Here is a 127075-nt window from a genome sequence, read left to right as displayed (position 1 = left end):
GACCTGCCCTATGCCAGGCCTGGTGCTGGTGAGGATGATGAACACTAGTGTACAGAGAGGTGTCAGGGGAAGTGGAGCCTGGGTCTCCCTAACAGCATGGGTCCCTGAGAGGCCCCAAGACTGCTATTCCAATCTAGAAATTTGTCCTCCCCAACCCTCGAACACGTGTGCCAAGGGCTGCAAACTGGCCCGTTCAACATGTTGTTTATGAATCTGGGGTGCAGCTCAGAGGTGAGCACTAGTGTGCTATGAGCCCTGGTTTCATCCCCAGCAACCCCCACTCCAAAAAAAGTCAGTGTGGAAATGACCCACCCAGCCATTGATAGAATCCAGGCAAATCAATGGTGACCATGTGGACATCTAGGAGAATCTGATCTGTAATGGTAGGGATAAAGTCACAGAAGTTCATGTAGAGCATGGTCCCTCTTTGTGCTGTAAAAATGCTAAATATGTGTATATATGTAGTAAATTCACAGAGAAAAGTCTCAAACATACTTTTAACTGCTTTTTTTTTTGAACCTCAGTACTGGTGATTGAATCCAGGGCCTTCACATTAAGCTCACCCAAATCTTTTTGTTTTTTATTATTTGTTTAAAGACATGTCTTGCTAAGTTGCTAAATTGCCTGGGCTGGGCTCAAACTTGCAATCCTCTGGTCTCAGTCTCCCAGAGTACTGAGACTGTAGGTGTGTGCCACCAGGGCCTTCCTGATTCTCTCTTTTTTTTAGATGGGGGTCTCACTAAGTAGCCCAGGCTGGCCCGAAACTTGTGGCAATCCTGCCTCAGCCTCCCAAGTGCTGGGATTATAGGGGTGCACTCTCACTCTTTATGTAAACTTCTGTGTAGTCCTCTTCTCCCCTCACAGGCACTTACAACTTTTAAAAGAAAAAGAACATTCAATAAATGAAGGTAAGAAGCTGAGCATGAAGCCAGGCATGGTGGCGCACGCCTGTAGTCTCAGTACTCAGGAGGCTGAGGCAGGAAGACTGCTGTGTTTGAGGTCAGCCTGCGCTACATAGTGAGTTCAAGGAAAGCCTGAACCATGTAGAGAGACCCTGTCTCAAAAAACATCAAACAAACAAAACAAAAAAAAGAAGTCCAGCATGGTGGCACAGGCCTGTAATCTCAGAATTCTGGGAGGCTGAGGCAGGAGAATTGCAAGTTTGAGCTCACCCTGGGCAACTTGGCGAGCAAGACCTTGTTCTCAAAATAAAAAATAAAGAATGGGCTAGGGACACAGCTCAGTGCCATCTCCAGTATCACACAATATAAAGGCTTGGAGAAGAGAGGAAGCAAGGCAGGCTGGGAACAGAAAAGCCAAGGGGCTGGAGAGGCACTGAATGTCAGAAGATGGGGGTTTGATGGAGTGAGGATGGGAGGCAGAGCCTAAGGACGTGGGCAGGCGAGGCCCCTGTGATGCCATGGAACTGCCTGCCAACCCCACTCGGGGTCCTTTAGCAACACTCCAGCTGGAGCCAGAGATACCCAAGGGAGGCCCACAGCAGAGGTGACACACAGGCTGCACAGCTGGGTTTCAGGTGGCCTGGAGTAAAGCAAACAGTGCCTGCACTTTCCCTGAGCCTTCCCCACACCCCACGGAGATGGAGACTCATCCCCAGGTTCCAGATGAGGAAACTGAGGCTTAGGTCTGTGAAATAAGTTGCTTGAGTTGACCCAGAACTGTTGGGGTCCCTAGGCTGGCCTCACAACCCTGACTTTTCTTTGTCACTTCCCAGCACAGCTGGGATTGAAGGGGCAGAGGGAAGACCCAGCTCTGCATCTGGCTCCCAGCAGGTGCTGAGTGCGGAGATGTTATTAGTCCAGGTGGCTTCTGTGCCCAGGGATGGAGATGGACTTTTCAGGGACCTGAGTAAGCAGGGCCAGAATTGGGGGTCTCTCCGTCTTGGCAGAGGCCTCTGGAAGGGAGCTCTGAGGTTCTGGCCACTCCAGAGCCAGGGAAACTGTGTGATCTTGAGCTTGTGTGTTTACCTTTCTGAGTCTGAGGCTCTGTACCTCACGGGAGAGGGACAGGGGCAGGGGTCAGAAGGAATTATGTAAATTTCTCAAATAGCAACAGTCCTAGGCAGAATTCCTGGAGTCACCAGCTGTCCCCTCACCCCAATCCACACACAGCCCAAGACACAGGACAGGAAGTGAAACACTGGAAACAGTTCCTTTATTTGGGGGCAGACCCTGGCTAGGTTGGTGGGAAGCGGCAGCACAGACTCCAGGCACCAGGCTGGGTGCCGAGCAGGGTTGCTGGATGAGCCATGACATAGCTGAAGGATACTCTCAGCTGCAGGTGCCAGGCCCAGGAGGAGGGGATGTCAGGCACCAGGCAGTAAGCCTGCTCGATAGCCACAGGGACCAGAAAATGGTGGCCAAAGCTTCTTCTACCCAGTGCCCACAAGGTGGCCAGGAGGGCAGTCTCTGCATCCTCCTTCCCCTCAGTGTGGAGTCCAGGCCCAAGGGGGTCAGATTCTGCAGAGGCCACACAGAGAGGATACTTAGGGGGGTGATCCAGTCTCAGCCAGGGGAGGACCCCCACCCCCAGAGAACAGGCGCAGCTGGAAGGGCAAACACTTTAATTAAGCCCCCCCCCCACACACACACAGGCCTTGCACAGCCACCCTTTCTGAGGAAACCATACGGAGCAAGCAGCCAGGCAGAAGACTCGCCAGGACCATCACCTACTGGTTCTCCTCCCTGCTGGCAGCATGAGGGGGCAAAGACACGGGCTCAGCAGGGATCCCAGACACAGCCCGGGCTGAGTCCTGGTCCCAGCCAACACCTGGCAGAGAGAGCCCCAGTTGGAGGAGTAAAAAGGGGTGTGGCTCACATGGGGACATTGGGAGGGAGTCTTGGTCCTTAGGGCTGTACCTGGGCAGGAGGGAGTGGGAGTGAGCTGGGACAGCCCTGCTGCCCAGGTACTCACAGTGTCTGGTAAGTGCTGTCCTTGGCCTTGAGGAAGCGCAGCACAAAGAAGGCCACTGCCTGCAGGCTCAGTACCAGCACCACACCCCCGATGAAGCTGGCACCATCAAAGCCAGGGCTGTGAGTTTCCGGAACTGTGGGGCTCCCTGCAGGGTGAGGCAGGGTGGAGGTCACAGCAGGCCACCATGGACCAGAATCCCAGCCCACATCTGGTCCAGGACACTCTGAGGCCCTAGTCCTCACTATGGGCCAGCTTGACCCTGCAGGCAGAGGGAAAGGGACAGTGCTGTGTGGGGTGTGACTTTGTCCAGCCTGGCCCTGCTCCCAAGTTTCTCTGTGGCTTTCCTCCAAACACACCCTCTCTGGGCCTCCTGATCACATGGGCCCAGTAGGTGAGAGGGACCAAAGAAATAGCAACCACGTTCCCCTCCAGCCTCAGTCTCTCACTAGCCCAGAAGAGTGAGGATAGGTTCAGCACTCAGGCACCCAGAGCCCCCTGTTCATAGGGCCTTTCAGCTGAGGATCTCAGGGTACAGTGCCCAGGGGGCAAGATAGGAGTCCTGAAAATGGAACTCATCAAGAGTGAGGAGCAGAGGGGAAGGAGAGGCCTAGGGCCAATGGCCTACAGAATGAGTAGGTGGAGATGAGATGATGGGCCAGACTTGGCCGAAGTCACCTCACAGGTAGGTAGGACAGAGTTGGACTCACCCAGGCTTCCTGGACCTTTTCTCCTACTCCTCAGAGGGTAGAAACTGAGGGCCACAGTTGCCAGGCAGGGTCTGGGTGGCTCTCAGCTGTGCCACATTACCTATCAACTCCCACCAGGTATTCGATTTCAGGCTCTGGGCCAGGTGCCCGAGACAGGGCAAGGCTAAGGGTGGAAGATCATTCTGGGACAGTAGACAGGGCCCCACTGGGAGCAGGATCCACTTCCCAGAGGGTGTGGGTAGTGTAAAGGGATCTGAGAATATGAGGGGCAAAGGATGGCCCCACCTGCAGCTCAGGGAGCCCCAGGGAAGAGCACTGGAGAGGAGAAGCAGAAAAGGAAAGAATGAACCACTCTCTGCAGATCTGGGGCTCCAGCTGAGGCAACCATCAATAATTCAGCCTCTGAGATCAGTTTCTGGCTTTAATTAACCAAAAGCCTCTTCAGCCACCCTGGCCAAGTCTGGTGACTGAGGGGCAGGGGGAACAAAGGGCCCTGCTCTGCCAGGAATCTGCCTGGGCCCCCAGGCCTGAAGGTTGCAGTAAGTGGTCACTGAGGACCTCCCATTAGTAGCTAGAGCCGCATACCCTCAGTTCCTCAGAGGTCACCCTGAGTTCTCACAACAGGTGATGGACAGAAGGGATAGGAACCACCATTTCTTGGTCACCTTCACTGCACCTGACACACAATTGGGTCTTACACAGCACGAGGGTACAAAGTGAGTCTCAAAGTAGGAACGGGTGGCATAGACCCCACGTACCAGTTGGGGTGCCCAGCAGCAGCTCATAAAACAATAGGATTTTCAGGGCATAAAAAAAATCATAAAATCATCAGGAATTATCCAACCCATTTTACAGATGTGGAAACAGGTGTGAGGCAGAAGTGAGAGGGCTGAGGCCACAGAACACATCAATGCCCAAGCTCCGGTCTATCCCCTACTACTCTGGCCCTCTCACTGCCCCACCCCAGGGAGTACTCACCTGTTGTGATTGTCTTTGGTTCATAGGTGGGGTGGTGGTGGGCAGCTGAGGAGACAGAAACCCTAGTAAAACAGCCCCCCCCAGCTGCCACCAATACCATAGCCCCAGCCAGCAGCAGGACTCTGATTCAGATTAGCCCTGGCCCAGCTCCAGACATCCCACGTACTTTGAAGCCTGTCTTATAGTTCCCTCACCCAGATGTGCCCTATCTCAGTCTCTACCTACATGGCTCACCTCTGATGCCACCTCCTCCAGGGAGCCCCACGCCATTCCCTTCTGAACTTCCCAAGCCCTTGTTACGCCTTCCCTCAGAAAGGTTAATGGTCCCATCCCCTCTGCACACCTGGCCCGATATACAGGCAAGGAAATGGGCCAGAGAAGGGAAGGGACTACTTCGCAAGCTAAAAGCAGAATTGAAATTGGACCCAGGTGTTTGTGGGCACAGTTCACTCCCCAAAAGAGGCTTGGGGAGTCCACAGCTCCCACCCTCCACTTTGGCTTAGGCCAGTGGGAACTCCCTTACCGGGGCAGGACTCTGAGCGGTTGTAGACAGAGCAACCCTCTTTGGCCACCTCAGCATGGGCCACACAGTGTCCTGGTGGAAGAAGTTGCAGGGGAGCAGTGTGGGGAGAAGGCCGAGGCCTGGGTTCCAGAGCTGGGGTCCTTGGGCTTGGGGATGGCCCAACTCCATACCTGGCTCCTCTGGCTGACACTGCTGCCACACGCAGCTTGAGCGGTTGTGTGCTTTGTCCCCCTCCACACACCGCTCACAGGGCTCCAGTTGTTTGCAGCCCCCTTGGACAGCAGGCCAGGTGTTCAGGTGGATCAAGGCTCCCCGCCCAAAGCCTCGAGCTCCTTTACCTGGGAGTGGGGTGGGAATGGGAAGGGAGCAGCTTCCCCACTACTGTGGCTCCCACCCCTCTGCACACACCTGGAGCTTCCACAAGCCCAGGATCACACCCACCTCGCCTCCTCCACATTCCCCCAGAGCCTCCCTTCGCATACACCTGGGGTTCCCAGGTACACTTGAACCACCTCCTCCAGACACAGCTGAAGCTCCCTAATCCCCCACACCATACACACACACACACACACACACACACACGCGCGCGCGCGCGCGCGCGCGCGCGCGCGAGCGGGGCTCCACAAAGGACCGGACCCCGGCTGGTCTTCTCCTACTCCTACAGGAGCCAGCTGGGTGAGGGGCCTGCTCCACTTCTCCCTGCCCGGCCCTTAACTAGACCCTGCCGCGCATTACCAGCCACCGCGAGCTGGGCACACAGAAAAAGGCAGCAGCAGCCTCCACAGAGCGCAGCCCGCAAGGTGTGGGGTCTCGGCGCGGCCATGGGCGCGGGGCGAGGGCCGGGGGCCGGCGGACAGCTGATGTGCTGCGTCCCTTCTGGACTCGCTCACCGAAGCTGGTGTGGGAGCGAGACCCGGGGAACCGGGGCGTGGCCAGTCTGGGGCATGGCCATTGGGAAAGCCAGATAGGGCTGGGCTCTTTGGGAGAGTGGGGCCAATGTGGGCGTGGCCGGTCAAAGGTGTGGCCCTGTTCTGCAGTCTGGGCGGGGCTCGAACAAAAGGGGCGGGGTCCAGGACTAGTTGAGCTGGCTCATTGAGTGCCCCCACCTACAATTTCTGAAAACCGCTAAGTAGCGACTGTTTCTATCCCTGCTCTACAGGTGAGGAAACCGAGGCTCAGAAAAGGTGAGTGCCCAGACCGAGGCCACAGTGGCAAATCTGGATTTGAAGTAAAGTCACTTTCTTGTCCTTAGGGCTTGGCCAGGACTTGCAGAGTCTCTCCCAGCCATGCCCAGCTTTGGTGTTCACTGCTTTTTCAGGCCCCGAACCCTTCTGTCCCTCAGCCCACCACATCCTCTGGCCAATCATGCGTCACTGGTGCCCTTACTAGGTCAAGTGGGCTTTCCGAATCCTTCCCCATGGCCACCTCTTCTGCCTGGTCCCTCCTTCCCTTTGTTCTCTTTCCTTCTCAGCCGCTTCTCAGGTTCCTTAGGGGGAACCTCTTTCTTCTCTTCTCCCTCCTCCTCCTCCTTCCCCTCCGATGGTGGCCCAGTTTAGGCCTGAGCCCTAGGCCACACTCTTCCTGAAGACATCTTGGGAATCTCTCAACCATCGGTTCCCCACTTAAAAACCAACAAGGGGCTGGGGATTTAGCTCAGCGGTTTTGCAGCCTGCTGCACAAGCTCAAGGACCCGAGTTTGATCCCCGGTACTCCCGCCCAAAAAAACCCCAAGGGACGGGACCCGTAGCACATACCTGTATTCCCAGCACTGAGGGAAGCTGAGGCAGGAGGATCGCAATTTCTGAGTCCTACCTGGAAAACTTACTGAGACCCTGTCTTAAAATAAAAGACTCTAAGTAGGTGGTAGAGCACTGTTGGGTTCACAAGTTAAAAAAATCTCTAACCTCCATCCCCAGTCTACTTCTGGCTTCCCAGCTATCACACCTGTAATTAATAACATAACTAATCATTGGCCACTTATTACTAAGTGAATATACATTCTACTAAGACCTTTTACTTGGCAGCTTCTAGTCCAGTGTCCACAACTACCCTTTGGGCATGATTTGTGTCATTCCCAATTTGCAGGCTGCTCAGTTCTGTCTTCTGCTGTTCCTCCTATAGGTCCCTGCTTCCTGGGCACCTGCACTCAAGTGTCTTCAGACCCCTGCAACTGTCTGGTCCCTTTTCGCCATCCAGGGAGGCCCCATTATCTGCCCTGTCACCCAGGATGGCAACCATAGTACCTTCACCTCACACACACGCCATCTCAGCCCCCAGATTAAAATCCTGCAGAGCCTCCTGGGTCCTTTTCCTCTCCCAGGCACATGGCCTCTCACTACCAGCCCCTCCCCAAGCCAGCCCTCACAGTGCAGGGCTCTCCTGAAACTGTGCATGTAACCATGTCTCTTCCAGTTACCAACTTTCCAACAATGGCTTGGCCTCCACTACCTTTTGATTCCTGGCTCTAGAAGTCTTGTTAGCCTTTCTTGGGCTCTCCCCATCATCTTCCTTCTGCAGCACCTCCTCCTTGCCTTCACCCTAGCTCCTCTCTCTGAGGGGCTGCCTCCACCCCTGACTCCATTTGCCTGGTCAAGTGATCCTTCAAGTCACCACTAAGAATGAGCTTGGAAAAATAAGTCAGATCACATCAGTCACCTGTTTAAGCCCTTCAGCACCTTCTATCTCACAGCTTTCTCCAGCCCACAGGGATCTCTTGCTCAGACCTTTCTGGGCTCAACCTTCTCCCCTGTGCAATATTGGGCTCCTTTGCTCATTTAGCCTCCTCTCTGCTCCTCAGGGGCTGTGCCCTCTCCATGAAACTCTTCTGTTCTCTTAAGTGAACCCCTGGTTATTCTACATCACAGCATCTGCTTTTCTCTTTGAATCATATATCAAATGTATAACTAATGACCCATTTGTTTTCTGGGCTGTAAGCTCCAAGCAGGTGTATTTCCTTCCCTAGAGAACTCCTTGCACATGGTACAGGCCAAGCAAATGTTTATTAATAGCCATACTTCACAATGTTGTGACAATTTGTGTACCTGTTTGTCTGGGTCAGTAGGCTTTGAGACCCTCAAGGGCTCCCTACTTGAGATCATATTAAGCATCTCTGTGTAGATTGTCCATCTCTTCCCCCATTAAAGTTGAAGTTCCTTGAAGACAGCAGGGATTTTTGTTCACTGCTGTGTCCTCTATGCCAGGCAAATAGTAGATGCTCAATTAATATGTGCCGAGGCCCTGGGATTTAGCTCAGTGATTCTGCCACCCGCCTAGCAAGCACAAGGTATTGAATTCCATCCCTGGTACAAAAAAAAAAAAAAAAGAATATGTGCTGAATGTTGGAAATACAGAAATATGGCCAGATCATCCGTCTGTCCTGAGCACCTACCAAAAACCAAGGCCAGGGGACTGTCTGAATACTGGTTGAATGAATGAGTCTGTGCTAAGAACGCATGCCATGACAATGCCCAAGATGCCCTGGGTTCTGGACAAGTGTGGAGTTTATCTGTGTCTCACATACAGATGCACACAGACCCACATTCGCATCCCTCTCCCTGTAGAACTTCCTGTGGAGTTCAGACTGGTGAAAACAGAAGAGGTAAGCAAAGAAGTCTCACCCGGAGGTAAGGGCTCACAGCCATCTGGTGGCCACCTGGCAAACTGCAGGTATTGTCAGCCCTAAAGAACTTCACCCTCTGCCCCTTCCGGGTAAAGGGCACATCTAGGCTAGAGTGGAAGCGCCCCTGGACTTGGTTAAAGATAGACCTACCTGGCTTCAGATCCCAGCTCTGCCATTTACTGTGTGATTCGGAATAAGTCCCTTGGCTTTTTGAGGCTTCACCTATGAAAATGTCCCTTGATTTTGCAGAATTGTTAAAGGCACTGGGCTGTAGTCTGTCATGGGCAGTTTTGGTGCATGAGAGATCATACATGAAAATCCATGGTCTCATTCAGTCTCTTGGATCTCTGGATTCTCTCTTTCTCTCTGTCTCTCTCTGTCTCTCTCTCTCTTTCTCTCCCTCTCCCTCCCTTTTTTTTGTGTGTGTGTTTTTTTGGTACTGGGGATCGAACTCAGGTCCTTGCACTTGCACAGCAGGCAGCGAAACCACTGAGCTAAATCTCCAGCCCTCCTTCCCTTTCTTTAATGACAGGGTCTTGCCATGTAGCTCAGGCTGGCCTTGAACTCACTATTTAGCCCAGACTGGGCTTGGACTTGTGCAATCTTTCTGCCTCAGCCTCCCAAGTGCTGGGATTACAAGCGTGTGCCATCACGCCCGACTTCATTCCTATTTTATAGATGAGAAAACAGACACAGAGAGCCTGAAAAACTCCCCAAAGTCACCCAGATAGGGAATGGAGAAGTTGGGATTTGAATCCAGTCTGCTCCTGACATCCCAATCTGAAATGCATCAAACTCCTCAGTCCCAGTCTTCCCCTCTTCCCATGTTCCCTACCTGTTGGCCTCACTTCCACCCCACATCTGAACCCTTAACCTCCCAGTGTACCCTGACTGTGGGGCTGTAGTGGTGCTGGGATGGGACAAGGAGTCACAGGTTTTCACAAACCCTAACTCAGTCCCTTGTCCACCCTCCCACAGACCTAGATGATTCCAGCCAGTATAAAAGCTGGAGACAGGGGCCGGGGATTTAGCTCAGTGGTTCTGGCGCCTGCCTCGAAAGCGCAAGGTCCCGTTTGATCCCCAGTACCAAAAAAAAAAAAAAAGCTGGAGCCACAGGGAGGAGGGGCAGCCACCCCTAACCCCAGGTCACATCTGGTGAAATCTGCTGGGGTAGCTCCTGGTTTTAAGGGCAGGCAGGGTTAGGGCAGGGGCTCTTTCTCCCCACCCCACCCCACCAGGGAGCCTAAGATTCGAGGCTGAGGGAGGGGGGAGCCTGCCCTGAGGACTGAACTGCCAGGTTTTCCGCTTCCAAGTTCTTCCCGGCTCCCCAGCTCCTGCTGCTTTGGGGAAGTGGCCCGCACCCTAACCCGCTGGCCTTCCAGATCCTTGAATAAATAATTCAGGTCTGAGATCTTGCCAGGCCCTCTCCCTAGCTGTGCGGGTGCCATTGGACCGACTCGAGTGACGTCACCCAGCTCATCTGCCCCAGCGTCACAGGACCTGTCCTGGCAGCAGATCACCTGCCTGGTCACTGTCTATTGGGCCCTCTGCATGTTCCCTCACCCTGGGGTCACTCACCAGTCACTAGTACCTTCATTCCAGGACCCTACAATCCTCATCATTAACTCTTGTCACCTCAGGACCTCAGCACTTGGCAGGGTCTTGGTGACCTGAAGTCCCTTCATCCTTGCCGCTTTCTGCCACCCTGGGATCCCTGAGCTCCCTCACTCTGCAGAGTCGCCCTGACACTGCCATGGTTGCCTTGGGAGTCCTACCGTCCTCTACTGTCATGTCCCACGCCTGCCATCCCCCAAGATCCTGTCACCCGTGCTCACTCGTCACTGCCACCCACCTCCCTGCTCCTGTCCCCGTCACCTCAGAGCCCATCCTCGGCAACCCCGTCAGCCTCACCTGAGACACCCATTCAGCCCCATCATTCAGTCTCCTGGATTCCTGCCACCCGAGGGTCCCATCACTCCACACAGCCTGTTCCAATCCCCCTGCCTCTCCCCCAACTACATTCCCTGTAGGCTCCCTGAGACTTCTCCAAGGCTTTCCCACCAGCACCCCGGAAAGCCCCAGCCCTCAGAGGGTGCCGCATCAAGGGCATCGCGGGCCGAGTTGGGAGGGGGCGGAGCTGTGGCCACGGACGCTTTTTATGAATGGGGGAGCCGGCCGTGCGAGGCCTCATTACCATGCCTCTCAAGGCTCGCTGCGCCCCAGCCCGCCGCGCGGATTGGCCAAACGGGCGGCAGACGTCACCAGACCGGTGGCCGGGGGCGGGGCGGGGCGGGGTGACTCACGCCGCTTCTCCCGAGGCCGCGGGGGCTTCTCGGGGTCCGCGCACACCTTGCGCTGCCAGGACCCGAGTGGAGCTTCCCCGCGGCCCAGCCGCTCCCGATCCTGAGCGGTGAGTAGTGGACCTTGCCACGGGCACCTGGTATCTGTGAGGGCACGCTGGGGAACTGGGCGGGTGGGAAACTCCTTGCGGCTGGGCAGGGTCGGAGGTCTAGGCTGGGATTCTGGGTTAGCAGATTCTGGGTTAGCAGGCGTGGCCTTAAGTGTTTGGGTGCTGGAGCGGTGAGTTGGGTCACCCGGCAAAGGATGAGCATTTCTGTAGGGATCCGAGGCCCTGGAAGGAAGGACTGTCATCTGACGTTGAGCGGGCAGGAGGCGTCCGGGGCAGGGACCCAAGCGTTCGAGAAGCAGGGGGTGTCTGATTTAGGGATTCTGATATCCAGGCAAGAGGCGGAGTCAGGCCATAGATCCAGGTGTCCCAGCAAAAGGAGGAGTCTGACTCAGAGATCCAGGCTTCCAGCAGGAGGTGTCTGTTATAGAGACCCAGGGAGTTGGACAAAAAGAAGGGTCCACTGGGGACAGAAGTCTGGGTGAAGGTGAGTGGGCGGCTGAGTTCCCAGGCAATATCCCAGGAATGTTGGTTGGGGGCTGACAAGGGCTTCACGTGCTTTCCCTGGGGGCGGAGCCTGGAGCTGGCAGTGCTGAGAATCGTGAGGGGTCGGGGAGCCTCAGAAACTCAGTCATCCTCTCTGGTGGGAGGGAGTAGAGTTGCTCCCAGTCTCTAGATGTTTCCCTTCCCCGCTCTTGAGCCTTTCTGGGCATCCCCTGGATCCTGTGGTCCCCAGTTCATTTAGGGTAGCTCTTCATCTGGTTCTCCTTCGATCCCACACTCGGGGGAAAAAAGGCCTGTGGGACCCAGAGGAGTGGGAGGGAGTGTGAAGAGATCTAGGGCAAGGATCCCCAGGGAATAAGGTCCCTCTTGAGAGGCCTGGAGGCATTGGAGAGGACCAAGGTACCTCGAAAAGAGCATAGGGCATGATTATTGGGGTAGGAGGGCATTGGGGTACCAGGTATCTGGGGGCACCTCGCCCACTCCAGACCCCTCCTGTCAGCACCCAGCCCTGCCAGCATCTCACAGGGCCTTTCTCCTGCAGGTACCATGATGTGGGGTGCAGGCAGCCCCCTGGCCTGGCTCTCGTCTGGCCCAGGCAACATGAATTTGAGCAGCATAGGTCCAGCAGAGGGGCCCACAGGCTCAGCTGCATCACTGCCCTTGCCCAGGGCCTGGGATGTGGTGCTGTGCATCTCAGGGACCCTGGTATCCTGCGAGAATGCACTGGTGGTAGCCATCATCGTCGGTACTCCTGCCTTCCGTGCTCCCATGTTCCTGCTGGTGGGCAGCTTGGCTGTGGCAGACCTGCTGGCAGGCCTGGGCCTGGTCCTGCACTTTGCTGCTGTCTTCTGCATTGGCTGGGTGGAGATGAGCCTGGTGCTGGTTGGCATGCTGGTGATGGCCTTTACCGCCAGCATCGGCAGCCTGCTGGCCATCACTGTCGACCGCTACCTTTCCCTATACAACGCCCTCACCTACTACTCGGAGACAACAGTGACTCGGACCTATGTGATGCTGGCCCTAGTGTGGGGAGGTGCCCTGGGCCTGGGGCTGCTGCCTGTGCTGGCCTGGAACTGCCTGGATGGCCTGACCATGTGTGGTGTGATATATCCACTCTCCAAGAACCATCTGGTGGTCCTGGCCATTGCCTTCTTCATGGTGTTTGGCATCATGCTGCAGCTCTATGCCCAGATCTGCCGCATTGTCTGCCGCCATGCCCAGCAGATTGCTCTTCAACGGCACCTGCTACCTGCCTCCCACTACGTGGCCACCCGCAAGGGCATTGCCACACTGGCCGTGGTGCTTGGCGCCTTTGCCGCCTGCTGGTTGCCCTTCACCATCTATTGCCTGCTGGGTGATGCCGAGTCACCACGCCTCTACACCTATCTCACCTTGCTCCCCGCCACCTACAACTCCATGATCAACCCCATCATCTATGCCTTCCGCAACCAGGATGTGCAGAAGGTGCTGTGGGCCATTTGCTGCTGCTGTTCCTCTTCCAAGATCCCTTTCCGATCTCGCTCCCCCAGTGATGTCTAGTTACCTCCTGGTGACTCTGCAACCCTATCACTACAGAATTCCAGAATGTTAGACCCTCCAGGTCTTTGTTCTAAGCCCACAGCTCCACACCCCCAAGACCCAGCTGGTTCTGGAGTTCTAGGACGTTGGGTGTTCTGTTCAAGATCCCTGCAGGGGCCCAGCTGGCTCCATGGTTCTAGAATGTTCCAGCTGGTCAGGGTTCCACTTAGAAATGTCCCGCAGCCCAGCTGGTTCGCAATTCCAGAATGCTGGGAGTTTTACAGTGCCATTCCAAATCCTTGACCTTTCCCCTCCCTCAGACTTGACCTTGGCCATGTCACTTTATTTTTGAATTTCTAAGCTCAAGAGTCAGAGTAGTCACTTAGTTGCCTAAATAGAAGAAGGATTTATCTATATATATGTGCACATACAAAGAAAATATATTTATTATTTATTTATTATAAATTTATTTATGGGTGGTAAGGGGAAAAAAGAGACCCACACCTTGAAATCTAGGCCATACCAGGGTATCCCTACTCCCCACACCCCCATTTCTGACCTCAGTTCCTGGAGGGGGGAAATGGAGAAAGAGAAATCACGTATTTTGTTATTATTTTTGCTTATTTTTTAATCGAAGAGATCACAGAAACCAGAGCCTTCTCCCCAGCCCCGCCCTGCTCGGGTTTGCAAGGGGAACACACCAGCCTCTGGTTTTTTATTTTTTTAAGAAGCCATCACCTGAGCAACCGAGAATTCCTCTGCGCTGGGGCCGGCTGTCCTCTGGTGGCCATTTGGGGGAGCTGCATCCTGGCCAGGCAACCGGGACTAGGAAGCGAAACCCCCCAACTCCCCTCCAGCTTGGTGTCCAGCGCCACAGCCATGGCCTGGGGAACCAGGCCTCACCTTGAGGTGCCCTAGAGGAGGCGGGGCAAGAGCCAACACCCCACCCCTCTGCCAGCCGGGGTATGACCCCCAGTGCATTCCCTGTTCCTGTCCCCCAATCCAACTCAATAAAAAATGATTTTGTGATAAATGTTCTTGTGTGTGTGTGTGTGTGTGTGTGTGTGTGTGTGTGTGCGCGCGCGCGCTATAGAATGGGCCTGATGGGGAAAAGCCTGGAATGAAAAGGTCAGGCCAGACTAGGGGAAGCTGAGGGGGGGATCTGTAGAGCTGGGGACCCAGGGTAGAGTGTGGCTGGCCCTCCCGCCCCAGGATGTCAGTGTCACTCTCGTCAGACCTGGGCATCACCTGACATAGATCTCACTTCGCCCTGGGGACAGGAACCAGGGTGCTGGGCTCTTCTACCCAATTGGCCAGTTTGGGGCTCTGGCATGAAGATTATGACATGCTAACAGCATGTCAGTTTCCTTCATAATGATAACTAACCCCTTCCTTCTAACAGTGAGTGCATACTATGGGCTGGGCACAGGGCTAAGGGAACTGTACATGCCACCTCCCTATGCTAGTAGGCATCCCCTGACGTATATAGTATCATCTCCACTTACAGATGAGGAAACTGAGGCTGAAAAAGGATCCGTGATTGACACAAGATCATATAGCCAGGAAATGAGTCAGGATTGAAACCAGGAGCATCTGTATCCAGAATCTGTGTTCTCTCTCCTGGGCAATGACCTTTTATTTTCTTTCCTAAGCCCAGGGCTAAAGACATTCTACCCCTGATTTCTATCCTGGGGCCAGAGGCCCACACTTGAGAAGTGGTTGCACCAGGCCTCGTCACTGTGGAAAAGCTTATTTCCCACACAGAGGTGAGTGGCTATAACAGTGTCTATTTGGGGACCTGAGTTTTGGTTTCTGGGAGGGCAGGAGGAGCCCAGGCTTGTGTTTACCAGGCAAGGACAGGGCAGGTGTGGGGTGTGGCTCAAGAGGAATCTCTGATTAGCCCAGTCCCCAGCCTTCCAAGCTTTACAGTTGGGCCTAACCAGAGGGGTCCTTACAGTGCTTCTAGCCCATTCTGTCATCATACAGACAGGGAGACTGAGGCCCAAAGAGGAGCAATTATTTGCTCAAGCTCACTTACCCGTGTCAGGGGAGGACAGAGGTCTTTTGGGCAGGGAGTTGCCAACAAGCCTAGTGGTGAAGTGGGGAGGACCCCCCAGGTAAGGCTGAGCTTTACCCTTCCTCCCCACCTTCCTTCAGAAGAGACCCTCTGCTCCATAAGCTCTTCCTTCAGGACAGATTTTGAGCCAAACACTTCACACATCATCACCAAGGGTTGGACAGACAGGTGCTACCGCCTTCCCTACTTTTTTTTTTTGGTACCGGGGATTGAACTCTGGTCCTTGTGCTTGCGCAGCAGGCGGCAAAACCACTGAGCTAAATCCCCGGCCCAACTTCCCTACTTTTTGAAGGAAGAAGCTGAGGCTCTGAGAATAATGGGCCTTCATCTATTTACTGATGTCCTTGTGGACAACTTAATGTGTAGCAGGAGGAAATAGCAAATAAATAGAAAGGTTTTTCAAAAAGTATAATGCTGATGGTACGTCCTCAGAGAAAAATAAAGTAGGGAAGAATAAAGAATATATGAGTAATTTTTAAATGAAGATACTCAAAAGAAAGGCCTCCCTGCAAGGTGACATTTATCTACCCAAAGTCATACCTTCAGGAGTTGAGCTGGGACTTGAACCCATTGTCATCTGACTCCAAATCTGTGTCTTTCCTGAGTGAGGGAGTGGGTTTTAGCAATGGCTCAGAAACATCAGGCTGGGAAACAAGCAGGAAGCCCTGTGACAGGCTGGGGAAAAGCTGGGGTTCTCCAGGTTATACCCAGGCTTTTGGAGGAGTAACACAGGGAAGGGTCCCCCGCTGCCTTCCTCATGCTCCCAAGCAGTTCCCACCAGGGTCCAGAAGTGTGTGTGGGGTCAGGTGCCCATCCTAGCTGGGAGCCACTGGATCCATTGTTCCTTAAGCCAGCTCATAGCATCAGGGGCCAAGCAGGGATCTTCTGCTCCCCACCCTGTGTCTGAAGGGTCTGCACTGGGCCCTCATGGTGAGGAGCTCCATCTGTCTGGGTGTGGTTGTGTGGTCCATCTGAGGCATTTAGGGGAGCCTTGTGTGGAGTGGGCTGCAGACAGTTCAGTCATTCTTATACCCTGCTGCATGCTTTCTCCAGGAAGTGCCCCTGGCTGAGCCCTGCTGTGGCTGTGAAGATGTGATTCATCCATGCGCCTTCCTATAGCTCCCTTGAGTGATCACGTGTACAGGAGTCTTGCCTGCCTCCTCTGTATGGGACCCCTGAAGAGACAGCTGTGTCCCTTCTCCAACTGAGGGTCCCTGAGAGAAGGGACACCACTGTTCCCACAGACTGAAGGCTCCTGAAAGCAGATCACTTTGTCTCTGCTCAGAACAAGGGGCTCCTGAATACAAGGTCACATCTCCCCACCCCAGACTGGGACCCCTGAGACCTGGGTTGTGCCTCCTGGCTAAGACAGAGGGCCTCTGGGAGCAGGGTCATGTCTTTTATCTCAGACTGACAAGAGGGCCCCTGTGGGCAAGACTGTGTTGTTCCCGAATTCCGAGTCTCACTGTCTCCTTCAGCCTCAGACTCCTTTGGTGCTCAGCCCAGGGCTGCGCTGCATGTCATGCACATGCATGTGTGTGTGAGGCTGTGTGTGTTTGTGTGTGTGTCTGGGGAGGGGTAGCCAAGTCTTCCAGCCTCTTCTGGCTTCTGCCAGCTTTCCAACCCTGATGCCTGATCACACCCAGCTAGAGGCCAGGAGGGGGAGCTGGGCAGCAGGCTCCCTGAGTTGGGGGAGCCAGGGGCTCCTTTCCTGCAGGGCTAAGCCCTTGGATGGGGCTGGGGTCTATTCCCCTCCCTTCTCCCCTGATCCTGTGTGGGCGAAGTGGGGCATCCCTGAGCACCAATCCCCCACTGGGGCCATGACTGACTCTCTCTGCAATAAGTGTGGAGACAGCAGCTATTAATATAAGATGAGTTCACGGGCTTGCAGCTTCTGCAGGCTGGAAAACAGGCTCCCGGGGCCGGGGGCTGCGGCAAGGCTCGTCTGTCAGATTCCCTCCTGGAGCCTAGAGCCTGCCAGCCCCATATCCCAAGCTCCTCCTGTGAGCTGAGACCTGTGAGCACAAGGGCACATCCAAATGGGGACACCCAGGCACACACGAGCATGGGCACCGCACAGCTGTTCAGACACCACACACATGCACACGCATACAGACATGCATGTAGACCTAGATGCATCTGCATCTACACACTAGTGCATGCACACTCATGCACACAGGTACATCATTACAACGTGTACACAGACATCAACTTTATGTGCACATGAACACATGCTGGAACATGCACTTAAATCTATGTGCATGCTCTTGCATGTTATACACAGACTCACCCTTGTATAGCAGCCCAGACATGCCGTACCATCACACACTCACATACACACAGATACAAACCTGCACAACAGATGGTATCTAGTCATGTATACACAGCTGCACACAGTATACACATACTCACACATGCTCCCTGCCTGCTGCTGTCAGTACTCAGCAATCATGGATCCACCTGCTGACCATAGATTTCCAGCACCACAGGCTGGCTCAGCCTCCTAGCCCTGCCTTTCCTCTACCCCAGCCTCATGACAGGCAGCTCCTGTTCCTGCCAACCCCACACCTGCCTTTGGCTTCCCACTCCCTGGGGGTCCCTAGGTCCGTTTTTTTTTGGTACCAGGGATCGAACTCGGGTCCTTCCACTTGCAAGGCAGGCTGTGGAACCACTGAGCTAAATCCCCAGCCCAGTCCCTAGATCCTTGATTAGCCCCTTCGATAATTGGCCACCAGCCCCTTGATTTTGCTGCAGGCTTTCTTGGGAGCTGGGAGAAAGAGGCTGCAAATTGGCCAAGCAGGATGGGTCTAGGGAATAGAGCGCACACAGGGATGAGGCGGAGGTGCTGTGGAGTCAGGCGAGGCACTCCGCATGCCAGGATTGGGAGGGCATTGCTGACTCATGTGCACTGTCATATAAAGGTACTCCTCCACACACATGTACACACTCACCACTCTCGTCCGGGCATGTTTTACCCCTCAGCACACTAGTGCACACGAACATTTGCATACATCCAAGCACATTCAGTGAACACCCCAGTTATGTCTGCAAGCAAAACTTTACATGCACATGAAGTCACCTGTCAGATAAGCAGACACCATTCACACATGTACATCCACAGGGGCCACAGGTGTGGCTCAGCAGTACAGCACGTGCTTAATCACATGCAAGGCTCAATCCCCAGCATCGAATAAATACATACATGGAAAAAGACACCATACACACAAACACAGGCTTGCAAACACACACATGTACATCCTCTACATCCCTACAGGTCTCCTAAGTATACTTGTAGGCATGCATGAACATACATCCACATGTGGGAATGCACACATAGAGCCCATACACACATGTATTCACCACTCAAGTATGTGCATATCTTTTATTTTTTTTGGTACCAGGGATTGAACTTGGGTCCTTGTGCTTGTGAGGCAGGCGCCAGAACCACTGAACTAAATCCCAGGCCCTGTGCATATCTTGATGAACAAGCTACCAAGTGGCCACAGGCTTGAGAGAAGACCCTTTAGCCTGTTTTTGGTTTTGTATAAAAGAAAGTAAAGGTAGCCAGATGTAGTGGTATATGCCACAGTCCCAACAATACGGGAATCTGAGGCAGGAGGATTTGAGCCCAGCCTGGCAACTGAGCAACTAAGGGAGACCTTGTCTTAATATAAAAATATTTAAAAAGGGATAGGGATGTAGCTCAGTGTGAGGGCCCTGAGTTCAATCTGATACCACATACACACAAAGAAGTAAACAAGCAAGGACGCTGGAGGTTTGCTCAGTCTATTGACAGGGCTGGGAAGGGGTGGAACCCACCCAGGTCCTAAGTTGCCTTTTCTAAGCCTCTATGCTGACTACTCCAGCATGGATGTCCCCTGGGAAACCCCCAAGGCTTCAGGCAGCCACAGAGACCTTGTGAGGTCTTGCAGACTGAAAATCAGAGACCCTAGTGTTAGCCTTTATAGCTCCAGTCCATCTCAGCTCTGGGCCCAAGTCCAGATATTTTGCTATCTGGGGTATTAGAAAGATTTTTACTTCTATGCCTGTGTTTGTTGTGGTAGTGGTGGTTGTGGTTATTTGAGATACGATCTCCCTATGTTGTTCAGGCTAGCCTTGAACTTACTATGTAGCCCAGGCTGACTTTGAACTTAGGAGATCCTCCTGCCTCTGCCTCCTGAATGCTGGGATTACAGGCCATGTGCCACCACACCTGGCTTTACTTCCATGTCTGCTGCTAGCTTGCTGGGTGACTTTGGACAAATTGCTGTTCCTCTCTGTGCCTCACATCCTCATCTGTAAAAGAAGAATAAAAGGCCTTGGGTGATCTTTCCAACTCTGTCCAGAGGAGTTCAGAGTCAGGCTGTTCATGATTGTGTGCTATGCACACGCGCGCGTGCACACACACACACACACACACGAGTGCAGTGTCAGGTCCCAAGATGGTGAGACATTAAAGTGGAGGGGCCCCACTCATCGTCACATCAATTCCTTGCTGAACACATTGAGGAGGCCAAGGCCCAGAGAAGGAGTAGCAAGGTGGGAACTGGAAGAGCCTGCCTCTAATTTCAGCCGGCAGGTCTGCTCCTCTTCGAGGTGTGCGGCACCAGAAGCACATGTGCGCAGTTTCCTGGTCAGGCCGGGGTGGCTGCTGGCTGGCGTGGGTGTCTATGGTCAACCCTTTGTGCCAAATCCTGCCTGCCCGCCTCTCACCATGAGATTGAAAATTCTACCTTGAAAAATTCCCTGGGAGGGCCGGGGATTTAGCTCAGTGGTATGCCTGCCTTGAAAGCCCAAGGTCCCGAGTTCAATCCCCAGTACCGGAAAAAAAATTCCCTGGGATGTTAAAGGGTGTTTTATCCTTAAGATTCCCCCTCTAGAATCTCACCCCCTGGGGCTCTGAGGCAGCACTTAAAACTGTTCCTACCCTTAGACAGAGGGAGCTGGGTGCTGACCACCCTGAGGAACTTCAGGAAATGGTGCCAGGTTGCCCTGGCCACCCGGTGGCCAGGAGGGGGCAGTGAGCAACTGGCAGAGGCAGTGAGCAGGGAGGGGTGGCTCTGGAGGACTGTGTGTGAGGTTTGCCTGCAATTATGTGTTCCTGTAACTGTATGCTGATTTGTGTCCTTGTTTACACAAGGGCAGGGTCTGTGCATGATGTGTCCCTGGGCCTGGGTTGTGTGCCACGCACACACCCTGCATATGTACAAAAACATGCACAAATGAACATCCACTTGTGTGTACTGGATAGGGTGTGTCTGTGTGAAGCCCTAGACCATAATTCGTGAGTCTGCTTTGTCTCCAGGTAGCTGAGGGTGCAGGCTACTTCCCCTCCAAAAGTCTAGGGCCTTCAGTGGAGTTCGCTTGATTTCAAAGAGCAAAAATAACCCCACCTGTTACTGCACCAGGGGGTAAAACCAGGCACCAGGGGCTGAGGCTGCTAACAGGAAACCCTGCACATGCCCCTACCACAGTTAGGACCTCCATGCTAGATGAAGACTGTTAAAAGACAGACTAGGCGTGGGCTGCTTCTGGTCAGCTATGTGATCTTAGACCTCTGTGAATCTATTTTCTCTTGTGTGAAACGGAGGACCCCTGACTCTAAACACCTCTGGCAGGTGGTGGGCACTCAGTAAATGCTCATTCTAAGATTAGCCCAAAGAGGTGGAGTGATGTGCACAGGGTCACGGCTCCCAAGTGGCGGGACCAGAATTCAAGCACTGGCCTCTCACTTCTCAGAACCACATTCCTTCCCTCCAATTCCCTAGCAAGGGCGGCTCCCAACACCACCATTTTGTCTTCTGCCAGGGCGGCTGTCTGGCTGCCTGTCAGTCACTGGCCTCAGGCAGCCAAGTGCTGACTAAACACAGCCCTGAGCAGGAGGGTGGGGCGGAGGGGCTCTGCAGGGTGAGCAGGCTCCACACCCCCTCCTCTGCATCCCCACCTCCAATGATGAGCTCAGAGTGGCTGGCGCAGCAGTTGCTGACAATTCAAAACTTCTATTCCCTCTCCTGGGACACCAGTGGGTGACTGTCTCTCTGCACAGCAGGCATGACCTAGAGTCACCAACCCTGCTCCCGCCCCTCTCCTGAGGGCCACCCCACTGCATCTGCTGGGCCCAGAACTGGGTGTCTGCTCATAAATTACCCCCAGGGACAGTTACCAGCAGCAGCTGTGCTCTGAACAACCGTTGCTTCCTGGGTAGGTCATTTTTTTGGGTCAGAATCTAAACCCAGCCCCCCTGCCTTCTCCAGGCAGGAGAGGGGGCGTGCAGCAGCCTGAACCTTTTATTGGATTCCATTGTAAATCGTTCTATTTAAGGTAAGTTGCTTGGGCCTGAGAGGCAGACAAGATGCCGGCCAGATGTTGGGAGGCAGCATCAGCATTCAGTCTGTGTTCCTCTCCTGCCTAGTGCAAGGCAGCCTGTCTCCCCGGCCCCAGCACAAACCCTTCCTCCTAAGGGAGGGAATGTGGGAGTTGGGGCCTTGGGTCCCCCAACCTAGATCTCCACCCAGGAGTCTGCTGCCTTTTAAGCCCACTGGGCTAGACCCAGCTCTGGAGCCCCAACATCATCAGTGGCTATCAGTATTGCCCTTCTAATTTCTGTGAAAAACACACACACACCAGAGGTGGCTGAGTGGCTATAGAGATTTTATCAAATTATTGAAAATGTTGGCATTTCAGTGTTCATGTGTATATACAAAATAGTTACACAGAACCTTCAGGTCACTAGGGTACAAATGTACACACAGGAGCCTGGCAGGGAACCCAATGAGAGAAGATTTGGAGCTGCAGGGCTTTAGAAAATTGGATGTCTTTCTGAGGGTCTGAAGAGTAGGGCAGAAGAAGAAAAGGTCATTTCAGGGATTTCACTTAACCCCATTGCTCAGATTTCTAACTGAAGAGTCCCTTTCTCAGCCTTGGGAAAGGGGCCTATTTTCAGAAGGTATCCCCACTAGAGATTTTCTCACTCTCTAAAATTCTGATGTGGCAAACACACCCAACAACCAACTGGAATATGTCCTTATAAATATATTTATATAAGAGAAAACAAGGCACTTTGGGAGCATTACAGCTTACTCGCCTACATGTACATCTTTCTAGACAGAAAGTAAAAATTGGTTAGTTTCTCAAGTGAATTAACTGAATAAAGTTAATACAGTAACAGAATTGTTCCCTAGCCCTTACTGAGGCACTATTAGAGTGAACATGGCAGGAGGCACAGAGCGAGGCACTTTTCTGTGTGACATCTGGTCCCAGGTCAGCCGGACCCCAGCAGAGCTCAAAGCCTGACGCCCCCAGGAAGGCTGACATCTCTCCTGAGCGGAAGCGCCTTGCCCTGGCGCACTGCCTCCCTCCCCAGGCCCTGAGGTCAGGTGAGGGACTGCAGCGGGAGGAAGTCCTAGAGCACAGCAGGGACACGGTGGGAATGCTTAAGCAGGGTCACCAAAGCCACAGAGACCTCAATCTGTCCAAGCTGGCGCTGCAGAGTCGGAGGATCGGCGCCACGGGAAGAGATTTCACATTAGCCCTGACAACACCGCCTCAGCTCTGCGGTGACATTGCCCAGGGTCGTTTCTGAGGGCACTCGAGCTTCCACTGGAAGCAAGCTGGAGCTTGGGCCAGCTGCTCTGAGCCTCCAAGGGACCCCCCTCAACCCACTCCTTTGGAATGAAATCATCTCATGACAAAGGCAAAGCCACAAGTCACTTCTGACACTGCCGATTGGAAGCTGTGTCCCTGGGTCCCTGGGCCACAGCATTCGGGGGGCAGGTCCCCTGGGCCGAGCAGACCAGGAAGGGAGGTGGCTCCTTGGCTTCGGTGCTTAAGAGTCCTTATGGGCCATTGTTCCATTCTCCTACCAACCTCGGCCCAGTTTAAATAATCACTAAACTTTGCATTCTACAATTACAGGATTCCAAAAACACATGCCTACCTGCATTGGGTCCTTTATCATCTTAAAGGGCTCTGGATTTAAAGCACTTTTTTTTTTTTGTACACATATGCATAGTAGAGCCCAGAGAGCCTCTCAGCTGACTGGGTCCCCAGCCCCCCGAGCTGAGGAAGCTTCGCAAGGCCCGCTGCTACAAAGTGCCGAGCTTGGCTGCATGGATTTTAATGAGAGCGTCAGGCAGAGCTGGGCTGTTGCTCTCCGGGACTCGCAGATCATTACCAAACCAGCTGTAGGATGAGAACACAGCACATCGAAACCCTAGGAGGTCACTGAGCTAATGATCTAATCCTACCTTCCGAAGGCAGAGCCCCTCCCCACCTCCTCCTGCCCCCAGCCCTTTTCACGGTGGACTCTGTCCATTCCAGAAACCAGGCCAACACCGCCCCCTTCAAGGTCAGAGCGAAATGATAGTGAGTGGCTCTGGCTCCCCCTTTTCAGGAAAGAGGAGGATGGGGCTAATTTAGTCAAACCCATTAGGTCCAAACCCTGGCCTGGCCAGGCCCCAGGACGCCTATTTGGGGGAACCACTGCACTCCACCTGTCTCTCTAGCCACTGCCGGGGCACCTTCAACAGCCATTTCAGGGTTCTGATGAAAGCACCTTCAGCTTCTGAAGTGCAGGTGGGAGGCCCTGGTGTGCTCAGCATGAAGCTGGGTGCCAAGCCCTGTGCTAATGTAGGGAGTGGGAAGAGGGCGCATTCTAGAGTAGCCATGGCAGGAGGACCTGCTGGCATCTGCAGGCTCAGTATGCACATCCCAAGTTTAAGAAAGGAGGCAGAGAGAGGCATTCAGCAAGGGGAGGCAGCAGTGCTCACGATTATACTCTCCTCAAGCCGGAGGGGTTTACAAGGGCTTTGGCAATTACTACAACCATTTGCTGTGCTGGGGAGAGACAGATTCTGTTTCCCTTTGTTTCAGGCTCTGAAAGCCAGAGAAGCCAGGAGAAGCTGATTTCAGCATAAGAGCCTATACAATAGTTAGGGCAGAAGAGAAGGAACCTTGCTGTTGGCCAGAGCTGACCAATTTTTTCCTGAATAACAGCACCTGTATATTAGCTCTGGGAAGAGGCGAGGGGGAACTAACATCACCATGTGCAGTAACAGGGGAGACAAGAAGAGGACCCTGAGTTGCTCTGCCTTTCAGTCCTCTTCACGATGCCAGGTCACCCCAGGCAGGTACCTGCGGCAGCTGCCAGCCTGAGGGACTGAAGTTTCTATAGCTGGCAGAACTTATGCTTAAACTGAGGAAATAAAAGGGGGAGGAGCTGCAGTGGAATTGAAAACAGCATCTGTCAAAACTGCCTGGCCTCTTCCTTTTCTCCCTACTTCTGGTCTCCTAGAAGCTCAGCTCCTAGGCACATGTCTGGCTGGTGATAGAAGGCAACAAAGGGTTATGAGAGAGGCTATGAAGGTCTGAGTAGCACTGACAGAGCTGGCACAGGCCTAAGCCCTCCAACTGGGACCCCCCGCCTATGGGGAAGTCTGGAGTAGCACAGAGCCAAGACTGCTCTGCCCAGACTTCAGTAGGTGCCCATTATTTGGTCCCAGAAAACACAGGTGACTTGGAATCAGGAAGACTGGGCTCTTGCTCTGTCACTATCCAACTGTGTGACCTTGTGCAAGTCACTTCCCATCTCTAGGCCTCAGCATCTTTTTTTTTGGTACCGGGGATCAAACTCGGGTCCTTGTGCTTGCAAGGCAGGCAGTGGAACCACTGAGCTAAATCCCCAGCCCTAGGCCTCAGCATCTTTAAGAAGGTAGGACCAAAGGAGTTCCATCATCCTCTCAATCCTGCACTTCCAAGTCTCTAAGCTTTGCTCCTGACAGCTGGCAGAGGTCCAGGTCTCTGTGTGCCAGGGCTGGTTTGGTCATGGATATCAGAGGTCAGAACTGGGCTGTGTGGTCTACAGGTACCTAGGAAGGAGGGAGGGAGGGGCATCTGAAGGGCACCCAAACACCATACTGAGTAAGGGAGAGTCAGGGAAGGAGACCACAGCCTCAGCCTTCAGAAAGGCATCACTTCTGGGCAGAGGGTGAGATATTCTTTAGTGGCCTGATGCCTCTTGGAGCAAAAGGCAGCCCCACCCTGCTGATTAGGGTGGAGGGTAGGGCAGAGAGGTGTGGCAGCCTGGCTTGGGGGCACTCAGCCTGCTACCCTTTCAAGGCTGTGTCCTCATAGGACCAGACGATGGGTGGCATGATTTGAAACAGTAGAGGTCAAGGATTTGGGGAAAAGGTCACAACTGAAAATGGCTCCAGGGGAAGGCTCTATTTCCAATTGAATCCCTATCAGAGGGATCTGCTTTCGGGTTTTCCCTTCCTTTCACTACTTTCACTTGAAAGGAAGAGGGAACAGCTTAGCTATGAAACCTCTGGACCCCTTGGGCCTCACAACGGGGAGAGGAAATACATGTTCATTTGGAGGAAGTACTTGGATACGTCTTTGGTTGCTTCAGAAAAGGCTTTGGCCCCTTGAAATTATTTTCCTCCCCATGGGACTACTGGGATAGGTATCAAAGAAGGCAGGCAGGAAGGAAAATAAAAGGAGGTGGGCAACAGGCAGAGTTAATCGGACCAGTCGTCTTCATCAAACTCAGAGGAGTCATCTTCTGAGTCGCTGTACTCAACAGCAATGCGACGTGACAAGATGGTGGCCACATCGTTACCCACGACATCGTGCTTCTCTTGCTCCCGCTGCTCTTCAACCCTGCGCAGCTGAAAGCCTGAGGGCAGAGAAGAAGGGTTGAGAAAGGCATGTCCTAAACACTGAGCAAGAATCTACCTAACACTGAATAAGGGCAGTGGTCACTTTTGGGAGAGGATTGGAAAGGATAGAGAAAAAGAAGGCCCCTCTAGGAAAGCCAAGAGGGAAAAGGCATTATAGGAAGAGAAGGAAAGATGGGTTTTAATGAACTGGTGTCCTGGTGTTGAACGTGCCTGAAAGGCTTGAAGCCTGCCCTTCTTCTGGCTGTTGAACATGGCAGTTTCTCACAAGGCTTTGAGCAGGGAGTGACCCACCTACCCACCCAGCAAGTGCTCAGTCGGCCCAAGTCTACTGACTGTATTGGGGTTCAGCAGCTCTGGACTGTCTCCTCTAAATCACAAGTTTCTTGAGGGTCACAAGTAGCTACTCTTAACTCCATGGGACCAGACGTGGCCTGGTCAGAAAGAGAATAAATGCTTCAGGAAGGTGAGATGGTGATAGGGAGGGATGGAAAGGGGGATAAATGAAGGGAAGAGAAAAGAGGAAAACGGAATTGAAGGAAAAGGAGTAAGAGAAAGTGGGGAGAAAAGAGGGCAGAAGGAGGAAGGATACAATAGGCTGCACAGTGGAGAATGACAGTCTAGCTGAAGGAGTACCCGCTGGGACAGTGATTCTTGTTTTTTTCTGGGTACCTTTTGAGTATCTGATAAGGAAAAATGCATGCAAAGAAATACAAAGCACAAATTTTCAAGGCGTTCCAAGATCTTAGGTTAAGACATCTTTACTTTAGACCAATGTGGAAAGAAATCTCAAACTGTATTTTCAGGGTAAAGTCTTTTTTAGGCTTCTCAGAGGCCTAAGGTTCCACTATCTCCTCACTCAGTGAAGGCTATTCTCTGGGAAAGGCACAGAGCCCCTCTTCCCAGCCTCCAGTCAGTCATCCCAGCTTCAGAAAGATAAGGCTCCATGGTCCCAGACCCACACTGGAATTTACCTTGACGGATGGCAGAAAGCAGGTCGCTACGGGCATCGCTCACGGCAGGCAAGGAGGACTTGGGCTTGGAGGCATCAGAAAGCGGTGGTGGTGGTACAGCAGGCTGGCCATCCCCACCACTGAAGGGGAGAGGTGGGGGCCCTGGAGGGGGTGGAGGAGGTGGCGGGGGAGGCACTCCTCCACCTGGTTGGGACATGGGAGGTGGTGGGAGAGTTGGGTAGTCAGCTGCTGGTGGTGGTGGAGGAGGTGGAGGAGCAGCAAAATCAGGGTGAGGTGGAAAAGATGGGGGTGAAGGTGGTGGAGGGGTTTCTGGAGACCCAAATGCCATGGCTGGTGGTGGAGGTGGAGGTGGCGGGGCTGGTGGTGAAGCAAATCCAGGTTTGGGACCTGGTGGAGAGCCCAGAGGAGGCGCTGGGGGTGGATGGCTCGGGCTGACTACACTGGACCTTTTGGGGGCAGCCAGAACAGATCCTCTTTGGTTGTCTGCTGGGTAGCTACAAGGCGAAAAAAAAGAGACCCACTATCACTCAGTATGCAAACCCCCACCCAGAGACAGGCTTATCTAGAAGCTTAGGCTTCTCTTGATTGACTGGCATTTCACTTTGCTAAAAACAAAAAGAAAGACCCAGGAATGGTCAGAACAGACCAACAAGAAAATGGGTATCTTCGTAAGGTAACGAGCTGAGGAGTATAACAAGAAACAGAAGAGGGCCGGGGATTTAGCTCAGTGGTTTTGCCGCCTGCTGCACAAGTGCAAGGACCAATCCCCGGTACCAAAAAAAAAAAAAAAAAAAAAAAGGAAGAAAACTACCTGGAAGAAGTGAACTTGGGACTCTCCTATCAGGCAATGGCTAACTGAGACATCTCTTAGGTCTTTCTCTAACCTTAGCTCTCCAGGGAAAAGCACTGACCCCCTCTCTGGAGGACTAGCCCATGGGCACTTGCCAGTTTAAGCCTGAAGACAGGACTAAGAATGTATATAAGAAAGAAACAGAATGAAAATTTAAATACCACCCACTCACTGGGCTCTGTTTCTCAAGCAATTAACATTCACCAGATCTGGTGAGGGCAGAAAAATCCACAACCAGCTGACCAGCCCTGAGTAGTATAGAGATTTAGGTGCACGCATCTGAGGGGCTGAGAATAGGAAATGCACGTGCCACTGACTCTTGACCCAGGTTTGAGACATGATTAAGGCTCTACTTCTCCTGGGATCAGATTTGTGTAGGTGCAGCTGCAAGACTCAAGCTACATGTGAAGCTGAAGATTTTCTTCTTCCACCTTTGCATCTGCCCTGCTCTAACATCTATTCCTCAGAAAAGCATCCATCTTGGAATTTTCCACAGACCTTCAAGCCTTAGCTGCTTCTAACAGGGCAACCAACAGGAAATGATTTGGGAGGCAGAAGGAGATTTGGGATTAGTGGTTTCAAGGTCCAAGAAGAATGAGGGTAGAGGCGGAGGACAGCACTGCTTTAGGTCTCTGTCTGAGGGGGCCTCAACATATGCAGTCACTAATTAAACAGTGTCCAAGGAGAAAAGTGCACCTTTCAAAGCTCTCATTTGTCAGGCATCAGAAAAGAAAAGAGTAACTGCAAGAAAACACTGCAATCTGAACAGTTCTTCAACCTCTTTTCAGCCATTATAGGCAATCCTCTGAACACCTCTGCCTGGGACAATGATAAGTATCAAAACAGACAGGTTCTAAGTTTCATCCCTCTCCCCCCTGGTTTCATTCTTTTTGGAAAAGTCCACCCAGCAGTGAAATTAACCCAGAGGCAATGAGAGAGAGAGAAGTGAAAATCTGCAAGGTTCTGGATCCAGGACAAAGTGTCTGCTGTTTGAAGGCTATGTCATTTCATACTGAGTTAAGGCTAAGTAAAAAAGTAAGGAGCTGGGCCTGGTGGCACAGGGCTGTAATCCTAGAACTCTGGAAGGCTGAGGCAGGAGGACTATGAATTCGAGCTCAGCCTGGGCAACTCAGTGACTTAGTGAGATCTTGGCTCAAAATAAAAAACAAAAATAAATGGGTTAGGGATGTAGCTCAGTGTAAAGGCTCTGGGTTCAATTCCCAATACCAGGACACACCCACAACCCCCAAAAAAGTTGGTGACTTCTTCTTCTTTTTTGGTACTGGGGATCGAACTCGGGACCTTATGCTTTTGAGGCAGGCAGCAGAACCACTGAGCTAAATCCCTGGCCCTGATGACTTCTATTTGTTCAGGGATAGGCAGAGTAGGGCAGTTAAGAACACAGTCCTAGGAATCAGACTGCCCAATCTGACTGCCTCTTGCTGGCTGTGTGGCCTTAAAGTTCACTGACCTCTCTGTACCTCACAGTTCACTCATCTGTAACATGGAGATAATAACAGTACCTATCTCAAGAGTATCACTGAGAGAATTAAGTAATGTACAGTATTCAGAACAATTCCTGGCATCTTGCAACACTTGATAAAGGTTAACTATTTTCATTATCTACAGTGGCATACATGCCTGAAGTTATTTTAGTAGTCCTGGTCTACAGTTTGAACTCTTATGTTGTTCCTGAGTGTTTAACCACCAGGACAGATGGAAGAGGTTTTGCCATTTACCTGAATTCTGCTGGTGGGGGAGGCAAGTTGTCCTCAGAGAAGGAAGGAGAAGGTGATGAGCCAGAGTCTGCCTGTGGTGGAGGTGGATAGCTGCCTGCATCCACATTTTCTACAGAGCCAATGCTGCCGTTCTGGTACACCAAGGCAGGTGAGTACCTGACAACAAATCCAAGGCCAACAAATCCAAGCTGTCATTGAAAGAGTCTCTTTTTTTCTTAAAATATACTACAAAAATGCTTTTGCTACACAAGCTATGAGAAAGAAAATAAGGAGATTCCTCACATATTTTCTGTTATACTGAAATTTTATTTGAGGGCTAAATATTCTACTTATCTTCCAGACGTTTCTGCCGGATTGTTTGTAATAATGGGATTCAACTGAGATCATCAAAACCCTGCTGTTTCTTTTCCGGTGCCTGCCTTGTGAAATCCAGCAGTTCTTTTAAATTCTCTCCCAGATGTGAGGTGCAGCTTTATACCTGACTCCCAAAGTCTGTCTGTGCAAAGGGTGAAGCCAAGCACCACAGGCTGGTGAGCTGCACACGTGACTGGCACACAGCCTGATTTTGAGGTCTGCAAGCCTCTGGAGTGCTGAAAGGCCAAGGAGGGATTTGATTGCAAAATCAAGCTAAGGATGAATGCAGGTTGCTGCGTGGTAGTAAATGTGGTCTCTGTGCCAGGTCTCTCTTACCAAACAAAATGAGCTGCCAATTAAAATAGGATATTGGGGGCTTGCCTCATGAAAACCTATCCCTCAGAGCACTGGGCCTTGGGTGAATTTGCTGTGGGTGAACATCAAAACTTCAAATAAGCACAAATGCACTTAGCAATAAGCCACCATATGAGCACAAATACACCCACCACATGAGCTTTACTCTACCTCACCTTCTTTCTACCACTGGGGTTTCTAAAGAACTCATCAAAAACAGATCGCAGGGAGAAGAGAGTTGGAGGGAACTAACTGAATCAAATGGTGCTCTGATGTGGAAAATCCCCAAAGCATGGAGCCCAGTAGGCTGGGCACTTCTCTTGACAGGTTCACCAACAAGCATGTCCAGATAAGACTAGCTGTGCAGCCCAACACCAAACCTCCTGGACAACAAGAAAATGAGAGGCAAACATCTCATTTTTAGCACTCCTATCCTACAAAAAAAAAGCACACGTAACAGTTGGCTTTTTTTTTTTTTTTTGACAGGGTCTCACTATGTAGTTTGGCTGGTCTTGAACTCACTATGTAACCCAGGCTGTCCTCAAATTTGCAGTGATCCTCCTGTCTCAGCCTCCCTAGTGCTGGGATTACAGGCATGTGCCACCATGCCCAGCATCCTGAACATGTAAGCTTCTGGCCTTAGCGCCACTGAACCTACAATAAGTGCCTGTCTGCAGAGGATAGGTCCATGGAACAAAATGGCCCCCTTTACTGGGAGGTGAAGGAATAAAGGCACCCTCAGGGCTGATTTCTCTGGAGAAAGAAGAGTTCATTTTTTTTCTCACCATCTTCATCACTCTTTAAAACAAATCTCTTAATTCAGGAAGAACAAGTGTCAGAGGTGTCAAGATTTTTAAAAGCCAAGATTTTCATGGTAGAGTTATTCCTAAAAGCAAGAACAACTTGACTCTTTCCTTTTGTTATTCCTAGATACCAGGCTGCTGTGGTTCTCTGATAGCCCAGACACCATGTACTTAGAAGAAAAACCAGTTGATACTCATGCCAAGCAATCACAGTGACTTGGCTTTGAATGTCACACAGGTCAGACACCAGGAAAAGCATCAAGCTAAGCTTTAAAGTAATTTTCCCCCTTTAAACCTCCAGTGTGATTTGGTATTGGGAAATGGGGTCAGACTGACATCTGCCATTTCCCCACAGAGATATATAGCCTCTACAGTGGCCAAGCAACCTTTCTCACACTGACTCTGAGGTCTGCATTCAGCCCCTTGGCCAGCCTCTCTCCCAAGACTGACAAAGGCTGACTGAAAAGTTCCTCTAGGAAGTGCACAATTTTCCTGCCTCGCTTTCCCCACTCCCTTGAAATGCCCAGCTCTTAGGTACAATCTTCAAATTCATGCTTTGGAGCTAAAGGGCTCCTAGGGCCACTTTTCTATTCTTCCCTCTGAGACCCTTAAACTTACTAGTGTCTGGCAGAGTATGGGCATTAGAAGCCATGAGTCTCTGTTCTAGACCATTCCAGTTACATCATTTAAATTGCTGGATCTCTTGATTTATTTAGCAAATTTTAATCACCAGATGGATGCACTAAAAAATGGCTGACTAACAGCAGTATTGATCTAAACCACATAGCCAGACTTCAAGGGGTACAAAAGGTATGATGTGAGAGCTATTACCCTGTTGGCCCCTTTAAAGAATGTTAGAGATGGTACAAAATCATCACCTACCCAGAAGGCTTTTCTTTGGATTCCACAAATTCTTGTCCCATCTTCATTTTCTCCCACTCTTCTTTACGTGTCTTGATTTTACGTGGGTTTACATTCCCTCGATTTGGGTTATCTTTCTTTTCTTTCTATAATAAAAAGAAATAGAAAAGCCTTTGGAAAATATTCTCCAAAGTTCTTCATTAAAATTCCACCCATCTCATGGATGCACTTTTAAGAGATGACTTGCCTGGACAATGCTCAATAATAGCAGAATTTATAGGGCCAGGGATTTAGCTCAGTGGTTCCAGCGCCTGCCTCAAAAGCGCAAGGTCCCGAGTTTGATCCCCGGTACCACAAAAAAAAAAAAAAAAAAGAAGCCATCTAATTCAAATCACCTCCTGGGAAAAACATTTGCTTAGTCCCACACTCAAATATCTCTAGCAACAGGAAACCCACTCCCTCTTGGGTAAGCCTTTCAAGTCCTTGAACAACTCTAATTATCAGGAAGTTAGTAAATAGTTATTTGTTATGCCAGAAAGGTTAGTCAAGAGAGAAGAAAAAGAATGACAGCTGTAGATATGCGACAGATATAAGGAAATAGTTAAAACTGTTAGGTCACACAAACAACACACAGCATCAGGAGTCTGAGGGGAGGGGAGCATCTCCACAAACCAGGACTATCCCCCATCCTGGCCTCACCCAACCAGGAGTGAAGGTGTTAAACGGCTCCTGCTACAAATCAAACTACAGAACCTTGTGCAAGTCTCTAAGAAATGAGCTGCAAAACTGGCAAGGAAGGGACTAGCCTAGCTCAAGTGTCCAGCAGAGTCAGGTGCAAACTGCAAGAGAAATAAATGGTGAATAGAAGTCAATTTCTAAAACTCAGCCTGAATATACTCAACTGTTAATGGCGCTAGGGGGAACAAACACATTTTTGGTGTGACTTATACTTTCATCTTGGTGGTGCTTGGTATGGACACATTTTTAAAGAGTTTTACCTGGCATCCATGCAAGCAGCCACTCAGAATTACTTCACATAAGACTGGCTGGCTTCCTTTTTATCCCCTCTCCACAATCGTGCCTACTGATGTGTAGAAGAGAGGCCCCTTTCCCCTCACCCTATGCTTTCTCTTCTCTTTCATGATATCCTTGGTGTCCTGCAGCATCTTCTCCCTCCAAAGATCAAAGAAGTATGAAGGGTCGGTGTAGAATTTGAGTGCCTCTTTTCCATCATCCCTGGGATAGAAATGAAGACAAGTAGCTGTCAGTACACAGATGAGCTCCCAACCAAATCCAATATTCCAAACACCTACTAGTTAGCAGTTTTTACACCAAAGTATCAAGAAGTTACTCAAATTGATGGGATATTTCCTCTCCCATACCAGCCTCTCAATGCCCTTGAATGGCACTGCTCTACCTCTTAAGAACTTTCACCTCACTTTCAATTCCTGATAGAGGAATTTGCATGGTCAGGGAATAGCAGCAGGGATTCTGATTATTTCTATATGATCTGCATGGCCATAGACAGCTTCCTGAGGTGATCTAAATACTCTGGCATATCAGAGGGGATTTCTGCCATTCCTTCCTCTACCAACTCCACAGAACTCTTTAGGACGTTAGTGCCTTTCCACCCACCTATAACCTGTGCACTCATGTGCATGTTCACAAAGACATAAATGTGTGTATGTATACACTTGTTATTCCTTACATAAAGATAACCTCGCTGCTGCACCTTCTTGTTCCCTTGTACAATAGCTCAGCATCCACTGCCACCCCAACCACAAGGGGGCCACACTAACAGATGACCAGCTCTTTTAAGATCACAATGTTTAATCACCATCTCTTAGTGACTATGACAACAGTACAGAGTAAGCTGGGTGTTACTATAAGGGCTATTTGCCAGGTTTAATGACCCTGACTGGAACCCTCTCCTTTGGCATGGCCAAGCTCCCCACTGTCTAGAAAGCATGTGCTTTCTAAAATTTATTTTAGTATTATTCTGAACTACAAAGAATTGGAAACAATCCTATTCCCTGTCCTCCAATTCTATCAAAATACAGAAAATGCATTTTCAAATCAAACACTAATGATTTTTATATGAAATACTGTTCTGAGTTAGATATACCACTGCTTGTGTCTGTTAGGCCAAGTCCAGATAATTGAGAGGAGATGCTAATTCTGGGATTACATGTTTAAAAGGAAAATACCATTACCTGAAAAATAAAATTCTCAATATCATTTGTTCAGGCTGTCATGCAAACCCTGTATCATATTCCCTACAATATCACCAGGTGTGTGATCCCTTCTTGCCTCACAATCTCAACTAGACCCACAGATTACGAGAGGCAGGCAAGCATGGTGGCACATGCTTGTAGTCCCAGCTACTGAGGAGGCTGAGGCAGAAGGATCACTTGGGCCCAGGAGTTCAATAATTGCTAGCTGGGGCAGTGGAGACCCTTTTAGTGGGTAAGGGGACATGGTACAGAGTCAAAGCTTTGTCCTGCTATGCTTGCTAGCTCCTTTGAAAACCAAGGGGCAGGCCGGGGATTTAGCTCAGTGGTTCTGCCACCTGCCTCGCAAGCTCAAGGACCCAAGTTCGATCCCCGGTACCAAGAAAGAAAGAAAGAAACAAACAAAGAAACAAAGAAAGAAACAAAGAAAGAAAGAACGAATGAACGAACACCAAGGGCCAAGCATAATTTCAATACAGCAATAAGAATAGGCATCATGTACTTTCTCTGTTATCTGTGTGAGAAACTACCAAGTGCCTAATCCTGGCTCCTGAATTAGGCTGGTGTCCTTGAATTTCACATGGGTGTACAGATACACACATTCTGTTTTACAGTATACCTATGTCTGACAGACAACATCTGCCTCCAGCTACCTGTAATTACTTTTTACCTGTGCCAAATCTATTTATGAATACAAGCAAGATAAATATTCACTTTCTGCCCTTGTTCAGTGGTTTTGTGCAAGATGACAACACTACCAAACCACCAGCAGGGAGAGGCTTTAAGTTGTCTATCAGACTACCTTCTTTTTCAAATCCAGCCATAGCAGGGTAGGTCCTGGCAGATGGAAATGTGTACAAAGGATACTCAAAACAAACTGAACGACACTCACTTGGAAGAATGCCAATTATTCCTTAAGCTTTGGAATGGACCCAGAGCAGCCAGTCCATGGGGCTGGCCCCACTAACACGCCCAAACATCTGGTAATCTAGTAGTTTCCAAGTAAGTGGGAGCCTTGCTAGAAAGTTGCCCCTGGGATCCACACTGTAGGACTGCCTTGTAACAAAGTCCTTTTGGTTCCATCATAACTAAATTGCTTGGATGGAATCCAGATGGACCTGGCTCATCCCAAATTAAACTCTGAAGTGTGCAAAGTTACAGTAAACTTTCAATATGTACTATATTCACTATGAATTACAGAAACCAAACAACAGTGCCAACTGCGCTATAAGCAATTCTGGGGCTAGTAGTAAGCTATTTCATACAATTCCATATGATGTAAACAACATCTTTAGCCATTTTAGACAATCTAGTGTTGTTAAACACACGTCAAAAAAAAGGAGAAGCCAGCCAGGCGTTACCTGTAAGGGGTAAGATTATTAAGAGGAGGAGGAGTATCACAGGTACTGTAGGTTTCTAAGATAGGCACTGGGAGAGAGTTTCTATCAAAAAGCTTCTGGTCTTGAACGGTAGAGCTTCTGAAGGCCTTTCGGGTATTGATTCCTTGTAGTGACACTGAGAGAAGATGGAAGGCGTTAGAAAATGGACAACAGGCTATTTGAGCAAACACTGAGTCACACCAGTCGGAGAGGCCTCAGCTGCTGCATTTCTTGGCTGTGGCTGTCTGCAGCCAGGTTTTTTTTCCCTCCCCCTCTGGGGAAGCCCCACAAGGCTGTCAGCAGCCCAGCCATTTCACGACTGAACAAAATGAGGCAACACAAAGGTTTACTATGTGGCCAGATCTAGCAGGCCTCTCCTTAGAATGAATCTTCCAAGTACTTTTATGGTAGCAAAATATGACTGAAGGAGAGGAAGTCTTAGAACAAGGGAATTGGGGGAATGGGAGAAAGGGAGTGTGTAGGGGTATGGTAGAGATAAAAAGGTTTCTTTACACCACTGAGACTTGTGTCATTTCAAAGCAGAACCCCATAGGTCTCTGTGATTTCTCTCCTCTCTTTCATAAATCAGGGGAAAAAATTCTAAGAAACTGCTCAGCAGAGCCTGCAAATGCTGAGCTCAGCTTCCTTACCTTCTTCTTCCTTAGGATCCAGCTGAGTGACTTTAACTTGTAGTCGGTCGACCCTCTCAGCAAGTGAGCTTACCCGAGAGGCAAAGGTTTTTGCCTGAGTAAAGAGCTCTCCAAAAATGTCCTCTGCATTTTTACCTGGGGAGAGAGCAAAGAACCCAAATAACTAGTGCACAGATGTAACAGAAATAGTGAAAAGAAACTGACCACTGAAGATTGCATTCCTCACTCCCAAACACATGCATACACACACACAGGCACGTGAGCACACACATATGCCCTTGGAGATTGAGACATATTTTCCATGGCATGGGCAGTCTGCATATGTTCCATAACTAATAGAGCCTTCCTGGTGAACTGAACAGTCATGAAACTCCAAGGCAGGCTGAATAAAATAAAAAGGTATAATGCAAAAAATTAATCCCAGAAGAACGGGTAACATGTCTACACATCTGCTTGAAGCCTTTAGCCCCCTTGTTATTCTGTAAAGTACCTTGTAAAATGGTTCTGGAAAATAAATTGGGAGAGAACCTACTGGGTGTCTGCAAGTAACAGGATAAATAAGAAATCCTTTCCTCAATGGAACTGAGAAAACCCACTGAATAAGGAAGATGAGTTGTAGTATCTCTTGAGGGGGGCTTGACCGTATAAGTGTCAACATCCCACAACAGATATATAACTTCTTCTTTTTTTTTTTCCAGTACAGGAATTGAACTCAGGACCTTGAGCTTGTGAGGCAGGCACAGCATCACTGAGCTAAATCTCTGGCCCAACACGTAACTTCTTCTGAGTTGAAAAGGTTACTTTATGTTCTATACCCTACAACTTTCAAAGTCTTTGCTCTAGGTTAGAATTCTTCAAATCTACATCTCAGGGAACAAGTGAAAAGCTGAAACTTTCAAGCCTTCCCTGAAAATGGTCTCTTTCTACAATGTCTTGTTTTTCAGCAAAAGAAAAGAGTTCTGTATATTTGACCCTGGTATGCAAGGAGAATTTGCAGTCAAAGAAACATTAGAGCAATGTGACACTACCTCCGTGTTGTCATTCCAAGCCACAAAGCACATTCTTACTAAGAATGAAAAGGGGTGTATACGAATAAATGTACCATCTGAGTTTTTTACTTGCAAGGTAAAGACAGGCAAAAGTGACTGTGTGCCCAACCAAAAGATAATTTTTTTGAGAACTATTTAAAGTTCTCATTTTTTGCTTCTAAACTACATTAATAGTCTGTATGGGGGAGGGGTTGGTCTGAAAGGCCAAAACCACACCCTCAGGGTGAACTGCAGTTCACCTTTCCTATATAACCTCGACAGTAAGGATAAGACCAATCAACTGCATATTTTGAATTGCTGGTAAATTTAGGTCAATAAGAAGTTTCTAATCAAGAAGGGAGCAAGTCCTTGCATACTGAATGGTTCCGTGTTCCAAAGAACTATGGGAAGCTCTGGAGCTCAAAGGACTCAAATTGGCTAACACGCTCCATTTCTGCTCTGCAAGTGAATGATCCTGTTTGATCCTTGTCCATAATATGGCTATGTTCCTATAAAAACTATACTGTATCGGGGGCCGGGGATTTAGCTCAGTGGTTTCGCTGCCTGTGGCGCAAGCCCAAAGACCTGAGTTCAATCCCCGGTACCAAAAAAAAAACAACAAAACTATACTGTATCGGGCTGGGGATTTAGCTCAGTGGTCTCGCTGCCTGCTGCGCAAGTGCAGGGACCCGAGTTTGATCCCTGGTACAAAAAAAAATATATATATATATATATATATACACACACACACACACACACACACATACATACACTGTATCATGCTTGACCAGGTAATGGAAAATTGTATTTGGAAGCTAAAGCAGAGAAATATGCAACATTATGGGTAGAAAATAAACCAGGCTCAGAAATATCCAACTGTTCTAGAGGAAAAGAAAATCCCAAATCAACTTGTCCTTGGATCACCAAGAGAGGACTCGGGACTTCCTACTCCTTAATGAATGCAGGAATAGCAATGGGAATAGTACCTATTCCCTATTAGTTCTATTAGTGTGACGCAGTGGTTTTTCCAGATAAAATCTTATAAAAAATTCTTACATATAAAATTAGTAACATAGAGATCTCTTTTTTGTTGTTGTTGTTACCAGGGATCAAACTCGGGACCTTGTGCTTGCAAGGCAGGCAACAGGGATCTCTTTTTTTAACGGAGAGTGGTGTAGGATGAAGACTTTCCCACTATCTTTTCAACCCAAGCTCTAGGCAGACTCAGAACTGCACTTTGGGGTACTGAGAGTGTGGTTCACTGGTACAGCACTTGCCTAACATGCTCAAAGTTCTGGGTTCCATCCCACCACCACAAAAACACAGACTGAACAACAGAACCTGAAAGGAGTACTGGATTTCAAATTGGAAGATCTGGATTTTATGTCTCAGCTCTATTTATACCTGTATATTCTTATTTTTGGTGCCAGAGATCGAACTCAGGACCTTGTAGTCTTTTTTTTTTTTTGGTACCAGGGATTGAACTCGGGTCCTTGCGCTTGCAAGGCAAGCGATGGAACCACTGAGCTAAATCCCCGGCCCTGGACCTTGTACTCTTGAGCCAGGTGCAGTGCCACTGAGCTAAATCCCCAGCCCATACCTGTATATTCTTTAACAAATCATAATCTCTCAGCCTCAATCTCATCTGTAAACTGGGGAAAATAACTATCTCGACCTCACTAAATTATCATAAAGATTAAGGAGCTAAACATCTTAAATTATCACAGAGATTTCTTCCTTAAATAACTGCTCAGCCATGACAAGACGACTTTTTTTCCTTCCTATACTGGATATTGAACCCAGAGCATTCACAATGAGCTACACTCCCACCCCTTTTTCTATTTTTTATTTTGAGATAGGGTGTTGCTAAATTGCCCAAGCTGGGTTTGAACTTGTGATCCTCCTGCCTTAGAGATTTTCCAAGTGCTGGGATTAGAGGCATGCACCACCATGCCCAGCTAGATGACTTTTAAGAAGATAACTGTCTAAGCCCAGATGAGGTGGTAAATACCTACAGTCTCAGCTGCTCTGGAGGCTGAGACAGGACGAGCTCATTAATTTGAGAACAGCCTGAGCAACAATAGTGAGACCCTGTTTCCAAAAGAGAGAGAGACAGAATGAATCTAAATACCCTAAGCTTTAAGCTTAGAGGAAATTTTAAATATAATTCCAATCAGTGATTTGATAGTTCCCTGTTCTTCAATTGCTAAAAATTAGTACAACCTCTGAAAACAGAAATGTGATATTTAAATAGGAGAAAACCAAAGTGCCTTGATTAGAGTTCAATTTCACTCATTCAGATTATTAAGATAGACCTCAAAATCATCATAAATGCATAACAGACATCATATTTTACAAAAAATTTCAGAGTAGCCTTCAATTTTTTCCCCCCTTAGTAGAGCCCTTCAAAAGAAATGTTAGGGGCCCGGGGATTTAGCTCAGTGGTTCCGGCGCCTGCCTTGCAAGTGCAAGGTCCCGAGTTCGATCCCCAGCACAAGAAAAAAAGAAATGTTAAGGGCCGGGGTTTTAGCTCAGTGGTTTCGCCGCCTGCTGGGCAAGCGCAAGGACCCGAGTTCGATCCCCAGTACCAAAAAAAAAAAAAAAAAAAAAGAAATGTTATATGAAAGCTGAACAGGTAAAACTGATTTTTAAAAATACACAGCTGTTCTCACTGAAGTCTGAGTAAGAGTCCTGTTAGCACATGCTGCCATTCTACCCCAATACAGTCAGAAAACCCAATATCATAGTATGATTTCCTAATGACCCAAGTGGGGGTTCCATCCTCCTGATGGTCACAATACTGATCAAAAGTGCTGGCTGGCCAGCTTTCAAAGAAGTATTTATTTATTTGTCTATTTGTTTTTTGAGGCAGAATCTCACTGTATAGTCCATGTTGGCCTTGAGGTTTTCTGAGCTTTCATTTCTTCATCTGAAAAATGGGAATATGACTTCCTATCTCCATATGTTTACTAAAAAGATAAAATGAGATTATGTTAAGATCCTATCAAAACTTAGCTTTTAGCAGACAAGAAATGTGACTTCCCTGTATGAATAATTCATTGCTGTTTCCCCTGGTAGATTATAAGCTCCTGGAAGGCAGAAAGCATTTATCACTCTATCTTCTCAGCACAGCACATGAAATATGCTCAATACATGTTTAGCAGATGAATAAAGGGTCAGTTCGACCTATAATGTGAGAAAATCTCTGGCCCTCAGATTGGCTTCCTCAAGGCAGGAGTGATCTGAGTACAAGTAGGAGAGTCCAAAACGGCTTCCATCAACACCACCCTGGAAAAACACCTGAGAGGAAGCATAACTCCTGCTGAGTGAGAGTAAGAGGCATCATTAACTAGATGCTCTTTATCCTATGGAGAAGGAATAGTATGTGATCAACTTCCACCCATTTGGCCTTCTCAGGGTGACAGAAGCAGAAATAATGCTTTTAAAAAGCAGTAAGGCTCTCTGCAGCTTTCCTGTACCTCACTGTCAGCTGCACTGCTGTTGCGCTACTGTCAATGTTCCTTTGTATAAGACAGGCACTGCAGGGTTTCATTTCTTCGTGATGCCCCATCCAGGTTTCCCTAAGCCCGGGATCAACCAAGATGGTCCCTGAGCTAGGTGAAGGCTTAGGAATCTGAAACTCCATACATCATCTGGTCACAGAGCTCTGTTTCTTCAGGCTCCTATTTGAAAGGCAGGGCCTATTATTATCTGGGGGAATGCAGGCTATCTTGATATTTGACTGCCTTCACTAAGGGCAGTGATTCGATAGGAGGGGTGAGTGTCTGAAATAATTCACACCAAGATGCTTCTGCTAAGGATGATCACTAAAATGGCATTTTGCTGGAGATGCTTATGAGAGCAAGGGGGGTACTAGACAAATACAGAGCCAATCCAAGCATCTGTCCTTAACGTACCTTGGCATCAAGCAAATAAAGTCAGCTTGATTCAGAATGAAATCTAAACCACATGCATGTACCCCACCCAAGGCAGTCTCATTCATTCTTGGCAATTAAAAGAAAAAAATGTAGTCGTGCTGGCTTTCTTTCAGCTCCAAAACAGACTGGGCTAACCCCCATCTTTCTCCTAGAGAAGAATGGCTTCAGCTACTATTTGTGTCACCATGTTCATGCAGCTTGCAAAACTCCCAATACCCCAGAGACTACAGAAGTAATTTGTACCCTGAACTCGGACCTGGGGGCTTGCAGTACAATTAAATGTGTACCAGGGTAGACAAGTCGGCCAGAATCTGAGTACATGTTTCCTCTACTTTTCTTTGGGAAGAAAGAGGGGAGGGTGTTGAGTAGATAAAGACTATTGGCACATTTGAGACTTCAACAAAGTCAGGCTACATAGAACAGCTCGTGTAATTACAGGCACATTTCCCAACCCAAGACAGTGTTCTGTGAACCTCCCACTTTACACACAGAGAATTCTGCTCTGTCATTCCATCTGCAGTTTTTGCTGCAGCTCTTCCTGCCACCCTTCCCACAGATTTCTTTTGAAGCAGCTGTAGGAGAAGGTAGAGGGAACCTAGAGGGTGGTGGTACATGAAGGGTAGAGGGGAAGAGTCTGTACCAAAAAAGGAACTTTTCTTTGGGAAGGGGGGATGGGATGTACTTTTGCATTACCTTGGGAAGGCAGATGGGGGAGAAATAGGAACAGGGGAGAAGAAAACTAAATAAAGAGCACCAATGAGCCCTGAGGGCAAAGCACAGGCTCTCCAAGGCACTCACTCAGGCTGCCCAGCTGTCGGATGACATTTGCCAGGTCGATGTTGGTCACGCATTCCAGCTCATTTCTAACGCTAGGCAACTTCTGACGGCACAGGTGCCTTGGCTCAATGTTCCTCGTTACTAACGGCATGGTGGACCCGCTTCAGGCAACGTTCTGAATGATGAGAAACAACCTAAAAAAGAAGTAACAGGAAAGTATTACTCAACCACAAATTCCAGCCACACTAGTGTTGTATGAGTCCTTTTTTTTTTCTTTTGGTCTTACTCTGATCTAAAACAGCTTTTTTTTTTTGGTACCGGGGAACGAACTTGGGACCTTGCACTTTTGAGGCAGGCACCGGAACCACTGAGCTAAATCCCCGGCCCTAAAACAGCTTTTAAAAAACCTTTACTCTCCCCGTTTTTTCTTCTTTAACCTCCCCCTCAAGTCTTTTTTCAAGGTTTGCTATTAGCAGACTTGCCATATAAATTTAAAAATTCTGAACTGGTGACTGCTAGTTGAGGTACAGAGGCAGCAGGAAAACCCCAAAGTGACAATTACTGCTCCAACTAAGAATGACCAGAGGCAAGGAGGCATGGTTACCATTCAGCAGACACTGGATGGTAACCTTGGGGTGTCCATAACCAAAACAGATCAGGTTCTAGGGCGCCTACTGTAAGAATCAAAAAGGAGCTTCTGTCATCTGATAATCTCCACAATGAAATCAAGCTGCCAACAGTCATTCCATTGATAAACATCAGGACGATTTCTCCAGTTCTTCCTGGATGGATGACTGTTAATGTACAACTAAATACTAGCTGCCAGTATCTATTAACACTACTAAAGTTTAGTATGTAAATTGACAGAATGAAAGAATATCAAGGAAAATTTTACATGTTCAGTATGTCAAACATGATGCTGAGCCAACTGTGCTGTAAGATTCCCTGGTCCTTTCTCTTCTACTCAACAACTCCCTTTCTCTTCCCATCCGGTTCAATACACCTAGGCCAAAGGGCTCTAGAGATAGCAGGAAGTGTCTGGAGTAGATCTGGAAACTTTTTTTTTTTCTTTTCAGTACTGGGGATCGAATTCGGTTCCTTGTGTTTGCGCAGCAGGCAGCGAAACCACTGGGCTAAATCCCCAGCCCTGGAAACTTTTCAGTTACTCTTTCTTATCCCTAGGATGAGCCCCTTTTCCTAGGAAATCCCCCAGCACTCCAGGCTCATACTGAGCTATTGTTTTAGATTTAAAATTTTCTAACTTTACAGATTTAGGAGGAGGTTTCAATCTCAACAAAATGGGTATGACTGCAGTCAAGGCACACTGGGCTTGTTTTGTTTTCAAATCTTGTGCAACTCAAGAAATCTAGGGCTGGGGATTTAGCTCAGTGGCACCACACCTGCCTCACAAGTGCAAGGTCCTGAGTTCAATCCCTGGTACCAAAAAAAAGAAAGAAATCTGAAATGGCCTAATGGTTTTTGTGCTAGGGAAAATGGCAAATTCACATCAAATGAAAAAAGATAAGGCATAAAGGCAACAAATACAAGTAGTCCCCAATATTATGTCTCTTTAAAAAATAAAGTTTTACTTACATCAAATATTAAAACATCAACTCATCACCAAATAAGTTCACTGTGAATACAAAATGCTTAAGTCAAACTAACCATCATAGATCTTAAAAGTGAACCAACATATTGTCTGATCAAAAGGAAAAAAAAAGCCATCCAAGCTCAAAGAGGGAGTAGAAACCATTGGAACAGACTGCTCCTTGTTATGGACATTCTGATCTGCTACAAGTAAAAATAAAACAGGAAGCCAGCCGCTTGGGGAACAAGATTTCCTGTCACCAACAGCAACAGCCCAAGAACCAAGAGAATCAGCTGTTTGCTTATAACTTTGAACCTCCCTTTAACAGTCACTGTGTGGCAGCTGTGCCTATCTTTGGGGTGCAGAGGTGTTTCCTGAATACTTGTCTACTGTCTTAGGAAATGATTTCCATTCTGCTTCTCTGCTAAGTTCCTCCTTTGACTCGACATGTCTTGTAATATGAACTCCTGACTTTCCAGTCTAACTCTTTCCTTGTTTTGCTTAATGTAAAGAGTATCAGACACTGGGGCCAGGGATTTAGCTCAGTGGTGCCACGCCTGCCTCACAAGCACAAGGTCCTGAGTTTGATCCCCAGTACCCCACCCCCCACAAAGAGTATCAGACACTAAGATGCAATCTTTAGTAACACATGGTGAAAGAGTCTAAATCAGGAAAAGAGGTAGGAGATTACAGATAAAAGAACCTTACAGGACTCTCAGGATGTCCTTAGATTCCCAAATTTCAAAATTTCTGGAAGAACTAGGAATTCTGGGTTTAGCCAGGTAACGAAGTCACCGTGGCTCCACCTATTTCAGTACTGTCTCAGACCACTTTGAAATTCTGTGTTGAAATGATCACTGCCAGCACATTCCGGACTTTCCCTCTGGACATCTAGTGGAAACTGGATCACCAATGACTAGGTAAATGTCACACTGGGGACAAGGGCAATATCTAATATCCAGGTACTTTAACATGTATGTTTTTTCAAGTGTCTTGAGTAATCAGACACAAATGGAGATAATTCTCATCATCTATGTGGAGTTTACCTGGAATCAAACTTTTAATAGTAAGATGGTTTCTTCTTGCCAAAAACCCCAGCTCCACTGGGCATGGTGGTCCATCCTTATACTCCCAGCTACTTGGACAGGAGGACTGTGAGTTCAAAGCTAGCCTGGGCAACTTAACAAGGCCTTGTCTCAAAATAATTTTAGTTTAAAAAATTTTTTACTATGTATTTATTTATTTTTGGTACCAGGGATTGAACTCAGGACCTTCTGCTTGCTGCACCACTGAGCTAAACCCTCAGCCCTTTATTTATTTATTTTTTGGTACAGGAGCTCGAACTCAGGACCTTGCTCTTGTGAGGCAGGCAGGGCGCCACTGAGCTAAATCCCTCCCCCCCCTTTTGAGACAGGGTCTCGCCATGTAGTTCAGGCTGGCCTTGAACTTGCAGCAATCCTCCTGCCTCAGCCTCCTCAGTGCTGGGATTCACAGGTGTGTGTCACCATGCCTGGATCAAAATAAAATTTTTTTTTTGGTACCAAGGATCAAACTTGGGACCTTGCGCTTGTAAGGCAGGCGCTGGAACCACTCAGCTAAATCTCCGGCCCCAAAATAAAATTTTTAAAGGGCTTAAGATGTAGCTCTGTAGTATACTGCTTGCCTAGCATGCACAAAGCCCTGAATTCAATTGGCGCAGGGCGGGGGGGAATGTCGCTGAAGATCACTCAAGAAATAACAATACGTCAATATCCATCAAGACAAAAAGGAAAATATATCTGCTATTTTTAAAAAAGCCATTTAATTTGTTTCTAAGACACCAAAGAGATAAGAGTCCCTGTTATATGGAAATACCTGTGCCATTGCTCATTTTTCTTTTAGATATTTAAGGATTGGCTGTCTTCTGCATAAGAAGTATGGAATTATGCACGATCTGAACCACAATAGTAACTTAACCAAAACAAAGTCCTACATTCCAGTAAAGATAAACTTAGAAAGAGGCAAAGAATCTTCTAGGTTCTTGATTCAATTTAGCTTCAAGCTGTAGAAAATGCATGGGCTCTGGAGTTGAGAAGAATATAGGTTAGTACTTTGATGGACATTTTTTTTTTTTTTTTTAGGTTTTGAGATGATTCTTTCAATTACAATTTACAGAGAAGAAATGTTTATAAATTTATAAATAAACCCAAAATTTATATAGAACTGTTTATGCAATAAGTTTCCTTTAGAGGATTCTAAATTGCAAATCTGCTACATATGACCTTAAATGAAAAATATGATACATTATATTTTGATACTTAAATTGTCCTAAAAGTTATTGAGTGTGAATACTATTAAACCTTTCCCTTCTGTTTATGCTGCTGGCTGAGAATGGAAGAAAAGATCCAAGCTTAAAGTGACTTAGACATTCTTCACATGGTTTTGTGTGACCACCTGAAGAGTATAAAGTCTTTTTCTTTAGAGTTGACTCTGACATCTTACTAATTGTGTGATCTTGGGAAATTTTTCTAGAGACATTGAATAATAAAATTTATAAAATGCCCTCTATAAAGCTTAAAAAAAAAAGGGTATTTATAGTTCCACAGACCACAGGCAAATCTTCCTGTAAAATCAATTCTATTCATTGATAAATATTTAAAAACACTTAACCATGAACATATTATGTAGTAGAATGCAATAGTCACATAAAAAATTTAAAGATAAAACCCTAGATTCCAATGAAATTTGATGGTTTTGCTCCTGAAGTTGCTCCTAGCTATGTTCTTAGACCTCCTGAAAAGGACATTTTCTCCTCCTGTCTTTCATAACTGGGTTCCTCATCTGAACCACAGAACAAAGAAAATAACTAGAGGGACTGTTTTCTCAGTTCTCCTCAAGACTGTACATACTAGCACCATTCTAGATCCATGGAAAAAAATTAAGACAATAGATCTCTAATGGCATTAGGCCTTAATTCTCTTATTGAACTCCAGTTGAGAAAGGTTCCTCCAACATCAGTAGCACTTTACTGGAAAATTTATAGAACACTAGGTGTTGAGGACCCTCTGAATTAAGGAAGTAAAGAATCAAATTTGCACTTTAGACAAATCATTCTAACATAAGCACAGAAGTTATACTGAGGCAAAAGGCTGGTGGAAATAACCAACTGAGAAATTTTGCAGGCTCAGAAGTAGAGAGTACAAACAGAAAGGCCCATCATATCACCATAGCACATATGAACTGAGAAACTACAGACAGGTTGCAGAAGTGACTTTGGCCCTTCAGCCCCATTTATTGCTCTCTCCTTATAGTTTTGTGCAATTATATTCAAAAAGTGATAAAAAGCATGTTTCCTTATAAAAAGTATCATGAAAAGAGTTAAATGTTCATGCTAGTAACAGAAAAAAAAAAAGTGAACTGGGCTGGGGAAATAGCTCAGTGGTAGACTGCCTGCCTAGCATAGGTAAGAGACTGAGTTCTATCTCCAGCATTTGGAAAAAAAAAAAAAAAAAAAGTGACAAGAATCAACAAAAATTGTGGTTCTTAGGTAGAGAAAAACAAGTTAGGGGCCAGGGATTTAACTCAGTGGTTCTGCCATCTGCCTCGCAAGTGCAAGGTCCCAAGTTCGATCCCTGATACCGCCCCGCAAAAAAAGAAAAAACAAGTTAGAGATACACGAAAGAGTAAAGTACCTTGTCTTTATGGAATCAGTAAAGGTCTTTTTCAGACATGCTTTACTTTGATTAAGGAAATTATATGCTACAGTGGTGTTTGTTAATTTGGGGATTTGAGAAGGTCTTACTTTGGGAGATGTTACACAGGAAAGAAGAACTGCTGAGAAGATAAAAGTTACAGGGAAGTAAATTTCAATTTATCTAGTTCTTTTTAATTAAAGCTGTCCTATAATAGAATGAATTTTCCTTAAATGTGGTTATGAGTTTCCCCAGCCTCTAGATGGCTTGCTATCTAACATGTTGAGGGAGAAATTCCAACAGTGTAAGAAGGTATTGGGAGGTCAAACTGGACAACATCATCAGTGCCTCATAAATCAAAATTGTAACTCACTGTCCGGGCTTCAGTTTCCTCATCCATGAAATAAAGGGACTAAGCTAAAAGATCTTTAAAAAGCTTCCTAGCTCTAAAATTTCTGAATTTGCATCTATCTAAGCTGCTTTCATCAGCTCAATTAGCCAACATGCACTTGTATTCTGAACACAAGATCAGAGGCAAGTCTAGGGAGGTGCATTATGGCTATCAATCAGCTCTTGGATCAGATGGGATCTGTAATATCTATAGTGGCCCATAAAATGGGCCATTCTCTTCCTCTCTCCTGAGCCTGTGAAGTTTTCAATTGGTTCCTACCTCCAGCCATCTCTTGCCTCAATATAACTCCTGTGGCTATGTTAAAATGATCTGTCTAATATGCAAGTCTTTATACTCTGGGAGGGTTCCAGACTGATCTGGGAGAGAGCTACCCTAAGAAGTCCAAAGGAAAAACTGGGCTTTTGGACTAATTCCAGACATCCAGGCCAGACCTCGAAGCAGTCTTCATCTTCACTCCTAGCTAGTTTCAGCCTAAGGAAATGAGCCCCGAACAAGACTTGAGATATTCCTTCCTAGCCATGGTCTGCCAGTATACTGACCAGTCTGGACTGTCAGTGCCATGATAGGACTCATACTTGGAAAGGAAAATTAGATGAGGGGCGTGTGTGTGTGTGTGTGTGTGTGTGTGTGTGTGTGTGTGTGTGTGTGTGTGTGTGTGTGTGTTACTATGAGTTGAACCCAGGGCCTTTGCACTGAGCTACATGTTCAGCATTTTAAATTTTTATTTATTTACTTTTTGAGGGAGGAAAGGTTTATGTCTTGTGCCTTTTAAAATTGTGAGACAGTCTTGCTGCTAAATTGTCCAGGTTAATGTGATCCTTGTGATCCTCCTGCCTCATTTCTCCCAGAGTGCTGAGATTACAAGCAGGTGCCACCATGCCCAGCTGAGAGGGTCTTTCAGGTCCTCTCAAAAACTGAGATTTTTGCTGAGTATTGTGGTCCATGCCTGTAATCCCAGCACTCTGGGAGGATGAGACATGAGGGTTATAAATGGAGTTCAGACTGGCCAATTTAGTGAGACCCTGTTTTAAAATTTAAAACAAACAAACAAACAAAAAAGACTGGAGCTCATTGCCATGGCCCTGGGTTCCAGTCCTGCAATAAATAAATAAATAAATAAATAATTTTTTAAAAAGTGAGATTCTTCAACTCTATATATTGCACCAAAAGAAAAATAACAAAAAGGGCAAGCAAATAAGTCTATATACTGGAAGTTACCAGGGAATATTTATGAATCACATTTGGTCAATGTAAAGTCAAAAAGAGACTTTGTTATCTTCCTACTTTTTTAATTCCCACAACTCTGCTCCCAACAGCCTGGGGTGAGGTGGAGTGCTGCAGGAGTAGGGGACAGAGAGAATGTTATAAAGGAAGGAAGGTTGCACGCGAGAGGGAGGAAGGAGACACTCATCTGTACCCTACTCTCTGAACTCCTGTTATCCCTAGGATAGAAGATAGATGACTGCTCATTCTGGCAATGATGCTTATTACTAGCTGTTTATGATAAATAAACAATACTACACGGAGAGCCAAGGTCACTGACAACACCCGCTGGCTTCTATGGTCACATCTAAAAAGCAAGTATATCTGAGCTACAGCAATAACCATCACAACAGAAATGCTTCTCAAGGCAGTTCCTCTTCGAAACATAACCCCAAAATGCTGATCAACAGTAGCTGAGGATGGGAACATGTGGGGATTTGTTTTTGTGGCAAACAGGACTTCTGCTTTCACTTCAGTATTTCCCATTGTTCTCTATTTAATAGCACTTTGGACTGGGGCATATGAGGTTTACTTCGTAGTTTCCTCTTGTAAGACACAAATTTCTTTATGATAAAAAATACAGTTTTGAAAAAGTTGTAATTAAAAAGTACATATTTGGGGCCAGGGATTTAGCTCAGTGGTTTCAACACCTGCTACGCAAGCAGAAGGACCCAAGTTCGATCCCCAGTACCAAAAAATAAAAAAAATTTTAAAAAATAAGAAATACATATTTGGCCTGGAGGTGCAACTCAATGGCAGCTAGCATATTCAAGGCCCTGGGTTCAATCCCCAGTACCAGTAAACAAACAAACCCCACAAAAATATGTGTTCCACAGGATTTAAAGAATTTTAACTGGAAAGCCTAATAACCATGTGACTTCAAAATAACAGACAACACACGGTCTTACTGTAATCTCAGTTGGCATACTAAAATGTTTAAAGTACGAATTTACTGTTGCATATAGCAGTCCTCACTACCATGCAGCAACTACAAGGAGAAATGCTTCATTATAGGCATAAGTACCCACCCACTTCCTGTTGAAACACAGGGTGGAGCTGAACTGACAAATATAACCAGACTCTCCAGACACAAGGAGTTACTGACAAATCAGTTTAAAACAATGTTTGAAACAGCTAGCAGGACAGAAATGGAACTCCTGGTGTGGACAAAGTATGTGACTGTGAGAACCAAGAAAAAGACCTTACTTGTGATCTAAAACCAGATTTCCAATTTTATAAAGGAATGACTCCAATTTTGGACCTGTATTCAATTAAGGAACCTTCTCATCTTGGTTTGGTTTTGGGACAGTAGCTCAGGGACTTCTAGATTCCAGTATCTTACTCCTTAAACATACTGTCTATCAAGATCCATGCATACCTGGTAATTCCAGAGCTTTTTATTCTCTTTTGGGGTGCAATTCCATCTTTTATTCTTATCTTTATTACTCTTCAGGCCCTAATCATACCTCTGCCCTTAAATCTAAAAGTGGGGTGTAACTTTACCTTCAAAATGGTTTTAGTATCAACTTTTCCATAGAAATTTTCTCCATAAGTGACCAAAATTAGGCTCTCTTTTTAGTAGGATCCACCTGATTGTTCACAAGAAAAATCATTTAAATTGTGTGTTGGAAACCTGGGATCTAGTTCTTAGTCTAATGATGACTGGCAACTGGGGATAAAATTTCAATTCATCCCTCTATTTCAGCTGTGAATTAATACTAAAAATGCTCAAGAGGGCTGAGGATATAGCTCAGTGGCACCGAGCCTGCCTGGCAAGCACAAGGTCCTGAGTTCAATCACTGGTACTGGGAAAAAAAATGCTCAAGAGATGCTATATGAAACTGACATATTGTTTGCAAAGTATTTTCAGCTGTTAAAAAAAATTTATTTACATAAAGTATTTCTTGTATCTCTATGTTGGCCCAATTCCCTGTTATGGATCCACTTATTTCATGGGATCTACAGTGTTGTCATTGATGACTTTCAGTTGCAGACACAAGTTCATTTTACTTTCCCATTCTAATATCAATATCTAGCAATCCCCAAATCATCAAAAATGGTATAATGTAAAATGCTTGAAAATACCTATCATCTAAATAAGCTTATTTTTTGATTAAATAAATATAATTAGCAATAATTTTCCTCATAAATGGAGAAAACTTACTCCTAACATTAGTGGGTACCAGATTTCTTTCAGCCATAGTCATCAACTGAGCATTAAATTCACACAGAGGTTTAACATGAAAAACTAAGCTGCTCTAAAAAACAAATGCCCAGTCCCTGCTACCCACACAAGTGGCAAACTTCAACAAATCAAAGGAGTACTAGAAATGTGTCAATAACTCATACAACCCCATGAAGAGTTAAAGTATTCTTCATGTTCAAATGCATGCTTGCTTGCTTGCTTCCTTGTTTGCTTCCTTCCTTCATTTTCCAGTACTGGGAATCAAACTTAGGACCTTGTGCTTGTGAGGCAGGCATGGCACCACTGAGCTAAATCCCCAGCCCTCAAATGCTTCTTTTTTAAAATTTATGGCCAATAGGGCCGGGGATTTAGTGGTTCCACCGCCTGCCTCGCAAGCGCCAAGGTCTCAAGTTCCATCCCCGGTACCAAAGGAAAAAAAAAAATTTACGGTCAATGATAAAAGAACAATCTCTAGTTGGTGGTACCCAAAAATTTGGGACAAGTAACTGATAGGAAGGCAAATCGGAACATGTGTTCAAGACTCCCAGACGAATACAAAGCCACATAGGGACACCCAGTTAGTTTTCATGAAAGGATCTCACTACATTTTACTTTCCTACTTAGAAATGGAGATGATGGTACTAGGATGTAACCTGTTTTTCCTGGCTCTTGCAAATAGCAGTGAGTACTGAGTAGGTTAAATTCCCCATAGACAAGATACTGGAATATCCACTAGTGGATTAGATATAGTGGCAAGCTTAAAAATGAAGGAAGTATGAGATAATCAGCGCCAAACTGCATGTCAGACACTAAGTCTCATTTCATCTTGCCAGCTGTGTAACCATATATTTTAATCTCTATCATGTCTCATTTCACATTTCAGCTTCTCTATGCAGTTACTGCTTTCTCTCTGGGATAGAACAGCCAAAAAAGAAACCAACTTTACACAACTGAGAAAGGCCAGAGAAAAAAGGTTACAGAGCAACAACAACAAAAAAGAAATTCAGCAAAATGTTTTGCTGACAGCTCAGGCCAATATACAAATACTGTGTGGTCATGGAGCAAGTAGAAGCAGCAATACTGAGATGTGACTCTTCATATACTAACCAGAGCAAGAGGAGGGACTTAGCAATCATAATTACATCTGAGCAACAGGCAGGGGAATTATGGAGTACACTGCCATGCAATTCCATATCAATTACTCTACTCTGCTAGATGTAACAAGAATTCATAACCGAAGGGCCGGGGAGTTAGGTCGGGGCACCGCATCTGCTTTGCAAGCGCAAGGTCCTGAGTTCGATCCCCAGTACAGCCAAAAAACGAATTCATACCCGAAAAAGTGTCACATATCCATCTGTCACTAATGGCCAAACCACAAGCAACTAAGAGTCAAGAGCAAGGGGCAGCTGTACATCTACTTCCTCTCACAAGTTCTATTCACCACTCAAAACATGGGATTTATAAGGAAAAGTCCTTGAGCAGAGGGAAAAACAATTATCTGTTTTCTTCCTTCCACCCTGTTTACAAGACAGTTACCAAAGCCCTCAAAATCTAATAAGCAGTGGGGCAGAGGAGCAAGAGCATAAACTTAAGAGACACAGGTGAGCTAGGCGCAGTGATACACGCCTATAGTCTCAACACTCAAGAGGTGGAGGTAAAGAATTGCTTGAGTCCTAGAGCTGGAAATCAGCCTGGGCATCACAGTAAGATCATGTCTCAAAAATTTAAAAAATAGCCAAACGTGGTAAAGCACACCTGTAATTCCAGCACTCGGGAGGCTGAGGCAGGAGAACTGCCCCAAATTCAAGGCCAGCCTGGACTGCACAGCAAGACCCTGTCTCAACACACACACACACACACAACAAAAAAAAATTTTAATAAAAAATCAAGAGAGACCAGAGACAGAGATAGGCAGATAGATACAGGTTTCATTCCACCGTTATCTTAGCTTTGGAACTTTGGCAAGCAGTCTAATCTCTAAGTCTGTTTCCTAACCTGCTAAATTAGTATAACAAGGGGCCGGGGATTTAGCTCAGTGGTTCATTCTTCTGCCTCGCAAGTGAAAGGTCCTGAGTTCGATCCCCGGTACCAACAACAAAAAAATAAACAAATAAATTAGTATAACAACTTGTAATTTGTGAGGTTATTGTAAAGAAAAATGAAATAATGCATGTATAAAATGCTTAGCGGAATGTGCAGCACAGAATAGATGAAATGACAGTAACAGTAAACAGCACCAACAGTGGTGTGTCATGGTGGTAGCATAAAACGGTTAACATCTACCCAGCACTCGCACTGTTCTCATATGTGATTATTAACCATAAGAATACCATCTCTTAATAAGCTTCAGGTTGTATTAATGGTTAACTACTAATTATAGCACCTTTATCAATCAATGAATATTTATCAAGTAGACAATCAAAGACACAAAGAATGGGCCCAAATTGGGCCACATAGTAATTTAGCAAGATCCTGTCTCAAAAAATAAAAGATAAAAAGGGCTGGCGATGTAGCTCAGTACAAAGGTGGCACAGGGTTCAATCCCTAGTTTGGGGGGGGGGGATAAATCTCTTCCCTTCACTCCAAGAGCTTATAATTTAGTTGAGACAGGTAAGACTACACTTAAGTAACAATATAGCAAGTAAATAGAAGTTTAATTATCAAACTGAATGAATATAAGCAATGATGGCAATACAGTATAAAGGAGAAAAGATCACCGTGAAGTGAAGAGACTGAATAGAATTCTTGAAATAAAGATCTGAAATGGGTGGAATAAAGAGAGGAAGTTGTTCCAACTAAGGAAAATCTATGAAACATAAATCTTGAACTTAACCACTAGTCAAAAAAGTCAGAAATTCTAATGGGTTTCTACTGTATTTCATCAAATCTGAGATGCCACTGATTGTAAAATGCATCATGATTCAAGAGATGTGGAAATGTGGGGAAAAGTGTTTATCTCAGCATGAGTGAAAACTTTATTTTTTGTAAAATGAAAGGATAGACAAGATAATCTTTAAAGTTCTTTCCAAATAGGAACAGTGGCACTCGCCTGTAATCCCAGCTACTCGGGAGGCTGAGGCAGGAGGATTGCATGTTGAGAGGTCAGCCTGGGCAATTTTGAGAACCTGTCTCAAAATAAAAATTTTAAAAAGGCTGTTCATTAGTGGTACAGCATTTACCTAGCATGTGCAATCCTCAGTGTACCTTCCCTACCAAAAAAAATTATTTTCTACATAAAAGGCTATGATTCTGTAATTCAGGTTTACAAGAGAATATTTAAATTTTACCAAATCAACACCATGTTAAGAACAAAGATAATTTGGGCCAGGGATTTAGCTCAGTGGTTTTGCCACCTGCTGCACAAGCACAAGGACCCGAGTTCGATCTCCGTACCAAAAAAAAAAAAGAACAAAGATAATAAAGAGACTGAAGCCAGGTGTAGTAGTACATACTTATAGGGAAGTTGAGGTAGGGGGGTCACAAGTTCAAGCCCAGCCTGGGCAACTTACTGACTTAGGAAGACCCTATCTCAAAATAAGAAATAGAAAATTTTAAAACTAGGCAGGGGATGTAGCTCAGTGTGAAGGTCCTGAATTCAGTACTGGATCCAGTACTGCATGGTGCAACCACTGTGGAAATCAGTGTGGAGATTCCTATAAAAAACTAAAACTTGTGGTTTCATTTAACCAGTTATTCCCCTTCTTGGTATCTTCCTGCAAGAACTAAAAACATCATACCACAGCAATATATGCACACCCACGTTTACAGCAGCACAGTTAGTAACAGCTAAATTTTGGAAACAGCCCAAATGACCATCAACTAATGAATGGCCAAAGAAGATGTGTTTTTTTTAAATGCAATGGAGTATTACTCTACCATAAAGAAGGATAAGCTGAAGACATTTCTAGCTAAATGGATGCACCTTGAGACCATACTCTTAAGTGAGATAAATTGGACACATGTTTAAATGCTGCATTCTCTGGTATGAGAAACTGAAAGTATAAATAACGATCAAAATGTATAATAGATATTGGAAAATGGGAAGAAAATGTTCAAATGAGCACAAGGGAAGGAGGAGGGGAAAGGAAGGGACAAGAATAAAAAGAGAATAGAAGGAAAAAATGGAAACAAAACTTTTGTAAATAAGGAGGGGAAGAAAGGTTGAAGGGAGGGGAGGAATTGGAAAAAAGAACCAAGATATATCATGTACAGGTACAAATTCCCTATGATGAATATTATCATTATGCACATCTAAGATGTACCAATAAAAAAGGTTAATACTTTAAAAAAACTCCAGTACTGCAAGAAACAAAAAACCACCCAAACCAAAACATTACTCCACAATTTGTTTTGGTTTTTTTTGGTACCACGGATCAAACTCGGGACCTTGCGCTTGTGAGGCAGGCGCCGGAACCACTGAGCTAAATCCCCGGCCCTCCACAATTTGTGAAGCTAAAGTATCTACCTCCTAATATGTTTTACTTAAACATAGTTATAACAGCTGTCTTAATACTCTTATTTGGGGCTGGGGATTTAGCTCAGTGGCACCACGCCTGCCTCACAAGTGCAAGGTCCTGAGTTCGATCTCCGGTACCCGCCCCCCCCCCCCCATACTCTTATCCGGTAATTCCATCATCTGTCATTTCTGAATTTCTTTTCTACTACTATAACTGATTTTCCTCCTAGTTATGAATCACAGCTTCTGGAACATCTTGTAACTTTTGATGGGATGCTGGACATTATTTTATACGCTTAGTGTCCAACATTGTTGCCTTCAAGAGTGTTGGACTTTGTTCTGGTAGGCAATTAAGCTATTTTTGGTTCAGTTTGATAGTTCTGAGGCTTGTTTTCAAGATTTGTGTGGACAGGTCTAGAGTAATCTTTGGGTATGTTTAGCTCCAGCACTAAAACATGGCCATACTAGGTACCCTAAGTGGGCCATGTGGATTCTACTCTGGAAGGTAGAAACAAACACCTTCCTGCACTGGGAACCAGTTAGCTCATAGCTTCCTGGTCAGTTTCACAAACTGCCTGGAGTTTGATCCTGCAGTGTGTGTATCAGTCAGCAGACTCAAGGAGAACCTATGGAGATTCCTATGCAGAATGATTTTTCTGCATAGCTCTTTCCTCTCCAGAACCCTGCCCGACACCTTCCAGCCCCTTAGCCTCCCTTAAACTACAGTATCTGTCTGCAGTACAGAAGACTGCTTGGGAACCCTAATCCTGACCCATGATTCAAACAAAATATGCATCTGGACAGAGAGATCCAGGGTAATCACAGGGCTCATCTTTACTTCCCTTTTCCCAGTGATCACAGACTTGGGCTTCTTGTTTAAACTAAGAATGATTTCTATTCTAGTTTTGCCTTTTTTTTTTTTTTTTTTTTTTTGGTGGCGCTGGTGGTGGTACTGGGGATTGAACCAAGGACCTTTGCAGTGAGCTCTAGTCCCAGCCCTTTTTTATTTTTATTTTTTTGAGGGAGGGCTTGCTATATAGTGTTGCCCAGGCTGGTCTTGAATTTGCAATCCTCTTGCCTCAGCCTCCTAAATATCTGAGATTACAGGCTTGTGCCACCACCTTGGCAAGGTATTGTTAAAATTCTTTAAGTCACACTGGGGATTTAGCTCAGTGGCTCCGCCCCCTGCCTCACAAGTGCAAGGTCCTGAGTTCGATTCCTGTTACCAAAAATAAATAAATTCTTGAAGTGTGATTAATTTGAATTTCTCTTCAATAAGTATATACCAGGGTATACTTTTAGGAGGGAAAAGATGTCTTGAAATCAAATGAACAGCAAATAAACAGGATATCATCATCATAAGCATGTAACTACTTGAACCATATTTAATTTTTTGAATACTCACTATAAAAAACAACCATAATTTTTCTTTTTTTCCTTTTTATTCACACACACATAATTGTAAAAATTTATGGGGTATAATATGAAGTTTTGATACCTGTACACATTGTGTGATGACCAAATCAGGGTAATTTAACATATCTATCACTTCAAATATTATTTTTTTGTAGTGAAACTTTTAAAACTTTCTAGTTATTTTGAAATGACTGTTAACTAGAGTCATACTATTGGGCAAAACTTAGAAGTTATAATCACAGTGCATAACTTGGCTCACAAAGAAAGTCTTTTACAACTTAAATAGGAATGTATTTTGAAACAAACAGCTGGTTTCAGCCAAACACAAACAGCTCAGCTTCAGTCAATCCCAAGCCCCCAGTGGATCAGACCATGTCCAACCAAGGCAAAGGCCTCAACATAAACTAATCAAGTTTATTACTATGCTTTATTTCTGTGTTCAGTGATAAACGCACATTACCCTTGCTACACAGCAGTGCTCTCTGAACTCCTTTCCATTTGGAGTGCTGTCCGATTCACGAACTGGTCTTTGCTCAAACTGTTAGATTTGACTGCAACTTTTTAAAAAAACACTGTAGGTACCAGAAATGCAAGACACTCCTACTGCATTTTTTTCTCCATAGAATTAGCAGGTATGTATCACGTGTTTCTTTTTAAATAATTTATTTCATTGTTTCTTATCTTTAGTTGCTAGACTGTCCAAAACTGCAACCTTGCCTTTTCTATTTTCTGAATTAGGAAGTTTAATGCTATCCAGGTGACTTCACAGGTGATGCGGTCATCCTCCTCTCTGGACTCCGAACTGTCCTCCGAACTATCTTGGGAACTCTTCTGAAGTATCTTCTTCTTTTAAATCTGCACGACTCATCTCAAGTGAGACGACATCCACTTGTATACCTTTTGCCAAGGGTCCCATCAATATTTTCTCAGCTTTTCACTGCCCTGTGCCACCTGTGGGAGAACATTCTGAACTTGGTCTAGTTCTCCTTGGCCCAGAGTCAAGAGCACTTTAGACAATGAGACTGAGAACGCCCCTGCCCCGCCCCGCTTCCAGCACTCCTGGAAGAGTGACGAAATCTGGTGACCCACCATGAACCTGCATGCCTCTTCAGCCAACCCTCTTTTCTTTTTTAAAGCTAACATTCATTTGGGTGCTTACTACATAAAATAATAAAAATAATAAATAAATAAATACATAACCTTGGTGAACCCAAAGGCACAATATATATGACCTTAGGCTAGTTATTTTTAGTTTTGGTTTTGTTATTTTTGAGACAGGGTCTCACTATGTAGTTCAGACTGGCCTTGAACTCACTATGTAGCCTAGGGCTGGCCTCAAACTCATGGCAATCCTCCTGCTTCAGCCTCTCAAGTGTGTGAGCCACCATGCCTGGCTTGACCTTAGGCTAATGCCTGAGCTTCATCTGTAAGGCTCATCATCTATAAAATGAAGAACATAAGACTTAAGTATAGTTCTAAGGATAAAATGATAAAACGCCTTCTATGGGGTACCTAGTGCCTAGTAGGTAGGTACTCAGTAACTGGTAGCTATCAATATTACTAAGTCAAAGGAATGCTGAATTTGTTTTGTTTTGTTTCATTAAATTTATTGGTACATTTTAGGTATACAATAGTTACATTCATCATTGGGATCTTGTACCTTTACATGATGTATCTTGGTTCTTATTTTTTTCCCCTTCCCCTGCCCTCTCTTCACCCCCTCCACCCTTCCCTATTTGCAAAGACTTTGTTTCCATTTTTTTTCTTTTCTCATATTTCTTCTTTTCCCTTCTTTCCTTTCTCCTACCCCTCCCACTTTCCCTACCCCTTTAGACCTTTTCTTCCTATTACACAATATCAATTATACATTTTTAAAATTACAATATCAAGATCTAGAAGACATTACCACAGATTTTACAGAATTTTAAAGGATACAGACTCACAAGCGCAAGGTCCCGAGTTCGATCCCTGGTACCAAAAAATTAAAAATTTAAAAAAAAATAAATAAAGGACATAGAAAGTATATTACAAAAATAGGAATGCTGAATTTGTTTGGACTCACTTCCTAGAACAATAAAACTTAGACTAATGAAATAGTCTAAGGAGTGCAGGCCAAATTAAACAACAATAAACATTACACAAGAACTCTCCTAACTGGTCTTCTTTGCTTTTCTTTAGTCTCAGTGGATGCCAAGCATCGATGGGCCTGTTACCTTCTGAAACATGCTCTCCAGGAAGTATGGAGAGAAATATGAAGGAAAAAAATGGATGGCTTACATTATGTCAATTTTAAGTCTTACAACAGAATATCAGCCTTCCAAATCATGGTAAAGAAAGAACCAACATGGTGGCTGGAGGTGTAGCTCAGGGATAGAGTGCTTGCCTAGCATGTGCAACACCTGGGTCTCAAACTCCAGCACTGCCAAAAAAAGAGAAAAGTCAATACAGCATTTTTATTTTACATACAAAACAGTCTCAAAGGGATTATTATCTGGATTGTGGTGTATCATTTTAAAAACAAACAGCTGAGCATCATGGTGTTTGCCTAGTCCCAGAACTTTGGAGGCTGAGGTAGAAGAGCCGAGCCTGGGCAACATAGCAGGAAACCATCTCAGTAGACAAATACTCAAAAGCCCAAGACAAATGTCATCATTTCTAAGAAGACTTCTTTGACTCTTCTAGTCTGAAGTTATTTCTCCCTCTCCCAAAGTACCAAAAAGAAAGACTTCTTATGTTAATCACTATCTTCTACTTTGTAGCACAGATTTTGGGATATACAACTCTCAAAACTGAAAAAAAATCTCTAACCTGGACAGATAGTAGTAGCAATAGCAACAATCTGGAGCCAAGGACAGGATATTTATTTAGTATTAGGGACTGAACCCAGAGCCTTCACACTGAGCTGTGTCCCCAGCCCTTTTTTATTTTGAGACAAGGTCTCATTAAATTGCTCAGAAAGGACTCAAACTTGCAATGAAGGTGGGATTCTTATATACATTGGTACCTCAGTTCAGGAACTTAATACATTCCATGACTCTGGAAAAGATGGCCATGTTTGTGTTCATGCAGGAAAGATGGCTCCAGTTGTGTTCATCACCCGATGCAGAGTTCACAAAAAAAACCCCAAAATTTTGTCAAGCGAAAGTGCTCATAAACAGAGGTACCACTGTATATGCAATTTGTATCCTGTGGTGTCTGCTCAATAAATATTTTTAAATTTTAAATAAATATTTAAAAATTTAATATTGCCCCCATCTCTTTCTGCATATAGGGAATACTGAATAGATGTCTTTTTAAATTATTAGTGTAAATTTATTTTTTTTGGTACCAGGGAGCCAACTCAGGACCTTGCGCTTGCGAGGCAGGTGGCGGAACCACTGAGCTAAATCCCCAGCCCTAATATAAATTTTTAAATAAATATTAAATGTAAATTTTAAATAAATATTTTAAAATTTCTAATAGATAATGTGAAATAGGAAGAAAAGGGGCAAAGGGGAAGGGAAAGTAGGAGGGGTAGGGGAAAGAAAAGAAGGGAATGGAATTAATATGAGAACATGAAAAAATGGAAACAAAGTCTTTATAAATAGGGAGGGATGGAGGGGTTGAAGGGAGGGCAAGGGAATGGGAACAAAATAAGAACCAAGAGAGATTATGTAAAGGTGCAAATTTCCAATGATGAATGTCATTATATTGTATACCTAAAATGTACCAATAAAATTAATTTTTAAAAAAATTTCTAAAATGTAGCATATATTTATCCACATTTTCTTGAATATCTGTAAATCTCAAAACAATTCTGCAAGGAAGTCACAGTATTCTGATTTTATAGATGAGAAAACTAAAACCCAGAGTGTTTCTGTAACTTTGTATCAAAGTTACATACATAACTTTTAAACTCAGGTGCATCAGTGTTCAATGTTCATGCTCTTTCCATGACATACTGTTCACCACAAAACAATCAAACCAAGAAGTCAGACAAATATGGTTGTGTTTCTCTTCACATACAAGTGCCACCAAAGTCCTAGACTAAGATATTCCCTCTTGGAAAAAAAAAAAAAAAGACTGCATGCTAGCACAGAAAAGCTTCCTGACATATTTACCATGGAATGGAAATGGTGTTAATGAGGATAACACACTGCTTTCTCTCTCTCTACATCCAATTTTAGCCAGCTGCTCAGGGGCTTCACATCTTTCACTTTAAACAACATAAACACTGGCTCATTTAAAGTGCCAGCCTCAGTTAACATGTTCAGATGCTACAGCTTTTCAAACACTTGTGTTTTCAAACAGCTAGGCATTTGGGGTTCCATCACTTCTGATGGGTTACTTTTATCTACCAGGTCCCAGGGAATCACTCTTAAGTTCCATTCTCTGTTCACTGTTCAGCTCATTAAATCTTGTGATCAGGGACTTTTTCTTTAAGCACTTAATCTTTCTTTCTCTTTTTTTCTTTTTTTTAAACAATAACCAAAACACATTCCTATGGGGAATTCCTAAAATGTATATTTTAAAATAATATTCTTTTGACCCCTTTTTTAAAAAGCACAATTGTGGGCCGGGGACTTAGTTCAGTGGTTCCGCCGCCTGCCTCCAAAGTGCAAGGTCCTAAGTTCAAACCCTGGTACCAAAAAAAAAAGCACAGTTGTTTTTCCTATTTAGCCCAAGTCAAGATAATTATATCAGAAGTGAGTTTTCCCCCATCTCTTTCTGTATATAGGGAATACTGAATAGGTGAGTCTTTTTTAATTATTAAATGTAAATAGCTCATTAAATGTAATCCAATTACTTTAATTGTAAAAAGGAAGTAATTACAATATGTACATGTATTCTTGCCTAGCAGATTTAGTATCTTAAAAATTAATCTTTCAGTGCTAATATTTTAAATTAACCTTTGACATTTGAAAAATCCAAGAAACTGATGTCTCTTTTTTAAAATATATGTATAAAGCTTTACTTTATGGATACTGGTTAAGATTTCACCCACAAACAATTTTAGATGGGAACAGCCCACTCTCACAGAAAGGAAATTATATACTACCTACCCAAACTGAATTGGTACTTATTGTCTAACATAAATTGTGTTTAAGGGGTTGGTTTTAAATTCTAAAACCTTACTGGGACAACAAGTCAAGAGATGAATTCTGGATCCTTCGGTTCATAAGTGTGATGATTGGGTGTTCATGCTGTATGCGTGAGATGTGCCTCCCTCAAACCTTGTTACGATGTTGGCACATTACCCATCTGATCTGAACTTGATAAAAAAAAAAAAGAGAGATGAATTCTGTGGCATTCTAATTATCACAAAAGCTTTACTTGTAAAGACAATGCTATGACAAAATTTTTTAGAAGAATGTTTTTGGTACTGTAGCCCAAACTTTTTTGTTTAGCTTTTTTTTTTTTCCTTTTTTCATTACTGGAGATCAAACTCAGGACCTTGCCCTTGTTTTGCATTGTGTTTTGAGACAGGATCTCACTATGTAGTTCAGCCTGGCCTCAAACTCATGTGATCCTTCTGCCTCAGTCTCCTGAGTGCTGGGATTACAGGTGTACACCACCACACCTGGTGGAAACCTAATCTTTCTATTACCTAATTTCTATTTTGTCACTACCAATCAGCTTCCTGAGACCACTCCCAAGCATTCTTCTTCCTCTCTGGTCTCCAGTCCCTCAAATTTGTTGTTATCACATTTTCCCTCAGCAGCCATCTGTTTCTTTGGTTTTTCCTCTCTAGGTGACCAACGGTAAATTATATAGTTAAATCTCTTATGAACTGTTTTGCAAATAGGTTCTGCCATAGTCTGTGGACTGAAGAACATTATTAGAATGGAGGGAAAAGGTTGTGTAGATGAGGAATTAAGAAGATAATTGAGCTCTAAGCCAGGCAAGGTGGCATGTGCCCATTATCCCAGCTACTAGGGAAGCTAGGGTGGCAGGACTGCTTGAGTTCAAGAGTTTAAAGTCAGCTTGCCGAGGATTTAGCTCAGTGGTTCTGGCGCCTGGCTCGCAAATGCAAGGTCCCAAGTTCAATCCTCGGTACCAAAAAAAAAGTTTGCACAAGAGTTTAAAGTCAGCTTGAGCAACATAGACCCCCATATCAAACAACAGCAAAAAATAAATAAATAAATAAAATAAAAAGAGCACTGACTTCTGTTTTTCCATTTTCTATCAAAATCTATCAATGAGTATTAGTATTATTTTTTTTGGTACCGGGGATCGAACTCGGGACCTTGCGCTTGCCAGGTAGGCATCAGAACCACTGAGCTAAATTCCCGGCCCAATGAGTATTATTTTAAATGAAAACCTTGGAAAAACAATATACCTACATTATCAATGAATTTTTTTCAAATGCAGGAACTATTTGAACATATATGATGTAAATAAACTAACAACGAGGACCATGCTTGCACGGCACTTTCCCTCCAAAGTAGAAAAGTTCTATTTAAAGCATCATATGTTTTCAATAATTCTCAAGCATTTCACTGAAATAGATATTTCTGTAGTGCAGTTCTATCTTACTGATACCACTGCCCAAACCAATTTAATCAAATGGAGAGGCTGATTATACCTAACTCCCATGGTTATAGGATTGTAGCCAGGCTGAAGCCATTCCTGACTACAGAAGGCTGACTTCTGCCACCATTCATCCTAACCCTGAAAAGTTATTTTACAGTCCAAAAGCACAGAGACATGAGTTTCTGTGGGTTCCCTCATCCCAAATACAATACTGTAATGGATTCTGAATAGTTACCAAGGTTAGCAAAAAGAATGGAGCCTGATATCTTCAAATGTCTTTTTTTTTTTTTTTTTTTTTTTGCAGTGCCAGGGATGGAACTCAGGACCTTGCACTTGAAAGGCAGGAAACAGCGCCACTGAGCTAAATCCCTGGCCCATGATATCTGAAAATGACCACAATGTCCCAGCATACAAACACTAATCCTAAACCAGGTGTGGCAATACATTCCTGTAATCCCAGCTACTTAGGAGGCTGAGGCAGGTGGATTGCATGATCTAGGCTACCCAGACTAACTTAGTGAGACCTTGTCTCAAAATAAAATAAAAAGGGCTGGGAAAGGATGTAGCTCAGTGATAGAACAGTTCCTAGCGTGCCCCAGGCAATCACTGGGTTCAATCCCCAGAACCATCAAAAAAAGAAGTAATTTCAAAGGTAAAAGGTGTACCAGCAGCTAAAACTAAGCCCTTTTCAAAATTTCAATGATTCAAGTTTCATCTTGCTAACACTGGTATTTTTTGTACAAAATATATCTTATTAGGACAGCTCTTGAAAGTTAAAAAGGTGTCTTTTAAGTGCCTGCTGACCTAAAATTGCCATGTTCCATGCTTTAAAGGGATTGATTTTCTGGAAAAGGACAATAAGATGCCAAATTCTGTTCAATGGAGATCAGAATACTACTTGGTGAACCTATTTTGCACCTGTGGAAGTAAAAGAATAAGACTGGCTCATATACCCCAGAGGGAGGATGGTATTTATGTGGGCTCTCCCTATGACCTCTTGACAGCAAATGTAAAAAAAAGTCCTTTCTTGAGGCTAAGGGGTGGGCCCAGGACTTTCAACTACCCATTCAAGCAGGGTTACAATTCTCCTCCTCCATAATTAAGCTTCCTTTCCTACTCTCCATGCATGCATGAATTGCACTGACATTGACATGGGGCCCTGACATTAGTCTTTGAAGGTCATTTAAATTCTCCTCCTTCCAAGCTGCCTTAAAAATGATGCATCATCCATTCCACAATGCCTGAGTGTAGGGTTTGACTAGACAGTAAGTACTCAGAGCAGTCACCTAAAGAATAGAGAAAGAGGGCTGGGGATTTAGCTCAGTGGTTTCGCCGCCTGCTGTGCAAGCGCAAGGACCCAAGTTCAATCTCCTGTATCAAAAAAAAAAAAAAAAACAATAGAGAAAGAGAGAAAGCTCCAAATTCAGTTACCACAAAAAAGAATAAACCAAAGAAATAAAACATGCTAAAACTCAGTTGCTTAAGAGACAACACTAAGAGAAACATTAACACCTAAAATTGGACGAATGAAAACGCTTTTTTTTTTTTTTCAGTACTGGGCTCTTAACCGAGCTAGATCCCCAGTTCCCCCTCCCCCTTTTTGGGGACAGAGTCTCCATAAGTGGCTAAATTGCCCAGATCTTTCAGTCCTCCTGCTTCTGCCTCGAGTGCTGGTATTACAGGTGAACACTACCACACCCTGCAATGAAAGCACTTTTTATTGATAATCCTTTTTATCTAGGAAAGCAGAAATGGTCCTTCACAATAGGCTCCTTTATATGGCTCCAATCTCATCTCCTGTCACTTTCTCACACATACTCCCTTCTCTGCAGGTTCATGGACTTTCCCAGGGCTCCCTATTGTACCATGTTGTCTTACACCTCCATACTTTTGTTCAAGTCTGGTCACCCACCACAATTCCCATCAACTTCTAAGGTCTCCTGAGAATGAGCTCAAATACAGTATCTGGTTTTCTGGGGGTTTTTTTAGTACAGAAAATTAAAATCCAGGGGTGCCCAGTTATATCCCCAGTCTGAAGCACTCTACCATTGAGTTACATCCCCAGCTCTTTTTATTTTTTGAGACTTTTATTTTTTGGGTCTTGTTAAGTTGCCCAGACTGGCCTGGAATTCATGATGATCCTGCCTTAGCCTCCTTTTTTTTTCTGGTATTAGGAATTGAACTCAGAGCCTCACAACCACCAGGCAGGCACTGTACCACTGAGCTACATCCCCAGCCCTCAGCCTCCTGAATATGGGGTCACAGACATGTGCCACTGTGCTTGGCGCAAACATCTCCTGATAGACCTTGCCCCAGAGGAGTTTAATGTCCCTTCTCCCATATGGCACATTTTTCTCCTTAACTTATTGACACCTTGTCTATGCCTATACCATCACACTAGATTAAAGTCACTCATTTTCTTATTTCCTCTCCCACTACATTGTGAGCTTTGAGGTTGGTGATATTTTAGTCATCTCTAATTCTAGTGGCTACCACCATCGTACATACGAAGAGAATGCTTAAAAAATGTTATTAAATGAATCAAGCCAGTTAGTGATTGCTGTATGTTAGCCATTAAAAAGGTAAAAATGAGGAGAGTTATCTAGACCTCCAGTCCTACAGCATTTCTTCCTGAGGCAAGAGGAATAGCCCAAGTTCAATCTCTGTTTTAGAATTAAGGTTCTAATTCTTGGGTCGGGGATTTAGCTCAGTGGTTCCGTTGCTTGCCTTGAAAGCACAAGGACCTGAGTTCGATCCCCAGTACCAAAAAAAAAAAAAAAAAAAAAAAAAAGATTCTAATTCTGTCACATAGAAATAGGATCTACATATACTCTAGAAGCCCAGGGAAGCAATAAGGGGTCCAATCTGGAACACAGCAGAGAAGTTAAAAATTAGAAACCAAGGCTACCCTGACCAATATGGGCTATCTGCCACCTCCATTTTATTCATGTACCTCAAAGCTCTTACTAACATAAAGAGAGAAAAATGAGTGTTATCAGCCAACAGAGAAAAATTTTCAACAAGACTAAAGAAGGTCAGAGTAGGAAGTCATGAAAATTAGCACATGTCCAAAGCTTGAAAGAAATCCAGGCTATTTTAAACTTTCCAAGCACTTGGCCTAAAATATCAATAAGTCCCTGAACCTTTCCTTTTTCTAACAAATAAGCTTCTTGTTTCCTCCCCCTCAGTATTTTCCCCCCACCATCTATCCACCCACTTACCTGCTTGACTTTTTCCCCCTTAACTTCACCTCCCTTTCCCCTTCCTTCATTTCTTTCCTCTGTAAATACAGATAGAAATACATACATACAGGGCCGGGGATTTAGCTCAGTGGTTTCACCACCAGCTGCGCAAGTGCAAGGACCTGAGTTTGATTCCCAGTAATGAAAAAAAAAAAAGAAATACATACATACATACATACAGATAAGAGCTGGCTAGGGAAAAAAACCTATCAACAATAAAATATATGTAAGATTTGTATAAAGGGATAATCGTTTGTTCATCAACGAGCCTATGTTGCTTAAGTAGGCACTGTGCCCCACACTGAGGGTAAAAGTCAGTACTTTCCCCATCCTCACAGAGCTTTCGAGCCACTAGAGACAAAAAAGGGGGACAATAATACTCTGTGATAAATCTGACTACAAATGTTAAGTTCAAGGTGTTATGGAGGTATACAGCTCCAGCTGAGGTGAAGACACTTTAAGAAGCAGACTCATTTAAGAAGCAGTGTCTTAGAGGACAAATAAAGGCTGAGTGTGTCGGTACACACCTGTGACCCCAGTACTCTGGCAGGCTGAGGAAGGATTCAAAGAGAGAGCTTAGACTGGGCAACTTAGGGATTTACCAAGACCCTGCCTCAAATTTTTTGCCCACTCCATTCAATTTTGGAGGTTTTTTTCCTTTCCTTTCTTTCTTTCTTTTTTTTAACCAGCATCAGATTCATTTTAACCAGCATCAGATTCTTTCTTTTTTTTAACCAGCATCAGATTCATTTTATAAGTCCTTATCAAGTTTCAAAATTTTTAAAATGTAAAAGAGGCAGGGGCAGGAAATGTAGTTCAGTGCAAAGACACAGGGTTTAACCCACCAGTACCAGAAAAAGGAAAAAGAAAGGACAAAAAGGCTAAGAGATGTACCAGGCGGAGGGAGCGTGAGTGCAGAAGCAGTGTTCCAGGAACAGCAAATGGCTTGGTGTGGCTGAAGTGCAGGAAGTCATGAGTGATGAGGCTAATAAGGCAGACAGAAGCTGAGGCACAGAGGGCCTTGTATGCTGCGCTATATAGCACTCAGTGTGTGCTGAAGGCTATAGGGAGCTATTTAAGATTGAGGCCAGAGAGTGACAGGATCAGATTTGCATTTAGAAAGCTCTCCCTGGCATCAGTGTGGAGAATGCACTACATGAAGGAGTGAGAGACTGAGGTAGTAGTTCAAGCAAAAGCACTTCTAATTGATCAATAGAATCTACATAACGGAAGAGTTGCAACATAAAATGATACAAGAGCTCTGCATTGGGTCTGAGACCTGATTCTGTGCTTCTTACCTTGACCAATTAAATTACTTAACCTCTCTGGGGGTGTTTATATATAAAAGCAGAACTGGGTGGGGGGTACACTGGACTACTATGAGATGCCATCAACCTTTACTTAATGCTTTAAAAATTACAGATATAAATATTTTTTTAATTTAAGGTATAAAGAATTCCGATATAGCAAGTATCAGTGTTATCTACCACTCAGTTTAAGAATATTACAAGGCAGGGGCCGGGGATTTAGCTCAGTGGTTCCGCGGCCTGCCTCACAAGCTCAAGGTCCCAAGTTTGATCCCCTGTACCAAAAAAAAAAAAAAAAAGTTTTAGGGCCAGGGATTTAGCTCAGTGGTTTTGCTGCCTGCTGTGCAAGCACAAGGACCCGAGTTCGATCCCCAGTACCAAAAAAACCCCAAAACAAACAAAGAATATTACAGGGCTAGGGATGTGGTTCTGTGGTCAAGTACTTGCCTAACACTCAGGATTCCCAGCACAGCGTGCGGATGGATATTATCATTAGTTTAAATCCTCCTGGCATGCCTCTTCCAACTCCATCTCCTTCTCTTATACCTTGGGATAACCACTCTCCTGACATGTGAATTTCTTTTTCCTTTTCCTTCATAATTTTAATACATTTCTACCTGTGTCTGTCTCACATTTCTCAGATTCATGACTCTGACCTTTTTTATTTGTGGTACTGGGGACTGAACCTACAGCCTACACTGAGCTACATCCCCAGACCTTTTTATTTGAAACAGGGTCTTGCTAAACTGTTAAATTGGAGCCAAGTAGGGCTGTACACACCTGTAATCCCAGCAACTGGGAGGCTGAAGCAGCAGGATCACCACAAGTTCAAGGCCAGCCCAGGATACATGTAGTAAATTTAAGACCAGCTAGAACTACACTGTGAGAACCTGACTCAAAAAAAAAAAAAAATTATTAAATTGTTGAGGTTGGGCTCAAATTTACAATCCTCCTTCCTCAACCTCTTAGTATCTTAGGATTATAGGTGTGCACCACCATACCTGGCTATGATTCTAATTTTTTTTTCTTTTTTAGACAAGGTCTCACTATGTAGAGTTCAGGGTGGCCTTGAACTCACTATGTAGCTCAGGCTGCCTCCAACTCAGAGATCCTCCTGCCTCAGCCTCCTGAGTGCTAAGATTATAGGTGTGTGCCACCACACCCAGCGACTTTAAGTATATATTCTGAAACCTTTTCTCTCTAGTTTGTTGTTCTTGAGATTAATTTATGTTGCTATAACTGCAATTTATTCATTTTTCACTGCTACATAGCTTTCTATTATATGAATCATGATTTACTTATCTAATCTCAAATTGATGAATAGTTTGGATTTTTTTGTTTATTGTCAACAGTTTTGCTATTGCTTTTTTACAGGTGGGGGTGCAGTGCTAGGAAATGAACCTAGGGCCTCATACTGAGTTACATCCTCAGTCCACCCCCTTTTTTTTTTGGTACCGTGATCGAACTTGGGAACTTACGCTTGCCAGGCAGGTGAGATGCCATTCAGCTAAATCTCTGGCCCCTCAGCCTGTTTTTTTGAGACAAGGTCTCACTAAATTGCCCAGGCTAGCCTCAAAGTCTCAATCTTCCTGTCTCAGCTTTCCCAAGTAGGTGAGATTACAGCCATGTGCCACCTCACCCAGCTCTGAACACACACATCTTCAATCATGAGACAATGCCAGGGACTGGACCTAGGGCATGCTGGGCAGGTGTTTCACCACTGAGCTGCATCCTCAGCTGCAGCACTCCTGTTTGCAGGGTTCTAGCTACTACTTCATATCTTTGACAACATTTTTTCAGTTTAATTTTTGCCAATTTGATGGACATAAAACCAGTTAATCACTGTGGTTTTAATTTGCATTTCCCTGGTTAGTAATGAAGCTGAGTATACGCAATTCTTTTTCTACAAAAGAGCTCTTTTTATTTTTCCAAAACACTGAGATCAAGCTCCCTTTCTGAAAGATGGGAATGGCTAGGGTATGTGGCAGCAGCTACCTCCCCAAATTACCTTTTTTTAAATTAAGTTTATTGGTACATTTTAGGTATACATTATGATCACATTCATCATTGGAAATTTGTACCTGTACACCATATATATTTTGGTTCTTTTCTTTCCCCCATCCTCCCAAAATTAACTCTGAGCATTAAAACTATATGATCTAATCTCAGACATGTCAAATACCTGACATAGAGGCAAACCTCAAAATTTTTATCTGAGAAGCTAGGAATGTCAGAAGGACTGAGGTTGAGACAGAAAAATCAGAGAAGTTATTAGGACAATACGTGGTACTTAAGGCCTTTCATTACCTGACACCAAATCATCAGCCTTCTTTCCAGCCACACCTTCCAATGCTCTACCTTCTAGCCACCTTCACCACACAGACTCCACAATCTTAAGCCTCTCTGATTTCACTCAAAACATTTTCTAGTTCCTGGATTACCTACCTTGTCCTGTTTTGTTCCCCTGCCCCACTTCTTAAGATTTTATTAATCTTTTTTGCACAGTTCAAATGTAACTGCTTCCAAGAAGCCATTCCTACTCTGTTGCACAGGAAGAATTAAGCTCTCAAATGGCACTATTATTTCCCATTACACCTTCCATCCCACATTACAGTTGTAAAAAGGATAGACTGTGAACTGAGGGAAGGTACTATGTATATATTTTTTTGGTACCGGGATCAAACAAACTCAGGACATTGCGCTTGCGAGGCAGGCAGTGGTACCACTGAGCTAAATCCACAGCAGGCACTATATTTTATTTATTTATTTATTTATTTTTTGGTACCAGGGATCGAACTCAGGACCTTGAGCTCCCAAGGCAGGCACAGTGTCACTGAGCTAAATTCCCGGCCCAATACTGTATTTTAAATACTGAGGTGCCAGCCAGGTGTGGTGGCACAAACCTATAACCCTTGCACTCTGGGACACTAAGGCAGGAAGATCACAAATTTGAGCACAGTCTGGGCAACTTAGTGATTCAGCAAGACCTTGTCTAAAAATAAAAAGTAAAAAAAGTCTGGGGATGTACTTCAGTGTGAAAGCTCTGGGTTCAAATTCCCAGTATCTCAAAACCTTCCTTCTCCTTCTCCTCCTCCTCTTCCTGAAATGCCAAATAGCACTTTTGTCATCCATCGAATCTTCATAAAATACTGGATAAACAAATAGAAATACAATAAAAAATCTGCTGGGGAAACAAATCTCTAATCAATGGAAAAGTTCTCATTCTTGCTGACTTTGAAAAAAATATCAGAAAAAAAAAAACAGGAAAAAGACAAGGAAGGAGAAATGGAGTGGGAGTTAATGAAGAATAAAATGTGACAACTAGGTCCCTTTAGTACAGAACAATGTCAGGAAGACCAGGAAGTAAAAGAGTAAACCATAATATCACCTTCTTAATGTGAAGGACATCAACACAGAAAAGTGGGATTTATAAATGATTCTAAAACTGTAGAATGTGTCTGCAAAGTCTGATGGGATTCAGCTGGGTATAGTGGTACATATCACCCCAGCACTCAGGAAGCTGAGGCAGGAGGATCGCCACAAGTTTGAGGCCAGCCTGGACTACATGGTGAGTTCGAAGCCAACCTGAACTACATAACGAGACTTTGTCTCAAAAAACCAAAAAAGTTTGATAGGATTCATTTGGTAATTTATGTGGGCATGTTTTCTCTGGGGGAAGTATAACTTCCATTTATTTAATAAAGATTTTCTATTTTCTTGAGTTATTCTGGTGTGTTATATTTTTGCTAGGATTTTTCCATTTTTATCTGTTTTCAAATTCACTGACATCAGGCCGGGAATTTAGCTCAGTGGTTCGGAAAGCACAAGGACCCGAGTTCAATCCCTGGTACCAAAAAAAAAAAAGGATCAAATTAACTGACATAGATCCAGGCATGGTGGTGCACAGCTCTAATCCCACTATTATGGAAGGCTGAAGCAGGAGAATCAAGTTTGAGCCCAGCCTAGGCAATTTAGCAACTTAGACTGTTTCAAAGAAAAGTTACCAAAAAGGTGTGTGGGGGGGTAGGTTAAATTTTTTTTCTTTCCATACCGGGGATTGAACTCAGGACCTTGCACTTCTGAGTAAGCGCTGGAACCACTGAGCTAAATCCCCGGCAATTTTTTTTTTTTTAATCTCAGTATGAAAGGCTATGTTCAACCCAAGTACAGCAACAACAACAACAAAAAGTAGTTTTTTGGGCATGGTGGTGCACACCTGTGATCCCAGCACTTGGGAGGCTGAGGCAGGAGGATCTCTGCGAGTTCAAGGCCAGCCTGGGCTACACAGTGAGTTCAAGGCCAGCCTGGGCTACATAGCAAGACCCTGTCTCAAAAAAAAAAAAGTAGTTGACATAGATTTTATATAATAATCATTATTATTAATTTTTCCCTTACTGGAAAAAAAATATTATTAAGACAAAACAGAAGAACAGAATAATGGCAGAAATAAAAACCTAGACATAAAGATTTGGAATTCAGCAATACTGCAACACTTTCACGAGTCCCTGTGTTCTCTGTTCTTTGAATATAGGTTTCTTGTAGACAGGAGAGTGTGCCGATCATAGTCCTTTGCATACACTACGCCCTCAAAAGTACAGTATTTGAGGCTGGAATGTAATTGAGCAAGCAGTAGAGTGCTTGCTTAACAGGTGTGAGGTCTGTGTTGGATCCCAGACACTACAAAAAAAATTCAAACCAGGTGTGGCAGCACACACCTGTAATCCCAACACATGGGAGGCTGAAGCAGGAGGATTGCTGGAAGTTTGAGGCCAGCATGGGCTACATAGTAAGTTTGCTTGTTTGTTTATGTATATTTGTATTTACAGGGTCTCACTAAGCAGTTCATGGTACCCTTGAAATTCATTATGTTGCCCAGGCTGGCCTGAAACTCACATCTATGTTCCTGCCTCAGCCTCTGGAGTACTAGGATTACAGATGTGGCCCACCTCACCTAGCTCACAGTAAGTTTAAAGCCAACCTGAAATACATAGTGAGACCTTGTCTCCAAAATAAAAAGTCAGTATTTGGATTTCCTATATTAAATTAAAAATTCAGGCCAAAGAGGCAGTTGGTATTTTAATAGGTGATTTTGATTAATGACACTTGCTATCATTCTTAAAATAAAGATTTTTAAAAGTTAGGTTGGCCTTGGAATTCAGTTCAGTGGTACAGTGCTTGCCTAGTATGTGGGAGGCCTTGGATTCAATTCCAGCACCACAAAAAATTAGGTAAGTAGGTAAGTAAATCCTGCTGTCAGAAGCCCTTCTCAAAATTCATGATTGAGAGTAGGGTACTAGATGGTGAACCTGGAGAGTACTGACCTAGAGCCCCAGTCTTTTGAGTCAAGGATTCAAAAGGTTGACCAGGCTGGCATACAACTCTCAATCTTTTTGCCTCAGACTCTTGCAATTATAAACACATGCCACAATGGAATTAATACAAGAAAATGAAAAAATGGAAACAAAGTCTTTGTAAATAGGGAGGGATGGAGGGGTTGAAGGGAGGGCAGGGGAATGGGGAAAAAATAAGAACCCAGAGAGATTATGTAAAGGTGCAAATTTCCAATGATGAATGTCATTACGCTGTATACCTAAAATGTACCAATGAAATTAGTTTTTTTTTTTGGTGATGGGGACCAAACTCGGGTCCTTGCACTTGCACAGCAGGCGGTGAATGCACTGAGCTAAATCCCCAGCCCTGAAATTAATTTTTAAATAAATAAATAAATAAACAAACAAACACACGCCACTATCCCCAGCTCACTCATAAAATCCGATGTAAAAAAAATCATCCATCATTTTGAGAGTATGGGGCATAGCTCAGTGATAGAGTGCGCTTAGCATGTGTGAAGCCTGGGTTCAAACCCCAGTACTTAAAAATAAATCTACCATTTTATCTTATTTTATTTTATTTTATTTTTTGGTACTGGGGATCGAACTCGGGTCCTTGCGCTTGTGCAGCAGGCGGTGAAACCACTGAGCTAAATCCCCAGCCCTCTACCATTTTAAATATGTTGATCTACCAAAGAAAATACAACAGTAGGAATAAGAAATTACAGCTCTGAGCCATAAAAGGTGCATTATTTTTTAAAATGCAATTGTTATTAAAACTATTGTTACCATAAAAACATTTCATAGCCAGGTATGGTGGCACATGCCTGTACTCCTAGCGCTATGGGAGGCTGAGGCAGGACAATCATAAACTGGAGTCTAGCCTGGACAATCTAGCAACTTAGGGAAACCCTGCCTCAGAACAAAAATTTTTTTAAAAGGGGGGATGGAGTTGTAGCTCAGCCCAAAGGCCCTGGGTTCAGTCCCCAAGTGTGTGTGTGTGTGTGTGTGTGTGTGTGTGTGTGTGTGTGTGTGTGTGTGTGTGTGTGTGTGTGCAGAGGAGGGGGGTTATATGTCATGATTTAAGGAAAAAAGTTTTTCTGGTTTAAAACAATTTATGCTAATCATTTCTATTATACACTCCATCCTCAAACCTTATACCACAGTAGCTAACTGGAGGGGAAGGAAAACTATCTGATAGAAAATTTCAACATTCTTGCTCTGTCCTTCTGCCCTATTCAATACCTACTTGGTTCAATATATATACTGTACGAGGACAGAGAAACAAAGAAGTAGTTTGATCTCTTAAAATCCAGTTGATTGTATTAGACTAATTTTGAAAACTTATTTAGAAAGTGACCAAAAAATACTAGCCCTCTTTCAGTGAAGGTCAACCTCTAATTGGATTCAGCACCCGCAGAATGTTATTACAAATAAGTACAATTAGAATGGCAATGAATACTACCTGGCCAACAGATCAATGAGACAGCACATACACCTTTGATTCTAGACCGTAATCATTTTTAACAAACATTAACATCGCCTCCAGTAACACACAATAAGGTTATTTCCAAATGTCTATGGGAAGTTGACGACAGTAATCTTGTCTACCAACCTAGTAATACAGATGCTTTACCAGCTTCTTTCTTTGTAGAAATCATGTTAATAAAGATGTTTTAGGATTTATGGTTTTAAATGCCAATATTTTTTAAAACAGGACAAGTGTTACAGAAATTCCTGCTGGTATTTTCCAGAGTTGGAGGAAATGAAGTTTGACAAAGAATATTTCCCAAATGGTCTGGAAGGAAGCAAAAAAAAAAAAAAAAAAAAAAAAATTACTAAAATTGAGAGAAGGAAATCTAAAAATGCATCAGGTGAAGGCCTGAGTTCTGTTGGCAGGAGAAAAACAGCATCTGTATTCTATAAACAAAAAGCCACAGTCAACAAAATTCAATTATAATGAAACAATGATCATGTCCCGTCACATGTATTACAACTGAACTTTGCCAAGATGTATCTTTTTAGGTTGTTCATTCATCTTGGTTTAAATCAATCATCCCAGAAGTTATTAACAGTCGTCCCTCTTACTATTAAAAGTGAATGGTTTGGGGATGGGGATTTAGCTCAGTGGTTCTGGTCCCTGCCTGGCAAGCATAAGGTCCTGTGTTTGATCCCCAGTACCAAAAAAAAAAAAAAAAAAAAACCCAAAAAGTGAATGGTTTACACAATAAATTATATGACCACCCTTATCCTTAAAGAACCAGGAGGCAGAGCAGCAAACAAGTCAGTGTTTAAGATCCAATCATACTCCCACAGTGAAACTTCAGTACAGATATACTTCATCTGTCTAGTACTGTGAATACAGCTGCATTAACAGCACTAGAATTAAGAACATAGATTCTGGAACCATATGGCCTGAGTTCAAATCTCAGCCCTACTACATATGCTCTTTAGTTGTGTGACCTTAGGAAAGTTTTGTTTTATTTTTTATTTTAAAACAATTTCAGCTGGGTGTGGTGGTGCATGCCTGTAATCCTAACACTCAAGAGGCTGGGGTAGGAGGATCACTTCAAGTTCCAGGCCAGCTGAGCTACATAGTGAGTTCAAGGCTAGCCTGAACTACATAGAGACCCTGTCTCAAAAAAAAAAAAAATCTCAAACTTGGAAAAAAAGTTCTAATTACAGTATAAAAACTCCCATGTACTTACTCTTCACGTAGGTTCACCAAGTACTAATATTTTGTCACATTTACTGTCCCCTCAATTTTATTATTAATACAGTAGACCAGCCTGACACAAACAACTTGGGTTAATTAGGTTAATGGAAGATTCATCTGCCTCTTGTTATCTATAGCATGCACCCAGGTAAACATCCAGATCTCAGCTGTACTGACTTACAACCAACTTGAGTTACAACCAGCCCTCAGGAATCGATTAAGTTCCTAAGTCAAGAGTCCACTGTACTGGGATTACAGGCTCCCTCCATCTCTTGATCTCCTTCCCATTTGAGAAAGATCTCCCTGCTTCCTATTATCTATATTTTATTTTGCTCTATACTTTTTTTTTTTTGGTACTGGGGATCGAACTGGGGTCCTTGCGCTTGTGCAGCAGGTGGCAAAACTGCTGGGCTAAATCCCTAGCCCTGCTCTATACTTTTTAAAGACATTTTAATGAAAACCTCTGGCGGGGGGACCTCTGTAAAATAGTGTATATCTATTGTTTTGTGTGTTTTTGAGACAGGGTCTTCCTATATAATTCAAACTGGCCTAAAACTTGCTATTTGCCCCAGGCTGTCCTCAAACTCACGATCCTCCCGCCTCAGCCTCCTTGGTGAGATTACAGATGTTCACCACCACACCCAGCTTCCATTGTTCTTAAACAGAACATATTAAATACAACTTAACCTTTTCTTGGTAACTCAGGGTCTTCACATTCATAGTGGTGCTGCTATAAAACCAAGATACTGACAGAGGCTCCTAGGGTGTGAAGGTGGCTATCTTCTGCAATAAAATGGCTGTAAAGTTCTGAACAGATTTATAGTTCTTGAATCTCATGCTAACAAACTTCTGATCATTAAAATGTATTACTATATATCATTTTCATAATTTATAGTTATACTAAGCTTCTAATTTTTTTTTTGGTACCGGGGAATCGAACTCAGGTCCTTGCACTTGAGCAGCAGGTGGTGAAACCACTGAGCTAAATCCCCAGCCCTAAGCTTCTAATTTAAAAAGCACTTTTTCCCCCCAGTACTGGGACTTTCTCACTGAGCTACATCTCCAGCCCTTTTTAAAATTTATTTTGAGATAGGGTCTCACTAAGTTGCCTAGGCTGGGCATTAACTTGTGGTTCTCCTGCCTCAGTCTCCCACAGTGCTAGGACTACAGGGATGTACCACCATACCTGCTTAAAGAGCAGTTTTATATCTCTCATTAATTCAATAAATACCTATTATATCATTTGATTAATCAGCGGATTTGAATCTCCTAAATTGTCTGTGAGGTCATAAAAATGTTACTACTCTCAATTTTAACTACTCCCTTTCAGAAGAGTAAAATTAAGACTCAGAGAAGTCAATTCACTTGCTCAGCCACAGCATTAGACAACCTGTCAACCCATCAACCCTTACACAACTACGTTGTCTGTGCCTCAATTTCTTTTTTTTTTTTTTTTGGTACTGGGGATCAAACTCGGGTCCTTGCACTTGCACAGCAGGCGGCAAAACCGCTGAGCTAAATCCCCAGCCCTGTGCCTCAATTTCTACAATGATCTGAGTGAGCTCCCAGAGTGATGCTACTTCTGAGATACTATAAAGCGAAGAAACTTTCTGAAAGTTCTTTGTTACCTAGAGTCACTTTCAATTTACTTTCAGATCCAAGGAATTGTGTTCTGGTTGGCTGAAATGGGCAGATGTCTGACTTTTGGTGCTCTTCCTCTGCACTTTCTCAACTATCTCTCTAAACTTCTCTGAATACATGATCTTTATTAATATAGACATCACACACGTGAAACGAGACAAATTCAGATCTAAGGTAAGTTTACCTCTAATAAAGTTTACCCTAATAAAGAAAAGACTAAGGAAACAGTGCAAATAAGACTGCAGGGAGAAATGTTTAATGAGCTGTTTTTAAGCATTTCAAGAGTCTAATTTACATAAATTAAAGTTAAACTGCACATCATTCTCAGCTATTCATTAAACCAGGTACAAGGACCTCTACCTAACAAAATAACCTGGTAACATTATTAGCCTAGTTTCAGTTATTGTATGAACTCAAAGTAATAGCTGCATCTAAAGAAAAACAACTTACAACACTCTCACTAGGTCTTCCCCCAATTAGTTCAAATTAATGAAGTTTAATAGTAACTCCAACGATGACCCACAAAACCTGTCTTCCCCTGGGTGGCCTAGAGTGGAAGCTGAAATGTAGCTAAATCACCTGTCATCGAAACTAGGTGAAGGAAGCAAGAAAAAATGGCAAAGTGGGGCCCGGGATTTAGCTCAGTGGTTCCACCGCCTGCCTCACAAGCACAAGGTCCTGAGTTCAATCCCTGGTACCAAAAAAAAAAAATTACAAAAAAAAATAAACCACTGGGCCGGGGATGTAGCTCAGCAGCATTGAGGTCCTGAGTTCAATCCCCGGTATGGGAAAAAAGAAAAAAAAATGGCAAAGGGATAGGGCTAAGAGGCCAAAGGCTAGGGTTCCAGGACAGATTGCAGCACTAAATCTGTGAGACCTTAGTTAAATCACTCAATTTCATTCTTTAAATTGTCTCACTGACAAAATGAGGGAGCCAGTAATGTGGCCTCTACAATACAATATTAAAAAGACCCAGAATTCTTAGGGAGAAAGAACAGGAAATGTGCAAGATGAGTCTAGAACATCTTATCACAATGAAAACAAGTAATACTTTCAAAGACTATTTCAGTATGTTAAAAGGAATCAGGAGCCAACCTGCAGAGCTTCTCACTGTTCCAAAATCAAATAAACTGAATATCCATAACAATAGCTACAATGGAGTACAACACATCAACTATGTTAAAACCCATGAGTTAATAATGATGTTTTAAACCAGGCATAGTGGTGTATGCCTGTAATACCAGCACTCCAGGAGGCCAACGCAGGATGACTGCAAGTTCTAGCCAAGCCTAGGCAATTTATCAACTAACTTAGTGAGACTGTCTCAAAAAGAAAAAAGAGGTGGGTCGGGGATTTAGCTCAGTGGTTTCACCACCTGCTGTGCAAGCTTGCAAGGACCCAAGTTTGATCCCTGGTACCAAAAACAAAACAAAAGAAAAAAGAAAAAAGAGATGCTGGGCTTGGTGGCACACACCTGTAATCCCAGCACTTGGTAGGCGAGAGCAGATGGATTGCCAGGAGTTCAAGGCCAGCCTGGAGTACATAGTGAGACGATGTCTCAAAAAAAAAAAAAAGAGAAAGGGGGGGAGGGAAGAAGAAAGTGGCGTACTAGGGATATAGCTCAGTGCAAAGCCCTGGGGGGGGGGGGGGGGGGATGAGAATATAAAGAACATAAAACTCTCTCAGAAGAAAATAAAGGAGGAAATCTTCATGTCTTGGACTACATAATAGTTTCTTAGATGTGCTGGGCGTAGAGGCACATGCCTATAATCCCAGCACTGGGAAGGCTGAAGCCAGACTGGGCTACATAGTGAGTTCAAAGCCAATCTGAACTATATATAGCAAGACTGTTTCAAAAAAAAAAAAAAAAAAACTTTCTTAAATGTAACACTTCAAACACAACCAACCAAAGAAAAATAAAATTTTAAAAAGAGAAAAAGAAATTAGACATCACCAAACTATAAAACATTTATGTTTTATCTAAAAGGTATGTTCCAAGCCAGGCATGGTGGTGCACGCCTGTAATCCCAGCACTCAGGAGGCTAAGGCAGGAGGATCACCACCAGTTCAAGGGCATCCTGGGCTACACAGTGAGTTCAGGGCCAGCCTGAACTACAAAGGGAGATCCTGCCTCAAAAAACAAACAAACAAACAAACACATAAAAGGTATGGTCCAGAAAGTAAAAGCATTAATCCCAGCATTTGGAAGGCTGAGACAGGAGAATCTCAAATTCAAGGTCAGCCTGGGCTACATGGCCTAGACTACATAGTAACACTCTATCCCAGAGAAAGAAAATAAAGAGAGGGAGAAAGAGAGAGAAAGGTGGGGGGCACACAAGCACAACTGGCTGGGGATGTAGTTTAATGGAAGAGCACTTGCCTAGCATGCTGTATGGGTTCAATACCCAGCAGCACAAAAACAACAAAACCACTTATCTGTCTTCTCTCTGTGACTACTTATTATGCCACCACTGTTCACTAATCTAGTCATGATGGGTTTCTATCTTCTTAGAACACAGTAAAGGTTTTCCTGATTCAGCACCTTTGCCTTTACAGTTCCTTCAGCCTGGAATTCTCCTTCCTATCTCTTCATTTGGCTGGTTCATTTTCATTCATTAGTTTTAGTTTGTTGCCTCTTCAGAGCAAGTTCCTCCATTAATCTCTATCATAGCATCCTACTTTATTCTCTTCCTTACCCATCACAATCTTTTAATATCTCATTTATATGTTTATTGTCTATTGAACCCTTCCTAAACTGCATGAGAGCAGGAACTTTGTTTCTCGTGATCACTGTATTGGTTCCCTAGTATCTAGTACACTGGAGTCACTCAATAAACCCAGTGAATGTTAAACTAACAATCCAACACTGAACATTACTGTATTGTTGAATATTTCATATAGCAAAGGTTCACAAAGAACCTACTGTTTGTAAGGCCTCAGGTAACACATACCCGTGAAGTGAGAAGACAATGTGGTACAATAATTAAATGGACAGATATTTTTTTTCTTCCTTTTCTTTTTTTTGGGGGGTGGGGGGGCAGGTGAGGATTGTACCCAAGGCCTTGGCACTGAGCTATGTCCCTAGCCATTTTAAATTTCTTTTTATTTTGAAACAGGGTCTCTCTAAGTCACTAAATTGCCCAGGCTGGGCTTGAACTTCCTTCCAATCCTCCTGCCTTCAGCTTCCCAGAGTGCTGCAACTACAGGTGTGTGCCACCACATCCAGCATGGGCAGATTTTTTTTTAATCTTCCAAAGGCAGCTGAAAACGGCAAATAAGACTACTTTTCTTCCAGGGAGAGAATTTATTTAGAAACAGAAATAAAAGAGTTGTGGGGCCAGGGATTTAGGTCAGTGGCTCCACTGCCTGCCTTGCAAGCACAAGGTTCCAAGTTCAATTCCCGGTACCAAAAAAAAAAAAAAAAAAAAAAAAGAGTTGTGACCCCTTCTATATAGGTGTATAAACAAAACAAAAATGGTTTTCCAGGTATTAAGACTGACGTAACACAATTAACATTTTTAGAAATTATCTAGAAAGAAAACTATCTAGTGAAATCTTCCAGTTTGTAGATGATCCACAATAGCAGTTAGAAGTATGAAGGTGCAAGGCTGTTTGTGTCCACAATGAGAAAAATAGCTTCCATGCAGATAAAAAAAAAACAAGGTAATGAAGTAATGGAAAAATAGTCCAAACTTTAATTATCAAATGATCTGAAGCTACCTGTCTGTCTCAACACAGTGAAGGGGTTTCAGAGTCCCTGGACTATATCACAAATAGAGCTACAAAAATGCAACAAAATGCTGGCTGTTATTATGAAAGCTTAGGAAACACAGAACATATTATCCTATCCTTGTACAAACCAAAGTGTATCTGTACCTAGAAGAGAACATACAGTTGTGGTCCTACCACACACACAAACAAAAAGGTAAAACAGGCAAGGCCTAAGAAGATACCAAAAAAAAAAAAAGACAGAGGGGCCTGTATATGAGGATACATTTTTAAAAAATAGATAGAGCTATTTAGGGCTACCTCTTTTTTTTTTTTGGTGGTTTTTCTGGGGGTTTTTTGTATTTTGGTACCGGGGATCAAACTCGGGACCTTGGGCTTCCAAGGCAGGCAGCAGAACCACTGAACTAAATCCCCAGCCCATGGTTTTTCTGGGGTTTTTTTGTTTTTTTGGTACCGGGGATCGAACTCGGGTCCTTGCGCTTGTGCAGCAGGAGGCGAAACCACTGAGCTAAATCCCCAGCCCTGTTTTTCTGTTTTTTGAGACAAGCTCTAGCTATGTAGTTCAGGCTGGCCTTGAACTCACCATGTAGCCCAGGCTGGTTTTGAACTCACAGCAGTTCATGCTGTGATTACAGGAGTGTGCCACCACATCTGGCCCCAGTGTGCTTTAAATTCCACTCTCAGTTAGGTTAACTCTGTGACCATGGCCCAGTTTCTTAATTTTTTTTTTTTTTTCCTGTACCAGGGATTGAACTTGGGACCTTGCACTTTCGAGGCAGGCGGCAGAACCACTGAGCTAAATCCCTGGCCCCACCTTAATTTTTCTTTCTAAATAACAACTAATTTGAAGAACTGCAGTGAGAACAGAGATATACACACTGCCTGGCACTAGCATATATTCACCATATGGCAGCTATTGCTTTTATTACAACCAATAAAAAGTAACAGTTTACCACTCACCCAATCTGGCACACAAAGCAATAAAATCCATTACTCAGGTGGGGAGTATGGAATGTAAGAAAAAATAATTCAAAGATAGTATAAATAAATTCATGGGTAACACTTCCATAAAAAAAACTCCCAAGAGAAGGGCTGGAAGTATAATTCAATGACAGCATTTGCCTAGCATGCATGAGGCCCTGGGTTTGATCCCAGCAACAAAAAACAAAAAATAAACCAGTGATAAGGTATTGTGCCACATGCCTATAATCCCAGTACTCAGGAGACTGAGGCAAGACTGGACTATAATACTGAGTTCAAGACCAATCTGAATGACACGGAAGACCCCATATCAAATATCTAAATACATACATACATAGATACACACACACACACACACACACACACACACCAGTAGTACATGGCTGTAATCTCAGCATTCTGGGAGGCTGAAACAGGAGGATGGCAAATTTGAGCCCAGACTGGAGAATTTAATGACTCCATGAGACCCTGTCTCAAAATTTTAAAAAGCTGGGCATGGATGCACCTGCAATTTGGGGGCCTGAGGCAAGAGGACTGCTGTGAGTTTAAGGCCAGCCTGGGCTACACAGTGAGACCCTGTCTTAAAACAAAACAAATTTTAAAAAAGGACTGAGGACATAGCTCAGTGTCAAGGCCCTGAGTTCAATCCCCAGTACAAATTTAAAAAGCCCAGCACAGTGGCACATGCCTGTAATCCTAGCATTCCAGAGTCTGAGGCCTAAAATAGGAGTATCACCATGAGTTCAAGGCCAGCCTGGGCTACACAATGAAAGCCTATCTCAAAGAAGGGGGCGGGGAGCCCACCCAAGAAACTCCCAAAAAGAAATTGTGAATTTTAGGCAATAAAGCCCTAACTTTTGAAGTTGATATTTCCAGGCCTTCCTTTATGGAACACTATAAGAAGTAGAATTCCGGGGCCAGGGATTTAGCTCAGTGGTTCCGCCGAAATTCTGCCTTTTTGGCAGGGTAGTGCCAAAAGCAAAGTAAAGTTCCTGTCCCTCCCAAAGCTGAAGCTGAAGCAAAGGCTTCAAAGGCTAAGAAGGCATTGCTGAACAGCAGCCACAGTAGAGGGAAAAAAATAAAATAAAACTGCATATTACCCACTTCTAGTGGCCCAACGGGCAGCCCAAATATTTGTGGATGAGTGCCTCCAGCAGAAACAAACTTGTCCACTCCAGCATCACCAAGTTCTTCCCCAACCATCTAGTCTGCCATGAAGAGGGCAATAACACATCTCTGTTCACTGTGGATATCAAGGCCAACAAACAGATCAACAGGCTATGAAGAAGCTTATGACACTGAAGCGGCCAAGATCAACACCCCGAACAGACCTAGTAGAGAAAAGAAGGCATATGTTCCACTGGCTCCTGACTAAGATGCTTTGGTTGTTGCCATCAAAACTGTGATCATCTAAAACTGAGTCCAGCTGGTTAATTCTAAATATACATTTTTTTACCATTAAAAAAAATCTGAAATGATGTGTTTGACCAAATATGCTATTTCCTCTTTTTTTTTTGGAGGGGCAGTACTTGGCCAGGGCCTTCACACTGAGCTACACCCCCTAGCCCTTTTTTATTTCAAGACAGGATCTAAGTCATTAAGTTGCCCAGGCTGGGCTTGAACTTATGATCTGCCTCAGGTTCCCAGAGTGCTGGGATTTCAGGAGTGCACCACAATGTCTGGCTAGTTATTTCTTACTTTATGACACTATTCATATTTATTGAGCACTGGATTAAGTAATGATATCACTTAATCTTCCTGATAGGTTCTCATTTTACAGATGGAAAAACTGAGGCTAAGAGAATTGTGTCATTTGCCCGAGGATACAGAGCTAAATTCAAGTGGAGGAACTTACAGATGAAACCAGGTGGATTCCAGAATATATACTCTTTTTTGTTTTGGTACCGGGGATTGAACTCGGGTTCTTGCGCTTACGCAGCAGGCGGCGAAACCACTGAGCTAAATCCCCGGCCCCAGAATATATACTCTTGACCACAGAGCAATACTGCTTCATATTCTGTGGGAAATGTTGGGAGGTGAGTATGTAAGAATGAAGTATACAGCAAGTTGTTTGATGAGATCAGGTCAGGTCACCCACAGTTACAGGCAGCTGGACAGTCAAATCCAGAGTGGTCTTGAGCATGAACAATGAACTGACAACTGATAAATGAAGATGTGACAAAGTGAACATAAAAAGCGAACCTAAAAATCTCAAACTATGGTCTCAGCTGTTGTCAACAAAATGCACTGGTGGAAAATGCATCAGAACGTTAACTGGTAGGATGATAGGTGATTCTGTCCTCTGCTTGAGATGATATGAATTGGGCAATTTTTTTCTTTCACAAAGAGTACTCATTATTGGGGCCGGGGATTTAGCTCAGTGGTTTCGCCGCCGGCTGCACAAGCTCAAGGACCAGAGTTCAATCCCCGGTACCAAAAAAAAAAGAGTACTCATTATTTCCATAACTGGAAAAAGGGAGAAACAAAAATAAATCTGAGGAAAGTTTCACTCTTTATTCACTTCTGCTTCTGTAATTTGTTACAATGAGCATGTATTACTTTTGTAATTTCAGTGACATTCTTTAAATACATAAATATTAAACGGAAATAAATTATATGCAAACACCAAACTAGAAAAAAAATGGATCTGACGTGAAAACAACAAATTAGGAACTACAGTTTTTTGGAGGAAAATTGTAGGTAGACGTAAAATATGGTACTTAGGTTCATATAGATACACATATCAAGGTGGATGTATCACAAAAATCTCATGTATATAGCCAGGCATGGTGGTGCATACATGTAATCTCAGTACTCAGGAGACTAAATCAGAAGGAGTGCTTCAAATTCCAGGCCAGCCTGGGCTACACAGTGAGTTCAAGGCCAACCTGAACTACATAGCAAGACCCTGTCTCAAAACAAAACAACCTTAGGACCGGGGATTTAGCTGGCTTGGCGCCTGCCTCAAAAACACAAGGTCCTGAGTTTGATCCCCAGTACTGGGGAAAAAAAACAACAACAAAACCTTATATTGAACAGAAAAAAAAATGAAGACACAAAAGAGTGCATACTTTTTTTTTTGATACAGGATCTCACTATGTAGTTCAAGATGGCCTTGAACTCATTATGTAGCCTAAGCTAGCCTCAAATTTGCAGCAATCCTCCTGCCTCAGCCTCCCATACAGGCATGTGCCACCACCCCCAGCAAAGAGTACATACGTAATTCAAGAACAGGCAAAATTAAAACTTAATGAATAATAAAAAAAGAATGGGCAAAATTAATATGTTGAGAATAGAAGTCAGGGTGGTTGCCTATAAAATGGTAGGGACTGACTGGACAGAGGCATGAGGGAACTTTGAAGAGCTGTAGAAATGTTCACTCTTGACTGGGCCACCGGCTACACAACTAATTATACATTTTCAGCTAGGTATGGTAATGCTCACCTTAATCCTAGCACTCAGGAGGCTGAGGTAGGAGGATTGCTCCAAGTTCAAGGCCAGCCTGGGCTACACAGTGAGTTGAAGGCCAGCCTGAACTACATAGTGAGATCCTGCTTCAAAAAAGCCAAAATAAATAAATATATTCATTTTAGTGCATTTCACTGTATTGACTTTTACATTTTAAAAATCTCATTCTAGGGGCCGGGGATTTACCCCAGTGGTTCCGCCACCTGCCTTGCAAGCGCAAGGTCCCAAGTCCGATCCCCAGTACCAAAAAAAAAAAAATCTCATTCTAGCCAGGTATGGTGGCACACCTGGAATTCCAGCTATTTGGAAAGCTGAGGCAGGAAAATCACAAACTGGAGGCCAGCCTGGGTAACTTGGCAAGACCCTGTCTCAAAATAAAAAGGGCTGCAGATGTAGCTCAATGGTAAAGCCATGAGTGAAGCCCTGGGTTCAATCTCTAGTACCAAAACATTAAAAATTTAATAATTTAATTTAAAATAAATAAAGGCAAGATTCAATCTAAAATCTGCCATTCATTAGTTGAATGACTGAGGAAGTTACATAATCTTTTTGAACCAATTTAATTTATAGCTATAAAATATAGCTAACGTAATTTATCTGAAGAGCTGGGTCTGACTATAATGGTATATATCAAAGTGGAAACACTGTGCTTTGCAAATTATCACCTACTGAATGCTGAAAGAGGTTCAAAGGTAGAGAAAGGGGCAAAGTTGGACTTCTACTTCTTATAAATCCACAGATGCCTTTGGGATGAGGAACACTACAGTTCCAAATTGTGAACGGAAGGAAATATCAATGAGCATGACCCAAGACCTTCGACACACTTAAAACAATTTCTCAGCACCTGATCTGGGAGGGTTTTTAGACTGAATACTTGCTAGAACAAAGCACAATTGGGGGCAGCAGGAGCATGCAATTCTAAATACTTGACAGTAAAAGAATTGCTCTTGCCTGGCATAGTGACTCTTGCTTGTAATCTCATCCCTGTGCGAGGCTGAGGAAGGAAGATCCCAAATTTAAGCCTAATCTGGGCAATTTAGTGACTTAGTGAAATACTGTCTCACAATAAAAAATAATATTTTTTAAAAGGCCTGAAAGCCAGGCGTGGTGGTGCACCCCTGTAATCCCAGAACTCAAGAGGCTGAGGCAAGAGGACTACTAAAAAAAAAAAAAAGGGCTGGGGATGTAGCTCAGTATGAAGGCAGTGGGTTCAATCCCCAGTACCACAAAATAAATAATTAAATACACACACACACACACACACACACACACACACACCCATATTGCTCTTGTTAGACTACATCAATTACAAAATTTAAATTTTATGAGTTATATCATTCATGTATGTAATAAGCATTTGTGCATACATACATATTCACTCAAACTATAACTGAAAAGAACTGTTCTTTCTAAAAGGGCTTTTATATTCTAAAAATAAGAAACTTCATTTTGTTCAATTGAAATTAATCTTGCAACTAAGAGAATACTCTCAGCCTATTCCATATTTTATCAGAAAAGAAAAACAGAGCAATAGCCTCTCCTATCAATCTCAAATTGTTTATTTTTTATTAGTCTGAAAATCATGATGAAAAGCGAATTTTTCTGAGATACATCCATATTTGAGCATTATTTCTTCTGCAAGCATCCAACAATTCTTGTTTCTATTCTTCTCTTTTCTAATTCAATTCTGTTTGGTTTCTAAGTTAAGAAGTGTGTTTCATTTGCATAAATGGTACTATTCTGAGATACTATTCATAACTTATACATTTGAATTCTCTAGAATACCATTCATAACTTCAAATGGAACAGGGGAAAAAACACTCATTCAACTTCACTTTAAGGTGACTAAGACATGAATGACTACAATGTTTCACTGTAGAGGGCTCACTTAAAGACAACAAAGTTCCCAAACTACCTTGTCCTTAATTTATGAATGTACAAGAGAACCAAGAACGACTTCCTTAACCTATCTTTCTAACACAAAAATTACTGATCTCAGAAAAGCATCCCCAGCTGGGCATGGTGGCACAAGGCTATAAGCCCAGCACTCGGGAGGCTGAGGCAGGAGGATCACTGTGAGTTCGAGGCCAGCCTGGGCTACACAGTGAGAGACTGTCTCAAAAAAAAAAAAGGGGCCAGGGATTTAGCTCAGTGGTCCTGCCACTTGCCTCACAAGCACAAGGTCCTGAGTTCGATCCCCTGAACAAAAAAAAAAAAAAAAGGAAGAGTATGTCCATTAGTTAAACATGTTTTTTAGAGTTATAAAGTATCTATGCAGCAATATCACAAGATTTATCTTAGCCACAAGCTCAAAAGTTAGTAAAGAAGAATCCTAACAAATCCTGGCAAGTTCTTCTTAAAAAAGCAATGCTGGCTATTCTTTAGTGTCAAATTTTTAGCTATGAGCTTTCACAAACCTGGGCACAGTGGCACAGTCCTGCAATCCCAGCTACTTGGGAGGCTGAGGCAGAAGGATCACAGATTTAAGGCCAACCTGGGTAATTCAGGTAGACCATGTCTCAAAATTAAAAAGGACTAGGCACCCTGCCTGCCTTGCAAGCACAAGGTCCTGAGTTCAATCCCCGGTACCAAAAAAAAGGGGGAGGGGGGCTAGAGATGTGACTCAGTAGTAGAGTACCTGTCTAGCATATGTGGAACCACTGAGTTCAATCCTCACCCCAGTTCCACAAAAGAAAGAAAAGAAAGAAAAAAATGTTCTTTCATACAAGGTAGTAACATTTTTTTTGGTACCAGGGATGGAACTCAGGACCTTGCGCTTTTGAGGCAGGCGGCAGAACCACTGAGCTAAATCCCCGGCCACAAGGTAGTAATATTGTCGTAGTTCTTTACTCCAGCTAGTCTTTTGTGTGATTTTTTTTTTTTTTTTTTGGTACCAGGGATTGAGCTCAGGTCTTTGCGCTTGCAAGGCAAGCGGCAGAACCACTAAGCCAAATCCCTGGCCCATCAGCTAGTCTTAATCAGTGATAAAAATTGAATTTACATAGATCTGTATAAATAATTCAGCTATCTGTACTGTTCTAATATATTTTAACTGAATAAAATAAAATTTGAACAGAATAAAAATAATTGGGCTATTTTTAAAGTTGTCACTTCCTGATTTCCCTCATTCTCCTTTCTTATCCAAAATAAAAGACAACAGACTACAACCGTACAGAAGAAATAAACAGAGGGCTCACATCTGAGGACATTCATACTCACCTCCCCCAACTACTCCACCACCTCTACCCACTAATACAGTGGTTTTCAACAGGGGGCAACTCTGTCCCCCAGGTATATGTGACAATAGTGAGGGCATTTTTGGATGTCACAATGGGAGGTGGGAGATGCTACTGGCATATAGTGGGTAATGACAAGGATGCTGTTTAAACACTGCTGTTTCCATGCAATGGGAGAAAGAGGAGCTACAAAATGAAGAATACAGAGACCATAATTTAAGCATTACTACCATTTACTAAGTCTATATTGCGTGTTGCACATTGGTCATACAAAAATGAGCAATTTAGTCTTGCCTTTAAGGAGCCTACATTCAGGCAGGAGAAAGAGTTTTGTAATTAGTCTGATACCAGGTTTGGGGCTGGGGATTTAGCTCAGTGGTTTCGTTGCCTGCTGTGCAAGCGCAAGGACCCGAGTTTGATCCCCAGTACCAAATAAATAAATAAATAAATAAATAAATAAATGTATGTTTTAAGAATTATGTCACTCTACCTTTCCCAGGGAAGGCATTGAGGAATAAATGACTTCTCACAGCAGCTCTGAGGGATGAGTGGGAAGTATCTTACTTCACAGCCCATATTCCCCTTCCCAACCAAGCTATCCATTTCTTTAATTAGCAAAAGGTTATAGAGCACCAGTTATGTTATGTGTGCTGTGCTGTGTGCTGGAGACCCAGTCAAACTAAAATGTGCCATTTTTTCCTTTGGCATCACCATCACTGGTGCCTAGCAGTCTACTTCCCTCATTTAAATCCCCAATCAAGTAACTGTTGCCCTAATCAATCTCAGTAAGGCCAATGTTGAAAGAGTAAACAAAACTTGCAGTTGCCTGCTGATACAAACTGCATACAATCCTATTAATAAAATGAAGGTAGTGACGCCAACAATGAACTATGGGTGGAAAAAAAAAAAGATTTGCCAACTGTTAGATATGTGCTGGCATCTTGGAAAGCTATTTCATCCATGAAAAAATCTTGGTCCTCTTCCACTTTACCCAATTCATCTGGATCAACAGCAAATTAATCAAAAAATCTTTGAGGGGCTGGGGATGTAGTTCAGTGGTGAGCACTTGCCTAGCTTGTCTGAGGTCCTGAGTTCCTTCCCTAGCTCTGAAGAAAGACAGAAAGAAACGAAAAAAGAAAGGAAGAAAGAAATCTACTGAGGACTTTTAATGTGTTATGTCAACAATTTCCAACCATGGCCGTGGGCTGTGAACTGACATCAGAGCTCCCATGCCAGATATATATATATATATATTTTTTTTACAGAAAATTCCGATACAAATCAAGCATTACAGAATATAAGAGAAATATAAGAAACAATACCTGTCTTTAGGAATTTACCCAAAGTTACAACAGAATAACTAGGAGTAAGATGTTGATCTATTAATTCTTTTGCAATATTATCACTGCTTATGAAACAGAAGAAACCGGGTAGACTACATAAGAATTATTCCTATTCCCTAGTCCAATCATACACCTACTACACTTGAAATTCCTGATATACTATTCCACACCCTTTCTATTTCCCAGAAAGTGAGACACCATTCTCAGGAATAATGGAGGAAGTAGGAGGGTGAACTGAGGTCCTTGAACCAGGTGGCTACATGGTTTCTGGAAGGACAGAATTCTTCAAATCTGTGCTGTCACAGGGGTTCCTCTAAAGAGAAGTAATTCTTCATTCTCTAACACCCCCAGTCAACCTCACTCTATAGAGGTATCTGAGAAAAACTGAGTAGCCTGACTTTTAAAAAATATGTTCATGGGGCCAGGGATTTAGCTAAGTGGCACCACACCTGCCTCACAAGCACAAGGTCCTGAGTTCAATTCCCGGTACCTAAATAAATAAATTTTTAAAAATATATATGTTCACAGCTGGGCATGGTGGCACAGGCCTGTACTCAGTACTGAGGCAGGAGGATTGCTGTTTGAGGCCAGCCTGGGCTATACAGCAAGACTCTGTCCCAAAAAACTAAACTAAAAGCAGTGGAGAGGGCTGGGGATGTAGCTCAGTGGTACAGAACTTGTCTAGCATGCCCAAAACCCTGGGTTCCATCCCAGCACCTCAAAAAAATAAACAGAGATGGAGCAGGGGTCCTTTTAGTAACTCAAACAGAGACCAATGCGAGTATTAAAAGATAAATCTTAGGGCCAGGGATTTAGCTCAGTGGTTCCAGCGCCTGCCTCGAAAGTACAAGGTCCCGAGTTCGATCCCTCGTACCAAAAAAAAAAAAAAAAAAAAAGATAAATTTTAAGCTGACTGTGGTGGTCCACACCTATGATTCCAGAACTCTGGGAGGCTGAGACGAGAGGATCTCAAGTTGGAGTTCATCCTGGGCAACTTAGTAGGGACTAAGACTTTAAAAATAAATTAAAAGATCTGGAGATGTAGCTCAGCGTGAAGGCCCAGGGTTCAATTTCCAGTACCAGCCGCGTGTGGTGGCACATGCCTGTAATCCCAGCACTTGGGAGGCAGAGGCAGGAGGATCACTGTGAGTTCGAAGCCAGCCTGGGCTACATAGAGTTCAAGGTCAGCCTGAACTATATAGTGAGACCCTGTCACAAAAAAAAAACAACAAAAAAAAACAATTTCCAGTACCAAAATAAATAAATAAAGGGCTGGGGATTTAGCTCAGTGGCACCGCGCCTGCCTCGAAAGTACAAGGTCCTGAGTTCGATCCCCAGTACCAATCAATCAATCAATAAATAAATAAATCTTAGTACTTAAGAAAAAATCCACATTAAGTATACTTTAGAGTAAAATTTTTGCCTGACGGAAACATAAAATAAGTTTTCTATGTAATACTATTTTTAGGATCCATGATTTTGAAATTAACTTGATTATACAATATTTTTCCTTATAACTGTTCTTGTCTTCATGTAAGTTTTACCTATGAAAGTACACAATCCCTTCACTTCAATCCCAAAATCCAAAAAGCTATGAATAACAAGTTTTTCATTATTCATGCAGTGCCAAACCTGATGAGAAATGACATGAGGCTATTTATATGTATTTATGGCAGTCGGTGTGAACATTCAAACACTTTACTACTGAAATACTAACATGTTAGAGTAAAAAGTGCTGCTTCAGACCTCTCTGGAATGTTACATAACACACAGTAAATATTATATATATATATTTTTTAAATACCCAAATTTGCCAAGCCTAGTGATGCACCCCTGAAACCCTAGCACTAAGGAGGCTGAGGCAGGAGGATTACTGCAAGTTTGAGGCCAGTGTGGGATACACAGTGCGTTCAAGGCCAGCCTGAACTACATAGAGAGATCCCGTCTCAAAAAAAAAAAATATATATATATATATATATATATATATATATATTTGCATGTGTGTGTACATATGTAATATATATGTGTATGTATACACACAAGACTGAATTGGTAACTATGTTGAGAAAATGAATCATCAGTGATAAACAACTTAGTAAATGTTGATTTTTTTTAAATGTTGATTTTTAAACAGTTTATCTCAGTAGGTTTAAGATTTAAAATTATTTCATTCTAGAAGACAGTTTCAGAACATCCAACAAACTACAATTGACTTTTTCTGTGAAACGTGAGCCTCAGGGGTACCTCTTAAAGATCTTTAAACAGGAAGAAGAGTTTCACAGTTCTTTCCTTCCTTCTTCCTTTAGTTGATGCTTTTCTGGTTTTAGAATTTCAAACAAAGAAAATATATATTGGCTTCACTCTAAGAAACCGTCTTAGCAACTTCCCCTTCCAATTTTCTTCCCCACTGTTGACACATGAGAACAATGCCCAAAGCCAGACCTACCATTTTGATTAACTCAAAGCTGTGAAGTTTGAAAAGATTAAGAGCTGCAGTTTATGGTACCCAACAACTGCCTACCCCAAGTCTCGTCTTTACTCAGCTACAAGTCAGATAATGGACAGCACAAAGAAAAAAAAAAACTAAACTTAATCAAGCCTTTCTTCCCTAGAAACTCCAAGAAATTTGTACCAAGAAATTAGAAATTTCTCCCACCCCCCAAAAATGTGACATTCTTAGGAAGAAGAAAGAAAACACACTGGGCTGGCACTATCCTGATTCAAAAGTTCAGTCTCTATAACAAGTGCTGGTGAATTTGTTGCTACTGGACATCCAACCAGGACTCAAAACTGAGTTCTCTGAGGTTCTGTCTGACACACTTCCAAATGACTTTTACAACTTAGAATAACCCTAACTCAGACTGAACAAAGGGGATGGACTTATAATTAACCATCCAGAGATCAAGAACCAGCCTGTCTCTATGCTAGAAGTCAAATCAAATAGATGGAGCCAGATCCCCTCCTGCACCCCATTTGTGACAAAATGTATTTCCCTAATACTATCTTTTTTTTTTTTTTGGTACCGGGGATCGAACTTGAGTCCTTGCGCTTGCGCAGCAGGCGGCGAAACCACTGAGCTAAATCCCCGGCCTTAATACTATCTTTTAGGTGGGCAATGACTTGTCCTTTGCCCAGTGATTCTCAAGAAGGAAACACCTCCAGGCTAGTAAGTTCTGCATTTTATTGTGTGCTCTGAAACAGTTTATGTGTAAGTTCTCTAGGATAGGTGAAAAAAATTAAACAAAAACATATGCCAAGCATATCGTAGGAATATACCATAAAGGTTGTTCTCCTTTCTCCTCCTGACTTGTAAGCCTAAATTCCAATCGGCCCCAAGAATCTCCAAAGATTCCTTCCGCATCTCTGACTGTGAACAAAATATAAATCTTCCTCATCTCAGAGGCCCTAGGTCGGCTGGGAAGCCAAGTCCCCATCGTGATCTGAGTAGTGCCCACCGCCTTCGTGGAAGAGTCCCTGTAGCCAACTCCCTTCCTTACTCTGCAGACGTACGCGGGGTGGGTGGGTGTGGGTGTGGGTGTGGGTGTGTGTGTGTGTGTGTGTGTGTGTGTGTGTCTACTGCAGTTTCCCAACTTAGCCAACTCCCCTTACTCTGCAGACATACGTGTGTGTGAGTGTGTGTGTGTGCGTGTGCGTGTGTGTGTGTGTGTGTGCGTGTGTGGCTACTGTAGTTTCCCAACTTAGCAGGCCAGGAGCCCCAAAGAGCCCTTCAATCACTTCATGGTCCAGAGATGGAAACAGGCTTATCCTGGGTAAGAACGGAAATGACTTGCCCAAGACCACACCAACGAGTTGGTGGCAGCGCCAGGTCAGGTTAAGACACTCGCAGCCTCACAAATTCGCGAACACTTCCCAGGATCCGAGGGGGACTCCAGATCACCCCTTCCCTGAGAGGTGGACTAAGATGTCACTCTGTGCTGACCGCTCACGGGCTTTTCAAAGTCCGCGGCAAAAGGCGCTTCACCCATTCCCGCTGGACCCGCGGGGTTCTGAGGGGCCGCCCAGCCGGGCCCGTGTCTCACTACGGGTTCCGCCCAAGAGGACTTGTTGCTCACCTGGCCTCGCGCTGTCGCTCTCAGAAACAGGAAAGGCCGGACGGCTGCCAGTCCCCGTACCGTGTCTGCTCCAGCCGACCGACTCTCAGGGCAGCCACACAGCCGGACCACCTCAAAGCGCTACGCCCCCAGCCGCGCTCGTCCGTCCCGTGTCCGCCATTACGCGATTCCCCGCCCTGGGACGCAGCCACACACACCCCAAAGGCCCTGATTGGTTCTCCTCTCCACCCATCTTGGGCTTCTTCCCATTTCATTGGCCTGGATGAGCTGCCAGTTAGGTAACTACGCAAAAGACGTACTCTAGGGTACTGTCCCGGGAGCTCCACCCGAGCGACTTCCGCAATCGGAGTAAACAGCGCAGGGCAAACCAAGTGAAGTGGGGTTGCAATTAAGGCTAACCAATTCCTACATTCATAGTAGAAAGATACTGGCAAATAAAGTGTAAAAACTCGCCCAAAGCGTGTTGAAAGGCTATTTCTTCTTATTAGCATTGAAATAACCAGATTTTTCGTAAAAGGAGGGAGCCAACCCCTAGAACTTTCAGCAGACACCCCTCAAACTGCAGATAGTTTTGTCCCTTCATGCCAGGTTTTTGACCCGGAAAGTAGGGTGGGGACAATGAGTCACAGGCTTCTTCCTTCACCTAAAGGGTCTTTCCTAGGCGAAGCTTGGGACCTGGGAATCAGAGCTAGTTCTGAGAAATCACTTTCAGGTGAGCTGGACCCAAGTTCAACTGCTACCTCACTTTATGACCACAGACAACTCCCTGAACTTATCTGGGTCTCAGTTTGTTCTTCTGTAAAATAGGCTCAGAAGGCTCAGGCATATTCTCACGTACTGGAGTAATTTTTGAGGATTCGTCCCTGAGCGGGCATATGCACCTCTTGTTGATTATAGAAAGCTGGATAACAATGTGACAAATGCACAAGTTAGCAAAGATACCTCACTTAGTTCTCTAGAGCAACTCTATAAGGCGGCTACTGTCCTCAGCTTGCAGAAGAGAAAATTTGCTTCTCCGTGACTGCATGAGTCAGGGTTACCTAGGGAATTTGAAACAACCTTGCAACTCAAACCTGCATCATTTAGCTTCCATTCCTGTATTTCCCTCTCCGAGATATTACGTGAGAAGGACTTCTCCAACCAGCCCCTTAGCAGGGCAGGGCTGGGCGTAAGGGTACCAGGCAGTCACCTCTCTCTTTGGTCACCATAGACTTGGGTGCAGGCCTCCCTGCCAACTAGTGTTAATAAACACACCAGAAGTGTGCCCAAGCTGTTTCGGGGATCCTTAGGAATCAGGAGGTGGGCAGGGGATGACAGGTAGGTTAGCAACCTAGGCAAAATCCCAAATGAGGACACCACTGTAGGCCCTTAATGGGATGGCTTCATGCCAGGACTCAAATTCAGGTCTCTCTGCCCTTAGAACAGAGCTCTGTTAACCACAGGATTGTTTTTCCCAGAAAGGCTGCCTTGGCTGTAATTCCTTGTCCTTTTCTCTCTCTGGAAAGGAAGGAAGCCAAGAAGGCAGTGGGAAGGGAGCAGCCTAAGACTTTAGAAGGGCAAAACCCCCCCAAGTGAGTAGTGCCAGAAGGGCTTTGGTACCCCCTGGGCTGCTGTCCACCAGGCCCAAATTGGGACCGTTAGTCTGACAGCCAGTTGCCGTTTAAATCCAGGCTGCGGGTGCTGAGAGGCAGCTGTGCAGAAGCAGCACTGACTTTGGGGTTGGATCACATGAGACCAAATCTAGCTCCACCACTTTCTAGCTCTCTGAGCCTCACCTACCTCCTAAAATGGAGACAACAAAGCAGTTGTGCAGATTTAGTGAGTTAATTGTGGAATTAATGAGTCACATGTGTAAAGTGCTCTTTATTCATTCATGGATTCATCCATTCAAAAAAAATTATGTGTGTCAGTGCATACCTAAAATCCTAGCACTCTGGGATGCTGAAGCAGGAGGATTGCAAATTCAAGCCCTGCCTGGGCAAGTTAGCAAGACTCTGTCTCAAAATAAAAAATTTAAAAAGGGCCAGGGATGTAACTCAGCGCAGGACCTTGGGTTCAATCTCTAGTAATTCAAAAACAAAACAACAATAAAAAATTATTAAGCAGGGCCAGGGATTTAACTCAGTGGCACCATGCCTGCCTTGCAAGCACAAGAACCTGAGTTCAATCCCTGGTACAAAAAAAATTATGAAGCATTTATTGCACATAGAGCAGCCTGCCAGTGGTACCAATACATTCCTGGGCAAGACAGATACCTTCACAGAGCTTAGAGTGTGGGTGAGGAAGAAAGTGGTTAAACTGATGATCAGCTGTTGATGCATGCCTGTAATCCCAGCACTCAGGAGGCTGAGGCAGGAGGATTGCTAGGAGTTGAAAAACCAGCCTGGGGTACATGGTGAGTTCAAGACAAGCCTGAACTACATAGAAAGACTGTGTTTCCAAAACAAAACAAAAACCAAATGATCACAGGGCCAGAGATTTAGCTCAGTGACACACCACTTGCCTCACAAGTGCAAGGTTCTGCGTTTGATCCCTGGTATGGGGCGGGGGTGAGGGGCTGGAGACAAACCAGATGATCAGACAAGTTCGAAACTGATGTGGAATAAGAAGGAAAAGTGCACTGTGTCTGAGTGACAGGTGGGGCCAAAGGAAGCTTCTTTGAGCAGGTGATGCTGGGGTGAGCTGATAAATGGAGATCCATCCATTCATAATGAAAAGGAGGTTGAGAGATGTGGCACAGGGCAGAGAAAGGGTGCAGAGGGTATGCAGGCCAAGGGGCATAGTGCTCATGGGGATGGAGAGCAGAGCACACAGGACCTGAGGGCCCCAAGACAATGTTATGGTTATTTCCAGATAAATGAGGGTGTTACAGGAAAGGGAACCTGGCTTTGAAAGGGGCTGTCCTCCAAGGGTCTTTACACTTCGTAGGAAAATGCAGGGCTTCCAGGCAGACTCTCTGGGTTTGAATCCTTGAGTCTTGGAAGGGTGGGTGGGTAAAAGGGAATCAAACCCAGGGGTCCTCTACCCCTACCCCTTTATTATTTCTTTATTTTGAGACAAGATCTCTCCAAATTGCCCAGGCTGGCCTTGAACATGTAGTAGTTAGGACTGCAGGCATGGACTACCAGGCTCAGCTGAGTTTAACTCTTGACTCTACCAATTCAACCAGGATGGTGTGACCCCGAATAGTCACCAAACCTAGCTGTGCCTCAACTACTCTTCTGAAGAATGGGGATGATAGAAAGTTATAAGGTGGGGGTGAGGATTTAATGGGGAAAGAAATGTGATAAAGTATCTGCCACATACAAGGCACTCCATGAAGAGTGCTTGGGCCAGGCATGGTGGCACATGCCTGTAATCCCAGCACTTGGGAAGCTGAAACAGGAGGATTGCAAGTTCAAACCCAGCCTACACAATTTAGCAAGACCCCAAATAAATAAAAAGGGATACAAGCAGAAAGACCTGAGTTTGATCCCCAGTACCAATAAATAAATAAATAAATAAATAAATAAGGTGCCGGGGATTTAGCTCAGTGGTTCTGCCACCTACCTCGCAAGCACAAGGTCCCGAGTTCAATCCCCAGTACCCGCACATACACACAAAAAAAGGGATGGGGATGTAGCTCATTGCAAAGGCCATGGATTCAATCCCTAATACTAGGAAGAAAAATCAGTGCTTGGTCTTATCAGAACGGAGTGAGGTAGCTTTAGACAACAGGTTCAGCAGACGGTTTTGGGATAGAGCTGATGCAAACATCCACGTCCCGGGCAAATTGTAACCTGACCGTAATTATAGGAAAATTTGAAGCCAGACAACAAGCCTGGGTTCAAATCACTGTCATACCATTTCCTAGCTGTGTGACTTTGAGCAAGTGACTCCACCTCTCTGAGTCTTAGTTTCCTTACCCATAAAATGGGTCTCATAACTGTTTCTATTTCCCTGAGCTGTGAAGATCAAATGAGATAATAAATTTGAAATACTTAGAACAATAATAACAATAAACTGTATGTAGAAAGCAGCTGTTGAATGTTGGCTCTAATAATTGTTCTATTACTGTTACTGATATCAGCAGTTCCTACCTACCTGTTGTAGAAATTAAGATTCTGATGTTTTGCTTACAGATTGTCCAAAAACTGAAGCCTTAGTTTTTCCTATTAGACGATGTAGATAAACATGTTGCTTTCAGAGGAGCTGATGTTGTGCATACTAATAGTAATATTAATAAGTACCAACATTTACTGAGCATTCACCATATGCTAGGTATGTGATAATTGTTTTACGTGGATTAAACCATTAACCCTGATAGCAGCCCTATAAGTTGGGTGCTGTTGTTGTCCTCATTTTATATGTGAGGTCAAAGAAGCACAGAGAGGTTAGGTGATTGGACACCCAGTTAGGGAGCAACACAGCTGGAATTTACCCAACCATGGAATTTGAGAACTCCATTGGGAAAAGCTCTCCCTCTTCTACTCCAATAAAGGTATCACCCAAAAGGTGTTACCCAGAGCACTGGAATTACTTGCTGCCTGCAGCAAGTCCCCAGGTTGCAAAAACCAAACCCCATTCCCTTCCTACCAATCCTAAAATGTCACTCCTGCCTATACCCTGAGAAGAGCAAGAAACAGACCCTCTTTAGGCAGGGGGGAGTTAAAAAGATTAAGAGTCACCAATGCTGGGTCTGAATCCCAATCTTCTGGCCTAATGACTCCGGTAACTGTGGCCAAGTCACACCCCCTCCCTTAGCCTCAGTTTCCTTATCTATGAGATGAGGATGATAAATCTCTGCCTACAAGGCTGTCTTGAGGAACCACAAGACAAAAGGCCCACACAAGCTCAAAAGTGCAGTTCCTGTCATTCTTGCTGTGGGGATGGTGAGCCCCTTTGGGAAAGCAGCCCAAGTCAATACCAGGCAAGATGGCCATCTTTAGAAACAGATGTGGGTTCGAGCCCCAGGTCTGCCTTTTATGCCCTAACCTGGACAAGTTATATAACCTGGGGGAGCCTCAGTTTTCTCATCTATAAAATGGAGTGAATGCCGGGGATTTAGCTCAGTGGTTCCACTGCCTGCCTCGCAAGCGCAAGGACCCAAGTTCGATCTCCAGTACCAAAAAAAACAAAAAAAAATGGAGTGAATAATGCTGAGAGAAAATACCAGTTGAGAATGCATCAAAGGCCATGAGCCAGTGCCTGATACAGAGCTGGCAGAGGAAGGAACAGGAAGAGAGAACCAGAAGAATCACCCCTTTGCGTCCTTCAGCCCAGTCTGGGTGCCAGGGGGTGGAGAGCACTGTGCTCGGAGCCCAGAACCTTCTCCTGGCCACTCCCCTGACACCCTCCACTCTGACTGGGCCCGCAGCCTGTCCCTCCCCCTCCCCCTCTTCTCTCCCTCTCTCATCAAACAAGTTCTTCTCCACCGAGCAATCCCAGGGGGCCCCCAACCTCGGTTCCAGCCCAGCTCACAGGCTTTCCCCGCCTCCACATCCTTAATCCGCAGCCTTTGCGTTTGCCATTCCTTCCACCTGGAATGCTCTCTCCTCCCGGAGCGCCTTTGATGGGGAAGGGGGGTGCCAGAGGGGAAGGCTCGGGAATGATGCTCCCCCCACATTGCATGCCTGACCTCCCCCTCCCCGTGTGGGGGGTGAAGCAGCGCGGGAAGGGGGAGGGAGGGGGCTCGAGAAGGGCCCTGTGTGGGATTTTTCACCTGCTTACAAGAGGCAGACGGAAATGAAAGCTCTGGAAAAAGGCCTGCTGCTCTGCTTCCAAGGCCCAGCCTCGGTGAAGCCTCCCTGCCTTCCCACCATGCCGTGTCCTCCTCCTCCCTTCCTCCTGCAGGCAGGTGCCACAGTCAAGAAACATGGGTGGGTGGAGGCCACCAAGACCTGAGTTCAAATCCCATTCCTGCCACTTACTCAGCAAGTGACTTTAACAAGCTGCTTGGCCTGCTTATGCCTCATTTCTCTCGAAAAGGGGACAACAATCCCTGCCTGTCAAGCTGCTGTGAGGACTAAGTGAGATGGCAGATAAAAGTGCCTGGCATGGCTAAAGTGCTCAGCAATAGAGATAATGACAATGACAGCAAACACAGTGCCAGTGGGTGCCTGGCACAGTTCTCCACACCTTGCATATGTTAACCTACTTAATTCTGGGTGAGGAAGAGACTATTACGTTTAACAGATGAAGAAACTGAGGCATTGGGAGAGTGCATAATTTTCCCAAGTGCACATGCCTCTAATGGGTAGAGCCTCATTGTGCTCTTACCCACCACGCTATGGCGCACTCGGTGACAGTTGCCATGAAGATGATTTGTTTTCATCTGTACTGACTCTGTGCCCTCGGTTAGAACATGTTATTCTCTTTCCTCTCACCTTCAAAATCCTGCTTGTGGCTGGCGGGGGTGTAGCTCAGTGGTATAGCGCATGCTTAGCATGCACAAGGCCCTGGGTTCAATCCCCAGCATCCTTCCTTAAAATAAAAGTCAAAATCCTGCCCTGCCAGAATTTTACCTCCTTTAGCAGTCTATACAACCGCGCGCATGTGTGTGTCTGGCTATGGATCTCAAGACCTTCACACTGAGCTACGCCCCCCATCCTTTTTTATTTGTATATTTTTGGTTTTTGGGGGTTTTTTGTTTTGGTGCTGGAGATCGCACTCGGGTCCTTGCGCTTGCGCAGCAGGTGGCGAAACCACTGAGCTAAATCCCCGGCCCCGTATATTTTTGTTTTGAGCAGGGTCTTGCTAAACTGCTCAAGCTTGGCTTCAAACCTGAGCCACTCCTGCCTCAGTGTCTGGAATAGCTGGGATTCCAGGCATGCACTACTCAACCCAGCTCAATCTATTCATTTAACAAGTATATACTGTTGCCTGCTCTGGTTAGCTTTATACCTGACATTGGTGACCTAGGAATCAAGTTTCCCAGCCTCTGTCCTTGAGTGGCTCCCAATTTTTAATGAGAAAAATTGTAATAAAAGGGGGAGACACTGATTGAAAAACTATGAGTTTATAGAAGTAGAGAGCTTACCTCAGCCAGGAGACTAGGGGAAGCTTCCATAGCAGGGGTAATTTGGATGGAGTTCTGAAGGGTCAGTAGAAGTTCTTCAAAGAGGTATGAAGTAGGAACCAAGAATATAATGTACAGGACAGACCTTGCAAAGAAGATTGAATGAGTAAAAGCTGGTGACTAACATGTCTGGGATAGTTCCATGTTAGGGTCTGTACTAGACACTGAAGGTATAGAAGTAAAAAAAAAATTAACCAGGCCCTCCAGGAGCTTGGGGGTGGGGTTGGAGAACAGTAGGTAAAGGAAACATTTGATTTTTTTTTTTTTTTTTGGTACCAGGGATCGAACTCAGGACCTTGTGCTTTCAAGGAAGGCAGTGGAACTGCTGAGCTAAATCCCTGGCCCAGGAAATATTTGATGTTAAAGAAAAGCCTGGGGGGCTTTGGAAGCACCAAAAAGAAACCTAAACTTGACGGGTGGAGTCAGTGAAGGCTTCCTTAAGGAGGTGGAGGAAGAGGAGGAAGAAGGAGGAGGAGGAGGAGGTGATATCCAGGCTGAGACATAGGTCAGAACTAGATTATGCCACCACTGTCACACTGGCCCATGCCTAAATTCAACATAGAAACAGCACTAACCATAAAGTAAGAGGAAGTAATAGAAGTAATAGAGTCCTGATATTTCCCATGAACACCATTTCAGTGGATTTTAAAATATTATGGTGTGCCAAATTATTTGAAAAAAAAAGTCATTAGTGTCCCTGCTTTGCAGGTGCCCCATGTGCATACTGGATCTGCACCTTGGGTAGTGCAGGGTGGCAGGCTGGTGGGAATCAGCCAGAGGAGAGGTGGAGAAGGGTGTGGCAAGCAGAGGGAATTTCATATGCAAAGGCCCAGAGGCAAGAGAAACAAGCTCACTGGGGAAAAGGGAACCCTCTGAAGTCTGGGGAGTGGGGAGCAGTAGAGATGGAGGATTGGATTGGATTCTGGGAGTGCTGGAGTCATGGGAAGGATTTACCAGGGATGTGTCATAATCAAATGGTCATTTTTTTTATGGTACCGGCGATCGAACTCCAGACCTTGCACTTGCGGGGCAGGTGGCAGAACCACTGAGCTAAATCCCCAGCCGTCAAATGGTCCTTTTGCAAGATTGCTGAAAATATTTTGAGAGCCCTGTTTATAGTTTGAATTCGTTTATTAAAGAAACATCACAAGCACTCAGGAGGCTGAGGCAGGAGGATCACAATTTGAAGGACAGTCTGGGCTACATACCAAGACCCTATCTCAGAAAGAAGGAAGCCAGGGATTTAGCTCAGTGGTTCCACCGCCTGCCTCACAAATGCAAGGTCCTGAGTTCGATCCCCAGTACCAAAAAAGGAAACAATTAAAAAAAAGAAAGAAGGCCGGGCATGGTGGCACATGCCTGTACTCAGCACTCAGGAGCCTGAGGCAGGAGGATGGCTGTGAATTTGAGGCCTGCTTGGGGTACATAGTGAGTTTGAGGCCAGCCTGAACTACATAGTTACAACCTGTCTCGAGAGAGAGAGAGAGGGCTGAGGATTTAGCTCAGTGGCTGCTGTGCAAGCACAAGGACCCAAGTTCGATCCTCGGTACCAAAAAAAAAAAAAAGAGAGAGAGAGAGAAAACAGAACAGACACCATAAAATGCATCTAATGAGATAGGCACTGAATAGGTGCCGGAACTACAACTGATAATTAAGGGTTCTGCAGCCAGAGCAAAGAGCAGGACATTGGGTGCCACCCACAGAGGATCTCTGTGTGCAAAGTGGGTCTCAGTAGGTAGAGGGAAAACAGAAGAAGGAAGCCAAGCCCTGTGCCCAGCAGTGGAGTGCAGAGATGGGAATGTGCTCTGGAGACACTATTGATTCCTAAAACAGGAGAAAAAAGGGAATGAAAGCAGGAAGAGAGGGAATGGGTTACAGATGAAAAACCAGATCCTGTAACCTCCAGAGAAGGTGGCCAAGTGGGCAGGGGGGCAGGGTTCCCAGCCAACCCGTCTACACCCCCACGTCTCCCCATCTTGCTGAGCCCTGCAGCCTATTTCCTCCTGGCTCCAAAAGGCAGACCAACCCCTGGAGGAGAATGGAGTGGGTGAGGAGGGGGCGGTAGGGACAAGCCCAGGCCTCTCACCCACCGGGCCTTCCTTCCCAGCCCCTGAGCCAACTTGCTTTGGAGCCAGAGGTTACAGGGAAGGATTAAGGAGCACATTGCTTTTTTACCCAAACCACGGCTGCATTTCTCTCTCCCTTTCTCTCTCTCTCTCTCTCTCTCTCTCTCTCTCTCTCTCTCTCTCTCTCTCAAAGAAAAATGCTCCTGTACATGCACCCAGAGGCCTTTGCAGAAGGCGGCTGTTGGAGAACTGGGAAAACAAGCCAAGAAACAAGAGAGGAAGAAGACCACGCCTCACCTGGCAGGCTCCTAATGGCCCAGGAGACCTGGGGCTTTACAGGGGGAGGCTGGCCGGGGCTGGCTCTGGTGGGAGGAAGGGTAGGTCGAAGGACAGCCACTTGCTGGCTGGTGACCTTGGGCGGGATGTTGCCTGCTTCCCTCTGGTGAGGATAGGAAGGAGGGAGGCAGGGGCAGGGCTGGCTGGCTGAGGTCACAGGAAGGCCCCTTCCAGCCTGAAAGGAGATCTCGGATGTGGGGCCTGCCAACCTGCAGCGACCCTAGGCCAGAAGAGATGAAAGCCTGCCTGTCCCTGGCTTCCGGACCCCCAAGGCCCCAGTGCCTCAAACTGGGAGAGCAGCAAAGCTGCAGCAGCTGGCTGAAGCCAGTTGCTGGGCTCCCCACCCCATTTATGTCATCCTACCCTCCTCTTCCCTGTGTTTTGCAGAGGACACTCAGGCCCAGAGAGGACTGGTGACCTGCCTGAGGTCACACAGCAAACCGGATAGGCAGAGTTAAGATTTAACACAAAGGCTTTGGACTCTAAATCCAAACCTCTGTGCCTTTCCCAGAAATTTGGCTGCCTCATAGCTTACCCTGGGGAGTTGGGAGAGACCAGGGCCAGGGAGGACAGTTCAGAGCTGTCTGTTTGAAGTCATAACTCAGTGTTGACTAAAGTGTGTGTGTGGTGGGGGTGAGACCAAAAGAAAGTTCCTGGCCCCAGTCTAAGCCTGGACTTGCTCCCTTGGCAGAGGAAGGAATGTAGCTCTGGCCACCACAGCTGCTGATGGCCAGCTGCAGCCTCAGCCCTGCTGCTCCCGCCCCAGCAGGCAAAGGGACAAAGGCCCTTCTCAGGCCCTGTGCCTTCCAGCTCCCCGAGCCCAGCCGCCTCCTCACAGACCTGCTAAGTCATGGTTCCTCTCTGGGCCTTAGTGCCCTTTCTGTCAAATGGGGGCAGAGTATCTGCCTGATCTACTTCTCAGCACCGTTTTCAGGTTCCAAAGAGGCAAAGTTACAGAAGTGTAGGCCTACCGCCCCTCCTTCCTGAAGATCCACCTCCTCGCTGTCCCCTCCCTCCCACCAGCTTCCCCTGGCCACCCCATCTTCCTCAGCTCAGTTCAGGGGCTCAGCAGGCCCTGGGCCTGGCACACACTCTGGAAACCCTGCCCTTACTTCCAGTGTGCACTGCTTCTTCGGGGTATTTATCACTGTCATAATTAAACAATTCACTGTATAATTGGATGTTTCTCCCCACTAAAATGTGAACTCTAATAGTAACAGTTAACACTGAACACTCACAGGGCCTTTACATGTACTAACCCACGTAATCCACCGGGTGGGTACTGTCAGTAACCCCATCCTACAGCTGAGAAACGGACAATGAAAGATTCTGTCACTCACCTGAAGTCACAGCGAGTGGGAGGCTGAGCCAGAACTCACAAGTAGTTGCAGAACCACGATTCCAATCCAGACTCCGGGGTAGAGAATATTGTCAAAGTCAACTATTGGCCTTCCTTCTGGAACACATAGGCCACCCAGAAATCACCTTTGACCCTCCTTCTACTTCATCTGTCAGAACCAATCAGTCCCCAGGTCTGCTTGGTGTCTTGCTGGTGCACACCCCTCCATCTTTCTCTTGGATTTTTGCAGCAACTCCCACACAGGTTTTGTCTAATCTCTTCAAAGAGGGCCTCTGAAAACAGAGTTAATTGTATCATCTCGTCACCAACCCTCCCCAACTAATGCACATCCATTGGCTCCCCACAGCTCTGCATAAAGCCCCTACTTCTCACCAAGACTCCCCCTACCAACCCTTGCCTCCCGCCTCTCCCATCTCCCTTCCTGCCCTTCTCACATCTCTATGACCTTTGCTCAGGCTACTCTGTAGAACATAAGAGCACGGAAGACAACTGAGTTAAGTCCAGGTTCTGCCACTTACTAGCTGTGGGAGTTTGAAAACAAATCAATTCCCCTCTCTCAACTAAAGTTACCACATCTGGGAAATAGAGATAATTAGACTGTTTCGTAGAGTCAATGTGACGATTAAATGAATATTTTAGATGCTGATCGTGGTACTTGACACCCCTCCTAGTTGCTATAATTCTTATACTTCCCTCTGCCACCTAGAGCATTTCTTTTTTTTTTTGGTGCCAGGGATTGAACTCGGGTCCTTGTGCTTTCGAGGCAGGCTTTGGAACCACTGAGCTAAATCCCTGGCCTAGAGCATTTCTTATTGGCCGTCTTCCTTATTCCTTATGGCCTAGCTCAAATGTCCTCTCTTATAGAAAATTCTCCTTGATATGCACACACTGCTCCCCAAGGAAAATCTATCTCTATTTCTGGACCCAGTTGCACTCAGCACCTCTACAAAGCACTTGTAGTGTTGGCTGTGTACTGTTTCCCCCACTGGCCCAGAGTTCTCAGAGAGCTGAGCAGCAGCTCTCTAGCACAGTGTCTGGCATGCAGCAGGTACTCAGTAGATGCTAGTCAGACTGGACGGCGTCTCCACTGTCCATGCCTTTCCTGAGCAACCTGGAAGGAAGGGACCTGAGGGATGAGACAGCTGGACTAGGAGCCCTGGTTGGCTGAGGCCCACCGGGCTCCAGTGCAGTTCTCCTGGTATTGTGTGGAGTGGGTGAAGGAAACTCCTGGCTCCAGCTCTCTCTTCCTAAGGGAGGGAGATAGGGAAGAGGAGGGGAAGAGGCCAGGTGCTGAGCAGGGGTGGGTAGGACTGTAGCAGAACCTGGGGCGTGGGTTGGAGCTGCCACACCCCACCTCCTCTAAAACCAGGGCTGGGCCTGGTGGAACAGGGCCCCATAGCCCAGCCAGAATCCCCACCTGAAATGCCCCACCTCATACTGGCACCTGGATTAAGGTGACTTTTCAAACTGTAAAACTACATCTAGATTGCAAAGTAGCAGAATCCAAGCCTGGCCCTGTCTTGTTGCTGAGCAGAGAAAAAAGGATATGTTTCCTTTTATCCTCCTGGTTATGTAGGCAACACCTTTGCAGTTCTGGCCACATCAAAGAAGGTAACACTAAGTTTTGCAAAGCCTGGTTAAGGTCACGTTAGCCCCAACCTTTGCTTCAATTGCTGTTCCTATCACTCCCCTTACTTAACCCCCTTCTCTGACTGCCTAGTAGCCCTGGGTGAAGTCTCAACTCCTAACCTGACCCACAGAACCCTGGGGTAGTCTGGCTTCTGCCTGCCTCTTCTACTTTCTCTCATTTCACTTCCCTGCCTTAACTCCTGGCCTCTTCACAGTTCCTCCAAACACCCCTTCTCTCCTTTAGGCCTTAACACATACTGTGTGTCTCTGTCTCGAATACTTTTCTCTACCCCCTGATAATCTTGTTTTATGACTAGTGCTTTTGATACCTAAGAGGTCTTTCTCTATCCCAAGGTCATGGGGATACTCCCATAGGTTAGCGGTCACATTTAGGCCCATGATTCATGGTGCTTTGTACAGTGTGAGGTAGGGGTTCAGAATTAGTCCCACTGAGTTCATTCCTGCTCATTCTTTCCAGGTCTGCTTGGACCTCACCTACTTTGAGAAGCGTTCCTTGACTACTCCCAAGCTAGATCCCTCCCCCATTCCCTAAGTCCTAGCACCCTCTACTTTAGTGTAATGCTGTACTTGCCACAATTGTAATTAGACAATTGTGTTGTCAGTTATCTAATGTCTCATCTCTCCTACCATAGTTTAGCTCTGTGAACTTAATGCTTGTGACTGTCTTTAAAAAAAAAAACAACTGGGCCAGAGATTTAGCTCAGTGGTTCTGCCACCTGCCTTAAAACCGAAAGGTCCTGCGTTTGATCCCTGGTACCAAAAACAACAACAACAACAACAACAACAACAAACTTTTTACTGAAAGTAGCAAGCAGAAAAGTGCATATATCAAATGCATACCTCAATGAATTTTCACAATCTGAACACACCCAGGCAACTGATACCCAGGCCAAGATGCAAAACATTTCCTGTACCCAGAAGGCCCCTCCTGTCCATTCCAGCTATGACTGTCTTATGATCCTTATATTCTCAATACCCAGCACAAAGCCTAGAGTTAGCAGGCTCCCGAATTTTTTTTTTTTTTTTTTGGTACTGGGGATTGAACTCGGGTCCTTGCGCTTGCACAGCAGGCAGCGAAACCACTGAGCTAAATCCCCGGCCCCCCTTTTTTTTTTTTTTGAGACAGGGTCTCACTATATAGTTCAGGCTAGCCTTGAACTCACTATGTAGACCAGGCTGGCCTTGAACTCATGGCGATCCTCCTGCCTCAGCCTCCTGAGTGCTGGAATTAAGGCGTGTGCCAAAATGACCACAGGCAGGGTCCCAAAGCTTTACTGAATGAATGAATTAGTTGGTGATGCTTAATTCTTCAAAGAACCTGACACAGAACCCTATCTCAGCCCAAGCTCCGCCTGACCTTTAGGAGGTCCCTTCATTCTCTGGGTCTCAGTTTGCTTGTCTATGACATGGAAGTAGATGGAGGGAGATTGGACTAAAAAAGTCTCTTTGAGGCTTTTCCAGATTCACCATTAAGGGGAGAATTAACTCCTGTCATTCTGGATATACATGCTAGGAGCTAGTTTGGTCTCCCGCCTGAAAATAGGGAGCTGGAGGATTGGGAACTTGATCCATGTATTGTGTGAAAACCTAGGCCTGAGCGTAGGAAGACTTGGGTTTGAATCCTAGCCTGGCCTCTGGGTGACCTTGGACAAGTCCCTTCCCTGCCAGGGGGCCTCCTGGGTTTCCTCAGGTAGCACATGAGGAGTCACTGAAGAACAGCATGTTGACTCCAGGACTCAGTTCCTGGGGCAAGGGAAGCTCTCTGGCTCTGGCCTCTACCCTGCCAGGGACTGTCGGGTGGCAGAAGCACACAAAGTGATACTGCCCTAGGGAAGGGAACTTTTAGTCTGGCCGGCGGGACCCACTGTTCAGCCAGGAACCAAATGGAAAATGGGCTGATAGTCCAAGTTATTCTCTATGTGTGGGGCTGAAAGGAGAGGGGCTGCAGTTCACCCAGCGAGTTGAGGCCTAGAAGACCCAGGGGTGGGGATGGGGAAAACAGTGATAGCTTCTTGGGGGAGAAGCCTTTGGGAATTGGCAGGGCAGCTGAGGGGTGCATCCCAGAGATGGGAGGAGGCACGAAGAAGGAAATTGGGTCCAGGTGACCACAGAGCAGCAGCTTGGCCTAGTGTAGGAGAGGCGGGGCTGGCGGGAGCTTGGGCAGCCGCCCTTCAGCTGAGCCTTGGTTGGGGGGGAGACCTGGGCTCGGCTCTGGGAAAGCGCCATCTTCTCAGGCCACAGGCTGGGAAAGGAGGGCATGGTTGCAAGTCAGAAAGCCTCTCTCTGAACAGCCCCCAGGGCCTTCCTTGGTTGTCCTGAGACTTCAGGACACAGGGTGAGGAGCAGGGAGGGCCAGGCCCTGGTCCCCTACCTCCCTGCACGTGGTCCACCCAGATGGTTTTTTAGCCTGCATTACATTTGTGTCTCTTTCTGGCTTTACAAGCAGAGGATACCCAGAGTATTCTCTGTATCCCATTCCTTAGGCAGATGACTGTAGCAGGTGGTTGCTGGCATAATTAAGGAATGGAGTCTAACTTTTCTTTTTTGGTACTGGGGATCAAACTTGGGACCTTACACTTTCGAGGCAGGCAGCAGAACCACTGAGCTAAATCCCTGACCCTAACTAGTATAGTAACAGACAACAGAGCAGGGGTTAAGAGCCAGGATTCAACTCCCAGCTCTGCCACTTATGAACTATGCAACCTTGGGCAAGTCTCTCAATCTTCTCTGTGCCACAGTTTCCACCTTTGAAAAGGGAGAGAGGTGATAGGAATATGTACATATGGTTGTTGTGAGGACTAAATTAGATAATAGATGTATAGGATGTACATATAAGCATTGCCACCTCAGAGACAGTCAAATGAACAGAATTTGGAGTCATTCCTCTAGTCGAGCCTCACTCTCTCTTTTTTGTTTTTTTTGCTTTTCAGTCCTGGGGATTGAACCCAGGACTTCATGCATGCTAGGCAAGCACTCTACCAATGAGCCACACCTCCAGCCTTTTATTTTACTTTTTTTTTTTGGTACCGGGGATCGAACTCAGGTCCTTGCGCTTTCGAGGCAGGCATCGGAACCACTGAGCTAAATCCCCGGCCCTATTTTACTTTTAATTTTGTCACAGGGTCTCACTAAGTTGCCCAGGCTGGCCTCAAATTTGCAATCCTCCTGCTTCAGCTTCCCAACTAGCTGGGATTGTAAGCGGATTAGTTTATCTCTAAAATAGAGCTAATAATTCCTGCCTTTCAGGGCACTTGTGAAGATTAGTAAGGATGAGCTGGTCCCTAATAAGCATACAGTGGAAGGCTCTTCCCCACACCCCTCCCTACTCCATTGCCTGCATGTTCATACTCTGTTCTCCCACCCCTGGGGAACAACTACCCTTGCCCCCTCTCACACCTAGGACTCTACCCTGGTAGTGTGGTTTGGACGCAGGAAAGACCCACCCAGACCCTGGGAGCCAGCTCACGAATTCCAGGATCCTGGGTATTCAGAGCTAGCCTAGAAGGGGCAAGGGGTGGATTCCAGCTGGGCATGTCCTCTTGCATTCTTTTTGTTTTGGTACTGGAGATCGAACTCAGGTCCCCGAGCTTTCAAGGCAGGCAGCAGAACCACTGAGCTAAATCCCCAGCCCCCGGGGCATGTCCTCTTGACCTCTCTGGCTCCTTGCTCCATGGGGAGGGACCAGCGGAGAAGGGCTAGAATGGCTTTCTGAACTGCCGAGGTCCTCTGCCTTCCCTGATAGCCTGGGCCTGAGGGCTGTACTAATTAATTTTCGGGGAGTAATGGGGATCGAACTCGGGACCTTGTGTTTTCGAGACAGGCAAGGTCGTGGGTTTGATCCCCTGTACTAAAGAAAAAAAAAGAATAAATGAAGAAGCTTAGCATAGCACATTGGCAGCACTTGGGAAATAGTAGAAATGGCTGCCCATTCATTCTCTTCACAGCAACCCTGAGACTCAAGTACTTTTGAACTCCTTTTGAAGATGAAGAAACAGACTCAGAAAGGTAAAGTCATTTGCTTGGTGTCAAACAGCTATATCTAAGGGAAGAATTGAGATTCAAAGTGGAATCTGACTCCAAAGGGGCTGCTAGCCAAAAGATGGAAATCCCAAGGTCACCAGCACATCCTTTTTGGAGCTGAGCCAGGAGCCAGATGCTGGGCCGTACTGTCTCTGTCCCAGAATGAAGACCAGACCCACTCAGGATGGGAGGAGGGCACTACTTTACCCTCAATAACCTGTCCATGAGCCTATCTCACAACCCACTAGTTGCAAGCATTCTACCTGAAGTTATTTATTCACTCTACACACATCTGTGCATATCTAGTGTGTGGAGCTATGTACTGAGCTCCCGGGACCCTGAATGAATCAAATTGGGACTCTGCTTTCCAAGTGCTGCTAATCTGGTAGGAGAGGCAGACACATAGCTAGGAAGCCTTACCACAGGCAGTGTGGAATAAGGAAATAGGGATTAAGGATGTGAGCTGAGGCAACAAACTACCTGGGCTCAAGTCCTAATCTATCCTTATTACCTTTGGAGTTTTTGTTTGTTTGGTGGTTTTGTTTTACTGTGGATTGAACATGGGGCCTTATGCATGCATGTAAGCCAAACACTCTCGCTTGAGCTACACCCAAGTCCACTTTATACTTTGGGGAACTAAGCAGGTCACTTAACCTTTCTGAGCCTCAGCACATGAGTAAAATGGGAACAATGATAAGATTTTTACAAGCCAGCCATTTCATTAACATGAAATGCTTATATGAAATCTAGCACATAGGAAGCAGTCAATGAGCCTCAGCTTTGTATAATTGTCTGGAGTCAGAGAGAAAGTTACTCTTGGTGGGGAAGAAGGGTCAGAGGACTTCCTGGAAGAGGGGACATCTGTGTTAAGCCCTCAAGGTTGAAGTGGGGAAGGGCATTCCAGCAGGAATGTAAACCCTGGACAAAGGCCCAGAGACGTAGAAGGATATGACCTGTTTGGGTGTGGCTGCACATATTGTTGGCTGGGAGGAGTGGTAAGAAAGAGGCTGGAAAGGCCGTTTCAAGGGCCTTGAGTGTCACACTGCTGAGCTTGGACTTTAAAGGACTGGGGAGACAGAGCAGGATTGTGCCTGTTTTAGACAGATGATTCTAACTGAAGTGTGGAGAGTGAACCGGAAGGGGAGAGGTGAATGTCAGGGAGCAGATCTGAGCAAGTTCCCCATGGGTTAAAGTCCCCTGGTAGCTCCCCACCAGCCTCCAGATCCGGCTCTGACCTCTCTTATTTCCTGCCTTCCCACGTGGCCCTTCCTCTGCTTGGAACATCTTCCCCCTCCCTTCGCCTGGCTAATTCCTTGTCCTCCTTCAGGTCTCAGTGAACAAGCACTTCCTTCGGGAACGCTCCTGAACAGCCCTGTCCAGGTTATGGCCTCCTTCTCCTCCTCTGGGCTCGAAGACATGCCCGCCTCCCAACTGGACTCTGGCCGAGGGCAGGGACTGTGTGCCTGCTCATTACCGTATCCACAAGGCCCTGTGGCATGGTGCCCAGCACACAGGGACACTCGACCTCTGATCACAGGAAGAAATGATTAAGCCAGTTAGGGGCAGGTGTGACAGCAGGAATGACCACAGTGGGGTCTGCAGTAATAGGGAGGAGAGAGGAGACAGTGATAGAGTTGACAGGATGTGAGAATGAGGAGAGGTGGGCACAGGGGAACAGAAAGATTGGGCAATGACTCAGAGGTTTTTCTCGCTTGGATAAGCCCTGTGCCTTTAACAGAGACAGGAAACATGGAGGAGGGGGCTGGAAGGAGGGAGGGAGGAGGCCAGAACAGAGAGGCAGGTGACTGGAGCCCTGGCACAAGCTCCTTAGAATGATCCTCCCCCGTCTGCCCGCCGCTGGATCCTTGTCAATGTCCAAAATTTAGTTAGGCATGGTGACACATGTCTGTGATCCTAGTAGCACTCTGGGAAGCTGAGGCAGGATGATCACAAGACTGGGCAACTTAGCAAGACCCTTCTCAAAATCAAATTAAATTTTTTTTGTTTTTTTTTTCCATACCTGGGATCAAACTCAGGTCCTTGCGCTTGTGAGCCAGGTAGTGGAACCACTGAGATAAATCCCCGGCCCCTCAAATTAAAAACTTGTAAAAAGGGCTGGGGATGTAGCTCAATGCAAAGTCCCTGAGTTCAATCCCCAGTACTGCAAAGGAAGAAAGAAAGAAAGAAAGAAAGAAAGAAAGAAAGAAAGAAAGAAAGAAAGAAAGAAAACAAAAAATGTCTTCAACTCTCCCGAAATGTTGCCTCCTCAGTGAAGCCACCTTGACCACCCCTACAAATTATTCTCTACCAATGCTCCCTCTCTATTTCCTTCAGCCCCCAATATTATAATCATGTCTCTTGATTTGTGTTTTGTTTATGGTGAACCCCCCTCACCAGATTGGAAGGTCCATGAAGGCAGAGATATTCCCTGTTTCCCTGACTGTGTATACCTGGCAGCCTCCCTAGCACATAATAGGTGCTCAAAAACATTTTTTGGACTTAAGGGCCTGAGGCAGAAGAAGGTTTGAGCCCAGCCTAGATAATTTAATGATACCTTGTCTTGAAATTTAAAAATTTTAAAAGGACTGGGAATGTAGCTCAGTGCTCCCTGGGCTCCATCCTGAGTACCAAAAAAAATTTTTTTTTTGAATGAATGAATGAATGAATGAATGCCTGGAATGACACAATAAGGAATTGGACTCAGCCTCTAGGGTATGGGGAGCTATGGAATGTTCTTAAGATAGGCAGTGTCAGGATTCAGCATGTGTTTTAGAAAACTCTCACCCAGGGGCCGTGTGGAAGATGGATTGGGGAAGGAAAGCAGGTGACAAGACGGGGGAATTGAGAATCCACTGGGGGAGACAAAGACATAGTACCTGGGGCTGGCCCCGGGTGCTCCCTTCCTTTGAGGGCCTTGATCCCCCTCAGAGTCCTCCCCTGAACCCTCCAGGCCTGTTGTCTCAAGTCCAGCAGCAGGCGGTGGGAAGAGCAGGGCTGGCAAAGCTGACACTCACTAATCACGGCCCTCACCCCAGAGCCGCACTGACTGTCTGGTCTCCATGGAGACACGGCAACCTCCGGCCACTTGTTAATGGCAGCTCAACAAGGCTGCAGCAACAGGGATGGGCCTGACCATGCCCGTACCACCCAGCTCCATACCACCCATCCCAACCTGGGCCTTCGCAGCTGACCCCAGAGGCACCTGAGTTGGGGTCAGGATGGAGGTCTGGTGGCTAGAAGGCACCTTCACCCCTCTGCAGCCCCGCCTCCCTTGGCACTGCTAAGCAGTGAGGGCAGAGGCAGCCTCTGCCCAGGCTGATTCCTCCGAAGGGCTGCTGGCAAGCTGAGCTCATGCAGGTCACCCAGGCAAGGCCAAAGGGCTGGAGGGGGATGGTGAGGAGTCAGGAGGGGACCTGCCTGCATCCTACACACTAGCAGAATGGAGGGGGGTGTGCTTCGCCTCCCCTGACAACCCTCTGCTCTGCTAGCCTGAGGCAGGGCCCAATTGGGAACCATCTGTCCAGAGCCTCTTCCCAGAGCACTGTCACTACATCTGAAATGCCACCATTAACAATTCACTCCTTCGGGAGGCAGCGTGGCCTAACACACAAAACACTGGCTTTGCAGTCAGGCAGGCCTGGGTGCAAGCCTGGCTCTGTCTTTCTACCTCTGAGCATTGATTTCCCTATTTGTAAAATGAGGATAATAATTGTGGGTGTGTGCATGCATGTGCATGCACACAAGTGCACACAGGCACACGAGTGAGCATGCTGACTTGTCTAGGACATCTGAACTCAATATCTGTGCCACCTCCTCCCAGAGGCCTTTCTTTAACCCTCCAGACCAGCTGGGTGGATTCTCCATTGTCCCCAGGACTGATCTTGCATATGTTCCACCTTCCTGTAACTATCCCACATTTGTTCTCTTTATAGACTGAGGCACATGCAGCAGGAAGGGGCTATGGAATAAGCAAATGAGGTGGGTAGAGAGGAGCCTCCCTCTGCCTTTCGTCTTCCTTTCTCCATAACACTCTGGAGCAGGAGTCCACACCCTCTCTTTCCTTCTCTCCTTCATACCTTTGTGGGCCCATCTGTCTGTTCTACCATCCTTCCTGCAAATACTTCAGGAGCCTCTCCTTATGTGGGGCCTCACAGAGGATGCAGATGCCACTCAGCCTGCAGGTGAGACAGGAGCCAGATTCCCAAGTTCAGACCCCTGAGGCACACTGTGGCTGGCCAGGGACATGGGTACAGCTGCCTCCCCAGTCCATATTTTCCCTTTTTCCTTGGTCACACCCAAGACAACTCACCAAGTTAAAAGGCCCCTTGGAAATAATCTACTCCAATGCATGACAGTCAGCCAGAGGAAGAAACTGAGGCCCAGGGCAGCCCAAGATCCCACAGCAGCTCTGTTTTTGAGCTGACAATGTACCAATTATGTGGGCCTGCTCAGGAGGCAGCTTTTGGCTCTCTCAGCCCTGCTGACAGCTGTGTTCCCAGTGGCAGCTGGAAGGCTGGTGGGAGGCCTGTCTTGCCTTTGCACCCTGACTCCCCAGGGTGGAACCAGGTGGCTCTGGTGGGGCCCAGTGCTGAGATGTGGGGTGAGGGGATGACTGAGAAGGCAGTCAGAGTATGGGATAGCTGGAAGCTGAAGGAAGCAGCATTAATTTTAGGGACCGAATCATAAATCTCATCTTTGCTATTCACTTGGTGGGTAACCTTGGTTACATCACTTGACCTCTTTGAACCTCAGTCTTCCGGTCTATAAAGTGGCACTACCTTTGTAGAATGAAAACATTTCGTCAGTGGTGGCTGCGCAAAAGTGAAGCATTTTTCTGTCTCTCCCTCCTATGAGTTTCTTACACTGAATTGGATGCAAGGATATGGAGCTGGAAGTGTCCAGTCCAGACTGTTCACTTGCTGAAGGAGGAAATGGAACTAGAAAGGGGAAACAAGTTGCTCAAGGTCATCCAGCAAGTATAGGGCCAATGTGGGCCCAGAGCCCAGGCTGTGCACAAGGTCCCCCTGCCCAGCTGCCTCGCCTGCTCATCCAGCCCCTTGGTTTTGTCTCCCCCAGTGAGTGGGCGCAGAATGGGCCCAGCTTCCTTCCTGCCTCCCTGCCCGCCGTCTGCCACGTTGGCAGCCGCCCGCAGCCTTCTCGCCCCTGCTGCTGCTGCTGCTGCTGATGCCGCATCAGCCGAGACCAACCCGCCGAGAGTTTGCCCAGAGCAGCCAGGGCTGCTGGAGCCCGGGCTGGGCTGGCTGACTCTGCCAGACAGGAAGGAGCGAGCCAGCCAGTGGAGGGAGGGAACAAGGGTTGGACCAGCCCCCAACCTTTCCAGCCCTTCCCCAATCTCACCAGCCAAGGGAGGGAGGCAGGAGACTGGAGTTGGGAGCCCAGGGGACTCTCAGTGTCTGAGAGTGAGGTTCAGGCAGCTGAGTCTGTCCCTGTGGGAACATCCACACATATATGTGTGCATGGAAGAGCATGTCAGGGATAATTTGTGAGTCTGTGTTTGCTACAGTGTGCATATGCTGTGTGTACACGCTTCTGTGAACACAGAAAACCATTGTGTGTGTGTGTGTGTGTGTGTGTGTGTGTGTGTGTGTGTATAAGCAGGAGGGAGAGCTGTGTGTGTCCTGAGTTTGAACACAGGCTGTGTACAGAGAAATGTGTCTAGCAGTGTGTGCACAGGGAAGCTGATATGTATCACCAGTGACAAGGAATTTGCTTATGCATAAAGGGTCACTACTCAGGCCCGAGTTGGTATATGTCTGGGTGTGTTGGGAGTCCCTGTGAATTTGTCCTAGTGTACAAGAGGACAAGAACTGAACTATGGGAATGGAGTTGCCTTTGTGCACACAAAAAGCCATGATTTTGTGTGCATATGAGAGTGCTGCACGCCTTGGTGCCCAAGAAGACATTATGTAACCACGTGGACTGGTCTGGGTGTCCAGGAGGCGGGACTGTGGCATCTTTGTGCCCAGCGGACACTGCAAGCATGGTTACTGATGATGATGCAGGAAACATTGTGTGCTGCTGTGTATACTTGGCCATGTGTACAAGGGAGCAGGCGGCAAAGGCATTGTGTTTCTGTGGCTGCAATTCCACAGGGCAGTGGCAGGGGCAGAGGTGGGGGTGATGCTGATGGCACTGTGCAGGAAGATTCTGTGCAGCAGATTTGCACGTGTTTCTCTGTACCAAAGGCCTGTGTATGACTGTGTTTGTACGTGTCTGTGAGCACCGGGTGCTGGAAACCTCGTGCTTCTGAAGCTGTGGGAAGCTGAGTGCAGAAAGGGGGAGGGAATAAATGGCTGTGTTTGTGCTTGTCTGTGAGCCTGGGGTCAGATGCACTCCATGTGCTACCTCCTGTGTGCACAGGTGGCCGCTGTGTCCAACCGTGTCTTTGTGTGTTTCGGGTTGCCTGAATGTGCACAGGAGGAGGACATGGGGAGGAGGATTTGAGTGCGTGCCTGCGCAGGCCCCTTTAACGTGGCAAGTCTAAGAAACGTCGGCCTTCTTGGCAGCAAATCTGGGCTTGGTTCCACTGGGGGTGTCTGCAGAGAGGGGCTCTTAGGAGGGACGTGCTTGAGCGAGAGAGACAGGAAGGGAAGGGGGGGCCAGCCCCAGCTCGGGGTTTCCAGGAGGGAAAGCCAGACATTGGAACTTGTCAATGCTACCTCCTTCCCCACCCCCACCTCCCTACTGCTGCCTCCCCTCCTGGCGCCTGCAGGCTGTTGGCAGACAGACGGACAGACAGACAGTGCACACATAGTCTGGTTCCATGGCACCGAGCCCACACTCAAGCCCCTAAATACACAAGCCTGGATACTGAGGTTTACAGAGGGCAAAGGAAGTGGCTGCATCTTAGAGGAGTGTGTGTGTTTATATGTGTTGGGGGGCAGGAGGGGCTGTTGGCCTCTGGTGCTTCAACCCAGACTAGCAGGCTTGGGAGGGGGAGAAAGCTGTTGAGGGAGGCTCTGGGGAGCTTCTGGGGACGGGGCTTTTATGGCTCTAACCAGGCTCCCGAAGAGGAGGGTCTAACCAAGCCCCTTTCCTTGTTTAAACAACTGCTACAGCATCTGAGAATCTTATTGCCTCAAAAATCACCTGCTTCGACTCCTTGTTTTTGCAGTGGCCAAAGAAGTTCAGAGAGGGGCAACACCTGATTCAGCATCACACAGCAGACCCAGGACTGGAAGACTCCTTGTCTCAGTCATGTCTGCTGTGTACATGGGCCAGTGGGCCAATGAGCCCTATCTTTCTCTTGGCTCATTTAGGTTTTTCTCCCTCATAGACCTATAGGATATGACAATGACTTTTTTTCTTGGTACTGGGGATCGAACTCGGGTCCTTGCCCTTGCACAGCAGGCGGCGAAACCACTGAGCTAAATCCTCAGTCCGACAATGACTTTTTTGTCTGAAAAGCTCTGTCTGTCTGCCCATTAGGCCATCAGTTTGTCACAAAGGCTCGGACACTCTCCAGCAGAACCTGGAAGAGAAGAGGAATGCTTGGTTCTGGGTAAAGTGATACTGGAGAGGTAGGGGTGGAATGGGAGAGATGGAGGAATCCAAGAAGAGAGGAAGGAGGTGGGAAGAAGAGAGAAAGGGAACAGGAACAGATCTGAGAAGCAGACTCTATCTCCACCTCCATCATGGGCATGGGACAAACTCTGAGCTCAGAGAATCCTGCCCCTGGGGGCTAGGATGGGGACCTCAAGGCTTCTCCCTGGACTCAGCCTCCAAACCCTGGGGGTAACAGGGCTGGACACCGTGGACAGTGTACCAGGTACACACCTGTGCTGTGTGGTGACCACACACACCTCATGAGGAGAGCAGGGCTGGGGTGAGCAGAGCTGGCCTGAACTGGGTATGTGCTGACTTGGCCTCTGCAGCGTGGTGGTTGGGTGTGTATGTGAAGTTGTAAGCTTGCTAGGGCTCCACATGTATACCTGTGGACATGTGGCAGACAGGCTGGGACTTCACAAGGAGTGGGGAGGACTTCAAGAATGTGTGTTTGCAGGGTGTGGTGGTGCATGCCTGTAATCCCAGCCCTCGGGAGGCTAAGGTAGGAGGGTCTCCTCGAATTCAGGTCTGAGGCCAGCCTGGGCCCACTTAGTGAGTTTAAGGCAATTCTGACTACAACCTTGTCTCAAAAAAAATAAATAAATGAATAAAGTGTTTGTGTGGGTCTGTGACAGGCAGGGAATGATATATGGGGAGTTGTATTTGCACTTGTGTGCTCCGTGGTGGTTGTATTCTGTGTATGTAGGTAGCTAAAATGTATACCTATGTACAGTTGTATGTGTGTATGTTTGGTTGGATTTATCTGTATTGTGTGGGGTTTTTTGCTTTTTTTTTTAGATACTAGGGATCGAATCCAGGGAATACATCTCCAGCCACCACTCTTTTAATTTTAATTTTGAGATAGGGTTTTGCTAAATTGCCCAAGCTGACCCCAAACTTGCAGTCTTCTTGCCTCAGCCTCCCCAGTAACTGGGAATACAAACATGCACCACAATGTCCGACTATATGTGTGTGTGATTCTTTTTCTTTTTCTTTAATACTGGGGATCAAACCCAGGGCCTTTGTACTAGCTAGCTACCTCTCCAGCCTGTTATTTTTTAACTTTCAGACAGGTTCTGGCTAAGTTGCTAAATTGTCCAGGCTGGGCTCAAACTTTGCAATCTTTCTGCCTCAGGCTCCCAAAATCCTGGTATTACAGGCATGCACCACTGGGCCCAGCTTATGTGTGGCTCTTAAAGCAATATTTTATTACTTTTTTTTTCCTGTCAAACTCCCTCATCAGAATGTAAACTATGAGGATTGAAATTTTTACCACTTTTGCTCCTTAGTGTCTAGAATAGTGCCCAATATTTAGTGTGCAGTGAAAACATATTTTTTTGAATGAATGTGAACAAGTGTGTGCATGCTTGACCAGGTGTGGGAAATTGGTTATAGGTATGAATCATGTGTGTGTAAATGGAGTGTCCAGGTATGTGAGGCTTCTTGCATGAGTGGGATGTGAACCAAGCATGTGCACAGGTACACATGTGTGTCTAGGTGTGTGACTGGGTACCTGAAGTACTGCCACTTGTGTGAGCATTGCCAGTGTTGGGGGACATGGCTGTGTGCGTGTACAGTTGTGTTCATGTGCATGGGGGCGGGAAGGCACTGTCGGCTTCTCCCAGCCTTCAGCACTCACTCAGCTTCACCCCAGGTCGCCTGCTGTGAAATGTCAGTGGCAGAGAAGCTAAAAATATCCACTCTCCTCCTTCTGCTCACTGCTTGGGCTGATGGGACTGTGGGGCCCCAACCGGCCCCTTGGGCCCTGGGGGGAGGAGGAGCTGTTGGATGGGGGGGGGACAGGGTATAGGGGAGGAAAGGAGGCCTTTCTCACTACACACCCTTCCCCCTTTCCCCTTGGCCTCTAAAGCAAGGGCTCATGCTCACCTCTTTTAGGAAGCCTTCAAGAACCACCCAGGAATGGCCAAATGTTCCTGTGTGTCTATGTCTGTTTGTGGTGTCCAGAGCTGCCTGATCTCCATCAGACTGGGGGTTCCTGGTACCTCTTCTGTCAGCTAAGGGATTCCAGAGAACAGAGCTGTGTTTTCCCCTTCAGACTGAGCTTCCTAGGAAAATTGATGGTGCTAGCTCCTTCCTAGGGCTGCAGGTTAGGGGTGCAGCCCAGGCCATACATAGATTCATCTAACCCTGCTCTTGGGACTACTAGGACCCTCTGACCCGAAGGCAGATCTGCTGCTACTCAGAACTTGTGGCCAAGGAAGAGGCTCATCTTTGTGTACATCACACCACAGGCTGGCATGTGTTTGTGCTACAGGTACTTCTGTGGGTGCAGGTGGGGCATGTCAGGGCCTGTGGTCCTTTGGGAACCTGTTCCTCTTCATACGTGGGGCTCCTGGGTGTCTGCCTGTCAGCAGTGTCAGCCGTTGGCTGCCTTGGGCACTGTGGGCAACCAGTGAAAGTTTGGTGAATTTTGTGTTTTGCTGTGTTCTACAGTGTGCAAGTGGGTGACTGCATGTGGGCGTCTGCCTTTCATCATGCAGGGCTGCAGATACTAGCAGGAAGAGCGGTGTGCGTGGAAGGGTTGCTGACGGTGAAGTAGCAGTTTCTGTGTCAGTGTGTTTGTGCTTCTCTGTCAGATGGTCAGCACCCGTTTGTTTTCTGTATCAACATATCTGCGTGGCAGTGCTTCAGTCACTTGGTGACTGTTTCTGTGTGTCAAGTCTGGATGTCATTATGTCGTTATGTCTATGGGCATCTCTGTGTCAGTCTGGTGTGCCTTTGTCATTAGATTTTGTGATCTGTACATCCCTGTGTCCCTGTGTATGTTGGGTCCCCCTCTCCTTTTCTTGCCTCCCAACATTCTGTGTTGAAGGCCTTAGTGTGTGTGTATGTGTATGTACACATACATCAACTTTCTCCAGTCCCAAAGCTTCTACCCCTGAGATGTCTCCTACTCTGTCTCCATTGGATTTGAAGTGGGAATGGAAGCAAAAAGGGCAGGCAGGCATGGAGCCCACGACTGCCAGGGCCAGAGCCAGGCTGCCACGAGGGCTCTGCCTCAGCTTTCCTCCAAGCAAGCGCTAAGCCAGAGCCTCGGTTACATGTAAACACCAGCTGTGTCAAGACAGCGCAGCTTCTTCTAGGTCAACAGACAGCTGTGGGGTTGCTAGGCAACCGCCTGGCTCCCCCCCCATTAGGTCCCCCTCCCACTACCTCTACCTGGAAACACTCCGCTGGCTGCCCCCACCTCACTAGGGTCCCTCCATGCCAATTAACACAGTGGGGCTGAGGAGGTAGGGGGTCAGGCAGCTCTGGGACTGGGATCAAGGTGTGGGAAGGTGTTAACCCTTCCCGCGCAACCACCCCCTCTCCCAGTCCTTCTCCTTGCTCCCACCTCCCCAGATTAGGGCTTGACTGCAGTGAGGAGGAGCAAGCAGGTCCTGAGAAGTAGGGGACCTGCAGAGCTGTGGTGTTAACACCCCACCCCCACCCCCGGTGCTGGTCAAACCAGGCCCAGAGAGCTGCTGTGAGAAGGGTGCGACTGTATCAGCAACTGGTCAAGTCCCCCCTCCCCAGCTAAGTCTGGGAAAGACAGACTGCAGCGCCCGGTGGCAACCCGGTGCTCTTCTCCAGGATGGCCACCCCCATTTTTAAGGCAGCACCTGTGCTTCCAGAAGCCATGCCTGCTTGGTGCCTGCGCCCAGGCCAGGTTGCCCGCAGCGGACCCCCGAGCCGCCTTTTGCCCCCTGGGCCTGCCTGGCGCAGACGGGAGGTCCAGGCAAGGGACTCAGGCCCCGGGTGGGGTGCGTGGGCCGCGGTGGGGCGACTTGGAGGACGCTGGAGGTAGGAGTTGGAGGAGAGCGCGGCCGGCGGGGGGCAGCTGTGGGGGCAGCGTCCGTAGCCGCCCATTAGTATGCGGCCGCGCTCCAAGCGCCATGGCAACCGCTCCCCCCCCCCCCCCCCCGCCGCGCCAGCCCGGCAGCCCCGGGCGGAGTGCGCACCTCATCTCCCACAGGTGGCGGCGCGCTCGGGCGGCCACGCACGCATGGGCACGCACACCCTGGCCGCGGGGCGCCTCGGGGAGCGCCGAGGGCGCCAGGTGCACTGGGGCCCAGTGCCCCTGTTCGTCACCTATGGGCGTGTCCCCAGGTGCTCCAGAGTGCGCCCGAGGGAGGGCTGTATTACCCAAGCTGTTCTGGGTGTGTCCCTCGGTGTTTCTGTTGTGCCTGTCTCCCGATTGTCCTTGAGGGTTCATGCTTCTCTGTGCTCATTTGCCTCCTTACCCCTTAATGTGTGTGGCTCTAAAGTGCGATTGCCAAGGTCTACTGAGAGTATCTGTGTCTCTGCATGTGTGTTCCAGTTTGTGGTTGTGTATGCTGTCTTTTGTGTCTGTGTGCTTGTGTGTACCGGTACCTGAAGTCTTTCCATCCTTGTGTGTCTCTAGCTCTGTTGGCTTCTCTTCTGGAGGAATGTCCCAGATGTGTATGTGTGTGTCTGGATGAATGTTTGTGTGTCGTATGTGCGTTTTTAATGACCATATGTCTTTGTGTAAGCCAGTGACATCTGCAAGTGACCCTCTGTATCTGGAGCCTTTGTGTCTGGGTGTGAATGTGTGCAATTTTGTACCTGTGTGCATGTCCCTGTGAATGCCCTCTGAAACCCATCTTTCCACATATGTAGTTGTGGGTTCCTGTGAGCGTCCTGAATGTGTGTCTTGGAGTGTGGCCGTGTCCAGGGGCTGCTGGCTCTTTGCCCTCCTCGACTTCACTCCCTGATGCCTGAGTGAACCCACACCTGCTCCCTAAGCACTGGGCCCCTCCCCCCACCTGGCAAGGACAAGGAAGGGCACGGAGACAGAGGCAGACATGGAGGCAGAGACAAGAGACATAGAGGGGACACAGAGCCAAGTAGACTGGAGCAGTGGAGACCTGGTGTTATGTGATCAGCCTCACAGGCCAAGTCTCAGAAGAGAAACAAAGATGCCAAGATCCAGACATTAGAGAGGGACACCAAGAGTCACACAGAGACTGAGTCCGGAACTGCTGAAACAGAACAGAGATCAAGGATGTGGCTCTCCAGCTTCCCTCCCTTCCTCCCTCCCTCCCACTCTTGAGTTTCCAGCCCCAGCTGTGCCTCCCCCAAATACCCAAGGCAGTGTTCTCCTGGCCCTAAGACTAGAACCCAGCTTCCTCTTTGCAGCTGTCTGGTGTATGTGCTGCATCTGTGTGGTGTGAGCAGGTGCCTACTTTGTGAACAGCACCCCTCCTCCTGGCCACTCCTGGGGTCATGCAGACCTTTACACATATATCACACACTCAGCCACACTCATTTAAACCCAGAAACATGTCCTGGGACTCTCTCTCAATCATATTTACACACTGGGCCAGAAGGCCCAACAGGTACACAGTCATGTGGGCAAGTCTCTCCTGTTCTAAGATCTGCCAGTCAGCCACTCCTCAGCAATCGCCAAGGGGTTCCAAATCCCTGCCACTCACAGGGAAGGGCATCTCCCAGTACCTCAGTTCCATCAGACTAACACACTCAAAACCTTGTTTGTGTGCCTAGGCCAGTGTCTGGAAACCTGCAGGTGCTTAAGAAATATCTGTTGAATGAATGTTCATCAGCATCTCTAGCAGTCACTCAGAGAACCCACAGTAACTTCCTGGCACTCAGAGTGAAGAACTTCATGGATACCACACTTAGCATAATAGATTAGAGGTTCTCAACTTTGGCTGTACATTAGAACCACATGAACAGCACTCCCACCATGCCAAGGTCCAACCCAGATCAATAAAACCAGAATCTTTTAGGGTAGGACTTGGGTATCAGGATTCTGAAGTTCTCTAGGTGATTCTTCTCTAGTGAGGGTTAAGAACCACTAATGATTTAGGTGAATAGACCGAATTGACACAGAGGTTATTACTACAGGTTGGGCTAGAATGGGTAGGTTTTCACCTTTTTTGTGTTTGGTGCTGAGAAAGAACTCATACACTCTATTTCTGAGTTATAACCCCAGCCCCTGGGCTTTCACTTTTACTTTTTTTTCTTTTTTGGTACCGGGGATCGAACTCGGGACCTTGCGCTTGAGAGGCAGGCGGCAGAACCACTGAGCTAAATCCCTGGCTTTACTTACTTATTTTTGAGACAAGGTCTTGCTATGTTGCCCAGGCTGGTCTTGAACTCCTGTGATACTCCTGCCTCAGCCTCTCAAATGGCTGGGACTGTAGGTGTGAGCCACCACTGCCTGGCTTGGATTTTCACTTTTATTTTTTGTTTATTTGTTTTTGTCACTGTGTTGTTCAGCCTGGCCTTGAACTCACTTTGCAGCCCAGGTTGGCCTCAAACTTGCAGTGATCCTCCTACATCAGCCACCCAAGTGGCGGGATTACAGGTGTGCATGTGCCACCACACCCAACTGTTTTCACTTTTTGTGTGTGTGGTACTGGGGATCGAACTCAGGACCTTGTACTTGCAAGGCAGCCAGTGATGCCACTGAGCTAACTCCCTGGCCGTTTTCACTTTTTTTTTTGGTACCGGGGATCGAACTTGGGTCCTTGTGCTTTCGGGGCAGGCAGCCAGAACCATTGAGCTAAATCCTTGGACCCGGCCCTTCACTTTTAACAGTACAGTGAATTAAGGTCAGACTATTTTGAACTCTCATGTCACCACTTACTGAGTCATCTTTGCAAATTACTTTTCTGCCCTTGATTTTCCAGTCTGTAAAATGGGAATAATTGTTAATAATGAAGCTTTATGACCTTTGTTGTGAACAAATGAATATACATGTAAAGTGTTCAGAACAGCTGAAATGTAGTGCTATATAATTCTACTACTGTACTTCTTATCATTACATTTGTTGTGTGTTGCTATAGATCAAACTCAGGCCCTCAAGCATGCTAAACATGCCTTCAACCACTGAGATACATGCCCAACTCTAAACATTTTTATTACAGAATGGATTCATTTCTGGACTTTGTATGCCCAAATTTTTTTTCAGTACTGGATACTGAATCCAGGACCTTGTACATGCTATAAGCATGTGCTCTTTCACTAAGCTAGCTATACCTTCAGTCCTAGGCAGAATATTTTTTCTTTAAATTGTTAATGAAAAAGCAACAAGTCAGTCTTTGAGCCAAACTAAGAGGAAGTAGTGGGAACTTCCACCACTTCCCATGTGACCTTGGACAAGTCACTCCAGGAACAAGTCACTAACTCCATGTCTGTGAACTTGTCTTCTCATCTGCAAATGACAGAATTACCTTTATTCTAACTCAAAGATTATTTTGAAGAATAAACACCTTAAGAAGTGTTTAATAAATGGTGGCAAACCCAAATATCTAGAAGCCTTGTAGACTTGATGTACTGTATTCTGGTTTCAGGTGTGGCACCCTGGCTTTGGGGAGGAGCCCTAGCCCCTAAAAACAACAGATAAAACAGGTGACTCCATGCCTGCCCCACCCACCTGGGCAGGTCTCTGCTGCCCTTTCCTCAGGCATTCTAGGTACTCCTAAGGGAACTGATAACCTTTCATCTCAGAGGCTGGGCCTTTGGCCCTGGCTGGTCTGCAAAATAGATTTTGGCCCTCACTGGCCCTCCTCACCCCTTACTATGCAGCTGACTCCACCCTGAGGCCCCTCTTGATCCAATTTCCCATTTTCCTATTGACTTTTCCGTTTATCTCTCACCTAGTTCTCTTCACCAAGCCTCCCTTCCAATCTTTCTCTGGCTCTCTTTCTTGGTATCTTTTGAGGTGAATTCCCGCCCTTTCTTCAAATTAATGACCCCTTTCTGTGCTATAATCACCTCCCTAAACTCTCATTTCCTTCATGGGTCTCCTCTCCCCACCCTAATTCTGGAAGGGCCCAAAACCCTTAACTACCCTTCAACTCTGAGTTGGATCTGCTGTTAGGCCCAATCCCTTCCATTGAGTAATCCCCCTACTGCCTCTCCTTTAAGCCCTCAGATGATTCACCTCTTACTGAACCTCAAATTTTCCAGAGGCCCACTTAGCCCAGCCCACCCCACCTGGCCAACCTCAACAGTTATTGAACAAAGCATTTCCTCCCTGCCCGGTAATTCTTGGGCTGCAAAGCCCTTCTCTTGGGTTGGCCCATCACAGTAGTTCCCACTGGATTCTCTTGCCAAAGTCCTCTATCCTCCTGAACACATGTAGTGTTTACTCCAGACAGATCTAACTGGGCTGCTGCTGCTTTCTTTTTTTGGGTGGGGCAGGGATTGGTTTCTGGTTAGTTTCTCACTCTGTAGTTCAGGCTGGCCTTGAACTCACAGTGATCTTCCTGCTTCAGGCTCCAGGGTGCTGGGATCACAGGCCTGTACCACCACACCTGGCTAACTGGGCTTTTGCAACTCCTGCCACAATCCAGCTCCTCTAGGTCTTTGCACATGCTCTTTCCTTCTTCAGGAATGCCCTCATTTTCCTGCCTAGCATCCTCAGCCAGGCTCTTTGAAAGCTTTTTCCTCTGGGAAGCCACCCTTCTTGGCCTTCTGCTTTCTGCCCCCACTTCTATCTCCACAGGAGACTGTCAACTTGAGTGTGCTGTTGCCTTCTCAGCAGCAGATGGGAAGAGTAGGACACTTAGGAAGGTGT

The 127075-nt window shown here is 45.8% G+C and overlaps 3 protein-coding genes and 1 non-coding gene across 17 annotated transcripts; 2 read left to right on the top strand and 2 right to left on the bottom strand.

Moving 5' to 3' along the window:
- Positions 1-2153: 2153 nt before the first annotated feature.
- On the bottom strand, positions 2154-6062 carry Cd164l2 (CD164 molecule like 2). 11 transcript variants are annotated; one of them, XM_004850710.3, is made up of 7 exons: positions 5878-6062; positions 5313-5480; positions 5143-5214; positions 4620-4664; positions 2935-3079; positions 2690-2790; positions 2154-2480 (listed from the first exon to the last, which is right to left on the bottom strand). In XM_004850710.3, the coding sequence occupies exons 1-6, from the start codon at positions 5963-5965 to the stop codon at positions 2739-2741; spliced, it is 570 nt and encodes a 189-aa protein (XP_004850767.1). In that variant the 5' UTR covers positions 5966-6062; the 3' UTR covers positions 2154-2480; positions 2690-2738. The 11 variants fall into 11 exon arrangements, 10 of the variants coding, with proteins under 10 accessions (XP_004850767.1, XP_004850769.1, XP_087071604.1 ...); XM_004850712.3 differs by having other exon boundaries at positions 2650-2705; XR_015452766.1 differs by having other exon boundaries at positions 2355-2480; positions 2650-2790.
- A 5003-nt stretch (positions 6063-11065) lies between these two features.
- Gpr3 (G protein-coupled receptor 3) lies at positions 11066-15271 on the top strand. Of its 2 annotated transcripts, none has more exons than XM_021263150.2 (2): positions 11066-11171; positions 12214-15271. In XM_021263150.2, the coding sequence occupies exon 2, from the start codon at positions 12219-12221 to the stop codon at positions 13209-13211; it is 993 nt and encodes a 330-aa protein (XP_021118809.1). In that variant the 5' UTR covers positions 11066-11171; positions 12214-12218; the 3' UTR covers positions 13212-15271. The 2 variants fall into 2 exon arrangements, with proteins under 2 accessions (XP_021118809.1, XP_021118810.1); XM_021263151.2 differs by lacking the exon at positions 11066-11171 and adding an exon at positions 11228-11655.
- A 6630-nt stretch (positions 15272-21901) lies between these two features.
- Positions 21902-105519, bottom strand: Wasf2 (WASP family member 2). 3 transcript variants are annotated; one of them, XM_087215470.1, is made up of 9 exons: positions 105251-105519; positions 41903-42075; positions 36139-36273; positions 35471-35624; positions 32997-33114; positions 31900-32024; positions 29507-29662; positions 26918-27411; positions 21902-25942 (listed from the first exon to the last, which is right to left on the bottom strand). In XM_087215470.1, the coding sequence occupies exons 2-9, from the start codon at positions 42030-42032 to the stop codon at positions 25785-25787; spliced, it is 1470 nt and encodes a 489-aa protein (XP_087071596.1). In that variant the 5' UTR covers positions 42033-42075; positions 105251-105519; the 3' UTR covers positions 21902-25784. The 3 variants fall into 3 exon arrangements, with proteins under 3 accessions (XP_087071596.1, XP_021118808.1, XP_004850773.1); XM_021263149.2 differs by lacking the exon at positions 105251-105519 and adding an exon at positions 103872-104010; XM_004850716.4 differs by lacking the exon at positions 105251-105519 and adding an exon at positions 94452-94649.
- LOC147827239 (small nucleolar RNA U13) lies at positions 62018-62119 on the top strand. The gene has a single exon (XR_015452832.1). It is a non-coding gene; the product is annotated as a small nucleolar RNA U13 (small nucleolar RNA).
- Positions 105520-127075: the final 21556 nt, after the last annotated feature.

The sequence above is a fragment of the Heterocephalus glaber genome, unplaced genomic scaffold, assembly GCF_053883595.1.
Source record: "Heterocephalus glaber isolate CG9 unplaced genomic scaffold, H.glaber_assembly_v1.0 deba00001452, whole genome shotgun sequence".
Classification (NCBI taxonomy): domain Eukaryota; kingdom Metazoa; phylum Chordata; class Mammalia; order Rodentia; family Bathyergidae; genus Heterocephalus; species Heterocephalus glaber.
This window is presented reverse-complemented; position numbering and strand designations above follow the sequence as displayed.

Excerpts from the sequence above, each read along its gene's own strand:
- Cd164l2 (XM_004850710.3), bottom strand. The coding sequence starts at position 5,965 with ATGGCCGCGCCGAGACCCCACACCTTGCGGGCTGCGCTCTGTGGAGGC. Across the intron at positions 5,481-5,877 it reads TGCCCAGCTCGCGGTGGCTG|GTAAAGGAGCTCGAGGCTTT; the intron begins GTAATGCGCGGC and ends CCCCACTCCCAG. Across the intron at positions 3,080-4,619 it reads ACCAAAGACAATCACAACAG|GGAGCCCCACAGTTCCGGAA; the intron begins GTGAGTACTCCC and ends CTCACCCTGCAG.
- Gpr3 (XM_021263150.2), top strand. The coding sequence starts at position 12,219 with ATGATGTGGGGTGCAGGCAGCCCCCTGGCCTGGCTCTCGTCTGGCCCA.
- Wasf2 (XM_087215470.1), bottom strand. The coding sequence starts at position 42,032 with ATGCCGTTAGTAACGAGGAACATTGAGCCAAGGCACCTGTGCCGTCAG. Across the intron at positions 29,663-31,899 it reads TCCAAAGAAAAGCCTTCTGG|GTACTCACCTGCCTTGGTGT; the intron begins GTAGGTGATGAT and ends ATTTGTTGTCAG. Across the intron at positions 27,412-29,506 it reads CCCCCACCAGCAGAATTCAG|CTACCCAGCAGACAACCAAA; the intron begins GTAAATGGCAAA and ends TTCGCCTTGTAG.